Genomic DNA, 144,179 nt, shown 5'->3' with positions numbered 1-144,179 from the left:
AGCTTGGATGACACAACTGGTTCCCACATTCCTAGGTATACAAAAGTATAATAAGACATACTGGGCAATACTATTCATCCAACTTTGCTTGAACAGTTTGTGGAAAGTACTTTTTGGTTCCAGCATGACTGTGCCCCAGTGCACAAAGCAAAATCCCCTGCTATTATGGTTAAGGGTTACAGGCTTTGAAATAAGCTGTGGAGCTGTTTTTTTCCCCCTACAAAGAGGTAGCCCCTGAACTAGGATCAGTTTTTGTCAGAGATTAGTCATGAGACCCTCAGGCATTGCAAAACGTTAGATGGCATATCGATTTATTAATATAATTTCACAGTCATTCAAATAGCCTCTAGTTGCTATAATTGTAATATTTCAAAGTGAATAGATGAGTGCTATATAATTCAAATGATGCCTTGCTTATTTCCCCTTTTAGAAAAAGTCTTTAGATGTTTTTGTTTTGGCTTTCATTTACAGCCTTTGTTGATGGAAGAGTGCTTTAGCACCTTTGTTAAGACAGCTGACTGTTCTTTGAAGGCACACAACAAAAGTGTATCTTTGGTAACAAATAGTAGTGCTGGAGGCTACTAATAAGTAAAAGCTCACAAAAGAGTTACCTGAAAATACAGAGGGTATTATGGTGGTGCTGATGTGTAGTTCTGGGCAAGTAACTTGGCTCGGACCTTTCTGCTTGGCGTTTGTATGTTCTTCCTGTGTTCATCTCTGAAGCTGAATCCAAGAGAACATCACTACGTGTAAGAAAATGAGAATGACAACTTTTTCCACTTCAAATAAATAAATATTATAACAACTTATGTCCGGCAATCAATGTAAAACAGACTCTATCGCAAAAAAGAAAGGAAACATGCTAAGTGTTTAGTGGTGCCTGCTGCTGATTTTGGTTGCAAGTCCCTCCGACCAGGGCTGGACTGGCAAAAAAAAAAAAAAAATGACTCTGACATTTTGACCTTGCCTGACATGTAGTTCTGCCACTGATGTGTTTTCATGATGATGTTTCAGTTTGCTATCTATGTTTGAAATGGATTCTAAATTGTGGAGCGGTCTCTTGGGGTAAAATGTAGGAAAATAATAATTAAAAAGCACTGCAGCCCTGCCTCCGACTGCAATATTGTACTGAAACTATGCCTAAACTTTAGTTTATTTGGCATAGCCTACATTAATTACACTGGGGAACACAATTTTGGTTGAGTTAGGCCTGCAGCTGTGTTTAACAAATGTTTGGGTACAGAATTCAAAACAGTTTTTTCTCTATCCCGTCAAGTTTTTGAACTATAGCATCCCTGTCTCCTTGGGGAGGGGGGGTGGTAGGGGGCGGAAGAGAGAAATAAATGTATATGTTTGTAAATAAACAATAAGATGGTATAGTTACGAGCTTTAAAATAAAAATAAAAAGAAAAAAAACTGCATAAAACAAAATTGAATTTACAATGGTATGCCCATTACCAGGTTAAGAGAAAAGTGATAGTACTGATCTTCTGGCAGCTGCACACACCTCTTACCGCACCGTCTGAATTGTGACTGCACAAACAAGTTGCCACATGCTGTAGATTGTAATCAGCTCTTCTAACTCACCAGAATTTTTTGAACCAATTAATGATTACTACTGAATACCACAATGTCTTCAATAATAAGCCTTAATTAATTAGTTTAGAATTTTTCTCAGAGTTTAAATGTTCTCCCATGAGCATAGCTCAGTAGGAGAAATGCAGTACCCCCTCCTTCATAATTTATACAGCAACGAGATCAATAAAGGCCGGCTGTTATGAGTGTTGGCTGACACCGCCAAATGCCGTCTGCCATCACTTAGATCCAACACTTTGGCTAATTGACTCACAGCTATGTCAGGTGCAGTGTCATTTGGACGTCTGCGGTGACCTACATGGATGTCAGATATTAGATGGCTCAAATGATCATTTTAGGATGCGTAACCGTGCCTTTATTTCGATTTAATGCGTACTGTGATTGAGAGAAAATATGCTTTCATATATTGGTATTGAGTCTGACTTTGAGGAAAATTGAAGCTCCTGAATATCATTTCCAGAGCTTTTCATTGAATTTCACTTTGTCTTGTAATGTATAGTGGCATTGTTAATGTGACCTCATTTAGAGGTGTTGAAACTGAGCCAGCGCTGAAGTTAAAAAGAAAGTGTGTCACATCGCTGCACGATCGAGCAAAGACAAAACTGTCAGTACTCATTGACCTTGGAGAGAGATGATCCAGATTTATCTTTCCCTAATTATTGGCAACTTTCCACAGAACTGATGTTAATCACATTCCATCTTTGTGATATTCACCTCGGGTCAGTCTCCTCTGAGGTTGTTCAATCAGAGAACACAGCAAATGGGTCATTTCTCATGTTACGATGGCAGCAATACTCCATTTTTAGATTAAACAGCAGAGGTTAAAGGTCACAGAGTGGTTGTAAGCCAGCTACTGTTAGAAAACCATTGAGGTGTGGCTTCGTATATATATGACAAGAACTATGCTGTGTGTAATTGCCATTCAAATCAGTAAAACTTTTGAATTGTATTTCCTCATAGTGGCCTGCGGTGCTTACTGTATTTAAGCTGCAGAGCGGGCCAGGCATCCTACGAGGGGGCTTCATTTGATTGTTTTATATTCATTGCACAGAAGATTTTTCATTCAAATACATATACAGTACCGCGATTTTCGGACGCTCCGGAGTATAAGTCGTACCAGTCAAAAAATGCATCATGAAGAACCAAAAAAACATATACTGTATAGGTCGCTCCAGAATATAAATTAGAATTCGGGGAGGAAATGTATGTAAATGTTCTCTAATCAAGTACACGCTCCAAGTGTGCACTGCTTCACTCCGACTGTTTGGAAACTCCGAGGTTTGTTCAATTCTGTTGTTTGGTTATTCAGAATGCCCCCAAAACGGAGTGACAGAGCCCAATGTGTCAAGCAGTACAAAGAAAGGAATCAGTTCAAGCATGAGGTGCTAATTGCTTATATCATATGCATGCGTTGGGAAATTAATGGAAGGGGAACGCACACACACTAAGAGTGATGTTAGGGCATCAGAGTGAATTTGCAAACGCACGCTGTATAAACAAGTTCCGGTTGGATGAAACTTCAAATTCTAAATATGGGAAAGTATTTTTTTTTAAATGGCTTACCTTAAAGTTGTATTCAAGGATCTTTTGTCGCTGCGTCTTCCGGGTGGATCATCTTAACGATTGGTTCTTAACCCTGTCTATCAATCAGACATAACGACGTCGTGCGCGCTCGTTCCTAGCTGGTGAGCTTCGGACTCGGCGGTTCGTCGTTGTCGCTCCACCGATCCCACCACATACTTTGAAAATGGCTGAGGGCCACAAGAAGACATCCGTTTATGAAGTGAGGCCGACTGCAGAGACTGACGAAGATGAAGATGAGCCGGCACGTTTCCGACATTTGATAGGCGTTCCGCCCGCACAAAAGTGACAAACGGATGTTTGGCTTCTACTTTTGAGAAAAATCCTTGAATACACATTTAACTAGAATGCTAGGTCACATTGTGGCCAAAAGTAGAATCCTGGTTGGTTATTGGGCCTTTTAGTAGTGATGGCAAAATGAAGCTTCATGAAGCACTTGTAATATTTTTTGACTCCCCTAGATGGTGCTCTTGATTTAAATATAAAGGCTAGTGCAAAGGAAATTGATTACATTTCCACTGCATCTTTCAACCAAGAGTGGCATCTGGAGGAGTCAAAAAATATTACAAGTGCTTCATGAAGCTTCATTTTGCCATCACTACCTTTTAGTGCTGTAAATAGTGAATGCCGAAGAGTTGCATCACACAGTAGTTGTCATGACTACAGTTCTTCGTCTTGTTGTTCTTCTTCTGCTTCCCTTTCCTTTCTACTTTCTTTTGGCGGTTGGCATATACTTTTGGTGCATTACTGCCTCCTTCTTTAGCATGCTATAATTATAGGGAAGGTGGCCACCGGCGGTAAGGGAATGGGATGGGGCGATAATGCACGTAAAGTCATCACGATTAGGTAACGGGATTTTGGAAGTTTTGAAGTTGCCAGACCAGTCAGAGTATGGAAAAAAAGTGCATTTTACAGTCCGAAAAACACGGTACTTTAATTTTGACTACTATTACATTGGCATAGATTAGTGAGAGCGAGTTTGTGTGGTACAACGTTCATACAAAATCATATAATTGTCAGAACAGAATGTTGTCGGAACTGAACGTAACCCTTGTGTTTGAGGAAATACAGTAACTAACAACTAACAACACTTGGACTTCCGTCAGTTGTTTCATATTACCAAACCAAACATGCTTTTATATTTATATAACACGTAAGGCTATGCGATTTACCACATGTAGCGGTTGTTAGATTTTGTGTCTGTAATGAAAACGTCCAGACAAGGATATTGCATGCCCACGCCTCAACACAGTGACTGTGAATCAATGCAAGCAAGGTCAAGAAAGACAGGACATCAGCAGGACATTCCTCCGTCGGATCAGACAACCTGATTTCGTCACACTGCGGTTCCCGAAGGAGTCTGGCAAATTACAAAATTGACGATGGGTACAGTTTATGGTCTGTGTCAGTAGTGTGTCATTAGCATTTACTGCCTGGTCCTAAAATGGCTGATTGAACATAAAAGTGAGTGTGAAAAAATCATGTTTACTACCAAATGACATCCCTACGTTTTGTTTGATAGTTAAAAATGGATTTGTTTTTAAGTGGCGGACTGACAGCTTATTGCTTTCCAGAAGACAAACTTGTAAATGAGACGCAATCAAAACTACCCCTTATTCTCATTCATTGCATGTTAGCCAGAGGCTATCCTGTTGATTTCGGGTTCGAGGCTGGGTATGCCCTTTACTGTTACAATCAATCACAGCACCAGGCAAAAGTCAACCAGGTTTAATCACAAAAAAATAGAAAACACTTGATACACCCTCGATTTAAAAGACGAAAATCAACAATACCATGTACAGGCTCACTAATGGTGATAACTACGAAAAAAGTACATCCTTAATCATCAATAATAATCAATCATGCTCACCCTTGTACTATGGATGTGTTGAAGTGGATGAATTTTCCCAAATAAGTTCATACTAAAATGAACAATGCGTCTACATTATCACAGTAACACACGTCTTTATTCACAATCAAACCATGTGTATGTGAAATAGATTTAATCATTTGCACTGACTCTTTAACCAACTAATGTGGACATTTGCAGGAATATCTTTGCTATAATTTGGCATAGCTTTGGGAGTAACGTGCTTTCTTCCCCCTTGACTTAAAAAATGAATTTGTCACCATCTTGCAGAGCTCAGTATAAATCACAAATTGTAGATCGAGATAGAGCCACAAGATTAGTCCAGGACCTGAGATGAATGCTGCAATAATCTGCTGATGCATGAAGATGAGTGTTATAATCTCCTTCTCCATTTCAAACCAATTTTAAGTTTATTGCTCACACAGTGGTTGATTTTAATCACTGAAGTTGTGAACGTAGTGTTCTAAAGAGTTCATCAATTATTTCCAAACAGCTTTTGATGATAATGAATTTATCATTGAAAAATGTTGTGGTGGGATGCAAACAAAACATTTTATTTGGCCGTTAAAGCACAAAGTTCCCCTACGGCAAGAAAACGAGGTACTTGTTTTTGGAGAGTAGAATGTGTTTGTGACTTTGTTTTGTCTCTTCATGTAATTATTGTGTTTCTCCTTCATTATTTTGCATTTTACTGTAAATGCATGTGTAATTGTTCCTTTAGCAGTGTACTTGAGGCAGAAGCCTGAATATCCTAAACAAGCGATGCTTCCAAGGTAATTGTGCTGTGCTCTCTTTGCTGATGTTTTCTCCCATCTGTGCAACAGAAGTAAAAGCAAGATGGAGTGTTTGGCTCACCCAGAGGAGAGCCACGAGAGAAAAGGGGGAACGGGGTCAATTACCTGAACACAATTACTGAGACTAACAACTGCCATCCATCACTTGCTTCCTCTCTCAGCACCACACCAACGATCTCATCCCCACATTTTGGTTGGCCTTCCCGCCAGATCGGCGAGACACTCTGTCATCCCGAAGAGGCCCCTCCTCTCGCCAATTGAAAACCTGAGTGGCATTCTTAAACAGCCCGCTCCTCCCCATCCGCTTCCTTGTCTTCTTTTCACCTACACGTCTCTCACTTGAGCCAACCCTGCCTGCAGAGGGAAGCTACCCTTGACAGGGAAACCTTCCCATGGGCGAAAAGGTCAAAGGGTCTGACAGTGGAGGCCGGTACGTCTCACTGCCAGCATATCAAGTCTGAAATTAAGCAAAGGCATATCTATTGGTGAAATATGTAATGCTGTGTGTGCATTTTATTGACTAACTATTAGGGGTGGGAATCTTTGAATGTCTCACGATTCGATTCCGATTTTTGGGTGTGCGATTCGATTCAGAATCGATTTTCGATTAAGAAAGATTTTTGATTCAAAATGATTTCATTGACAAGGATTTTTGCTTCAATTTATAGACGTTCAAGGAATCGTAACGATCTACTCCAGTCTGACTCGCTAATGCAATTTAGCGCGCTACTCGCGACACTTTTATCACTCAAAAGAACGACTCCACGCTGGGGAAAAAAACAACTTTTATAGGAATAACTTGATCGTGACTTTTTCCTTCTACTCTCTAATGTGGCTTCAACTTAACAGTGTATTACACCGCGTTACACAGTGTAACAAGCAAATCAGTGATTTTGAAATATAAAACCTCACCACGGAAGTTTTTTATTCCATTGTTCTGAACTGACCGGAGACTTTACCGATCCCCAGCGACTTAGTTAAAAATGACTAGCATTGGGTTTGGTGACTCTCTTGTCACATGTCTATTGTTGTTTTTTTTCCTAATGAGCTACTCCCCTCGGTCACACACTAGCGTACCCTCGTAAGAAGCTCCACCTGCTAGCAAGCTGAACATCATGGCAGGGAATTTTGTATGTATATTCAGTATGATGAAAACATAAACGCCTGCTAGCTATATTAGATCCGGATGAGAATGAGAACATAATAGGAAAGAATGAGAATTGAAGACGACGAACTGAAAAGCCGACATCCATCCATACATAAGGCGGACCTCATTACAAGGCACACTCAATTTTTGAGAAAATGAAAGGATTTTAAGTAGTGTTGTTCCGATACCGATACTGGTATCGGCAGAGGCCCCGACACTGCATTAAAACAGTGGTATCGGTTAGTGATGGCAAAATGAAGCTTCATGAAGCACTTGTAATATTTTTTGACTCCTCTAGATGCCACTCTTGGTTGAAAGATGCAGTGGAAATGTAATCAATTTCCTTTGCACTAGCCTTTATATTTAAATCAAGAGCACCATCTAGGGGAGTCAAAAAATATTACAAGTGCTTCATGAAGCTTCATTTTGCCATCACTACTAACAAGTAACATGCCGATACCATGAATTCTGATGCTAATATAGGACTTTGGATGCAGCATCTTGTATCTTGCTCATGCACGACATTCACTGATGTGTGACACTTTTACTGCATACCGAGCTAAGATATCCTATTGGCCCTTGAATGCTCTGAACCAATGGCAGGACAGCTTTTTCATGTTAAGAAAAAAAAATTAGGTATCGGTATGGTATCGGCATCAGAATCGGGGGCCAAAAAACAGTATCGGAACAACACAAATTTTAAGTGTGCCTTATGATCTGAAAAATACAGTCAATAAATGTCAGTATTCCTGTTGCAAATTATTATCTGTCCAGTGGCAAGCTAATATTTTATATCAGTCATGAATAATGAAAGACAGATTTTAATTTAAAAAGCTCATCAAACAGGAAGTTTTGTTTTGTACAGTAGCTTTCCTAAATGAATGAATTTCATTTCCATCTAAAAACAGCACTGTAATACTTAAACCTATCCGCCAACATTTGAGGTTTCTCTCTTGGGTAAGGCTGTTGTTATGAACTTTTTAAAAACATTTTCCACCACATTAATGATTAATAAGAGACCTTGCTGTTCGCATTGGAGTCAAGTTTGAATGAACGGAACAACCTGCTGTAAAAGAAAGACCCAAGGACAAGCTATTACGGAAACCACAGAGAAGCCACTCAGATTGTTTAATCTGCAATAAAACAATGAATGCTCCCTCTGGGTCATATGAGGGCCGTTGCCTTGTGTGGGGCCACTTTTGCCATATTAAATTGATATTAGATTGGAGGCAAAACTCCTTTTTAAATGAACCCAGAGGAAAAATGTAAACATTGCTAGGCTTCAGTTTCCCTTTGTATCTCCATATACACAAACACACGTGATGAGCGGCCAAAAAGACGGAGCTCATGCTGCTGCAAGACAGGTGAGGGTGGCAAGAGGGATGGCTTGAGTGCAAGGTTGCGGAGTTGCACGCCTAATGTGGGTATGGAATCGCAGCTTTAGGGTTACTGAGGTTACGTGCTGAGTTCACTGATTAATCATTACATCCATCTGCGTGTGTTGATGTGTTTGTGTTTTGGTGTATTTTTTTCCCCCCACTTCACCATGATTGCCCTTGTAAAAGGTGCTGACTCAAATGTATTCAGGAAAGTGCTTACAAGCAGGCTCATTTGGGGTGCACCGCTATTTCTTCAGACTCTCTTCAAACAAAGTGAATAATTTCTCTACATTTCCCACTCAGACAAAGAGGCGAATTGAAAGATCTAAGCAAGCAAAGTTGATAGACGCTGTGAGGTTGTTACTTTCTCAGAGCCAGCCAATCTAAAAAAAAAAAATTTTTTTCAAACCTTATAGCCTCCCGTCTATTATTTCTGTACTGTCTTTTGGCTTGTATTCTGACAAGCTCTTTCTTTACCTTTCTTCAAGTTTGTATGTAGCCCCGGAGGCCAATTACTCAGCGTGAGCACAAGATCCTATTACAAAGCCAGGTCACGGTCCAATGTTCTCCATACTCAATATAAAGGTCTGCAAAATTCCCGAAATACCTGCTTCTACCTCAGGCGTTGAGTTGACGAAACAGCAGCCAACGCACCTGCAACCAGGCATTGTGTCCAAATTCTACCTCCACTCGCATTTAATTTCCATTTGATTCATAAATATTTAGTTAGGCAATACCAGTACAGCATCAATTAAATCCTTTCTGTTGGCTGTGTCTGAGTTATCACTGATGTTTCAGAGGGAAATTCCAGCATACAGTAGCTATACATACATAATATAAAAACGAGGATTACAAAAGAACATGCTTAATTGTCAAGCAAGCATTCAAACGCATTAAGAGGAGCCAGATGAGATGGTCTATTTTAATCAGATTCTTTCTGATAGCAAATATCTTCATTAGAATGATTTAGCTGTAAAAGTTCAGCCTTGCCGACCTCCAGTGACACCGGAGCCTTTGTTATGTGCCTGATGATGTCACACTCAACAAACTCCGTAGTCTGTGTACACTGACACAAGAACACTAAATTGTAATCAGTCTTGACAGTCCACCGGCTGCCAGAAAGGTCATCTCCCAAGGCCATTCAGCATCAACCGAGAAGAGAGCCAAGAAGACAAATGTGGGGGTTGAGCTGTAGTTCAGAGTCCAAAGTGTGAAGTACAATGAAAGCAACAGGAGCAGGCGTGAAGAGATGGCAACTAAATTGAGAAAACCCAAGAACTAGATTGCTCTCATGGCTAGAGGCCGCTCACTAACAGCTGACTGTATATAGGTCAACTGCATCTGTTCCGGGTCAGAGCATGACAGTGCATTTAATGGAGCAAAAATTATATGCAGCCAGTAGCAGAGGGTCAAACCTGTGTACATCCGTCATATATATATATATATATATATATATATATATATATATATATATATATATATATATATATAATTTATGGTGGCTGTTTTGATCCAAATATTGATGTTATCCATACCAAGCCAGCATCAATATCGGATCAATACAGTGCCAGGCAGCTCCCCCATCCACTCCCCCTCCTCTCTTGTGTTGTATTATAGCATCGCACAGAAATACAGAGCAACTCGCTGGAGTCTCACAAACCTAAACCAAACCAAAAGCTTAGTAGATTATTTTTTTACACTTAATTTACTATATTGTTGATGGTTGTTTGTTTGTTGTCACTGAAGGGGAGAAATGTTTTGTTTGTAATTAGGAATGGGCAAGTAGCAATATAGGTGTCAAGTACAGAAAGAAGGAACCCTGCCACAGTTTGGCTTTAGCAACAGGTGCTTTAAAATGGCAGGTAAACGAGCTCCCGGGAGCCAATTGAATCGAAGCACTTGTGGGTAAAGCCAAACTGTGATAGGGTTTTTACTTTCCAGATCTGGATTTGACACCTCCAGGTGCCAATACCAGGTATCATATTGGGCTTATTTCAAGGTCTTGTAGCCATTTTATGATCAAGAACTAGAAATTAGAAGAAAAGAAAATTACTATTAATTTCACGTAATTTTAAGGGGAAATGCTGTATGTAATGTAGGCTATAGGTCATTTAAAAAAATGTTTTGTCATTTGTTTGGGGGGGGGGGGTTGTATGTATCAAAAGTAGTGGTATTGGTACTTTGTATCGGTGACTTCCTCAAGGATTGAGTACTCGTACTGGTATTGGCCTGGAAAAAGTGGTATCGTACGCCACTATTTGTGTTGGATCCACTGAAAATACATTATACTTGAAACAAAATTGGTTTCTTAAATGTTTTATAACATTTGTTGTGAAGTGACAATCTTGAACAACTTCATTATTTAAGTTGCGGCCGTGGCTCGAGGGTATCGGCGGTCGTTCACTAACCAGAAGGTCGGCTGTTCGATCCCCGCTCTCCCCAAGTCATGTGTCGTGGTGTCCTTGGGCAAGGCACTTCACACACATTGCCTCCAGTGCTACTCACACTGGTGTATGGAAGATGTACTTAAGTAGCTTACCGCCACCACAGTTTGAATGTGAGTGCATGAATATTGTATCCATTACATTATAAAGCGTCGTTGAATGTCTAGAAAAGTGCTATATCAATCCGATGCATTACTATTATTATTATTAAGTACATTGAAGGGATAATTTTCATATCCTCCTAACTACCAGAAGTTCAAATGTGTCCTCTGTAGTGGACATTTGTAAACCTGAATATCTCCCACTGCATATCATTGAATTAATTTTTGTGCTCTATAGAGGACATTTAGAGCTTTCCAATGATACCAAATGTGTAGGGGTGGGGCTTTGCTACCTTTGACTGCATCATAAAAGAAAATGGCTTCCCTCAGTGTAAGCTCTTTTTAGGGAAGAGGAAAAATAAGTGTAAATATTTTATTTTATTGAACACATTTAGGCTTTAAATCTTGTTAGCAAGTTTTCTATAAGACTCTTAAGAACACATTAAAGTGTTGTTTGAATGATTTGAACTGTATTTGAGCCTAGCATTTGAGTTTTAAAAAATGTGGACATGTATTTATTTTCTTCATTTTGCTCAGTTTTTTTCCAAATGAGAAGAAAGTGTCCCGTGATGTTTTAGATGAGGGGAAAAAAATATCTCTTGTGGAGAATCAGACCCCTCTTGATCAAAGTAAGGCAAGGATGTTTGAGTTTGTAGAATTATTTTTTTTTTTGCAATGACGAGCAAATACTTCCTTTTACTATGCGTTGCCCAGAATGCCAGTATGTACCGAGCAAGCCAAACCAAACTGGATTGAAGGTTTATGTCTTGGCTGCACCAACTGGTCTATTCTTGGACTTGTGGTCTACCAAGGCAAGTCAGTTACAGGATGAAAGGTCATTGTAAAACAAGTTCAACAGACTCTTGAGTCTATTCCCCAAGATATCCTTCTGCTCTATAACAGTTACTTTACAATCAGCTTCCTAGATATCCCGATGACAAAAGGGCTGGAACCCTCATGAATAACAGGGTTCCAAAGGATCATAGGGAATAAGCCCTAAACATTTTAAGAAAGACGGTCATCAGAGATGGTGGTGAGAAGAATCTCCAATCTGAAAGAGGCAAAGTGACACGTTTATTTTTCAAGGCCACGGACTTTAATAACACATCGTAGTCGACGTTTTGTGGAGATAGCTGAAGATGGAACTGGTGAAATTCATTTCAAGCTGAGCTGTGAAAGTGCTGCTTTCCGGGTGCTTACACATCAAATAAAGGCCTCAACGAATAGGTATGTTGTCAAGAAGGAATAATGGTGATGTTAAATACATTGCCCTGCAGCTACCGGAATGGTGGAGGAGTAATTAAATGTAGTGATAGGAGGGGTTGTGATTGGTACCACATGAGCATTAAAAGCAGCAGGTCTCTCAAAAGACACTGAACTGGAGCACATAAAAGTACAGTACAGGCAATTTGGTATTTATGGTGTCTAGGGACAAACTCTTCTCTGGTGTAGTAGTAGCTACCCTGTGATTTGCACATCTGTACCACAGTGATAATCTCTGTGGTCCCTTGCTTTGATGTAAACCCACTTCCACAATACACAAACCACTTGCACCCATATTTGGAACCACCTCCCACCCATCTTCTTTTTATCAAGGCACAAGAGATATACAGTATCACTATTACTGCCGAGACAGTAAAAGGAGTAAAAGGAAAAGAAAGAAAAAACAGGAAAAGTATCAAGATTTCCAGAGTCCAGACCTCACTCATTTCCCCCTTGATACACTCTGATGTATTTAAAACAATAATTTGTCAATTTTACAAGAGCCCTTAATGTTCCCAAACCTATGTTTGTATGGTCTCATAAACCCAAAGTTTGAAGAGAAAAGAGAAGGTTTTTCAATCTGAAACCACATAATGACTGTATCTGTCTGTGATGGAGTGAGTGAGTCATGTTTTCTCTTCCTTGTGTAAATAATTGAGATACACTTGACTGAGCCATTTACCCCTAAATCACTGCACTGGGGGGGAAAATATAAATACTGACAGAAAAAAACAAAACAACTCTTATTCACAATGACTAGTCCTATACAATTTACTATCTACTGCATTAACAATGTAACAGTTAAAAAAAAAATACTAAAGGAACAAGGAGGAAAAAATTCTATACGAACTTGTCCTTTGAGTGTCATCATTTATTTATTTTTTATCTTCGAGAATGTGTGTGAGGGGCTAAGCAAGCATCCCCGCCACCCTCTCCATCCTGACAGGGTCACAATCAGATAGCTACTGTGAAGAGTTGTCCTCCTTATCATTGTGCTTTATTCATCCCGCCAGGGAACATAAGAAGGAAAAAACTGACTTTTCATGAATTCATTACAACTGACTGTCAGTAATAAGCACACACACATATATATATTAAGTGAATTTCATAGTTACATTGATCAGCAACAATTTCCATTTTTTTGACGCAACTTTTGTACTTACAAATTAGATCCCTTTAGGTCTTTGCAGCTTTGCTATGACATTTAAGGATCACTGGGCCAATATTTCATTTTATGGTATCTTTCAGACAATATTGACTCTAAAATCCATGGTTTTATGTCAATAACTTTAGCTGCTGGGCTTTTTAGAACGCTACTAAAGCACCGTGCAGCCAAACCGGCAGAGGTAAGTCGGTATGTGACAAACCAGTGCACAAACAAACCATCTTAAACACACTGTTGGCATTGGATCACACCGGCTTATCAAGGAAGGGACCAAACACCTTAACATTGAGACAGCCTGCGAGAGTCATCTGTGTGTGAGATGTTCAGAGTATCTTGGTGTCTAATCATCAGCAAGACTGGTGATGCATGATGAACACTGCCACACGAGATAGCAAATTGCGATTGTGTGTACCTCAAGATAAACTCAGCACTTGGTAAATTGCGTTGTCCAGCAACCAGGAGGTCGCAAGTTCGAATCTCACCTCTGACTGTACATAGCAAATGTATCTATGGCTATTGCGCTAAGTAATTACATGCTAACCAACTGTCTATTAGTGATGGCAAAATGAAGCTTCATGAAGCATTTGTAATATTTTTTGACTCCTCTCGATGCCACTCTTGGTTGAAAGATGCAGTGGAAATGTAATCAATTTCCTTTGCACTAGCCTTTATATTTAAATCAAGAGCACCATCTAGGGGAGTCAAAAAATATTACAAGTGCTTCATGAAGCTTCATTTTGCCATCACTACTGTCTATCATATCAGGAAAAGCATTGTATTTTCACTGAAATGATTAAAAGCATGTGTCCCCATTCAGCATTGATAGCTTCAATCAGATGACACTTTTCAATATAAATACGCCATTAGCCATGACTTTGAGCAAGACAAGTTAGGTCAGTGGTTTGAGCAATTGCCTGCCACACTGGAAGACCTGGGTTCCAACACTACTTGGACACCTGCTATACATCCATTACGTTTGATGTCATTTGTCATTATTAAGTTCTTACTTAATTTTATATTCAAAATTCAAATTCAATGCACGCTTTCAGTATATACTGACATATTCACTACAATTATATACAATGTCGCGGATTCTTCTACGGCAGCAATAGCACAGTGGTTTTGAGAAATTGCCTGCCACACTGGAAGAACTGGGTTCAAACCCCACATGAGCAACTCTTTAGTACAGATGCAAGGTTGAATACTCATCATTGTCAAATTATATCACTATTGATACTTTGTAATTTTTACATAATGTATCTTTTAATTTACTTCATAAGCATTTAGGTTAGCATTTAGCTATTAGAATTTAGCTTTCAGCATTCCCACGCTTCTACAGAAATTGCGCTTAGTCCTCTACTCTGTATAGAATTCTAAACCTTTATTTTGTAAATGATTTGAGGCATCTATGAGCACCATGCTAAAGCAAAAATGCTGGTACATTACGATGCAGCTATGTCAACCTTCCTCATTAAACAAATACGTTATCAGATTCTGCTTGATTGGAAAAGGCTGGCGTTCTTGGGCGGCGATACCTTGAGGCCTTGATCTGAGAGCCATATGTGCTTTATGTCCCTTGTGAGACACTTTTGTAAGTTTTCCACAACCTAATAGCTTTATTTATGTGTTCCAGTGCATGTTGAAAGAGGCGGCATGAATATAAAAGAGCAGCAGCTGAAAATAGTTTTTGTACTTTGAAGGCCAAGTCTCAGACAATAGGCAACTATAACATGTGATACTTTCTGGGTTTTATTGGGGAAAGATTATTTTCAGTCTAGGAGATAAATTGGACTGCACATGAAGTCAGATTGGGCAATTTTTCAAATGTACAGTGAACAAAACAAGCACGATATGAGGGTTTGAGGTTGATCTTCAAAATTCACAATGTGTAAATTTACGCAGAAGAAAGGTTAGACCAGCCGTTGGCGAGTTCACCGACACCTGATGCATTGAGGGTCGTATGTGCTGTCGTGGATGTGAACACAATCGACTCAATTTCCGGCAATCAAAATGGCTCCTTTCATTGCATTTAAATCAAATTCAAATCTTGCATGGTGATATCTCTGTGTGGAAAAGGATACGGCCATGCATGTGTGACCAGATGACTGTGGCATCAGACAATGTAAACAGATCACCTCATGTAATGCAGAATGAGTTGGTGATTACTTGCTACTTAAATATGTAAATATGTCTATGGACCTGACTTTATCTATCTTCACTACCGATAGTTCGTGTGCCCCTTTCCCACCCTTCATAACTGTGCAATGGCCAGTGGGATGATTTTAAATACGATAATCCATACATCCAATTTCAGTCCCGGAGCCTATCCCAGCTGTCTAGGGAGTAGGTGGGGCCAATCAGAGGGCACACAAAGACAGAACGCCCATATTGCTGACGAATGATGGCTTGACAACTATAATGCGGTTCAGCTTGAAATATTGACAGATACTCAAAATTCATTGATGCGCACACCTCTGATAATAACATGCTATGTTCAATGAATTAATTTCTACATAGATACCAAGGGTTCAATGGTTGAAATGGGTTGCATTTATGAGTGTAATACATTAACATCCACTCATAACAACACTCTCCCATGTGCCCCAATCAAATTCAGACAAATCGCATTAACGACCAATCACAGCTCACCTGTTTTCAGAAGCTGAGTTGTGATTGGTTGTTACCTGAGAACTGAGCAACTGTGATGTCATTTTCACGCGACAGCAAGTGGCAAAATGGCCACTTTCTGATATTGATAAAAACTGCTGGATTTTGCTGCTTAACTCATATTCCACTGACGCAATAGTAACCAAAATACCATATTTAGACTCGTGGGGCTGCAAAAAACATGTTATTGTCAAGAATATTTGGGTGGTTGACTTCCCCTTTAAATATTGTGTGTCAAAAAAGTACAGTTAGACACACAAAATGGAAACAAGGGCAACTTTAGAAGTCAATGGGAGGAAGCAAGCGCTCAAGTAATAAATTGAAGCACTTAGGTGTATCTGTTGTCTGTTTCTCCAACAAGTGCCGCCAGTCAACAGTTCTACAAATTACTTTCTGCTCCAAATTATTTCGCTTTGTGCGGCACACCCTGGAGTTCTGTCCATGTCTTGCGCTTCAGTTTCATTTTCTTCGTGTTTTGCCCCATTTTTCTCTGTCACCCTTGCAACCAATTATTAATAATGTCTGTCTGCCTTCCGGGGCCTTGCGATGGTGTTCCAGTTGTACGAGTTGTTAAGTACAATAATGTTAATGTTGCAGCATTAAAACCTAAAGGGAAAATAAAACAGATTTAATGTTAAATTCATGACAGGTGTCAAGAAATAGACGTACAAATGTTGACAACGGAGTACATGCACAGATTAGGAAATACTATTACAAGACAAGAGTTTTAACACGAGTAAAACATATACAGTCCACTGGATTTTTGGAAGACTGTTAGCAACAGTAGAAAGACATTAAAAGAAGGAGAAAGATGGCGAGGGCTGTTCCGCTCGTCCTGTATCCGAGCCGCTTGCTAAGCAGATGATGATGAATGAGGCAGCAGGGAGGCCGGCTCCCCTCTCTGTTTGCCGGATGGAGAGTTGCGCATGAGTCGTTTTCTCTCTAATTACCTCTCACTTACCATTAACAGTGCCACAGCCACTCCGTTCCACCATCAGTTCCTGGCCTATAGGCTGCCACTTCCCATTGGGCCGCGCTAACTCAGCAACCTGATGGGTTGTCGTTCACTCTTGATGTCCGCGTAAAATCACAACTTGGCTTCCGCTGAGGTCATTTCTGTTCAAGTTCTGGTCTTCAAGCTCTGGACTGTGCACATTTCATGCACTTTTCAATATCAAAATGGTGGTAATGAGCTCAAAATCCATTTTTCAAGTTGTTTATTTGAGAAGTTTTGAAATGGAGATCATCCATTCGCTCATCCAAGTATGCTATTCAATAGTGATGGCAAAATGAAGCTTCATGAAGCACTTGTAATATTTTTTGACTCCCCTAGATGGTGCTCTTGATTTAAATATAAAGGCTAGTGCAAAGGAAATTGATTACATTTCTACTGCATCTTTCAACCAAGAGTGGCATCTAGAGGAGTCAAAAAATATTACAAGTGCTTCATGAAGCTTCATTTTGCCATCACTAATAGACAGGTGGTTAGCATGTAATTACTTAGCGCAATAGCCATAGATACATTTGCTATGTACAGTCAGAGGTGAGATTCGAACTTGCGACCTCCTGGTTGCTGGACAACGCAATTTACCAAGTGCTGAGTTTATCTTGAGTTAAGGCATTGATTAGCTGTAGGAAAGTAAGCTTTGTGATTCCCAGCTGCCAATAGGAGATGCAGACTTAAGGATGGGATCCTTCTAAACTGTCATTGTCATAAAGATTCTTTCTTCAAACTCCATGAACACTTTTCCCCAAAGTAACTCTGTCAAAATGGGATGGGTTGAAATAAATGAATATGGACATTCGGTATAATTAAACAAAACCAGATATGTAAAATTAGCATCTGTGTCATTACAATTTAATGGCAGTGTGAATAAAAGAAGGGGTGCAGCATTGAGGACTGATGGCTGAAGGACAATTGAAAAGAAGGAACTTGGAGAGATTAAGACTCGTTGAAGATGAGGCTGAGACGTACTGTATTGTTCATCTTGGTTAATGAATTCTTCAACTGCACATGATCAGGGTAAATGAAACGTAATGGAATTAGTTTCTTTTTGTTTGGAAACAGATGATATTTTGTGGGTGGTGTTGTGGTCATAATTCCAAAAACTGTTTTAATTGATATAGATGATAGGATTTTTCTGGCCAATTTTATTTTACCTAACTTGATCTCATTAGTTTTGTTGTCTTCACTATCAGTAACTGTAAAAGTTAATTGTAATGCAGAATACAGGGTAAGGTACAGGAGTTTGGTGTTTCATTGTTACCAATGATGTACAATGACAATTTTTGCGCCTTTTCCAGTGTGCAAGCCAACCACAGGGGGTCTGGAATTGCTCTTTTTTGTTATATACATATATTTTATATTTATGGCCTAGAGGTGTTTTTCATACAAATAGCAACTGTTATAATGACTTCCCTCTTAAACATACATTACGACAAAATCGGGTTATGTCTGTCGCAGGCATAGGGCTCTGTTGTGAAGCCCCCCCGCCCCCCCAAATAGTTCACACATGTAATTGTGTTACAATGGTATGAAGTTTGAGGTGAAGTTAAACAAAAAATGGTCTTTCAAATTTTGAAAGGAACTCACCCAAATTTGTTGTCATACCATAAGTAAGACAAACGCGAAGACTGAGCAGAACAGAGGATTTAAATGAACTGTAGAACTAATCCAAAAGAGGAGACGCAGGTGTGAGACATAAGCAAACTGATATATTTTACAACATCCTGCCTTTTGTCTGTGATGGGGAAGTACTACCCGACTACACTATTAGATAAATATGCTTCAAGTCATAAAGACAAAGATCGGCTGCATCAACTTCACTACAAAGGCACTTGTGGCATGTTTTCGGTCATCTTAGATCTTATCAAAAATAGTTTGTCATCCATACGGCATTGGTGGCCAAACATTGTTTACTAACTCATCCACTTAAAACCAATAGTCTTGCTGCTTTAAATTCCCTTCTAAGGTACTTAATACATTTTTCTTACTTTAGTAAAAATACATGCAATTCTACACAATCTTACAGAGATATCATGTCACCTCTATTGTCGTTTTCTACTGAAACCTTAAACAAACCCAGTGCCCAAGACTTGCAGGCTTATTAATATTGCAGGACTGTCTATATTCATTATGAATGAGAACAAGTGTGAAGACTCAGAACAGGCTGCAAAACACCTCGGCGGTAACAACGCAGGTCACACCAATAATCAGCGTGTCCCGTACCCTTAGTTACATATTTATTTTTAGTTACTCTGTCACATTTTGAAAATGGTAATGGCAGAAAATGTTATGGTAGTTCTTTTTTGTTCTATAAAACCAGCAACAGACACTCAAAACCTTTGGAATGTCACACTGTTTTAATTGACCCTATATATGGGTGTCCATATTTGAAAAGCTAACAAGGTGGACCTCTTCAGCTTCTGTAACTTTGTTTTATAAATTATTTATCTCTTTCCATTAAAATGTCCTGCGACATCTGAGATGCCTGACCTGGCAAAGCAGATGGTGGCAGAGGAGTGCCACAAGGTGCTGAACTAAGTCCACTTGCACTTGGCCCAAGATGTCACATACAGCTCCGACAACTGTGCTAAAGTGCTTCCCAATTTAGATCTGCTTGAAGATGGTGAGGATAAAATAGTATAAAAGCCTCCTGTACTTCAATTTGGCAGTAACACAGAGTAGTACCGTGACTTACAAGAAAGACAACTCATGCAGCACAATTGAGATATTTTTAAGTTAGAGGTCTTTTTTGGTCATGGTTTGTTGGTGTCATACGTTCTTGTTGGACTACATGTTTTGTGTATATGACACTCAAACAGATGATTTCTCAGTTTGTACTTAGTTTTTGTTGTTACCTTCTGCTTGTTGCGTCAGTCTTCACCCGGTCTCCTCAGCTCTGCTCCTCTTGTGTCCCAAAGTCCTTTCTGCCTTATATTCCACGCACCTGTTTGTCATTAGTCTGTGTGTATTTAGTTCCTCTGTCCATCACTTGATGCTTGCCATCTATTTTTGTAAAATATAAATGTAATATGTAGTGATGTAATAAAATACCCGTGCCAACCTAATCCGGAAAACTATCCAATCTTGAATCACATCTTGTGTATTCATCCAAATTCATCCCAAATGCATGCATTCATAAATGTCCACCCTCCCTTCGAACTCTGATGTTCACATGAATTCCTTGTTGCCATCTGTCTCTTGAGCATAGCCATTGGTTTAAATGGGTGTGTCGTTGGTTCTCCACTGTAGGAAATTAACATGTATGTGGTGCCAGGTGTGCTCTCCGCAGTGGCTGTGACCCCAGACAGAAGTCACGCTGTTGCATGACACAACCACATGACACATCCTCCCATCTGTGAATGCAGCCGCCTTTGACAACTTTTAATGACAGGAATGGCCACATATAATCCTTTTATATCACTTAAATGAATAATACATTTACTTTGAAATTGTGTTTTTGAAATGGCATGTGGAACACTGCATAAGGAAGGAAGCGCCTTGGTGCTTCCTAAAATAATTGTATGCATTTTGAATTACTGCATGTCTCTTTAATGACAAAATATCAAATCGTTTCACTTTGGTTCCCAGGCAGGGATCTGAGAAATTGATATACTAAGGTTGATCAAATCTTTTTCTATGCAACAAGTGTCTTTTACTAGCAATTTGCAGACTGAATAATTCACATGGCTCTTCTACCTCTAAAGACCACCTATCTTATTAATTATTGAGTTGCCTTTTCACAGTGGCAAGAGGGATCGTCAATTATTTAACAACAATATAGAGCATTGCATGGGGTTAATAGGTCTTTTGCTGGCAGTGAGCACTAGAGGTAAAATGGATAGTAGAGGTGATGACATGAGCAAAGAGTAGAAAATTGGCGATAAAGATCTTGTGACCGGGTGAGAGATTGTTACACTGGAAAGTTGGAGTTTAAGTGGTGCCTGATCTCATTAAAAGTGATTTCTTGTAATTAGTAGCAAATATACATATTTTTGGCATACTCAAAAAAATAATAATAATAGATATTATGCTAATTAATTGCACAACCTCTGAAATACAAGCACTATAAAATTATCATTCAATCATCATTCAATACAAAATTCTAAATTAATAAGATGGAACGCAGCTGACTCTGGCCAATGGAAGCGGCTCCCATCATTAACCATTAACATAAGGATGGTTGAAGAGATTAGATTGGTGTGCAAAATGTGCGTCTATACAGGTAAGCAGCAAGATCTCTGCGGACGTTGTAGCCATTTTTACACCGAGCACAAATAGAGCCCTAAATGTCTTACCTTTGTTGTGTATTCAATTGAATAAAGGTTGACAATGATTTGCAAATTATTGTTTTCTGTTTTTATAATGTACCAAACTCATTGGACATGGGGGTTTCTATTTCAGTTATTTTCTCCCAGACTATCCCCTCACAAACCTTGTTCTGTTCAGCTGCATTTCCAATAAATATCACAATACAAACAATCACAGCGGTAGTAATTTCAAACTAGCCAGTTGCACAGACAACCTGTTCCAGCATGAAAAAGGCATAGGGGTCCACCAATCGGCATCACCATGCACCTGAACAGGACAAGTTTAAAAAATATATTAAAATAAAAAAGTGTATCCTAAACATTAGACTTGGTCTGTTTCAGTGGGTTTTCAAGTGGCCTCCATGTTTTAATCTGTAACATTAAAATGGATGAGGATCTGCCCTTTAATTGATCAAAAAAAAAAAATATATATATATATATATAATTTTTGTAATGTTAGTATTATCATCACTAATTGATTCGATGATCCATAGGTCCTGGTAGAATTACAGTGTGGGCTGGATTAAGAATTTAACTGCCCATGGTCATTAGTTTGATTGATCAAGATGTAATAATTTAATAAATTGAGCTGCATTTGCATTGAATCTGATCAGTCACTTTAATGATCTCCTAATATATATATATATATATATATATATATATATATATATATATATATATATATATATATATATATATATATATATATAGTGATGGTTAACAACCCCCCCCCCTTTTTCTTTTTTCTTTTGAGTGCCTATTAAAGTACTGTGATTGATTTAGCACTTCTACCCATTTTAGAGAATGCAAAGTCAGTATCAAGAAGAGTTGATTCATAAACGAGTGATGGTTAAAGAGCTAAATATAGAGATACAGTTCTTGCTGTAATCACGTTCTGGCTCCTTGCTCTTGTTAGAAAGGTTGCAGCGCCCCCAGTTGGTCTAAAGCACATCAAAAAAATAGTAAAAAGCCCTGCTTGGAATTGTACACTTCCCTCAGCTTCATCTAACAAAGTCATGGATTGTAATGGACACCGCCACCAGGAAACTTTTTTTTTTCCTTCCCCACAATGTATGAACTTGTGTGAAGTGACCATTATTATCAGTGATCTGAGCTCTGTGGTTTTCCTAAAGAGGTTCAGCAGTGCCCGACTTGCCTTTCAAACATTCAGTGTAATGAAGTCAATTTAATCTCAAATGTCATCAATAATTGCCTCGTTATGCCCTACAGCCTAGATCATTTTTTTACACGATCATTTTATCAGTTGAAATACATCAAAGAGAAGAGGAAAAACTTCATCTTGCATAATTAGTGAGACAAAAACATCCTTTTTTACCTTAACGTTTGAATCTCAAGTGCTCCTCTCGTGAGCTCCCTTTGAGGTTGCTGCCTGCCTGCCTGTCATCCAAAGATGTCGAGCACACTTCTTGAGAGGTTGACGCCTTCCTTGCTTGACAGCTTCAGACAAACGCCATGCGAGCGTATCTTAACCGTCCTCTGCCTTTTGGGAAGCTGTGCACTTCACTTACGGCTCTATTCAAACTTGAAGCTAGAACTGTAATGTCTTCATCCACTAATGTTTTCTTAAGAATTCGATTGTTGTTATTTTGTATTGTGGTGATAACAGGTTAGTCCAAATTTTAAGGCACAAGGACAAAAAATGTATTCAAAACACGGAACTGCGAATGCGCAGTCAAACAATCCAAACAGACTCCCTCCCCTTTCCTGTCACTTTTCCTCTGTGCTGAGATTGTAACTCTTGATAGCAGTGTACATTTGTCTCTCTGATTGTATACAGTATCTGTCGGCACAGACTAGAGTAGAATTAAAAAATGTCTTTTCAATGAGGGGGGAAGCACACAGAAAGTGAAAATTGCCCCAGGTGATAGTTTGAACAAACTCACACAAAGCTGCCTGCCAGGAGATTTGCATGTTTTGCGCACAGAAACAATGAACTAATTAAGACGAAGATCTTCATGCAGGGTTCATTGCGAGTCCTTGAATGGATGTTGGCCGGACTGAGCAGACATTTTTTTCCCCTTATGAAATCAGATCAAGGGGGCTGTCTTAATCTATACTCGAAAAAGAGAAATGTTGAACCAATTTGAAGATTAAACACAGAATTGTTGACCAATTTAATAAAATTAAGTTAATCCAAAGTGATATATGAAATTAATCCAAAGTGAATAGACTAAATTTAATTAATAATGAGTTCATTAAACATATGATATTCACTTTGGATTAACCTAATTCACCATTTGAAGCCATTTTAAATTGGTCAACAATTCTGTTTAATCTTTAATTGGTTAAACAATTCTCTTTTTGGAGTGTATAGCTTTTGTTATATTTTAATGAATGCCTGTAATTATCATTACATAGACTTTCATTGCAGTTATCAATATTGATGGGCGAGTACCGATATCAAGTTGGACCGATACAGGTAATCCTCAATTTACAAACACAATGGGGTTTTCAGAAAGGGGGGAGGGGGGTCTACATTACCGTAATGTACTTTAATGATGTGGCACAAACTTAAAAATATAAACTCGCAAACACAATACAGCATTTTATGACATTTATGGACATCAGTCAGCAGCTGTTTGTATACGAACATTCATAAATTGGACCTTCCAACTCAACTTGTACCAGGTCTTATTTCAAGGTATCGGGACTCGCAATGGGGCCGCCCTCTTGTGGTCATTTGATGATCAGGAACTAGAAATTAGAATGATAGAAAATTGCCATTAATTTCATGCAATTTTCAGGGGAAATGCGATATTGGAATATATAGGTCTTTTAAACGAAGTCATTGTTTTGGAAATGTTATGTGTCAAAAGTAATAGTGGTATCGGTACTTGGTATCGGTGACTACACAAGAGTTGAGTACTCATACTGGTATTAGTCTAAAATTGAAAATTGGACATCCCTAGTTATTAAACATAATTATTCTAACATCTTTGTATTTATGGTGGTTAAATCTATATTTACACTCTTTCTTTCTTTCTTTTTTTACATTAGAAACGTGAACAAATTCGAGCAATTGTTGTGCAAGTGTATGACTTCAGAACTACAGCTGGCTGACCTCACAAATATTCTTCTGGATGAAGTCTCACATTCCACAATCCTGTAGAATGTTTTCCCCAAATAAGAAACAACCCACCCAACAGTGTTTTCACTTCTTGCTGGTCTAATGGACATGGTTCCTAATATTTTGTTCACAAAGAGAATATAATGTTACACAAAAGATCATTTTGTGCTTTATTTAGTCCCTCATAAAACCTTTACTCAAATGTAAGTAAGGCGTGTGCATTCAGAAAATGTCCAGCAAATTGTTAAATTGAGCAAATAAAACCCCAGATTGCATCTATAGAGCAGACTTATCAAGAGGAAAGATGGATTTGGAATGCAAACAGCAGCATATGGTAAGCATTTAGCGATTACGCTCTTTTATGTGTCACATGTGTGTGGAAGTAGAAAGAGGCGAGTATATATATACACAAATCTAACGAGCCCAGATTTGAATCTGAAGATACAGTCTCAGTCATCGAGTCTTCACCTGTAATTTTATATCTTATCCCCATTAAAATCTTAAAAATGAATCAATCGGAATGATGTATAGGCCACTCGGATTAAATAAGTAAACAGTGATATGGTGCCGTTCAGAGAAACTCAAAAAACTCTGAAAACATGTCCTTCTTGTTGTTATAATAGGACAAGAGATGGCTAAATGAGACCAGTTTTCCTGTAAACGGATTAGTTTGTGCTGGCACTATTCTTTTATTTTTGTCTGAATGTCTTTAAAACAGTGTCTTACAGAGAGGGGAGCAGCTTGAGTCATACCTCAGTTCCAAGCTTTGGTGCACATTCGGCACAGGGGAAGCATGTGTCACTTGCATTTGTTGGGGCAGAAAAAAATGAAAGACATCATGTAATATCTTTATATATATATATATATATATATAGATTCGTATCACGATTCATAGGTCACGATTCGATTCGATACCCATTAATCCCGATACGAATCTATAAATTGATGATTGCGATTATTTATTTATTTTACTAGAATTTAGAAAATACTAATCAGTAAACGTCTCCATGTACACTGTAAGATTTGTATGAAAATGTATTTATTTATCTGAAAATTCAGGCTTATAACTGAGCCACTGCATTTGACAAACAGGTCGCAGTCTGTTTCATGTTTGAACAGCACTGAAATAAAATATTAAGGCTTAATATTCCATTAATAGAACATTCTTCTGCAAAACTGCTAATATACAGCTAATGTATCTTGATTACCAATAACAAAAGTTATTATAGTAGTTATTAATAGTGAACACATTGAACAGTGTACCTTATGCATATATTCTAATAATTTTACATACACACATATATTTTTTCCTGCCAATAACAATACCACTAATAATACAATAATAATAACAACAACAACCAATGTTACTTTTTGTTGACATCCTCTTCCCAATACTTTTCAAAAATGTTGACTTTATATTTCCTTTTCTATCTATCTGTTCAATAACCTGCCTGATGTAAACTGGCGCACCGAAGGACCCCTTAGCTGCCTGATGTAAAAAGAACAAACTGAGCACTAAGCTAATGCTTGCATAAACGTAGCAATAACGAGCAACTTATAGCAGGAGGAAAACATTATCATTGAGCTCTGTAGTCGCCTGAGCTGGTGGTCCGCCGGATTAAAACGGCGGGGGAAAGCCTGTGTACGTGTGAACTCATTATTGACCAATTTATACAATTCAATAAATTAAAGTAGCGCTTAAAAATGTATTAGCAAATATAATTTACATTGCAGCACCTATGTTTCAAAAAAGGGAGGACTTTAGGGGAAAGACTCAATTGTGGGGGCTCATGGGTCAGGTAGTGCCTTTTTACTGAATTTTGCCCCAGGGAAGTCAGCGACGGCTCCACTTGGCATCAACATCCACTCAGCCAGTGGAAGCCTGGGAAATAAACACAGGCTGCCTGTCCGCCTGCTTCATGAGGTTCCTCACAAGTGACAGCTTTCCGTTTAGCAATCTGCAGCTGATTTGAATTGGATTGTTGTGTGTGTGTGTGTGTGGGTGTGTGCGTGCGTGCGTGGGTGCCCAGCAGACTGAATTAGCAAAATATTTTCAGATTCTTGGCTCCAGCTGGCAGGAAAGAGCGACTTTCGTTGCCAAAAATAACACAAGTTAGCTGGACAGAGAGGGAGACGTCATCACAAATAATTTCACGAACTATAAATCATTTGTCCCCTTCAATTATGTCCGTCAAATGTCAACTTTCTCCATTTTAATGTATTAGAGAGTAAAACAGATCGCTGCTCGTTCACACCTCAATTCAGATCAACTGTGGATGTTTCCACACAGCAGACCAGAGAATTCATCAAGGATGCAATTTGAATTCATTCGGCTAATTTGCAAAACCTTATCACATTAATGCTTATTTACTTTTCACCGAATATGCATGCAAATTATGTCAGGTATTAGCCACCGTAGAGATGTCTTTCAAATGTTACACAGAATCCTAAAGATAAACCTCCACTGGAATAAAAGCAGCCACACGCTGAACAGTAAAGTCGCTGCATGTTCAATTTTGTGGCAGGTTACAGCCTTCAAAAATCATACCGTCGATCATCAGAAAAATAGATGGCTATACAGAGTGCTGCTGTTTAACTTTTTTATTAGCTATATGAACGGCCATTGTAATTGGCTTGTCAATTGACTCGCTGAATAGTTAATTTGAATTGTTTCATAGTCAAACTGGTAAATGTCAGAGATTTTAAAATAAAAGTCAAACTAAAAGGGAGATAAATGTTCACCATCAAATCTGACCCATGCAAAGCTGTTGTCTAGGCTACATGGGTTGAAGAAATGGCTCTTGATCCGAGTAACATTTTAAACTGAGAGATTATTCATTTACGTACAAGACAAAGGGTTCAGGACTATTTGGCAGAACAAGCTCCAGATTAGCTGTTTCAATTGTCAGTTTTGCAACTGATGAATTTATCAGTCCTTTCTCTACGTGGTATCGAAAGCCAAGATAAAGGCTCGTGTAACCAAGATAGATGACACAGCTAGTACTTGTACGTGGATAAAAATCAAGTCTCACTCAAAGAGATCAAGGGAGACTTCAAAACATTTCAACTTTTATTAGGGACAAGGAGCAGATCAAGAGACCCTGTGGAGTTTTCCACTCTGGTGTTCAAGGGCTACGCGCGTTTTGAGGTAGTTGTGTGAAGTGCAGTTGTTTGCTTGGGCCACTACCGTAAAAAAAGGTGAAGGTGGAGGAATAACTCGACAGTCTTAACTCAGAGGTTGACGATAAGTTTTTACTTTTTTTTTTATGGAAAGGGATCATTTAATGACTGTATACATCATGTCTATGTCTATTGACCCGCTTGTCCTCTCAAGGGTCGTGGGGTGTGCTGGAGCCTATCCCAGCTGGCTTCGTGCATTAGGCGGGGTACACCCTGAACTGGTTGCCAGCCAATCGCAGGTCATTGTTTTTCATGTACAATTAATACCTTTAATAAAAATAAAAATAAATCCCACCATTTCCTAAAGTTCTCGGGCTAAGGAAAGAAAATGTTAACGTAATACACGACAGTATAGACATATTTCTTATGTACACTTGGTGTAAATTAATAAAAACATAGCTTGATGTTGTCAAACTCATGTGGACTTAATTACATGACAACTTTGTACTGGCCTAAATAGTTTTCAACTTAAAGGACCGTTATGATGGCGACTAGTGGTGTCCCCCTTCTCATATGGCAAATCACTGGACAGCAAAATCCATAAAACTGGCCATTGTGAAAGAGGTTTCCGAATGCAACTCAAGCCAAAGTATGTGAACAACCTCCCTAAACGTCTGTGCACTAAAAGGCAACACTGTCCTCCTTGAATACATACACTTTAAAATACTTAAACACATCGTGCACTGATCTTGTCTCCCTTATACTTCAGACAGGATGAGCCTCTGTGACGACGTCCCCTTCTCCCTTCCGCTCTTTTCATCACGTTTTTCTTTTTTTTTTCATGGAGAGGTTTCTGACAGCCAGTAAAAGAGCTGCTTGGTTCCCCCAAAATGGGACCAATCTTTTCTGTCACGAGTGGTTTGTTTTCCATCCTTTTTCAGTTATTTGCTCCAGATTTAGGCCTTTGTTTATATCATCCATAGAACTGAGAAGAAAAGATTTAATAGAATTCATTACCACAAAGCTGGACGACCCAAATGTTTATAGCCCGCAAAGAAACAGGATCGCACAGTCTATAAAAGACTATAGCCTACATATAGTGTTTTGGAGTTTTAATGACTATGGTCAAGTTAATATAGCCATTCAATTAAAACAGTTCATTTCCCCCAGTGCAGTATCTGGTCTTGATTTGCAGCTACCAGTAAAGAAGTGCTGAACATACAGTGTGTAGTTTGAGCCTGCATTGTGATTACATTGAACAGGCAAATATTCCCTTCCCACATTAAAAAACATTAGTTTTTGAACACTTTGATTTCATGCATTTGCCTGCAGCTTTGAATCAAGTGATACAACAGCAGCACCACAGGGTAGCAAGAACAAAGCCGCGTGATGTGAAACTGACAGTCCCTCCCTTAAAACTGTGAAATCCTCAATGTCCTGTGAATTCAAGTGCAACCTTTCATCCGCCTCGTAAATATTTTCTAGCAGAAAGCCTAAGAAGACTCTCAGGAGTTTTGTTTGTTGTTTTTGTTACCAGTTTGGTTATCATTTTGGCAGCCATCGTGGACTCGAGCTATAGCTATATCGCTTCTTACAGCAGTCCACTTGTTTTGTTCAAGACAACAGAGTCAAGTTATGAGTGGGGTTCTATTGAGAAGGAAACCCTTGAGCCAGAGACAGCACATTTTCAATTGTTACTCCACATAAAACGTGTTTGTTCAGTAATGTGAAGAAAAACAAGCTAGCATAGGGTTTTGCGAAATCTATAGGCTATGTATTGTGGCAAAAGTGAGTCATAAAGATTCAAAAGAGGCACCGTTGCTTCAGCGTGGATCGTCTTCACTTCAATGAGCAATAGCCGATGCTTGCCACTAAAGCGCCTGTGCACAAAGAATCTACTCACCAGCTGAAATCAAAACATCAGGAACAACTCTAAAGGCCAGACTACAACGCTACAAATTTTGTGAAATAACACAGCCGAATGAATGACTCCTCTCAAAATGTTGCTGGGGTTTCGGCAGAATGGGTAGGTAAATTGCTAAGCCTTAGCATCTTTTCAATGAAATCAGGTGGCAACTGGTGACTTTTTGTTCAGAAGAAGAGAGAGCCACAATAGCATCCCTGCAGGTAGCATGGACGCTAACCAGACAGAAGAGTTAGAGTTGGAAACAGGAAGTGATTGTTGGCAACAAAACTAAGCAGATTGTCACATTAGCTATTTAAAAAATAGCTCTTTAGCGACAACAAGCCTTTTAGAGTGGAACTACTTGGAAAACATGGAAAACTGGTGTACAGACATGGCCTAGCTAAAGCGTAATGCTTGTAGCCAATTTTCTTCTTCTATCCTATTGAATTTTCTATTTTAAAAGATAGTCACTGATTCCTGTGATGTGGTTTAGACTCAAAAGTCTGATGTGTGTGGTGGTTCTTTGAAAATATGCGGCATGTCTAATGTAAAAGGCCTAAAATTTGGAAGTACCGGTACTTAGAAAAAAACTCAAACAGGCTAAGGCTAAGAAAATTATAATAAACCCTACACCTACAAAAAGCATTCCGTTTTCAATTCACATTATCAGTTGAAAAAAAATAAGTTGAAGGTTAAAACGTTCATTTGCACTACCAGTCGCCCTTGAACTCTCCCACTTATGATGCATGTATTGGATAAGCTGCAGTGCTGCTCGGTCAGCAATCTGTTAGACAAACACAGTCGTGAAAGACAAAATGCTGATGGAGGGAAGAAAAGAAAGATGTGAGTTTTCGTACATTTTGATAACGGGAACGTACATGCTGAGTGAGATGTGTGCAAATGGTCACCTCTGAGAGAACGACAAAATCAAGATGGTTAAAATGTTGAGATTATGTTTTGTGGGGCAAAAGGCACATATTGTACATTATACAAATCTCGTGGCACACCACCAAACAAAAATATCACCGAAATATGAACAGGACTGAAATAATGATGAATAATTATTTATGGAAGGAAAACTTTAAAAGTGTCAATCCTTTCAATAGAACTGGCCGTTTTCAAACAGCTCTTTCATTGAGGTATGAATTATACACATTTTGCACTTTATATTCTCGGACAATGTGAGCACCAAAGTAGAATAATTTGTTAGTTTTACTCAACTGCGGTGACGGAGGTGAAGATCATCTGACCCATGCAGCATAAAGGCTACTTTAATCTTTTATTACTACAGACACATAAAGATAACAAATTCATCCACAAAGTCTAAAATAGAGTGCTTGGGATGAAAGATTTAAGAAGTTTTTACTCACCCTGTTCAGCTCAAGAGTCAAACGTCTCTTTCAGTGATCTCTCTCAACTGGTTTATTAGCCTCTTTTTACTGCTTCTATGAATTGTTTCCAAGGTGATTCAGTCAAATACGTTCATACATAAAAACATCCGCTTTATTCCTGGGCCATTCACTGCATGGTTCAAGGGGCACTTAGAGACTTCTCGGGCTTACGCTGAAAAGGAGATGCTGCTTGTTGGTCGATTAGGGAGCAGTGAATGTACAGACTCACTTCGCAACAACAAAAACATATTTGTGACAACAACATGAAGGCAAAATATTCCTCTGGATCTAATTCACTGCAGTGTCCTCAAACAAGCTGCTTCAACTTTGGATGCACTCTATCCTGTTGTGTAGCACTTTTTTTTGTGTCAAAACTAAAAAGTAAAATTTGTCATAGTTTCCGCTTGATCTTTTTTACCAAAGCTCAAACATGAATATGTTGTTTCTAAATAGAATATGTTTTATCATGTCAGGAGAGGTTGATAAAACTAAATTAATTAATTGCAATTAATTAATTTAACCTAATTTCAATTATATTCAATTTATCCTGCAGATTAATTTTAAAAAGTAATCTTGCAATCAATTTTGTTTTTCTTCAAAGCTGTTCTTGTTAACCAATCCCTCTTAAGTTATGTTACGTAAACGCAGGAAAATATCAAATATTAATACACATTGCTGTCGTCAATTTAGTATTTGGTCGGATGAGTGAAGTACCAAGTGTGTGAATTTTAAGTGAAGTCAAATTTTCTAGTAATCATTAGGGACTCATTAGTGTCTACAGGTACAAAATGTTATTACAAAAGTGATCAAGAATAATGATTAAGAGACCAAATGTCCACACGGACAGCTCTTTTATGCATGAATGGCAGCCATGATCATAAAGCCATCCTTTTTTGTTTGTCTTCCCTATTTACAGACACACTTGATCTGAAGCCGATCTTCACTGGACACTGTTAGGAGTTCAGGAGTTCAAAGGTTAAAGGTCTGAGCCATATCCAATAAAAAAAAAATTGCCACAACTTCTTGAGTGGAAAGCTTTGACCTGACCTAAATTTCCTTTTGAGCTCGCCAGGCAGTCAGGAGTACTCTCCCTGTAGATCTTATTCAGCTATCAAACTACTGACTGCTGGCTGTATTTACGCCTGTGTAATTGCTAAAACCAGATGACAAGTCGTTGACAGAGGGCAGAAAGATGGGCTGCGCCCTTGAGTTTAGACTGCACTTGTATAGACTGTTCATCACAAATGTAATAATGCGCTAGTGCTAAAGTGCAGAGTCGCTCATATGGATTTCTCACTGAAGGATAGAGGTATTGAAAATACTGCGTTAGTATTACACACTCATAATTTAACAAAATGGCCATGTTGACGCAGTCGTGAGTACCTGTACCTTGAAATGAGGTTGGGCATTAATCTTCAGCATTCCATGTTTTTAGAGAGAGAATGTAAAAAGAGGAAATCAAGCGTAAGTCAATCCAAAACATGACACTCGTCATAGCAATCAGAATTCCATATTAAAAGGTGTTCAATTTGCACAACAAAAGGGCCATGTGTGCCACGTTACGCTGACGGTGATGCGAAGCCTACCATGCAATCTCAGCTACGAGGTAGGCAAACTGAATTACTGCCACACATGGCCATCATGCAGTCAGTTTTGACAGAGATAGCCAAGTTTTACCCACCCATTTCACTGCAGGAACTACCTCATCAACCCGTCATAATTCCCTCACTTCGGTATTATTTCAGCTGCTAAGTCCATTCACAGGAGAGCCGAGAAGACGGTTCAAAAACAACAGAGGAACGCATCAGAAATTGTCAAGCTCTGTGCCAAAGCACAGTACACCTCTGCATAACTTTCACTCGCCAGGCCACAGACGCTGACTTTTAACAGTCGCTTGATTATGAAATATTTTCACAAATTTACTTGTCATTCATTTGGCTATGAAAGAGGATCACAAGCATGACTTACAACGTTTAATACAGCGCAGAGTACAGTTAACAAGAATATTTTTACAATAATGCGCTTGAAATATTTGTAATGTATCATTTAAAATGGAAAGTTCTGTTGAGCATCACACATTTTTGTGATCCATAGTATTTGCACTGGTTGAGGACTCTATTTGCAGTCAATCAAATCCAAAATATTTTTAGCTGACCTTTTAATTTCCTGCTTGGCTTCGGAATAAGCTAAAAAGTTTAGACATCCGTTTGTTTTATTCTTGTTATGGTTCAAGGAATTCATCAGGCTGCGAGGTCATTAGTTCTGCTTCCCGAGACAGACTTCATAAAGCAGAGTGTTGTCTATTGGGATGATAGGTAATTTATTTTATGATGAAATATTGTCTTCTGGCAATCTTGCCATTCTGCCATGACATCAGCAAAGATGAGGACGAGTTTCAATATGTCAAGAAGTTTGCTAGCTTGCGCGTATTGACCTGCCGTTGTGTAGGATTTTATCTAATCCCTCCGGCAATGTGCATAAAGGCGATGCTTGACAACTGGCAGGGAGCATGAAATGTGATGGCTATCTTTACTATTGCATTTGTACTTACAGGCTACAACATTAAATACACCTGTAGTAGGAGCCGTATAACAAAAGAAAAGCACAATATCCCTGCCTGGATCTTTCATAATGCAAATTTTCATCAGAAATTTTACACAATGGACTCTGTATTCATAGACAGTGCAGCTATGCTCAAGAGTGCCTTCTTTCAGTTATTTATTAGCGTATACGTTGCGTGCCTTGGGTGCAGGTGCCGCATGACACAAAGCAAAAAGTCTTCTTCCACCATTTCCAGGATGAATGAGAGGAGCTGCTTTGCTTGATGGACTGTGTTCAAAACTGTGTTTTTTAATGAGGTTTGCATGGCTCTTCGAAAATACCAAAACTTAGTCTAGCCCACCCCTGCATAGATTTACACTGCGCCTCGTGCCAGACTTGCACCAAAATGTGTTTCAAAGGAACCTTCTCAATTCGATGTTCCTGTATAGTTAATCCATCAATCCATCCATCCATTATCTCATTCACTTTAATTCAATTTGACATCCTAAATGACATCATAACAGTACTATTTAAAGGTCAAAGTTATTTTACGTGCACTTCTGAACTTTCTGTGTAGGTCTACATTCTAACTGCGACAATTTGCAAGTTTCACTCTAGGATAAAAGCTCACTGTCGTTGCGTCCTCATATTAACAAGCCTGTTGGATCAATTATGGGTCCTCTGTAATCTAACCTCAATTGTTCTCAATCTTCTTAATTGATCGTCATTATAAAAGACTTCAATGTTGTTACATTTTGTTTTGCTTCTGCAGCACATTAAGTACAGCCCGTATTATTTGAAGGTAAAAGAAAACATCCTGTACAGCTGTAGACCTGCTAAAGTGCTTGTGTCTCCAATAACCCAGAAAGAAGGGGGTCACTGATTTTCTGTAAAAATCACAGCTAAACCAAAAAGACGATGTCAAGGGACATTTTTCAAAGAGTATTTTTCAGCAATGGAATGAGCCATGAACACAACCATGGATGAAGTATTTCAGTAAAATGAAGCATTAAAAGCAAATGTGTTATTTTCATTAGTATGGCCAACAGTCAAATGCTAAAAAAAAATACTGTGCAGTATTGTACATGGTTTGAACAGTAATACAGTTGCATACAGTTAGGTCCTTCAAGGCCAAACATATCAGAAGCACTGATCGCCATTTACAACCTAGATGAACGGGATTCATTCATTCCTAATTATCTTCGTTTCATAGTTTATGTCTTGGATGCCCAGCTTCCAGACATGTACAGTATGTAGATTATTATTATTATTATTATTATTATTATTATTATTATTATTATTATTATTATTATTATTATCAATATTATTATCATTATTATTATTATTATGTCCAATCACATTTCGTTTTCTACATGTTTCCCTGCAAATGTAATCTGCACAAGGCCTTCAGAATCCCCAGTGCTGGCCAGGGGCGGAGCTACTTGGTGGCCAGTTGGTGGCCACACTCATAAGATGACACATGTGCAAGGGACCCTAGTGAGGTGTAGAAGATGAATGGATGGATGGATGGATGGATGGATGGATGGATGGATGGATGGATGGATGGATGGATGGATGGATGATGGATGGATGGATGGATGGTTGGTTTTCAAGAAGGCTTTGGAAATCATTATCGAGTTGATATTCAAATTTACTGTAAACATTTCTAGGACAACTAAACCTTTGCTCGTTTACAGATTAATATTATAAATGTATATGTATGCATATAATATAGCATAGTGCCTTATATAAAAGGGAATGGAAACAGGTTTCTAGTAATTGTCAATATTCTTAAACATCACATCATCTATAATACATGTTTTGTTTTTTATTCATTACTTTAATGTTACTGTTTTTGTCATAGTTGAAACAAGGATGCTCGATTAAAGAACTAATGTGTAGTCTGTGGCGAACAAATCGTGGTATACAATAATCAGATCAGGATGTTTACGTATACAAATGTATAAGGATCACAACTTAAGGGTTTCGGTCTGTTCTAAATGTGTTTACTGGGTTGTATCCAAAGCCAAATCACTCCAGGTAATGGTTGGCGACTCTCAAAATATGTATCGTGGCTTGATGGTGTCATTCAACAAGGCCCAAACACGAACTACATTGCGACACAAGAAGTTTATGGACTTTATAAACAATACAGCCGAATGAAACACATTTAAAATAACCATAGAGCAACCCGCTGGCCCCATGAAATGGTGTGCAGGCCAGAATCGGTCTGTGGGCTTTTTGTTTGTGGTCTCTTTTTTTTGATTACATGTTTAAGCAATAAGCACTGATGTTTCTACATACAGTATGTTAAATGAGACATATTAACTTATAGGATGGAAAATGTAATTGAAGTGAAAACAGTGTATGCAAATTGATTGATTCCGACTCTCTTCCACCACAGCATAGTTGTATGCTTTGCTGGATACGATTTTGCTTAACTCTTAAATACAAACTGACATTTCATGCACAGGCCTCACTGCTAATTGCAACAGCTGCAGGCTAATGTTGACTAAAAGTACATTATTAAACTCTCAGCCCGTGAATGGTTGCACTGTATGAACAGCAGTCTCATATGTCAATCTACAGGGGCAGTTCTACTGAACCGCTAAGCCTCATCATTGTTACAGTTGCTACTGTTGGACAGGAGACACACTTACTGCCCTGCTGCGAGCGTGCGCAAGTGTGTGCGCTTATGTGTGTGATACGAGCACGGGCACAGTTGTACATCAGCCCTGTTCTAATGCTCATATCAATGGGTTCCACTTTCCACTGAGTGTGTCAGTGTGTTTTGGCAGTGGATCAGATCGTACGCCAACAACAACAGGACCCTACGTTTTAGAGCCAGGGCACACAGTGCCCCCCTTTTAATTCCCCATGATCCACCCTGTCTCCAGACAGGTGATCCGTGTGTGTGTGTGCGTGTGCGTGTGTGTGCCCACGCGCTATGCCCAACTCTTAATCAGCAGTTTGCTTTCACTCACAGTGCATTAGAAACTAATTTTCCTATTGGCCGATCACTCTTTACAGTAAGCAATGAGCTAAGCCTGTCATAGACCCACTTCTGGGCACTTCATCTCTCAGTGGGAGAGTACTGAGGATTGGATATCAAAACAAGGCCATTTTGGTACTGACATCAGTCAATGTGTCAACATGTAGTGCACTGGTAGTGTAGAATTACCTTATAGAGTCTTTGCACTGCAAATCCACATTTAGCTTTTAGCAGTTAAGCGTCATCCATAGGGTGATGTTTCCAAATGTCTTCACCATTACGGGTAAAATGTAAAATGTTGCTATACATAGAGGGGCTAGGATTGGCTTCAGTTCCCCGATCCTTATGTTGGGTTGTAACCATACACCAAAGTTAAGATAATCATAATATTACTTTCTATTTATTTTATTTCTATTATTTAGAACAACATATGTAATTATTTATGTAATTTTCAGGGTCTCTTCAAGTATACGGTTTGCATCTCTGTTCCATAATGTTCTTTACTAACCTAAATGAGTTTGGAGGGTCCACAATTTCAGGGTGACTAGTAGTGATGTACCAAATTATAATTCTAGGCATAAAAAAACAAAATCTGGAAATGAGGAAGCCAATGGCGAAAACTAAAACAAAGAAATAAGTTATAATACTGTACTGTGTAGTAGGGGTGGGAATCTTTGAATGTCTCACAAATTCGATTTGATTCCGATTTTTTTGTGCACAATTCGATTCAGAATCGATTTTCGCTTAGCAACGATTTTTTATTCAAAATGATTTGATTGATGTTCAAGGAATCATAATGATCTACTCCAGTCTGACTCGCTAATGCTAATTAGTGCTCTACTCGCGGCACTTTTATCACTCAAAAGAACGGCTCCACGCTGCAAAAAAGACTTTGATTGGAATAACTTGATTGTGACTTTTTCCTTCTACTCTCTAATGTGGCTACAACTTAACAGTGTATTAGACCGCGTGGAACCACACTGCCCCTAAGTGGCCAAATCAGGTACAACATGAACAGCGCTCCCAATAAAAGCACACACAAACAAAGTGAAGACAGTATAAAAGAATTGAACTAAAATCGATTTTGGGACATTTAAAATCGATTCTGAATCGTACTAAATGAGAATCGCGATTCTTATGAGAATCGATTTTATGGCACACCCCTACTGTGTAGTGCTCAGACTCACACACAATAATCCCGTTTACTATTTGTGCAGAGATAGGTAGAGTATCCAAAAATTGTACTCAAGTAAGAGTAGTGTTACTTCAAAATAATATTACTCAAGTAAAAGTAAAAACGTATTCACTGAAAAGAATACTCAAGTACTAAGTAAATGCTTAAACATGAAGTGTAATATATTTTTTAAATACAATGTCATCAGACAGACAAAAACATAAAATTATGTGCAAATGATGGCTTCTTCAAATCATAAAGTTAAAAAAATGTATAACTTTTTGAGCTCAAACAACAGTGCAAGCAGACACGTTAGCACAATCCATTCACAAATTGTGGTGTAACTCGCTTAGCGCTGCCTCACAGTCTAACCACCATAGGTGTCAGTTTCTTAAAGCAAAAGCACCAAGATGTCATCTTTCAGTTGACTCTTTCGGGTTCTCATCATGCCTACCAGTCTTCAACCAGGGCCGCATTTCCTCTATATAAGCAACATGTCCGCGGAAATGCTCCCACACAGTCAGTCAAGTAAAGCACTTACGTGAAAATATGGTAAATCTAATGTATGTGGTGGCAGGTCATGACTCAAGTATAGCCCAATTTAGCGGAGAGTAGCGTTTCTTCTTCACACATCTACTCAAGTAAAAGTAAAAAGTGTTGTGTGGTAAAACTACTCTTAGAAGTACATTTTTTTCCAAAACGATACTCAAATAAATGTCAATGTAACTCGTAACTTCCCACCTCTGTATTTGTGTTAACATTAATGAAGGAGTTCCAAATGAACCCAAATTTTACCATAATTTCTCGTACTCATTTATTTTTGCTAAAAATGTCATTAAAAATCGGTGGTGCGTACTATACATACACGTACAAAGAAAATTATTTATACTGGTACCTACAGGTTGTGAAAAGGGTGTATTTTATTTTCAATATGAATGTCTAATGTTACAAATATATATGCAGTACATTAAAAAAAAAGATCTAAAAAATTGTCTTACTAGTAATGGAGGTTTTCCATCTATAAAACGTTCCATACTTTTACTTACCAGTCATTTCCAACCTTCTCCTTCTGCACCGCGATACGTTTTTTTTGAACATGACAACCATGCTGACTTTTTCCCAACCTTTGGCGAAAAAGTGAATAAATACATTTGCTACAATATGAAATTATTCCTTAAATGGTGTCAGAAAAATTAACCTTGCTCTGTACTGTTAAGATAGATAATCATCCAACATTCACTATTAATATTACGTCAAGCAGAATTGCAGTTTGCCTGTCAGAGGATGTGTTGCATTACCTGAAAGTACTTTCTTGTTTTAAAATCTTTCCAGATGTGTAAGAGAAACTGAACCGCATGTGGGCTTTGGCTTAAGCTCATAATGTTCTCTCCCAAACCCTGAATCTTTTTGTTTTTAAAATAGCTTGGACTTAGTGTCATTTCCCATGAGTCTCTCTGACTGGAACTGCAAACACAGAGCAACAGTTACAAAACATAGCGTGGATACAGTATGAATTATAATAACCATTTGAAATGGTTTGGGAAAGCGCAGTCTCAGCAGGCCCAACAGCCAAACAATCAATCACAGCACAGCGAGATGAAGAAGACGGCAGGAAAATGATGAGAATGATGATGATGATGAGGAGGAGGAGGAGGAGGAGGAGGTTGGAGAGGAATAAGCAAGGAGAATTTGGTATTTCAGGGGATGAGAAAGCAAAGGACAAAAACACATGAATGGAAGCCTCTTACTCTTCTAATAAGAATGTTTAGGATTGGATTGGATCTTTATTTATATCTTGAACAATAACAAATACAATGAAAGTAAACAAAGAAACGCATACAAAGTGCATGGCAGTGACAATCTCGAAGAAGATCAAATATTTGTGTCATCAGCAAAAAAAAAAAAAACAATTTCAATAAATCAGAAGCTTTACATATATCATTTGTGTATAAAAAAAAAATAACAGTCCAGGTGGAACACCGCAGGTGATGTTTAAGCAATCAGACCCAACTGTACTAATTAACCTATTGCCACCCCTCAAACACTATAAATCTTCATCATTGTGAGTAAAAAGTCAGATCAATTGCATTAATGTCTTTTTTTTTAAGTCAATGAAAATTACCAGGGCATATTTTTTTGTTTTCCATACATCCTTTTATCCTTTTATTTCCTCTGGGTAGATTGGTCAGGTGGCCCAATACCTTTGTATGCAATTAATTGGCTATACATTGTGCTTAGAAAAACATAACGACTTATTGTAAACATCCTTGTAATTGGGACATTTTAACAACGTTTTGCAGTGATTGCTAGTGATGGCAAAATGAAGCTTCATGAAGCACTTCTAATATTTTTTGACTCCTCTCGATGCCACTCTTGGTTGAAAGATGCAGTGGAAATGTAATCAATTTCCTTTGCACTAGCCTTTATATTTAAATCAAGAGCACCATCTAGGGGAGTCAAAAAATATTACAAGTGCTTCATGAAGCTTCATTTTGCCATCACTCGTGATTGCTACTGGTAAGAATTTTTATTTTTTATTTTGCCGTGTACGGTGCAATGGAGCTGCAAATGTCACTGCACGCTCTTTCTAGCAGGCTTAACAACAAACAGAGGCATGTTTATTTTCTTTTTCCTCCTATTTCTATCTGAAAATGAACATCAAAATGTATTAATTTAAGAGTGAGTATGACCGTACTTATTATGAAATTGGTTTGTCTCCAAAGGGATGATTTAATACAGTTTAGAGTTAATACAGTTATTTTCAGGTGAGCCAAGTCAAGTCATGGGAGAGACATCTCCAGGCTGTCTTTTTCGCTAGTATTTTATTATTGGTGACATATTGGATTATTTTAACATTTATCAAACTAAAACCGTGGGGATGGGAAACGCGCTTTTGGGTGGAGCAGTTGATTGATTGGAAAAATGACTAAAACTGCCTCAAGTGCAATATTTGAAAAGCTTGTCCTGCTGCTGTATGGGTGAAATATTTCATATTTGAGTGCACAGTTATAAATATGTATGCAAATCTCTAATCCCTTTAATGAATTATTTCTGAAATGGTCTACTCACTCAAGAGAGCATCAAACAGCTCTAGCTCGGGTTCTCGAGATCAGAACATATACTCCAGTCCTAAGACGTTACGCTGGCTCCCAGTCCGTTGTTGAATTGGTTTGAAAATTCTGCTACTGGTCTGTAAAGCACTGAATGGTTTGGGAAATTAAGGAAATGCTAATTTAATATAAACTCATTAGGGCTCTGAGGTCTGCAGACTCAATTAGTGGAGTAAAGGTTTCAAAGAAAACACAGTGAAGCAGTATTTAGCTGTTATGCTGCACACAAATGGAATAAATCAGCCCTGAGTATAAATATTTTTTAATCCAGATTAAATCTTTTTTTTTCCTATTCATTTGATTATGGTCTTTAACAAAAATAAAACAAAAAACGTTTTTCTTTTTTCTTTTTTAAATCAATTTCACTCTATGGTCTTTTACAAAGAAAGCTACTTTTTATTTATTTCCTTTTCTTTTGAATGTCTATAAATCTTTTGGTTATAAATGTGCTTAAATGTTGTCAATATATGTTTTATTTATTTATTAATTCATTTATTTATTTATAATTTTAATAAGCTATTGTGAATGTCTTCACTTGTTTTGTCTGTTTTTGATTTTAAATGTGCTTTTGGTTGTGCGATACACACTGAGTTGCCTTGTGTATGAAATGTGCTATATAATTAAAGTTGCCTTGCCTTGCATTTATTATTATTATTATTATTATTATTATCATTATTATTATTGCTGTTGTTATCGTGATGGCTTGACTTATTAACTAATATTGCACTGCTGGACACTCATATTATTATCATTAATATTATCATTATTATTATTATTATTATTATTATTATTATTATTATTATTATTATCATTGCTGTTGTTATTGTGATGGCTTGACTTATTAACTAATATTTCACTGCTGGACACTCATATTATTATTATTTTTTATTATTATTATTATTATTATCATTGCTGTTGTTATTGTGATGGCTTGACTCATTAACTAATATTGCACTGCTGGACAATCATATTAGTATTATTATTATTATTATTATTATTATTATTATTATTATTATTATTATTATTATCATTGCTGTTGTTATTGTGATGGCTTGACTTATTAACTAATATTGCACTGCTGGACAATCATATTATTATTATTATTATTGTTATTATTATTATCATTGCTGTTGTTATTGTGATGGCTTGACTTATTAACTAATATTTCACTGCTGGACACTCATTATTATTATTATTATTATTATTATTATCATTGCTGTTGTTATTGTGATGACTTGACTTATTAACTAATATTTCACTGCTGGACACTCATATTATTGTTATTATTATTATTATTATTATTATTATTATTATTATTATTATTATTATCATTGCTGTTGTTATTGTGATGACTTGACTTATTAACTAATATTTCACTGCTGGACACTCATATTATTGTTTTTATTATTATTATTATTATTATTATTATTATTATTATTATTATTATTATTATTATTATTATTATTATTATTATTATTATTATTATTGCTGTTGTTATTGTGATGGCTTGTCTTATTAACTAATATTGCACTGCTGGACACTCACTTTACAGAAATGTTCTAAAATAATAATTATCATCAGCCATCGGAATTTAATCCCGAATCTGACAATCAACCAATGAGTCCTGCGACGTATCAATCATCAAACTGACTAGGCACTACGGAGTGTAGCCAGGGTGCACAAAAGCTTCCCCTGCTACATTCTATTGTGAACTCCTCACCCATAATGCACTTGGCCTTCATCCAGCACTCCCTCAGCCTCCCAACTTTATCTTTTTCTCTCACGGGGTCACAACGGCAGCATTTACGGACTCTGATCCATCACTCAAAGCTCCTCTGTGCACCCCCGCCCTTGTCTTATTTCGGCTCTCATCCAACAATTTCAGTTATTTAGCCTGAGTGACAGTTTAATCATGTGGCTCTGATGAAATTGACATTGGTGGGAATTAAAAGGAAAAAAATAACTTTTAGGTGACTAAAGGTGTGAAAAATGACAGCAAGGTAAGGAATCGCAACATGTAAGTGTTATAGCATCCACTTGCATGGATACCCAGTCAACAATTATGTCATTGAAAGCTCCACATTGTTCTTCTCACTTTGATGATTTCAGCACTGATAATGCATCAAATAATGGGCAGGCATGGATGGTGAGTTTGTATGTAAGAGTGACACCAAGTGAACATCATAAAAGGCATTACTCCCCTGTCTAGGAATGTGTGCTCACAGTCGATCGTAGCCAATGATAAGGCGCCATCTGTTACCCATGAGTGCAACTTGTGTGCTGTCCACGCACACAAATACGCATACAGGCCAGTCTTGTCACTTGCTCCAAAGCCTCCCTCCATGCCCAAGATTATGAAGGGGTTTTGGTGTATCAGGCTGCTTGGTTTCCATTCTGTTATTGTAATGTCTTTGGGCGTCACATGTTGCCTTTCTTCCTCTCTTCGGTTTCTTACTGGGATTACATGAAATAAAAAAGGGGCTATAGGGGTGGCTACAAGTGGAGCCACGTCTCTGGTGATACTCTTCTGTGAATTTAGGGCCCCAGCGGAGCAATTTGGCTCCGCTCTCCCCAGGTTTAATTTGATTGGATGTGCCAGCAGGGGGAAGAGAGAGAGGGAGACTGACAATAAAAGTTTAAAAATAAATAAGAGATATTGTAACAGTTTTTTCTTCACGGCCTGCATGGTGTCCGTTTGTTGTGTTTGGATGGGATTCAGAATGTGAGATGACTGCAAAGGGGCACACGGTGAGGATAAGGTGACTCCAGTTTAGTAAAATGGTCACAGGATTGTATTTCCACAAAAAGCTTTTACAAAGTGGCATGCCGATCTGTCTGACCTCACTGGAGTTTAATTAAAATGTAAGCGAAATGAATGTCAGCCCAAACAAATGGAAACGTTTTAAGAGTCCCCCTCCGTCCCCTGCCCGCGCCTTGCCTTGTAGTCTGGCATGGAAGCCAACGGAGGACTTGTCCTTCATATAATCAAAGCGCCTGATTTGCATTGTTCTCTTATCTGATGCTGTTTCACAATGAAAGGCTGCAAAAATCTGGAAAAGTTCAACTTAATGGCTGTATTTTATGTTGGAATGTGTATGGAAATGTAATATGACGACTAATTAGAATACTCTTAGTCAGTGTTTGTTCAATGACGCAACATCACTTGGTTGTTCGAGCAAAACATCAACACCTCGTCATCGCACAAGATGAATATGTCAACAAGTAGTCTACACATGTTTTAATACTTTTGTGTTAGCCAGTTCAAAACTTATTTGGTTTAATGAGGAAACCTTTCAAGACCACAGAAATTTCAGTCAGGGTTTTACTTGACCCACATACAGAGTGGGGACGTATTTTAAGACCCAATACATATGCACCAAAGGTATTGGGCCAGTGCCTTTTTCTTTTATAAGACATCAGACTTTCTTACAGTTGAACCTCTAAAGTCAGCCACATTGATCGACACTATCATTTCCCAATAAGAAATAATGAAAATTGAAATGATCGGTCCCAGACAGCAAAGCAAAACCATCGTGGACCCTTTAGTTACCGGTACTGTACATGTAATAGTAACAGTTATAATATAATATAATGGAATAATAATATAGAAAAATAGCGGAATTACTGTAACCCCTTATACGCCTACTGAGAGGTGTCTCAAGAGAAGCATGGTGAAGGGTGATGGATGTTTTTTTTTTCAATTCTGAAACATTTTGTTCCTATTATTTCCATTCTATAACTATTCAATACTGTTTCTATTTTTGACACTTTATTTTTTATTTTTATACAATAATACAGTACAATATAATACAATGCAATACAACACAACTGCTTTAATATGTTTTCTTTTTCTTTTTTGGGGGGTTGGAAAACAGCTTATTTGAAAATTCATGAAAAGCAATAATTGAATGTATTTATTTATTATATATTATAATATATTATAATATCATTTGGAATAAATAGCTTCTACATGCTGGAGTATTAAACATTACAGAAACATAAAAATACTAGTTACCAATTTTTGTTCATTTAAGGTAACTGTGGCATTACCCTTCTGTTGTTGGATGGTCTAATAATATTTGTTCAGCTTTGTATCTACTTGTATCTATGCTTAGATACATTCGCTGCAGTCAGTAACTTTGAGTATTTGAAGTGAAGTGTAAAAACTAACTTCAAACAATACTATTATTTTATTGAAATGAGCTCTGTTTTAATCTACGCCTGAAAAGCTTTTTGCACAATCTGCAAAAGCAGGCTTTGTTTCCCAACCTGAGTTTCACCTGGAAGACATCCCAGGTATTCTCTCACTGGATCACACTGCTAGTATCGCTCCCCAAGGTGTTGGCTGCCAACACCTGCCAAGACGAGAAGCGAGTGCTTGGCAGAGGAAACAACAAGGTCCTGGGTCATGAAGCTATCAGGGATTGGAAGAGAGGTTTGGAAAAAGAGCTGTCATAAATTCTGCTGAGGTCACAAGTGAGAGGTTGTCACAATTAACTTTCAGCTACATGGCAGGCGGAATTAATAAGGAATGAAGGTTAGTTATTCTGAATTCGTAGCATTACGTGCAATGTTTGTTTTTCCAATGGCGACTAAGGTTGCTAAAGCGAAATTTCAATCGAGCAGTACAGTGTTGAGAACATTCTTTTTTTTTGTGTGATCATTCTTCTGCCTGTGTTTTTAGAATGGTAAGACAAAATGTAATTGAAAAGAGCGTTTCTTAACAGTTCAAAAAGAAAATGAGTATAGTTTTTCCGGTATATCTGCTATCCGTCCTAACTTAAGCCCTTAACCTAATACTAACCCTTACTTTAAACACTAAGCCACCATTTTTCTGGTTTAATAACTTTTAATTGTATAATAATAATTTTTCTTTTTTTTTTATATAAATGTTACTTGGAGTTATGAGTCCTTCTCATCGTCTTTGTGAATTTACTTCAAACACAGGATTATCTTTCTGTTCTTGTTGGGGGGTTTTCCATCACAACATCCCCCACCCTAATATGCACATAAACCTGTCAGATTCAATTAACTCATTCACTCCCAGACATTTTCACTGAAGCAACCCCCTTCGCTCCCAGCTGTTTTACTGGATTTTGACTGATTTTGCTATAAAAACATGGAACCTACCGAAAGAAAGATTAGAGTCTCTTCTTTCATCAGGAAAAAAAAAGTACATTTGTATCTTTTTTTCCGTTTTGCAGCAATTAGTATTTATATATAGTTTCATCATTACTACCATTGCCTTAAGCCACCAATTTATGTCAGAAACTGCATCAAAGCCTTCTGTATGCTCTTGCATAAAAACATGGAGTGAAGGGCAAAGTATTAAAAAACATAGTTACATGTTTTTGAGTAAGCGTCAGCCGGAAGACAGGAAAGGCTGAAGTTGGCAAATGTTTGATGGCACAGTTATGTTTAACTATTGGCCAGGAAAGCCCGTGTGACTGCAATCAAGCATCTAATAGTGGACTCTATGTTCTGTTCATCACACAACCCGGTTTAACCTCCAAGATCCCTTTTACTGTTAACCAAATTGTTGCATGATATATTGGAGTCTCAAACTTCTGTAAACCCACTTCACGAATTCAGAGCCAATCGTAGAATTCAGCAAGCACACAAGAAGAAGACACACAGCCAAAAATGATTATTATTTTTTTGGACAGGCTGTTTTCGCATTGACAAGCGCAAGTGCATATCAGCATTTCAGACTTGGAGCTTTCACATAAGATTGTGGATATGAGTTATCAGGTGCCATGAAAGCTAAAAATTAGGCAAGTAGACCGACTCGCTCACCCCATTCTCGTCAACCTCAGACAGCATACAACTCAGCTGTCCTGCTTCTTCTCCGCTAAGGTGCTAACAACCCCGAGAGAGGAGAGCCCCTGACCAGATTTTGCCGTTCATGTGAAAACTGTCATGCATGCGCAACACTTTGAGGCCATCTGGGCCGGGAAGCTGTATGCGTGATTGCAGGCCCGGGCGCTCTGTGAGGGGAACCTGATGGCGGGCCAAACAGCTTGACACACTTGGATTCTCAAAGTCTCACTCTCTGCAGATGTGTGCAGCACGCTGGGCTCCAAAATGGTGCCTATCCAAACCTGAGAATCTGATTAATTAATGACAACCAGAAATGGAGAAAAGACAGAGGCAAAAAGGCGGAGGTGTAGGAAAATGTGGTGGAACAAGAAACAAATGGGCCGAGAGATTCCTCTTTTTTTTTTTCTTCCTCAAGACATTTATTATATATATGGACCGGACCGGCCACCTACTGCACATAATAAAGCAGAACGATATGCATAATAAATACAAACTCAGCATTCAGTACAATCTGAAATCAAGCAGCAGACCTTTGTTTTATATGAAATTGTAGTTTTATTTATGTTATTTTACTATCTAACAATGGTTAACTCATTTTAACCTGAATAACAGTTAGAAATGTATACGTTTTATAATGTCAAATGTGAAAATGTATTATTTCCAAAATTTCAAACAAAGCTGAGCTAAATGTTTTAGTTATTTATTTTACATATCTTAGCTAGGTTAGGTCATGGGATTCATTTATTAGGCGCCAAAATTGGGCAAATGGATCTGAAGTGCAGATGCCTTTTTTTTCTTTTTTCCTTTTTTAAAATAATTACTAAAATTGCAAACTATGACTAAAACTGTGTTTTAAAAAAATATATCATAACTAGAGGTCTGTGACAGCCAGTGCGAGTTCACGCTCATAATCTAGTAAAATCCGTGTGAATGTAAATGAGAAAAGTCCAATTTTACAATGAGTGAAGAGCTTGAAATAATCACACACATACGCAATCATTATGTAAATGGTAATGTTTACAGTATTTATACTGTACAGCTTGTACTGCTGAAGACTTGCGCATATACACAAGTATCTTTGTCACTGTTCTTTGGCATTTAACTTGTCAGAAATGTCCTGCTGAGCTCCAGGAAGATTTGCAGTTCATCAGAAGGTCATTTCTCTCTCTCTCTCTCTCTTTCTCTCTCTCTCGTTACCATCATTTCCTCGACCCTCCACAGCATCAGCACCGAAAATCAAACTGAGGTGAAATACTGCCACCAAGTGGTTAATATATGCAGCGTACTATATAGACGTCAGTTTTCCCAGCTCTTTTAGCTAATTTCAACCTGTGACCTCGCTGTGAACCTTGTGTCATTCAGAGTTCATGCTGTCTGAGTTGTTGTCTAAGCTTCTTTTATAATAATAAAGCATCAAACGCATGGCGGACGTGACGGGTCTTGTTTGGAAGAATCGCCATTTGTGTAGGCCGAGATGATTGTGTCTGGATACAGATGGAACCCAGAAAAAAAGATGTTTAGCAAAAAAATATAGGAACGTTTTTTTAATACTTTTTTTTTTTTTGCTCCATGAAGAAATGTTAAATCTGTTTAAATCTAGCTTTTGTTTGTATTGTTTATTTGTAGCCTACTCTTTGAAAATGAGCCATTCTAAGAACTGTTGAATATTTGTTCCTCGATGTCTTTGTCTGATTATTATCACAAATATAAATGCCAAACAAAACATGCACTAACAGGTGCTGTGCAAAACAAAACAACAACTAAATCCGTTCCTCCCTCTTTTATTATACCTTCTGATCGGTTTTATGAATGGAGTTTTCATCAATTTAATGTGAATTTGAATTTGCAATCACAATTTTTCAATAAAAATACATAAAAACAAGTTAAATGTGTACACTTAATGACACTTTTGGAAAAGAGTGTACATCTATCTGTTTATGCTTTTGGCACTATATTCTGAAGCTGTGTACTATACACGCTGGGCAAATTCTTAGATGATTTATCAGATTACATCTGGAGTTCAGACAGTTTTGGTAAAATCCAGATGACCCTTTTGTCAGGCTGCAAGGCATCATAATTGGTAACAGGTAATAGAAATTGATGCCTCATGGCCCACTATAATACAGTGGAAACTTGTGATTTCTCCCAGCCAATTTGCAGATATATGTAAAGATAAATGGATATTTAAAAATAAAAAGTAGCTCAGTCAATTATTTATAATTGAATTAATTATAATTAAACATCTATAGTACATGGTTCTTATCTTTATTGGTTTGTTTTAACATTACTTTCTCACAGACTGTAAGTCATCCTTTCACAATGTGTCTGTGTTATACAATCACTGGTATTGCTATTTTGTCCTCAAACTGAATTTAAAAAGTGTTGCGCTTTAGGATTAATTTAAAAAATGTGACGAGTAGTAGTAGTAATAATAATCATAATAATCATAATAATAATAACAATAATAACAATAATAATAACAATAATATGAACTACTTAATATTATCACTACTACTACTACTACTATTACTACTAATACTAGTAATAATAATAATAATAATATGAACTACTTAATACTACTCCTACTACTTCTAATAATAATAATAATAATAATAATAATAATAATAATAAAATACAATACAGTGGCATTTTTTCCAGATGTAGAAAAAAAACTCTTTGCCTGAATTATGGAATGCGTGTAATATGTGTAGCAATTGTGTCTTATACTTTTTATTTTTGTTCAAAAAATGTTAGCATCATGTAAAAATCTAAATGGATTTTTTTTAAAGAAATATTAAATGCATGTTAATTAATACTGAAATGTTATGTTTTAAATATATTTAATACACAAACTAATATTTAATACACAATTCTCATGAATTGAATATCCAATTATTTGTCATATTAATTAGCAGGTTTTTAAATAGTACAATACTATATAAATTGTACTGAATATTATGCATGTAAAATACATTGATCATTATTTGATAAATAAATTAACATAACCATTGTCAAGTATTTTTTCCGACTAAGAAACAGCATCTAAAAGTTAATGATAGTGATTATTAATAATTTTGTCCAGTGTCATACACATTCAAGTGTGTGATTGTATTTGGTGGCCGACTCATCCAAGTAGGCAAATACCTGTCTTGTCCTGGGAACATTTCAAACTGTTAGCGGTCAGTGTCACCTGACCGATTTAAGTTTCAACAACTAAATCCTGCAGTTAAGTCAAGTGTTCCCATCCTGGGCCCAGTAGCCCAGAACAGCTTTAACCTCATGTTGTGGCTCAAAATTGCTTTAGAGGATCTGCACAAATCCCTTTCTCTCCCTGTGATTCCATTATGCCCCTTTTCCATTTCTACAATAGATACATAAAATATTAGCAAGTGTAAGAGGGTATTCTCTTCTCGAGCATCCTCCCTGGAGATTTTAATGGAATGTGGCACAAATATTGCTTCATAAAATGTTAAACACAAGGAGTCACATGCCATAGATATAACCCTATGTATTGGTGTCCTTTGGAAAGAGCCACGAGCATTTCACAGTGTGCAGATCATTTTGTGGTTTTAATGCTTCATATTTCATCTTGGGCCCACCAGTGACGTTTTGGAGGCCTTCAGAGGCACAGTAAGAGTCAACAGAGCCCCTCAGAACCTTTTTTTGACCCCCTTGCCATTGCCTGGTTCTTGATCTTCGGTCACGCTGCCGCCAGCGTTTTGCGCAGTGCTGCCTTACATGAATGTGTATTGTCAAAGAGGGGTGGCAATGGAAAAATTCATTGTCAAATTGTGAAAATAGGAAAAATCCTTTTTTATGGGTAGTTTGATGCCTCATTGAGCTTTGCATAGTGCAAACAGAATGAGGGGTGCTGGGAGTTAGGGTCCTGTTTAAGAACCATCTTATCTATGGATCCACTGTGGACTAGACAGAGGATTGAGCCTCATTACGATAAATCAGATCCATTGTAACAATCGCGGTCAGGGAGGCCGCCGAAAGGCAATGGCCTATTTTTTTTTTTCTTCCCCTATGTGTACTCTTTACTCTTTGCTTGTACTGAGCATGCTCATTAGCGCCTTGTGTCCCTTCGCCTCCATCACATCTATGTAGCTGCCGGTCATATGCATGTCATGAGTGTAAAAGAAATGACGTACTTTGACATGCAGGGTGCAGCTGTTTTCTGTGCTATGGAGCAGAAATAAATAAATGCAAAAACCTTGGGACACAAACCGGCAGCGTGTGACTTATGAGTCAATAGAGTGACATATTGATATTTAAGTTTGAATAGAGTAGTTCGACTTAGTTCTTAAAACGTTTTCGTAAAGAAACCAGAAAACAAATCGACAGCAAGTACACTTACACATACAGTAAATATATATACTATATATATTATATATATTGCATAAAATATCATTTGGATTAATTAATACCTTTAGCTTTGATAAATGCTCTTATTTTTCTTTAAAGTGAATAAGCATCATCATCTGTCCAAGACTTTTGCAAATGGTCCCCCAAACAAAAATGTGCAATACAAAAGAAAATTCAGTATTTACATTTTAATAACTACAGTTAGAAAGACACCCATTGTAGGACTATACATTTATGGTTTATGGAACGGAAGGGAAGATGTCAGATAAAGCAGTTAAGTGCTCATGTCAAAAATCGCACCCTTAGTTGAAAACTCAATAACAGTGGAGAGGGCTAAAATGGTGTTTTAGGCTATCGCCACAACAATTGATAAAATAAAATTTAATTAAATTAAAAAAGAAAAGAAAAGAAAGAAATAGACAACAAATGTCAAATTAAATATTTAAGTGAATAGTGGGATCTTCAGAGTGTGAAGGAATTAAAATAACTCCTTTGGGAATAAAAAAAAACAGAATCACACTTGTGGGATCCTTTGTAAATTATTATCAATGTGTAATTTAAAATGTGTCTAAATATTTAGTTTTGGTTTTTGCTTGCAGACTTTTTACCATAAATACAGCATTAACCAAAAAAGTGTTATTTTAAAAAAAAAAAAAAAAAAGAGGGGGTGGGAGGGGGTGAACCAAATATGTATAAATATTTTTTTAGATAAAATGGGGGGGGGGGTGCAAATCTTTGGCTGAAAATATGAGACTATTGTTTTTAATAAAGTGGTTCATCATCAAGTGTAGAGCGACCTAAATTAACGCTTTCTCGATCGAATATTGCAGTGTCTTCAATAAAAGTATACATTTGTCAGAAAATTTAGTTAAAGGAAAATATATATTTTTTTTAAGTTACACACAATTTATATTCCAGATGACAAAATATCATGAACCTTGAAAACAAGCACATTCGTTCCAGCCTTTGCACAAGAAATCTTTACCTTAAACGAGCCCCGGATCAGATTTTATTATGGTCACCAATTGTCACTGAAAGTTATTTACTGTAAAATCCTGTGATCAACAGACACTTATCTATTTCACACCCACCCAAAATCACCCTTAAAAAGCTTCTGGTTTTTTTTTTATTATTTGTGCTTGTGCATGGTGAGAAATAAATGTAAGCCCCCCTTAATATTACCTGCCTCGATTTGGGATACATTTATTTAAAAAAAATAATAAGAATTTATTCATGGCATTTTACAGTAAGTTTTCTTATTATTATTTAAATGAATCAATCATTTATATAATGCTGTTATGACAATACATCGTACTGTGTATTTTCGTAAGGTTGGGGCCCAGTGAGGAACCGATTTTTTAAATTTGGGTCTGGAGCTGAAAAAGACTGGTCTTTGATCCATCCTTCCATTTCCTTAACCGCTTGTCCTCACAAGGGTCGCTGAACTGGTTGCCAGCCAATTGCAGGGCACACGGAGACGAACAAGCATCCACACCTATGGACAATTTGGAGTGCATGTCTTTAGGGTGTGGGAGGAAACCGGAGCACCCGGAGAAAACCCACGCAAGCACGGGGAGAACATGCAAACTCTACGCAGGAAGGCCGAAGCCCGAAGCCCGGACTCGATCTCGCGTCCTCTGCACTTGGAGGCGGACGTGCTAACCATTTACCCACCGTGCCGCCACCACTGTTTTTCCATTAGAGGTTATTGAGATGCAGGAAGTTATACTTTCTAATTATGTGGCATTTGTCTTTGCACTGAATGGGTGTGACTAAATTGTCTGTTTGACACATGAGAGTACAACTATTTTTCTATAGTAGGAGCCGACGTTAATTAGTGTGATTATGTATCTGTGTGAACAACCGGTCGCACCAATTACTCTTTTGACATTTCTCAAGCTGATTAGCACTCTTACGCTTCACCATCGTAGTGCAAAGATTCTCATTTATACAGCCATGGCTGGTTTTCAGACAATAATGGACCTTCACCAAGGCCAAACAACATCATGCCATGGTTGAGTCTGCTTTAGCTTAGTGGGTACAGTACGCAAAGGAAATAGAGCAGAAAATAGTGAGATAGATGGCCAAGCTATTTATACATTTGCTCCGTTGTCATTATGTGTCAGGCTCGCTGAGGACTCCAAATTGTCCATATGTGTGAATGCAAGAATGGTGATTTGTTTTGTCTATACCACGGATGTCAAACTCAAGGCCCGGGGGCCAGATGCGGCCCATCACATAATTTTAAAAAGAACTGTATGTGAATCAACTTCCATGATCCTTACTCAAATCTGTATTAAAATTTCAAAATGTCACGTGTAATAAATAATAATGTTGAGATTTTGTAATATTTTTTTCATTACCTTTTTACAGTAACTTGAACAATAATTCAACAAACTATTATTCTTGACTTATGATTTTAAAACTAGTAATCCAATAATAATCCAATAATAAACTTTTTTTTTTAAATCACAAATAGAGGGGGAGTATTATACAGGCTTGATAAGAAATGAAAAAAAAATCTAATTTTTATACATTTACCAGTGCATAGGCAGTACCTATGGGTTGGGTTGTAAAATAAATAAATAAATAATACTGATCTATAGCACATTTCATACACATCATAATTCAATATGCTTCACATACTATAACGAAAGAGGTTTAAAAATCAAGTAAAGAAATAAAACATAGTTTACTAAAATTTCAACAAAAATTACAGTACAAGAACAAGATTTTCAAAAACATGATTTAAAAAATACTTTAAAAGACTTTAATCATAGATATGTGAAAAGACCATGCTTTTAACCTGCAATTGTTGACATTTATTGGTATGTTTGAATCGTTATTTATTCATATTATTCACTCTGATGATAAAGGATACCAGCAAATACAGTAGAGAGAATAAAGAAGAAGCTTTTTAAAGGATGATTTGGGGGAGGGGTGTAATACACTGCTGCGTGTTATTCACTATATTTTACCGTAGTTAAAATACAATGTAGAGGCGATTAAATATTCATTTGGTTTCTATGCCATAATGGCACTTTGAGGGAAGCCATAACTCCAAGTCATCTGTGAGAATTTTCCAATAAAACGACAGTACACTCAACTTTAATAGCTATGTACCTTTTTTTTTTACCTTGCCAGAATTGAAATTTCATTTTTGACATATAGTTGCTATGAAATTTCGATTTAAAGCTCTGTCAGAATAAATCACAATAATTTTAAAATGTTGTTTTAATAGTCTGATTTAATTTGCTTTACTTGTTTTCTTGTATTTTTCATGAATGTTTAACAAAATGAAAAGGACATCACACATTTTTAAAATCTGCTTTTATTTCAATTATGTTTATTAATTACAAACAAATATCAGTAGGATCTTGCAAAACGTGATTTACATATTATTGTATATGTAGCGGCCTCTAGCTCTCGCTACATAACAGGTTGGGGATATTATGATGGATTTAGAAAATAATACCTTGCAACAACAGCCCCCAACAAATGGTGAGAAAATAACATGTTGAACCTCTTAATGAGCACAGCAGAGCCCCCTCCCTCTCTCAGCTCTAGAACCTTTCTCCTTTGGCCTAATAATTAAGTATTGTAAGCATTATGAATTGAGTGGGGAGTTACTCCATTCTCTTTGTAATGCGTGCATGCTCGCGAGCATCCGGAATATCTTTCGCACTGATGAGCCTATTTCATAAGCTGGTTTTATTTACTATATGGATATCAAAATGAAACAAAAATACAAGTCATGTTGGCACTTCGGTGAATATGGAGATCACAGAATACGAGACGTTTTGTTTCGACTGATTGATGATATCAATAAAAAATCGATGCATCACTCATCTGGTCAATTAACACACAATTGTCAGTGGATACCAAAAATGAAAAATGTTTGCTGTACAGGCGATTCTCGGTGTATGATGACGTTCTGATTTTAAATCGAATTTTCCTGTCACACATACAAAAGTCATACATCACCAACATTAAATAAAAACAAATCTAGACCATGTGTGTATGAAACAATCCAATGACAAACGAAAAGTTACACCATCAAATGCATAATCATGAAACATCATCTCATATATATCTTTTTGTGCCTTACTCTTACAGTATCAAAAAGGTGGTTCTGTTGATTGGTAAACAAATTACACTGAGGGACAATTTGAAGAAAAAAAAACAACAACTTTGAGTTAGATCTTTATGTTGATTCAAACTAACATTGGCTTGCTGATTCAAAAATTGCAGTCAGTTTTTTTCCCCAGGTAAAATTCGCCTTGATTAGCTGTAGTAAGACTGTAGTAAGAGGAGCTGATAATACGATTGTACTCACCTACAGCTACATGGCAACTCGTATGCGCAGCCACAACTCAGACACTGCGGTGAGATGCGTGTGCAGCCCCCAATTGGTCACTCCTATCAATATCTGCAAACGGAAAGCTAGCATAGTTAAGCTATATCCTTTGTAAAAACATAAAAGTGTTACCATTGCAGTTATGCCTCATATCTCATTGCATATCGATATTTAAAATTTTAAAGAACAAACGCATATTTGTCAAATACCGTATTTTTCTTTTATTTTTTTATTTTTAAGAAAACTTTGGAGCTATAGTTCAAAAACTTGACATAAAGAACACGTGAGATCATGTTTGGATGCCACAGCTATTTTTTATTAATTTTTTTAAATCAGACCTAACTCAAGAAAAATTGTGTTCCCCGTTTTATACAAACCAATTCATTGGAAGAACTGATGCTTTTTTTCCTGCATCAAAATGTACCATTCACCAATTGAATTATTATCAAGGCTAAAAAGTCAGAATCTCTTAACTTTGTTTCCAATCCTTTAACCTACAGGTGTGATCGCACCCTGAGCTCAAAACAGCCCACCCGTGTTGGGAGAATGTTGACAACTATGTGGGTGCAATGGAGGGTGAGAAGAGAAGACGGGGGAATGAGGCAAGAGGGCGGGAGTCCAGCAGAAAGGAGGCTTCTGAAAAATGTAGGCATTACAGAGCAGTGACCCAAACGTAAGCGCACCGGACAGTAGCAGTTTGATTTGATGGGGCAGCGCTGTGTTGTTAAATCACTCATTAAATCCAATTAGGCGGCAGTAGACTGAGGCAGACTGTTTGGAGAGCGCGTATGGCCGACGCAGCTTTCGTTTGGCTTCTCCAGTTGAGCGGTGCTCTGATCTCAAGTGAGCAGGTGACCATTAATAACAATCTAAGGATTTGATTAAAAATAACTACCAGGTGTCCTTTTTCGGTATGTATTTCATTTATTTGGCCATAGTTGGGCTTCGAGAACAGGTGTTCTGTGGATCAGGTTACCTGGAGCCTATTTAGAGGTTCATATGGCCACATTCCCTTACTACGCTGAAGGACTACGTATTCTCATCCTACTATGTACAGGAATGTATCATTGCAATTTGCAATGACTTCCACCCATCCTTTTTCTATGCAATTTGGCTGAGAGGCATGTCACACCCTTGACTGGTCGCCAGTCAATCGCATTGCACACAGTATACAAACAAAGCTATTTTTTGTCACAGGCCACTTTGTAGTTTTACGTAATTTCCCTGGTTATTAACTCATTCACTGCCATTGACGGTTATGGACGTCAAAAATTCATTTGAACTATTTCTATTAGTTTCACTTTTTTTTCCCACTTTTGTTAACAAGAGTATGAAAACCTAGAATTTTTTTTATTGTACATTTAGAACAGATATAAAAATTGTGATTAATCGTGAGTTAACTAGTGAAGTCATGTAATTAATTACAATTTAAAAATGTAAACGTCTGACACCCTTAATTTTTAATAATCTTTTCTTCTTTTTTTTATTAAGGGCATCAGGCGATTAACATTTTTTAATTGTAATTAACTAGTTAACTCACAATTAATCACAAATTGTATATCTGTTCTAAATGTACAGTAAAAAAATGTTCTAGGTTCTCATACTCTTAACAAAAGTGGGAAAAAATGTGAAACCAATAAATAGTTCAAATGAATTTTTGACGTCTATAGCCGTCAATGGCAGTGAATGAGTTAAAATGGGTAGACAGTAGTTAAATTAAAAAAGGCAGTTTAATAACATTTATTTATTTATTTTAAAGGCTATAAAATTGGACGTGCAGACTCAGCAAAATTACAGAACTTGTATGCAGTACTACAAGTATGTAAGAGATCCCCCATCACGTCCTTCAATTTAGCAAGAAGCATAAAACAGAAGATTATCCCCAGCACATTAATTACAAAATGAATAATGTTATTTCAAGTATGGCCTAATAAGCAGTTAAAACTATTAATATAATAACGTTGCATTGTATTACTTTTTCATACTAAGCAATATCATTTTGCAAGTAGAGACTGTAAATGTCAAATAAAATTATATTGTGCCTCATAGCCAAGGTTTGATTGAAACCTAAATTCGCGAGATCCTCAAAGTAATGAATGCAATACAGGAAACGTCTTCAATGTTCGCTGTGTGATGATAACCTCACTATAATAGTTACAGACTGTTTAATGGCCACGACTGGACCCGGCGGCCATGCAGGACGACCATCATCACAGCACTGAAAGTCACAGAAATTTATGCTTTACTGCTGGAATCTATATTGCTGCTGACACTTTGTTTTTATAGCGCTACCACTAGATTCATGTATCTTTTTTTCTCGTGCTTTTACTGGTGGGGGGGGGGGGGGGGCACCAATTCCTCTATTCTCACTGCTATTTGCCCCCCCCCCTTTTTCTTTTTTTCACGCTTCTACTCTCATCATCCCTCCCTAAGTTTGCCCAATTTCTGTGCGGTTCAGCGGCAGGGCAGTGGGTCACGACACCGGCTTGATTTTCACACTGTTCCCTCTATTGAACGACACATCACGTTAATCGGGGTTAACAACTGCGCCGGTGCCTTGCTGAGCGGGGCTCCCATCGGCTTAACGCGGCCCGGCTCTGGTGATCCAGATGGGTTCGTAATCTGTGCTCTGGTTGAGAGTGGAGGCGCATCTTGGCAGGCTGATTGCCTGGCTTTGGCTGACGGTGCTACGGTCAGTTGGAAATTAAAATGGTGTCACGGGGGCTCAGACAAACATCGGGTTAGAAATACGGTGATGAGACGAAACAAGATGGCAACCGTTCTCGCGCTAACCACGTGTATTTTGTTCATTTGTATATTATGAGACCCAGATTTTTTTTTACAGAAAATATTTTAACCCTTTCTACCTACGACAAACAATGCTCAGAGTAAATTGTACGTGACAGTTTTTTTTTTTTTGTAAATGTTTACAACCACATTCATCTCGTCTGTCTTTAAGTTGTCCTGCTGTTATTTCCAAATTCAACAGTTTAAATTTTACATTTTTATTGCTCCACTCCAGCTCTGCAAGTGACACTAATGTGGGTGCCAAAGCAGTTAACAAATAATAAGTATAATCTTTTATTTTAAATTATGAATTATTATTTAAAAATGAAAAAGGGACTGATTATTTATTTGGTGTTTAATATAACATGAAAATATGCCTGACTTTTCATATTTGAATGTTAGCTTCAAGCACTTCAACTGACACGGAAGATGCTTTCATCTCTGTTTGCCTGTCCGATCGCATTGTTTTCAATTTGTCATGTGCACAGGGAACATCACATGTGGACTAGTACACTTGGGGCAAATCTAAACAACACCTGTGTTTTCATTCTTTATTCAACCATTGCTCCATGATACTGTAAAGTCAGGCTTTGTGTGTAGGCTCCATATGTCTCGTTTGGCCAATGTATCTTTACTAATGCTCACTAAAAAACTTCATGAGTCACATGAGCACAACCAATTACATATTAAAATCAACCAATTTTTATTTTGTATTTTTGATTTGTGCCAAAATCGAAATTATGTTTTTTGTGTGTTCAATTAACTCATTCACTGCCATTGACAGCTATAGACGTCAAAAATTCATTTGAACTATTTATTAGTTTCACTTTTTTTTCTACTTTTGTGAACAAGAGTATGAAAACCTAGAATTTTTTTATTGTACATTTAGAACAGATATAACAATTTGTGATTACATGTGAGTTTACTAGTAAAGTAATGTGATTAATTACAATTAAAAATTGTAATCGCCTGATGCCCCTAATAAAAAAATAAGAAAATATTTTTTTAAATTAGGTGTCAGACAATTAAAATGTTTTATTGTAATTAATCGCATGACTTCAATAGTTAACTCACGTTTAATCACAAATTTTATATCTGTTCTAAATGTACAATAAAATAAATTCTAGGTTTTCATACTCTTGTTCACAAAAGTGGAAAAAAAAGTTAAACTAATAGAAATAGTTAAAATGAATTTTTGACGTCTATAGCCGTCAATGGCAGTGAATGAGTTAAGAAACAAATAACAAAATTAAGTCCTTTTTCCCGTGTTTGATTTTTGATTGCCAATTGAAAACGGAATGACAGAACAATACATAGAGTAAGCAAAACTTCCACAATAATTAATTTTAAAATGATAGAAAAGTGCTTTCCTAACAATTGTTGCTGCAGAATAAAACCAACACATGATTATATTACACCAGTGGGACTGGAAAAAAAAAAATACATGGTTGAATGATGTCACAAAATGTAAAAAGGATTATGACTGGAATAATCAAAATAATCTAACTTTGACTTTGCTTAAATATAAAGAAAATATTGTGGTTCTTGTTCTTCATATGCCCTATGATTGGCTTGCCAAATGCTAGCTGGCATAGACTACAGCTCACCCACAACACTAATTGGGCCAAGTGACAGAGAAAATATAGTAGTTGGATAAAAGTTCAAAACATAGCCACATTCATGATATTATTCCAGTGACTTCTGGAAAACTGTGTTTGGTAGAAAAAAACTGTTTTTATCCCCATTGTTGCATATACAGTAGTGAGTGAGTGAGGTAAACTGAGAGACTACCTTCAAGTGAACTCAGACCGTTTATTACAGTACAGTGATATTAAAACGTTCAAAGAAAAATTGTAACAAATTGAATAAAACAGCAGTGTTTTCCAGAGGGCCAGTTGGTTATAACTGTAACTATGCAACAATGAAGACAAATATAAATGTTGCATTATTGGATGTAATGAGCCTGTTCTGAACCGCTTTTCAAAACAGTGTTATGCATACATATTCATGGATTTCACAGCCCTTTGAAATAATGTGGCAAACCTGTGCTTCTAAAGAGCTAAGTGCATAAACAAAAATACATTATTAACAAAACTAAAAAGACAGCCACTCCCACTGTAACCCAAATGACGAGGCTCACGTGGGTGAAAGTCAGGTTAGAAATTGTATTCTAGCCCCATTCTTTCTAAAATGAAAACATAAAACACTCCTCAACAAAGTAACTCAAAGAGTCAGCATATAAATGGATTTAAAGAAATAAACTGAATTAAAAGATCAGATTTTGAATACAAATGAATGACATTTAAAAAGGGAAGTCACCCCAAAAACGTTTTTACAACATGTTCGATGCGCCCCCACTAGTCTAAACGCGGTATTGCTTTTGTGAAATACGAATTAAGTGAGTACGCCGTGTGGATGCAGAGTGCAGTTCGAGGCTTGCCGCCATGCGGAGTGGATTTAAACATTTGACTACGCCCATATCTTATTTCTTTCTTTTTTTTTGTTAAACTACTGCCCTCGCGGCTTTGTGTGCCATCTTATGACATCACGCTTACAGTATTGTTTGAACACTTTATTGAACAAAGACAATTTAAAGCTGATCGAAACCCAAATACTAACCTCAACCGTCCAGGGATCTGCTGGGAACATGTAGTACTGCACTTCGACCTCTTCCGTCAAACCATTTATTAGCTCCGCCACGACTGACTGAGGGTTGAGTGTTTGTAATTTTCCATGCTCCATAATGCGTTAAAAAAAGAAAAAGAAAAGGTTACGTCATAAGACGGCGCATCATTAAATGTAATTTTTTTTAATATATTTTTTTTATTTAAAAAAAAAAAATTCAAACCGTTTTGTAAAATCTGCGTGGGTGGAGTCAAACGTTTAAGTCCCACCCTGTGTGGCGGCTCTGCATCCAGGGCTACTCGAATGAAGCAGCAAAAATCCAGCCATTTTTGCCCCTTGCTGTTGACTGAAAATTACATCACAGTTGCTCAGGGCTCAGGAAACGACCAATCGCGGTTCACCTGTGTTCTAAGTTTGGTCAAGGGACTACCACAAGATGAGTCATGATTGGTCATTTTCTGAGCCCTGAGCAACTGTGATGTGAATTTTCAGACGACAAGTTTCAAAATGGCCGCCTGAGATGGGTAAAAAAATTGGCGGATTTTTGCTGCTTAATTCATATTTCACAAACTCAATATTAATCAGAATACAATTTTCAGACCAGTGGGGGCTGCATTGAACATATTGAAGAAAATGTCGGGGTTGACTTCCCTTTTAAAGGGATACTTGAGTCATTGAGACATTTTCAGCAGTAAAAAGTTAATATTTTGCCCAGAATGAATTTGATAACTTCATTATTTTTCATGTGCAATTAATACCTTCAGAAAATTTAAATTTTCACTTGCTGTCGACTGAAGACGACATCACCTATGCTGAGGAAGTAGATAACGACCAAACACAGAAAACAGATGAGCCATGATTGGTCGTTACCTACTTCCTCAGCACAGGTGATGTCATCTTCAGTCGACAGCAAGTGGAAAAATTACATTTTTAAGGGTATTAATTGTACATGAAAAATAATGAAGTTATCAAATTCATTCTGGACAAAATATTTACTTTTTAATGCTGAAAATGGCTCAATGAGTCAAGTATCCCTTTAAGTATCAAGGTGTATTGTTGTCTGTTAGATATTTGAGTAAATACATGGGTTAAAAGGTAAAAATGACATTGAATTCACATACAAAGTGAGTCTGCTTTTTAAGATTGAAGACAGGGATTATGAAAAGTAAGAAATGATGACTAAAGTTTGACCCGTTTGTCAAAAACATACTGCAACTTTCAATGCACGAGGAGTTGGACCAGTTTGCATTTGACTCACTCCGAGCTGTAGGCTGTATTTTTGCCTATTATTCATTCATTCTGGGGGGAAAAATACACAACAGTGAGAGTGGGCAAAAGGTTAAAAAAAAAAAAAAACATCAAATAGCCTAAAGTGACAAAAATAAATTGAGTCCTATTTTTATAGCAACCAAACCAAACCAAGCACTTAAGCTAACATTTTAAATTAAGACTGAAGCCTCCAACACATCTCCAACCCTGGTACCATATTTTCTTCTCTTTTGTCCCTGTGCTCCTTTAAATTTTGCTGCTACTCTGATCCCCTCTTTTAAGCCCCATAAGCGTCTTGTTTTTGAGACACCGCGCCTCTTCAGTGTGACACATGTTTTATTCATTTAAACGGCTTCAAGGGCGGCCTATCGTGAGGACACTCACATACTTTCGCAGGTTTCTGTTGGTGCCACCATTTTGATTTGACTGTGTAATGGAACACCTTTGCAAAAAAAGAATGTGCGACACGAGCGTGCAACTAAATATTTTACAGGCCTGACATTTCATGCTGGAGCTTTAGAGTATACCTTTATTTATTACCCACCACAACCGGGTAGTGTCATAAAAGTCGTGTAAAGTGTATCCTTTTTGAACTGTCAACTTCTTGCCCAACGCATGTGGCAGTGCAGCGGAAAAAAAGTGAAAATGGAGGGAAACTACGTCGCAGTATGGTTTTAACCATGGGGATGTGATGCTAAGACATGCGAGTGTCACAGCCACAACACATCATCCGAATGTATCCCAGCCAAATCATTAATGAAGCCCACAACATACACACACAAAAAAATAATAAAATACTTAAGCTCTACACGCCCTCAATGCCCTTTCAAGAGAAAAACACAGTTCACCAAAAGTTCACGTCTGTTATCGTTGTGGATCCTGCCCTTATACGCCTCAAACTATCCCCGTGATTGGCTGAAAACACAGAACCAAACATACCCCGACTACTGTTGATATGACACTTGACGTGTTCTACACCTCTGACCCTGATATGCTGGGTCGCTGTTCGGTCAGATTGCCGCTGCAGGCCAAGTGTGATCGGGGTTTGTGTGTGTGTGTTGGAGATGGGGAAGGGAGGGGGGGGGGCGCTTTCGGCGGGGAGGACAAGAAGAGGTAAAAGCTCAAAATATCTTTGTATCTGGCCTTGTGACATTTTCAGAGTCCACACCGCCCTACATAAAGCAAGTTCAAATGGAGTTCATGATTGAAGCCACACCCCCTCGCAACGATGTCATTAGGGAAGCGGTGCGACGTCACGGGCAAGAAAGGCCTCAACTTGTCGCCCGTTTCCAGTTCCGACACAGTGATGACACCCAGTGGACCTTCAGCAACTGTAAAGGTCTAAAATTGTTACTGCAATGACAAGCGTTTTTGTTTTGTTTTATTTCAAAGTAAAAACTTTCAATTTCTGCCTGTACATAAATAAGTAAATTAATGTATTTTATTGACAAAATAAATAAAAAAACAATCTATTTGCATAATATGTCAAATTTATTAATCAGAGCACTACATAAATAAAGGTCATGCCACAGCTGTCCTAAATTAACAGTGATTTATTTTTTAACCATTTACCCAAATCATCCAAATTATTTTTGATGATTTGGATTTTTTTTTAATTCATTAATAGAAGTGTGTGTGTGGGTGTTGTGTGTGTAATTTACATTCCATGTACATAATCGGGAAATGTATTAATTTTGATAACGGCAAAAAGTATACAAATGTAAAGATAATTTCCTATGTAATCATAATATTAAATGAGGATTACCTCATTGAGATGTATTTTCTGTAATTGTAATCTGAAAAATAAAAATCTGTTCTCACTGTTCCGTATGAATAATCAAGTGATATAATTGAAATGAGAAATGCAATTTCTTAAAAAGGACACTTTAAATTGAGATGCATGGTTTAATAATTTACAACATGTTTCAATTAAATAAAGAAAGTAACATAGCAAACAGAGTTAGTTATATCAAAATTGGTAGCTACAAAGAAAGCAAAAGCACTTAAATACTTTACTCAATATTCATAATTAGCCTACTATTCAGAAGAAAAATATATTTCGGCTAAAAACAATTCAATTTGTCTGCTTGTGGTATTTTGGGGTTTTGTTGAATTTACATATCAAGTATTAAAATGTTTACTTTGGCAATTCATTTAATACAGTAATACAATTAACTGAATATAAAACCGTTTGCCACAAAAATTACAATCAGTGGAACGTTTGACCATAAATATATATTCCTGACAGACTTGCTTGGAAGAAGCAATAAATTACATTTTCCTCCACTTTCAAAGTCCAAGTGTGCTCACTAGTGGTAAGTATCAGTACTACACCATGGCCAGAATTTTATTGTTGTGCTGCCTTGAAAACAGCAGCAGCATTAGCATGAGCTCAAACGATCGCTTATATGGCAGGTACATAGAACTGGAACTAGTTTAATGCAGAACAATTCGATAATGCAGTAATATTTGTTTAACCAATAACTTGAATAAGGAAATATTATCAGTACTGGAGCACACCTAAAATGACAGTTGGACACACGTTACTTGGATTCCATATTTCCATGGGAAATGTACATATTCACCAAACCAGTCCTTCCATCTTCACGTGTGCAAAGATGCCCGGTGGTACGAGGCAGGGAAAAGTGGAGCTGCCAAGGAACAGGACGTCACACTTTGCTCTGGTAGAAGGAGAAACAAGCATTACATCAAATGGAGGCGTTTTATTTGTACCCTTCACATTCAGTATATCCGAACCTCTTTCCATATTTCACTTTAGGCACAGTGTTCTAATCTTTGCAGTCTTATTCTGTATTTGTTTATTTTTTCTCCCGTCTTTAACCTGAGCTATAATGTGACTTAAGTTGCGGTTTTTCCAAAAGCTTTTTGGCTTGTTCTAAGCATTTTTGGCAAAATCTGGTCTCTTTGGTTTCATGGTTATATATCATTGTCTATTGGGGGATTTTCTTTAAATATTTAAATTTGCTATCAGTTTTGCCTATGTGTCGACATTTTGCTGGTATCAAATTCACAGTTTATTGACTCACAACTCATTGCTATCAACCTCACCAGATAAATTAACTGAGGTCTCCACTTTCTGCTTCTTCCTCTTGAGAAGGTTCAACCAGCCGCTTGTAAGAGAAGGCCAGCATCATCTGTAGAAAAATGACACATAAAATGCCCATAGTGAAACAAGCACTCTTGTTCCCCTTCACTTTACATGTCTTCAAAATAGTATGACAACTCCATGATTATTTCCCTTTTAAACATTTTGCAACATTACAAAATGTATTGCTCCTTGACTTTTCTTGTACGATGCTTACCGTTAGGAGTGATAGCAGCGCCATCATCACCCCCATCATGATATACATGTTGTCAGTGAGGCCACCAGCCCACAGCGGGCCCAGAATGGTTGCTAGACCTCCGACTGAGCGACGCACCCCCTGACTGAAACCTGCAAGGCCAGCAACACCTATTATATATACTAATTAGGGTAAACAGTTTGCGCTTTAGGGATGGCGGGATGAGCACATTATAACAGAACGGCAACATAATGAAGAATGCTAGTCAGTTAAAATGGCAAAAGAAAAAGACACCTTTAGAAATCTACAAATTATACTGGTCAATTTTATGGAAAAAAAACTATTCTGAGAATAAAGTGAGAATTCTTACTTTAAAGTGAGAATTCTGAGAATAAAGTCAGAATCCCACTTCACTGGCCCTAATAATAATAATGCATTGGATTTATATAGCGCTTTTCTAGACACTCAAAGATGCTTTACAATGGAATGGATGCATTATTCATGCACTCACACATTCACGCTGTGGTGGCGGTAAGCTACTTAAGTAGCCACAGCTGCCCTGGGGCAGGTTGACAGGAGAGTGGCTGCCAGTGCGCGCCTACGGCCCCTCCGACCACCACCAAACATTCGCACCTTCCATACCCGAGTGTTAGTAGCACTAGAGGCAATGTGTGTGAAGTGCCTTGCCCAAGGACACAACGACACACGACTTGGGGAGAGCGGGGATCGAACAGCCGACCTTCTGGTTAGTGTACGACCGTCTCTACACCTTGAGCCACGGCCGCCACAATCCCCTTCCGTTAAATTAGGCTTGCTGGGACAGTTGAGGGAAAGAAAAAAAAAAAGGCCTGTTCGAGTGCTAGACGGATTATTAGCCAGGCCAATTATCGGGGCAAATATTTGGCAATTTTGCAAATATTTATAAACCCTATAAAGCCAAACATATCATATTAAATACAAGACATTTTAAGCTCTCTATTTCATTAGTATAATATTTTTCGCCCCGATTAAAACCCTGACGTATATGATCTGATACATGCATTGCATGGATGATCCATTAGAGGGCAGTATCACCCAGTTGATGGCTTTTCCAGCGACCTTGCAAGATCGCCCTAATTGAGAAAAGAGAGACACCTATACGTATTAATAGTGGGAAATGTTCTTTCAGATTTTTGGAAATACGTTTGATATGTCTGTTTATTATTATATTTTTGACAGTTATAAATGTACGAAATTAAAGCAATGTGATTGGATGTGTCAAATATGACACACATCAAAAGCCATGTGAAAGTTGATTTTCAAGTTTGTTTGTTCAAAAGGACCAATAAATACTTTATTTACAAAGAATCAGAATCTTCTCTTATATATTTCATGGTTCAGGCTTTATAGAGTTAAAATTGACGGCCGATAAACATCCAATTAAAAAATGGGTGATTTTCGCCTCTGTCTGTTCTGACTCGTCTCCAGCATTGGCCTGCCCAAAGCACCAACTGATTGGTTGCTCATGCAGTGGGTAACAGCTAGTGATGGCAAAATGAAGCTTCATGAAGCACTTGTAATATTTTTTGACTCCCCTAGATGGTGCTCTTGATTTAAATATAAAGGCTAGTGCAAAGGAAATTGATTACATTTCCACTGCATCTTTCAACCAAGAGTGGCATCTAAAGGAGTCAAAAAATATTACAAGTGCTTCATGAAGCTTCATTTTGCCATCATTAGTAACAGCCCTCAGCAGTGAAAGTTACATTTTGTACTGCCTCTCACATGTGCAGAGAGAGAAATTTCTGTGGAATGCAAACAGTCGAGTAAGCAGATATATGTGAGCTGCACTGGCAAAAAGGGCTGCATGTTGCATTTCCGCGTAATTTGCAAAAATAGATCATGTGGTCAAAATTTTTTATTTTGAGATCCAAAAATACCCTCTTTAACTTCTCTATTTGTATTTCCCAGCAGCCCAAAGGTAAAACTGGAGTCAAAATGGAAATAAGTGATTAGCAGACAATGTGCATTATTGGATAGTGTGCGTGTTTTAGCCGACTTTCGTGTTTCAGGCTGCAGTTTCTTACCTTGTGTTTTTTCAGAGGTAACTTTGGAGAAGAGGGAAACCTGGGCAACAGCAACAAATGGCAGACCCAGAACCTGCAGAAACACACCTATGACAAACTCGGCCAGCTGCCACGGGAACTCACCTACACAAAGACACAATCCAGAACAGGTTCGTTGTTAGGTGTGTTATTATTGCAGGTTTGCTAAGGTAAGCTTTTCCTTCGGCATTTGAAACAAACTTTGTTGGCCTTTTTAAGAAAATTATGGAACAAGTTGGGATTAGCATTTACATAAACTAACTTTACTTCATTAAAATTCAAAAAAATTGTGTTTGTCTATTAGCACAAACAAAAGAGTCAAAGAATCCTAAGCAGCTATTGGGAAGATATTTGAGGTCCGTGTTTGAGAATCATATGACGCATGCCATAATGCAGACTGACCTAGCGGGTTAGCCAGGAAGATGAGGCACCAGACACAGGAAATGTTGCAAATGCAAAGGCCAACCGCCAGAATCACTCGCTCAGCAACACGCCGACTCAGCCAGCGCACGAATAAGAAGCCAGCAATCACTTCCACGCCACAGAGACAGTACATGAGGCTGTTCTCCAACTCCCCATAGTTGAAGTACTTTTGGGTCAGTGGTGTCACCATAGTCTGGAGAACAAGTGGATTATTGTTATTAATGCACATTAAATTCATTTTGGGATTTGGGATCAATACAGCAGATTAAAAGTCACCGCATCTCTTTATACACTCTGTAAAAATACCCTCCCATAAAAAAAATGGATCGTACCTCCAGTGCTGTTTGATTAAAGAGGGTGATGAATTGAGCAGCTAGCAGCACAACCACCTCTTCTCTCAGGAACTCTGCAGAGTTACAGTTGCAAAAAAATTATGGTCAAAGAATCCATGGAAGTGCATGTGTAGATGTGGGAAGTCAATTAAAATGTCATGGTGGTAGACAAGACAATACAATAAAGTCCATCAAAGATATTTCTAAAGCCAAATTACTTTTTTTCTGTGATATGAAAATAAGACCAGGATATTTTATTGAAAAAACTTTTTCTATCAAGACTAAAGACGAATGAAGACTATCATTTTGCAACTATTGCTTTTTTCATCTTTCTGAGAGGCAAAGTGAAAATAAACTAGTGTACTAAAATAATGTGGTTACACTCTCTTGTAACTGGGGATGTGGCCATGTTCAGAGCTTGGGAGGCAGCACACACCTGACACCATTTAATGTGCTTCTGATTAACACAAATACATTTCAGATGTTCTCGTAGGCTTTTTGCCCCCCCCCTTTTTTTTGGGGGGGGGGGGCTTTCTAACAGAAGCCTGCTGGTATTGTGCTCAATCTAACTCCTATTTTGAACAGTTCAAAACTGTGTCTTAGGCCGCAGTTCCGGCTGGGTAAAAACAACAACAAGAAATCACTGCTGCAGGTTAGGTCACAATATTAGTTTTGGTTTTGACGCGATTTGTCTCAGTCTGATATATATATATTCTTTATATCACAAATATATGGATTTTAAGCAAGAGTGTGCAGACTTTATCCACTGTGCCATACAAGCCACCTACCTCGTGAGAGACTGAAGTTCTTGAAGGGATTGGAGGACTCGTGGGACACTGATGGCTCAGGAGATGGGGAAATTTGATTCAAGGTTTCGTCAGATGTTGCAGCAGTGTGATTCCTGTGTGAGTCCGTGGCAGCCACAGAGCCATAGGAGTCTACCAGCTCCTGAGATCGCATGAGTGGCTTTACCTCCTCATTCTCCTCATTCTCCTCATCCTCGACTTCCTCTCCCTCTTCCCCAGTCTTTTGTTTATTCACTTTGTCACTGTACTCGGTTTTAAGAGTCTCTTTTGCACTCTCCAGAGGTGGGAGATCCCAGTACATGAAGACCACGGCAAATTGAAGAAGAATCCACAATAAACACATGAATAACTAGAAAGAACACAAAAATATAAAAAGATTCCACACAATTAGAGTTTACCAGACGTAATATTTATCAGTGTGTTTAATGTAAAACTGACAGACTAAATATGGCTTTTTGATGATTCAGTCATGGCGAGAAGAAGAGTAAGATTTCGTTGACATGGACAAAAATGTTAGTGGGTGTTGTGTCAGGCATTCAAAATGTAGGCTCATCGTACACCAACTGGTCGAAAGAGAGCTGGAATGACTGACACTGATATATTTAAAAGATCTGCCTAAAAATGCTGGTTTCGTGAAAATCAATTATTAATTAAAATCAACTATTACTAGGTAGTTCCCTAATTTACATATTAGAAACCCTCTAAAGTATGACTGAGTGGGCTCAAACTCAAACTACTGTACAACACACATGACAAACATCTTATTATATTAAAACATGTATTCTATTCAGACAGATTAATGATTTCTTACCCCTGGTGCAGTGAATTTATTGACCACAAAAGGACCCAGATGGAAATCACACAGTCTCAAGAAGATGTTAAATGCCGGACCTATATCAAACGTACATATAAAATGTGGTCAACGGGCGTAAAGTCACCACAATACAGTAGCTGATTTTTCTGCCTAAACAGAGGAAATTATCAACTGAAAAATAACCCAATTATTAGCATTATAACAGAGACCATACATCCATTCATTTTCTAACGTTTATCCTTTTCATGGTCACTAGTGAAATGGAACCAGCTGACTGAATCACTGCTCTGTATTAAATATAAAAGGTTTTTTTTAACCCCACTTCTAACTCACAGTTACCGCCCATCATGGATGAAGGCCAATGAATGCATATCATATAATGGTGAGAGAGTTACTATAAAAAATATAATAATAATAATAATAATAATAATAATAATAATAATAATGACCCATCCTTGCATAATGAATTTCTTCTTTCTTTTTCTTTTTTTTTTTATATCATCAGAGCACTCACCAATCAGAAGGCCCACTTGTCGACAGACCATGACAGCGGCAAACACAGTGGCGCGATCTTCTGGGGCCGTGCTTCTGGTCAGGAAACCAAAGATTGACGAGCCAGCGCCTGAGCCAATGCCTGAAGAGAACATGTCCAGCGTAACTGCATGACAATTGCTTGAACTGAATTGAAAACAAAATCATGTGACATTATGGCAACAACATAAACTGGTAGTTAGTTGGTTAAAAAAATATATTTGAACTAAGTGTTTTTTCCCCCCACATGAACATGAAATTAATTAATTTTTCACAACCACTACTTCTAGCATTTTGGGGCACTTATTCTTAAAATAAACAGGCTTTTTCCTTTACAAGTCAATAATCCTTGTAGGTTTTGAGTGTAAAATTGGTGTAATTAGTTGGTATCTTTAGAATTGAGTTTTTTACTTGTGTGATTTTACTTAATTGATGTTTATTTGGTTTTGTTTAATCATTAAACAATACCAAATACGCACTGATTGGAAAAAAAATATTTTTGCAAAACATTTTATTGCAAAATAAATTGCTATCCAATTATTCCGTTCAATACATAATGTCACGTAAATGCATCATCAACATTACCTGCCACCAGCCTGCTCGACAGTAGGACCCACTTGGAAAAGCCCATAAAGTACATAAAGTTACCTGAACAGTGTAAAGAAAGAAACAGTTGAATACAAAACACAAAAAAGTTAGCATTTCGCAAGCATGAGCAAGTCACTCACCCACAATCTCAAAAATGTTGGCTAACAAGATAATCTTTTTGGTTGTTCGTGTTCTGTCAGACCAATGGCCAAATAGTGGTCCTGACAGGAGGCCGCTCAGGCTGAACGCTGATAGGGTCAAACCCAGGAAGTATGATGGGGCCTCTAATGTTTGCAAATACCTCCATATAGTGGGCAGTATCACAGCTGGGGACAAAGATGAGAAGGATTTGGTTAGAACAACAGATACACTAGAATTACTATTTCAAAGCAACAGCGGTCAGGGAGTTTGGGCATATAATTTACATATTCTAATCAAAGTGGATTACCAAAATCGTATAAATTCTGTTCTAAATGCATGTCTCTCGTTACAGTCCTATAGAAAACCCCACATACAGTATGAACAGCAAAGACATGAATTTAAAGCTGTCGTTTTCTGACTTTGATTGAGTAAAAACAAGCCATTAAGAACCTATCCCAGTGGATTCTGGGAAAACTTTGCTGTAACTTTGGATTTCCCACGAGCCGGCCAGAAGGATGTACCAAGAGGCCTTAAAAAGTAACTGTCACGGCTCTCGGACAACTATAAATCATTGTCTTAGGCAACATTGTGATTAAAAAACATATTTCACAATGAAGATTTACTAATAGAGTACCAATAAATCCCACATGCTGTTTATGCTTCAAGGCCTACCCAAGCAATTCTACAATGAACCATGACTACAACTCCAATCTTAGCATTCCAGGACAAAGCAGTGTGCTGACTCATTATAATTCACATTTCCTAACAGAGTGTGCAGACAATGAACTAAACTTTAACAGACCAGGAAGGTATTTCTAGACACTATAGTTGTCACGTGGAGAACGTCCTTGTGACATGTCCTGACAAGGATGTCTTTATGTGAGACTAATAAAGTGATGGGTTTCAATGTTTAAGCCTACTTCAGTGGCACAATTTGTTCAGCTTTTGCAATTTGGTGTCTGCAAAGGTTGACATGTTGGGTATATGTCTTGATCACTCCTTATTTAAGCAGGCACTCTTTTTTTGCTATATAGAATATGACTTTGGTAAGTCACTTTACTTACCTGGAGTGATTGGCTAAGGAAATATAAACAGCCAGAAGTACAAGTACAGTTGTTAGACTTGCGACTATAAATAAGTCAAACATATTGTATTTCTTTCGCTAAAATGTTCGCGACAGACAGCCACGAATACATAACGTATAGTCCTCGGCCATTTTAATAAATACACTTGTACAAACGTTGTTAAATTGACAGCGTTAACCAAACGTGATCAGCTTGGCTGTTAAGATGTAGCCTACCTAACTGGAAGTATATCAAAAGTGATCATATTATAATGGCTGTTAAAATGTACCTAACTCAATTGTATAATAGGTTCAATGTAATCAACTCCAGCTCGAGATTATTGTCAAAGTATCAACAATTACGACAAGATAAAAGAATGTACATGCAAGCTAACATCACATTGCATTTTCCGATATATATTTACCATATTCCACGCCGCTCAACAGAAAGATGAGTCCAATTGTAAAATAAGTCAGCTTCTTTCTCCGTCCATGATCCATGATGATGTTGCTATAGACTTTTAATGTTCACCTTCATTATTTGAGCGTCTCCACAAAACACCGCATTAACCATAATCCTATAGGCGTTGCTTCCAATTACATCCCAGTGCGTTTACGGGACACGTGAAATGTACTCTAACAGTTGGAAAGCATTTCTTTCTCCTATTAGTTGTAATGGGTGTGCCTGGTTGCATTCAAAAGTCCGACTAATAGAATTGACAACACATTTACGTGGAAATAAATGCGGCACAAGCACCAGCCAATCCTGCGCATTTTCATCCCGCAAGCCTCACTTCCGGGTATCTGATTACACCTCGACCAATCGCAAACTAGGATGCGCCTCAGAGCCATAGTTTAACGTGGGCCTGTAAATCAAGTATTTTTCAACGAAATATTTGTGGTGTAGTTTCTCAACATGAAAATAGTTATTTGCCCAGCTGGTATGTTTGACCTGAGTTTCAAGTTGCACAACGTCAACACTATTGTTATTACTGATCGTCCTTTGTGGAATTCCAGCGTGACTGTTATTCATATGGACAAAGCCAAGTCCAACTTGGTGGGGAAAATATTTCTCATCAGTGACCCGTGACTCATACATTTTACTTGATCAGTGTTCAGCCCACATAGTAAAATAACCCATTTTATGTTTGAATAATCTTAGAGCAAAAACGTGTGTATACTGTAAATATACATCTACGTACTCACAAATTTATGAACTTGGTGTGACATCTGGGTCTATTGAGCTAAAAACAAGGGTGACACTCTCACATGAAGTATTACTAACTGTATTTGTATTTAGAAAATTGAAAGTAAAAATATACATCATTGAATTTTCAATGAGGCTCAAACTAATTCTGTGAAACTGATATATTTTTGATAATTTTCAATTCAGTTTTAAGTTTATCAGACTTGAATTCCAAACTGCATCTTATTAAAATTGGATATCTGAACCTTTTGAGCTCAATACTAGATCATAGCAAAAAGTCCTCCTTCTAATTTAAATGTAAAGTGGGCAAGCTTTTTCTGTGCTCTCGTATCTGAGTCTTTTGCAGTACTGTGCTCCTCATGACATCCATTACCAATGTGGCATTGTACTGAAATTCCACACAACACTATTCACCTTTCAATTCTACCCTTAATTAAATTTTGACTACTGTGTCCACTATTCTCAGTTTAACAGGCTCCAGCATGCCAGGGACTAAATTGTCCTTCTGCCGGTTAGGGAACAAAATGTTAGAAATTTCTAATTCACACATTAGCATACCCAGTCCCAAACATTTTAAATGCTCATGTGATACTGTTTTATGGATAATATTTTAGCATTCAAAATATCATTTTGTTTAAAGAGATTCTGCAAACTGGTGTCTTAACTATTAGAGAATGATAAAAATCTTTAATTTAGGTGGCGGTCTGACAAATTTAAGGGTTCACATACTTTTCCACCCTGCACTGTGTAAATTTATATGGATGTATAATTTTAAATACATTTAAAAAAACTCAATGCAAACATAATTGTGTGATATCACTTTAAGCAGACTGTTTGTCTTTAATGTGATATCGACGAAGATCAGATCACAGTTTTCTGCCAACATCACTGTTCCATAATTCTGAAACTACAAAATAGATTTCGATGTATCAAAACAGAGCCAATTTGTGTATATACATGTATTAAAAAACAACAACAACTATTTACAGATTATAAGGAGATGGGGTTTGTTGCAGTTCTTTAGTATCACAGAATAATTGGTAGTCTATTCTCTATTATATCTCAAATGGAAAGAGTCCTTTTTTTGTTTTTGTAAACATAAAATAAAACACTACTGCACTTCAGTATGGATTTCATGGAGACCGAGATGAGAAAACAATGAAAAGGAGAGCGTTGAGTTTTAGAAGGCCAGTTTCTTCATGAGGAGGTAAACCCTGGAGTCCACCTCGAATCCGTGAAGGTTGTTGGCGTCTCCCTGCAGCCGCATGAGCAGACCACCGTAAGAGACGTAGGCAGAGCTGAAAGAAAGAGGAGAGGTCCGTTTAAGAAAGGTGACTCACATTTTATAGTTACACAATAGAGGGTGATAATTTGCTAAAGTAAAAACGTTAAGTGATAACTTCATTTCAGTTTGAAACGTGCTATGGAGCCTTAAAATATGATTTTTCTCAACTCACCACTTAATCAAAAAGGTTTTAGCAATTCAATACTGTATGTATAAGTAACGTGTATAGGTGTGTATTGTGCTGTGAAAAATATGTGGTGCGGCAGCTGATAGCTGTATTGCTGCAATGATGAAAACTTATTTTTATTCTTATTTTCATTACATGTATATGGTGAGTACTAGGCATTAATAAGCTTCTGCTTCAGCCTACTCCTTTTGGGCTTTCATTGAAATGTACAAAATATTTTATGTAAAAGTCGACTACATCGGTTAATATGGAAGATGAACTAAGGAAAGAAAGAAGAAAAGAAAAAAATCACTCACAGGCGTGTTGCAGCTTCCGTTGAAGTCTCATCACCCTCAATCTTATAAACCTTCCCATACATCACATAATCAAATTGGTCGGATCTGAAAAATGACAATCAAATTTAGGATCAAGCTTAGGTATATAAAACAAATGCACAATTTCTCCAGGAATATATTAATGAATGAAAAGATACAATTTCAACAAAAATGTGTCAATGAGCATTAGCAGAAAGAAACATACCGAGACGGTCTGTCATCTTGTGGATTGTACTCCCCATCATCCGGCGTTCCGTCTTCGTATAATGTGCTGGCGATTACCAGTCTAAACTTGTCACCTTAATGAGAAGAACACTGATTTTACTCTGCACTTTCATGTGTTTGTTATATAGCTTCACAGATTGACCGTACCTATGTTTTAATACATTTACTACAAAATGAATAAGTGTGACATAATTTGTGAATTTGTTAGGCAAATACAATTACTTTATTGACCTCACCAAGATCTACTGGATAGATTTGAATGTTCACATCCAAGATGAGGTCCATCTTGAAAGATTCACTTTCACAATGTAGACGAGACACTGGAAAATAGTCAATCATACAAGTCACTTAGATTCACTTATAAGCAAAAATGAAGTATGATTCTAAAAATATCTGTAAAGGGGCTATCAGTTGCAAAGTGTCTAGTTGTACTCCACTTGAATCCACCTGGCGGCATTGTTTAAAGCAGGGCTTGGCAACATTCAGTTTTCGTTGATTGTGGCGGCACTATATGGACAAAAGTGGTAGTGTTTTCCCTTGATTGAAGACCACATTTCCCACAAGGACCCGTGCATCGCATCCTCTGTCATGAAATTCTCATCTCACGGTAGTCTGGAGTTGGATTGAAATACATTTCTGTTTGCAGTGGTTGTGTGAAGGATGTATAGCGATGGGGTAATTAAAGTATTTGATATATTTTTTCTTTATACAGTAATACACTGGATGGGATAGCACCTCACAAAATCTGCAATAATCACTCGTTTGACAAAAGGGACACATTTTGTATGGATGGATCCTGCAATTTAGAGGAGCAAAATAAATGTCCAACCTTGCTACTCCAAAGTGGTTTTTTTTGTTTTTCCCTCAGGAGCATTTGCATAGACAGTACACACCTCTGTCAAACTTCTTGCCATCTGGATCGATGTCCTTTACGTCGAATATATCCTCAAAAAGAATTCCAGCCATTTCCCCCCCTGTTTCTGAACACAGAAGTACAAGAATATGACACAAATATACAGTTTGCTACAATCATAATATAAAGTTGGATGTTTTGACTTTATAATGACACATTTACATGATCAAATAATCTCCTTATTTCATGTAATTTGATTCAAATTACATAAGGAGATGGAAACATTTGTTTACCTTGTCGCTAGACACGGTGGGTGTCAACTCACTCATAACAAAAATTGCCGTATTAAGTCGACAACATTTTAAATGTAGCACTACAAGAAATCCCGTGCGGGTAATAAAGTCGCTCTTAAATCGACCTTAAACTTTGATTGTGCAGAATGTTATATGCTAGCTGATAGCAGCGTGTTGTGCGCCCATTTCCCCCAAACTTACCTCTTGGACGCCGGTCTACTAGCTTCTTCTACGCTGTGCACAGTCAGTCTTTTTCGGCATTCGTTTGCGTATAGTTGCAAAGAGAGTAATTATTTGTATGCACTTGATTTCTTGCTTCCTTAACCCGTCATTCATTCAAAACACCGTGTGGCGGTGAAACCAAACAACGTGCTCAACCTTTGACACTTCATCTACTTCCGGTGAGCCTCATACTCTACTATGTTAAAATAAACGTTATATCATATTAAATATGATAAAATCTTCGCATATTTCTATTTGTTATATATATATATTTTTTTAATCTAGGTAGATCGTGCTTATGGCAGATTGAACAAAATAAAAAAAAGTAATGTTTTCCGGCGTTTTACGACATTTACTTCCACTTTCCTGCCGCAACGCCATGGTTGCTATGTAGTTAGCGTCTCTTGTGTACGGTTGCTAGCTAATGGATGTCGCGCTAATATCAATGTACTGTAGAAGGTGATGCAACGTTTTTCAATATTGATATCGGATTATGACATTTGGAGCAATCAGGCCAGCACCTTTTAAGAAGTTATCTTGGGTAAGAATGAGAGAGGGCGAGTATAAACGTTGATCTTCTGTGCTGGAGAACTTCTGCTGCACATAGCATCGAACAACTACTAATACTTCGCTTTATAATCATCGGCGATTACTTTTTTTTGCTATGTTTAAAAGAATGTAAAAACTAAATGCTAACACACACCTACTTGAGATAAAATACAAATAATTACACTGGCCGGGGTTTGATCTTTTTATGCGTAATGCAGCCTTCAACTCGGTCAGTGCTTCTGTTTTTGATTTCCTGCAGTGGTCTCATGGAACGTGTGGCATGTTTTACAGGACGTAATGAACACGCTGGTGTCAACCAATGCTGAAGTAGAAAAATAAAAACATCACGTCACCAAGAAGTACAAATAGTTGTTTTTTATGTGTGGTTTAAGAAGTTGTGGATACTCACATGAGTTCCAGGGAGGAAGCCAAAATGGGTGACATTTTAGCCACTGAATCCAATCTTCTTGGGATGATCAAGGAGGTAAAAATAAATCTGTCAATCTGATGAAAATTAGTCAACATATTGTGTCCAGTATATCAAAATGTGTCTTCTTTCTGATTTGTTGTCAATGACCCATATTGCCCGTTTGTTTTTACCACAGTACCTAAAGTTTGAACAGTTTGATAACACAGTTAACAGTTTTGATGAGGAGTGCAAGAGCAAAGGAAAACTTGTGTCCAAACCTCAAGGAAATGCTCTGAGAGACATAAAGGCTCACATCGTCCAGGTAAAATGTAAAACAGAGCCATTTAAAGTTGGTTTGTAGAAGTTGTAAAATGACAAGATCAACAGCTTTGTTTTAAGATGGATCAAGAGCAACTGTATATATTGTATACTGTATTTAAAATGTCTTACTGATTTCCCTCTAACCTCTCTGTGTGCAGAAAGAGCTCCTTCGTTCTTTTAATGATGGAGACTCCAAGGTGTTCTTTGAGTTGTGGGCAGAGAATATTCCATCTGATCTCGTTTACAATGATGCCGAGGCCCAAAAGCTGGAGTTCTACCTTCATATCCATTTTACCATTTACCCACTGAGAAGCCATCCTGGAAAACAAGTATGTATACCTGTATGATTTATATTGTAGGATCCTTTTGTGTCCTCACTGTCCTGACAGCACGAGTGTCAATTGCTCAACATGTCCACTAAGCTGTGCTCTTCAAGCATGTTGCATTAGAGCAAGTTATAGTCAGTACATTATTTATGTATTTTGGCCTGAGGCCTACTTTGATTAACTTAAATTTGAAAAAAAAAGTGTGAATAGTAGGTGTTTATTGAATTAATAATTCCATGTGTCCTCTGGGGTACGAAAGACCCTGTAGTAATTGGGCAAAGTGTCACTGCTTTCAAAAAGTGCGCTTAGTTGGCCAGCCATCATATCAATATTTGATACTTGTATATCGATACTACCTCCATGGTGTCCTCCAAATCTCAACCATCAATGTTGGACATACTGTACATTTGTCAACAGAGATGTTAGCATGTGCCAGTGAGTCTTTAGAGACACTAATTTTTCTTCACTTCACCTCACTGAACATTCTGTGCTCTTATGTAATGCTTTAACATTGGCAATGAGAGAATATAATTCAGAATTAAACATTTTAAGAAACGTTTCTATATAGGGCAAAGCAACTTTAATCAATCAACACCTCCAATCTCATCACATTGATTAGATTTAGGTTACTCCTAACAATTTTTTTGTTTGGGTTTTTCAATTCAATTAAAAAAAAAAATGCATTCTTTAAAAAAAGAGAAAAAAATAAATCAAAGGGGACAGAAAGAAGTAAAACTTATGATATCTGCCCCTAATGATAATTCTGATTAGCTTCTGGAAAAGTCATAAGTTTATAGGGTTCACATACTTTTTTTTTCACACTTCACTGTGAAATGTTTATGGCCACTGGAGAGCATGCGAGAGTTTTTTTGGTCTGTATTATTGTTCATCATTTGCACAGTCTAGTATGCTTCCTCACACAGTATGTCATACAAAAATAGAATATTGTGGGAAAAGTTCAGTATTGTAAACTACAGGTGTCACTCTTTAATCTTAATTAAAACATCTGCAAGGCTTCCTGAGTCACATTTCTAATACTAAAATTAATATACAGTGTAGGTTTTTGACTGCTTTGTAAGTATTCTAAGTGGTTCGTATGAGTTAACATAATCCAACTCTCCCTACAGGACCATACGGAGTTTGAAGAGAGAAATTCTAATTTCAAGGAATACCTGGAGACAAGTGGACGAGCACTAAGTCAAACCACAGAATTTCTGCCTTATTATGCTTTTCCTTATGTGTCCAACCCCACCACCCACCCCTTCTTCAAGGATCTCTTTCAGGTTCTTCATGAAATGATTATAACATTGTTGTTTATAATATAATAATTACTTGACAGGGGCACATATTCAAAAAACAACTATATTTCCCAGGAAACCTGGATACCAAAGTTGAAGAATAAACTTGAAGAGTTTGTGTCTTTGACACTGAAGCCTGAAAACTGCCCGAGGCTGCTGACATTATATGTATCCTTTGCTGCAAATTAAAAGGAAAAGGAATGGGAGGAAGAAAAACGTGTTAAAGTCCCACCCCCAATCTCATTCATATCAAACTTTGAAAATAAATGTAGCTACTTTTCTGCAAGCTTGCAGTAACCGTGGCTCGGGGACAGGTGTAGAGACGGTCGTTCAGTAACCAGAAGGTCGGCTGTGCGATCCCCGCTCTCCCCAAGTCATGTGTCCTTGGGCAAGGCACTTCACACACTTTGCCTCCAGTGCTACTCACACTGGTGTATGGAAGGTGCGAATGTTTGGTGGTGGTCGGAGGGCACACTGGCAGTCACGCTTCCGTCGGCCTGCCCCAGGGCAGCTGTGGCTACTTAAGTAGCTTACCGAGTGCATGAATAATGTATCCATTCCATTGTAAAGCGTCTTTGAGTGTCTAGAAAAGCGCTATATAAACCCGATGCATTATTATTTATTACATATATAACAGGTGTGTCTACAAACAGAACCAAAACAATGTGTTAATTAACTAACATGACATCAAAAGCTCATACCAGCAATGGTAATGGATAATATGCCCGCAATGGAAAAAAAGCAGCACGCGTACACTTATCACAATAAGATGGAAGATTGATGTAAGGTTTAAGATGTACTCTCCAAATACTGAAACCAAACCATATGTTTATACAACAGTTTGAATCTGTGTATGTTTTGGCATTGCGCGTGTTCCAAAGTTTGACCCCACACACAGACACACAAAAACTTTTATGAACAGTTAAAAATATATCGTAAGTTATTAGGTAGTAATTCATGAAATGCTTTATATAAGAGTATTAAAGTATTATACTTTATAAGGTCATGTCATTTAAACAACTTTGACTGAATAAACAGACCATGAGTGTGACCAGAAAAACAACTTTATGAAATATCCGCATTGCCCGTTTCTGTAAGATTACCAAAGAGGATTAATTGTATATTGATAAGTGTTCCCCCACACTTCGACGCATTAGTTGAAATATGGTTGTATCATGCAATAAAGTATACGAAGTGCATTTCCATCCAAGCGATGTTTCAATTTGTTAATAATTGAGAGACTTTTGGAGATTTTTGTTTTTATATGTCTGACGTGAGACTTCCATGTCAACTTCTCATCGATTATAACTCCTAAAAATTTAGTCTCATTTACATTTTCAATCTCAACACCATCAATAGTCATATTCAATTCATAATTACTCTTAACATTATCAAACATCATAACTTTTGTTTTGTGTAAATTTAGAGATCCTTTATTTATGTCCATCCACTTTTTGATGGATTTTAACTCCTTGTTCACAACAGTTACCAACTCATTATAAGTATAACTACCATAAAATATGTTTGTATCATCTGCAAATAGTATAAACTTTAGTAATTGTGATACATTAAAAATGTACAATATTCATTGAAAAGCTTTGGACCCAACACGGAGCCCTGGGGAACACCACAAACAATGTCAAGTTCTTCTGATGTATATTTGACCATTTTAACGTATTGTACCCTTCCTGTAAAATAACTTTTTAACCGTTCTCCAGCTGTACCGCGTATACCATATTGTTCCAAGAGATGTTCAAAGATTTTTTTTTTCTCTCTCCCAAATCATTAAGCGCAGCTAACGGATATAACATTTCCTTGTGCAAACGGCTTGCACAGCTGACGTGTCAAATGTTTATATACACACATTAAAGGGACTGCTGCTTGGCAAACTTTTATTTGTCATACTAGAAGTTAACTGAAAGTGGTCCACTGTTAATTCCACGTAAACTCATGCATGACAGCTGTGTTTGTCCATAGAAGGGTGTTGGTCAATAAAAAATCGTTTAAAAAGAAATGCATCCCTCCCTACAAAACAAACTCGTATCAATCACATTTTGACTCCAGTTTGCCGTCACACTATAAAGAGGGTAGTCTTAATCCTGTACAAATTGTCTTGGGGAGGCCAGTGCCAGCTTCCAACAGGATGTAGGGCGTTCTGTGACTCAACAACGCATATATTCTTTATGCACCATTATGACGCACTGAGGGAAACGCACACACATCAGAAGTGTTGAATGATTGGCCAGATGAGTGCTGACGTGCGTTCTTTAACAGACGGTATGCAGAAGGAGGGCGGAAAGAGTTCCAAAGGTAAATGTCCCTCTTGATGTTACTTAGGATGTGTTTGGTGATTTATGTAAGACACTTTGTAAAACTTGTCGCTTGTTGCAGTACCAAGTTGACGTGTTTAATGCAGTGGTAAGGGTTCAGTACCTCCAGCAAGGTTTAAGAACCACTGGTCCAAAGTATTTAAAGCAACAATATGAAGCTGTTTTTATTTTACTTTCCACAGAAGCCTTGCAGCAACTCCAGGTACAGTTGGTTGAGTCAGAGTACCGTGCCAACAGCTACATGCACAAATTCAAGAAAATGCAAGGAGACTACTGCCAGCTCTTTGACATCGCTACTGAGCTGATTGACTCTTTGGAGGCCACCTTCAGCGGGAAAAATGTACTGTGGATTGCAAACTCACACATGCACAGTTGCACACAACACTATATGTGATACTGACTAAAGGTTTTTGTTTTTTAACTCATTCACTGCCATTGACGGCTATAGACGTCAAAAATTCCTTTGAACTATTTCTATTAGTTTCACTTTTTTTCCACTTTTGTTAACAAGAGTATGAAAACCTAGTTTTTTTATTGTACATTTAGAACAGATATAAAATTTGTGATTTATCGTGAGTTAACCAGTGAAGTCGTGATTAATTACAATAAAAAAAAAAATCGTCTGACACCCCTAATTTCTAATAACCTTTTCTTTTTATTAGTTAATTTTTAATTGTCATTAATCACGACTTCACTAGTTAACTCACGATTAATCAAACATTTTATATATGTTCTAAATGAACAATAAAAAAATTCTAGGTTTTTATACTCTTAACAAAAGTGGGGAAAAAATGTGAAACTAATAAATAGTTCAAATGAATTAGAATTTTTGACGTCTATAGCCGTCAATGGCAGTGAATGAGTTAATTAAAAGTGACAAGTAGGAATGTACAGAAGAGGATTAGGGCCAGTTGGCAGGATTCTCACTTTATTCTCAGAATTCTGACTTTAATTACAGAATTCTGACTGTAAAGTGAGAATTCTGACTTTAATCTCAGAATTCTGACTTTAAAGTTTAAAGTCAGATTTCTAATTTTATTCTCAGAATTCTGACTTTAAAGGGTAACGCAACAGGGTGTCAGACACTTGCCCCACCCCTCACTAAGATTTTAAATCGGCGCTCAAAGTGGGTGTTGCTTGGAGGACCGTTGGGTTCCGAATGGGGAGAGGGTTGGGCGTGGTCTGGCTGTGATTGACAGCAGCAACTTGCTAAGAAAGCGAGTATGAGACTCTTCCATTGGAGTGAAACATGTACATTCAGTGAAAAGAAAATACTAGGGATGCACAATAATATTGGTGGCCGATAATTATCGGCAATTATCGACCAATTTTACGTTATACGAATAAACCAGATAATAGAGAAATCCGCCAATAATAATAGACTTGCCGCGTTGGTCCATCTGTTGTGATTGTAACTTGTGGCTCAAGTTGTGCCCAACTCCTCAACCCCTCCCCTCTGCTATGGTAGTGTCATAGACGTCATAATGTGCGCGACCTCGTGTTCACAGAAGATGCATCATGGCGACATGGCATGTATAGACTTATATAATAGGACTCAAAAGTATATTTGTATTCAAGTTAATTTTGCAAACAGTTATCGGCTTACTTATCGGTTACCGGCATCGGTTGAAAATAGCATTATCGTGCATCCCTAGAAAATACCTAAATGTGATCTTCTAGTTTTTGTTTTTTTTTTCAAATACAGCAGTATAAGGCAAAATGCAGAGGTGGATTTTTCATCTGAATTAATTTTCCACAAATGAAATATGACTCAAATGTATGAACTTGTCTGTACATTTTAAGATTAAGGGGGCCTGCTGTGCTTTTGCAGGTAACGCCTGAGTACATGCAGAGTGTGTACGGTCGCCTGTTGAGCAGACAGATGAAGGAGAACGCGGTGCAGATGACTGACCTTACCAGACCTGGCACTGTGAGTGGAATAACCTTTTTACAACTCGCACCTTTCCACCTATTTGATTGATCCGTGACAAACCACAGTATGTTGAGGGGTTCTGATGAGTCACATAAACATGGATTTGGAAACAAATTAACACATCAAATAAATGTGTTAGAAATTATTACCTCTTACTAGCGTAGTAATCCTGCAATGATTTTGCTGTGATGCACAATTGAGTATAGCTTTTCAATTCGGATACAAACATTCTGTTAAAGATGTTAAAAACTGTTAAATGCAGACTTTATTGTTTGAACTGAAAAACTTTTCTCTGTGTTTTTGCGTGTATGACACTTTTGTCCTCAAAGGGTTATTACTCTATGAGTCCCTATGATGATGGCTATGTAAGTTTCTCATGCTTAATTTCATTAAGTTTCTCTTCCCTTTTCCGTCTCACTCTCGTCTTACCTAGTCTCGTCATCGTGTCATCTTCCACTCGTCCACACCTCATACCCTGCTTTTACAACCAAAAAACCTTCTCAAACTGATTCGTGTCCATCTGTCTTCCCTGTCATTTGTCTCCTGCCCCTGTGGAAAAGGCCTCAATTAACCTTTTGTCAGCCTTTCCCTTAATATTCATCTCATAAAAGTCACCTGCTCTCAAAGGCTGATGCTCTGTTCCCCTTACCAACTCTCCTCACAAATGTTTTTTCATATTTCTCTGTTAAACAGATTGGATTAAGTTACATCCATAATGGACAGTTTGTTTTGTATCTTTGCTTACGTTTTACATGCGAGGGGAAACGTGGAGCAGAGCTGTCAGTGAAGTCAATGACATGAACAATAAATGGTTTTACAAGATAATAAAGGTTACATGACAGATGTAAACGCTGTATTCTTTAGGTTGTCTCTGTGTGCAAATGGCAAAATGAAATTTGAGACCAAGCTCAATTCTCAAATAAAATAAGAGATGGTTTGGTTAAGGCCACTTTTTTTTTTAAATCCAAAATAACATTATCAAGTGTCCTATGTCACAAGTTTCCTTCCTACAATCTACATTGAATGAATAAATGGATTATTATTTTTATTGCACATACACAAAAGAACAGAGCAACAAAAGGAAGGTACTAGAGGGGGGGGTCTTGAGCCATACTGGCAAAGATGTGTAGTCAATAACAGCCGCATGCTACAGTTGTCATTGCTGTACCAACATTGTTCACTCGAGTGTGTAAGATTAAAATGATTAAATTACTGATTTATTTGATTTGATTTGATTTATTTGACATAAGAAAACATTTAACTGAGGTCTCGGTGGTTCTTCTCCAATAACTCAAACAATCCTACCCCATTATCTGCATGAGGCATCTTTTCAAACAGAAATATATGTTTGGGAATTGAGCATGTGCCACACACGCATGATATAAGCATGTCCATGTACAGTACTACTAATGACTGAAGGTGTTTAGCAGGACAGCTTACGCTAAAAAGTGATGACCAACATAAACAATTGCATGTGCTTGAAATAATAACAGTCCCATTTTTGTTGTGTTCTTTTAGGCTTCCTCAATGCTTCGAGCATCCATTGCACCATAGTAAGTGTCTTCTACAGCTATGGTTCATTTGTACATCCTGATAAAGAAACTTCTTCTGGATGTCTTTTCTAACGATCCCCAGCCGACCGAAGGAAGTGCCAATGCTGCCCTCTCTGGATTATGTGAAACTGAAAAAGGACTTGCTCCAAGGATCAGACCGTCTGAGGTGCCTGTTGCTACAAGCGCTGCGCTGGGTTTGTACATTTTCCTCTGAACTTCATATTGTTGTTGTTGTTGTCTTTTTTTTTATTCGAGCACTGCTGTTGTAAGATGGCTGACCTCTAGCGTGTTGTTTCCTGACTGTGCCAGTCTCATTGACTTTCTCAACCTGTCAATCAATTTTAGAGACTTACTCGCTCACTTCCTGGTGAACAGAGGGACACTGCGCTTCATGCTTACATAAGCAACGATCTACTGGAACGCGACAGCACAAAGCAGGTGGAGGCCTATCATTAATTATCTTTGTGTTTTGCTACTTTTGAACAAGGACAAGTGTATTTAAATAGATGAATGGGCCTTAAAAGCACTGACCTCAACCAAATAGAAATACACACGATACACAACCAAGGTACACTACATGCAAAGGAGAGATGGCAAATTAACTGAATTGTGCCAGCATGCAGTTGTCAATGTTGCTGCATGTGCCTAGCTCAAGGGCAACAGTTTTTTTCGAGCTGTGGTTCCGAGTCAAGTCATTATAGCGTATTTTATACTGCACTGTAAATTCTGTTGAGTAAATTGACTTTTAGAGTAATATTTACTCTTGGAAGAGAGTAAAATGAAGATTTGAACAAATAAAAGTCACTCAAGGGTTGATGAACGAACACACGACCTTTAGCTTGGCAGACAGCTGATCTGCTCCCTGAGCCAGGCAGCTCCTGCTGTGTGCTAGTATATCGCTCGTGCCAGCTGGAATCTTTCTAACTCCAAGAGACCAAAAATGATGTTTTTGGTCTCCTCTCGGAGATATGCAAACAGTAGGAGGGGCATAGCTCAGGTGGTGGCGTGGTATTTTCCCAAGCTGAAGGTCGTGAGTTCGTTCCTTAGCCCATGAGTGGCTTTTTTTTCTCCAATTCTTTATTTTACTCTCTTCCAAGTGTAAATATTAGCCTACTCTAAAACTGAGTCTATTTGAGTCAATTTTACTCCACAGAATTTACTGTGTGTATTTGGCTTTTATCTCAAAGTATTTTATGGGGGGAAAAAACATTGCACATCCTGTGTTTGTAGGAAACTATTCTGCATTTACTGACGTCAGAGAACGAAATGGTGCGGCAGTACATGGCTCGTCTCATCAATGCGTTTTCCTCCTTTATAGACGGTATGTATCTACAGAATTTCGAGTGTGCGTTTGAAAAATTTGGCAAATAGGCAAATAAAAAGCTTGCATGATAATAGAAGGAGCTTACAGCTTTTAAACATAAACAAAATGGAGCCCCAATTATTATTATTTTTTAAATAAACATTATTGTTACTCGTACAACATAGAGCATACATAGAGCAAAACAGATAAATACGACAAATGTGAAATGTTACATTTATGCTTCTAGGGCGAGTTTACCTGTCCCAAATCCCATTGCTTCTACGTCTCCTGATGGAATTACTCAGGGAGGAGAAGAAGGACTCCTTGACCAGAGAGAACGTGCTGGTGGCTCTACAGAAACTCAGCCTCATGTAACCAAGAGTTTGTAAAGACCGCTGTGTAGAGAACAATGTGTCATTTGGCTATTCCACAGGGATCAACACAAACACATGTCATATTGAATTGAATTGATCATTGCCTCTGTTTTATAGGAGGAGCCAGCAGACAGTCATGATAGAAGATGATTTGATTGGCTGGCTGGTGGACGAACTGCATGACTCAGATTGTCTGAGTGATTACACGCTGGTATATTCTGCGTCACTTCTCTTGAACTTGTGCCTGAGAACAAAAGGTACATGCAAAAGATGTACATCAACAAGTGTGTGTGTTTTGTTTTTTAAGTTATCAGCTAGCAATCATTGATACTGTGAAGTCATGTTTGTGTACATGTTTAATATTGTCTTGATACAGGAAGAAGGAAGTGTGCAGAAAATGCCAAATATGTGCTCAAGGTTCTAACTAATCTCCTCGGACATGACAACTGTGAGGTGATGCATACGTCTCGTTGAAAAGTGTGCGTGCGTGCATGTGTGTGTGTGTATGAGTAAAAATTTTGCAAAACTTTCCCCTTTTTAAAAAAAATTGTTGCACTATTTCATTTATTCTTAAAACTATTGATTTTGCATCTGAAGATGCATCTGCATTGTCTGTCTCTGTTTTCTCCAGATTCTTCAGTATATAAACGGAGCCTTGTACAGCATCCTGTGTATCCCCTCTGTGAGACAGGAAGCAAAAGAGATGGTGAGATCTGTCTTCACCTTTGCTTGTAGGATGCTGACTTTCTTTTTCTTCCCACAAACCTTGCGGACGTTCGTTGTCTGTGAAGATTTTTGCAGCCGCACACGTTGCTCTGCTTTCCTGTTTCCTCGTGTCACATCGAATGTGTGTTTTGTTCAATTGTTGTAGAGCGTAGAGGAGATCCTCAGCTGCTTCTGCAAGGAGGATAATAATCCAAAACTTCACCATCAAATTGGCTTCGTCATTAAACAGCTCAACTCAGGTGAGTGAATGCATGTCTAGTGGTCAATTTAAGCTGTTTTATTATTATTATTATTGCCATGCTCTCAAAGACGTATTTATACGTTGTTGTTTTTTTTTATTATTATGCTAGGGCATACAGAAGGCTTTGGTGCAGCCTCTGAACTGAAGAGAATGCCTGAAGCAATGGTAGTTAATACAAAAACGGCCAGCGGGTGGCAGCAGAGTATAAGAGATCAACAAGGGCCATGTTGCAAAAAGCTCTTTCCTCCAGTTTTAAACAGATTTGTGAATAAAGATGAAATTTAGCTATATTCTAATGCTAATTGTTGCAAAATGGAAACAGATACAAATTTACTTTTTTTCCTGATGAAAGAAGAGACTCAATTTTTTGGGGGGTTAGGTTCTTATAGCAATAGAACACAATATTCTGTGGGCCTTGCAAAATCAGTCAAAATCCAGTAAAATAGCCGGGAGCGAAGAAGGTTGCTTCAGTGAAAATAGCTTGGAATGAATGAGTTATTATTATTATTATTATTATCTGCAAAATTAATAAGTTGTAACAAGTTATTTCTCATAGACTGGTTGAAAAAAAAAATCCCGACCTGAACCCAGTCGAGTACCCCTAGGACACCTTGTTTTGTTACAGGAGTTGACGTTCCTGATCCAGTTCTGAGAAGAGATCCCTCTGGAGAACATCTGTCAGCTCATCATTAGCATAGTAGAGTAACGCTGTAGAGATGCGTACAGGCCCCTCATACCACTGAGCATTTTGCATTCTTGAGGAATTTCCACAGAAGTGATTGATTCTTCCAGTTTGAGTATGCTTCTGTCTGACCTTCATGGAATAACACTTTCCATTGATAATTTTTAGTTATTTTTTTTGTTAACACAACCCACTCTACAATGAATAAGCTTAGTGATGGGTGAGTACCGATACCAGATATCAGTATCGGGCCGTCCTTATTTCAAGGTATCGGTACTCGCGACGGTGGCCAATACCAGTCCTCTTCTGGCCGTTTTGGCATTAATTTCATGCAATTTTAAGGAAAATTGTATATTTGGATATTTAGGATTGTCTTTAAAATTATCTTTCATTGTTTATTTTTTGTGGGGGATGGGGTAATTTTATGTACCGAAAATACTACAAGTACTGGTACTTGGTATCGGTATCGGTGACTAGTATCGGCCTGAAAAAAAAGTTGTACCGCTGTTTTCCTTCCAGAGGAAGATGAAGGGCCAGAATCGGATGTTGAAGAGGATGAGGATGAGTATGACGATGATGTAAGTCTGACGTAAATACTTTGATGCTCCACATTTATTTATACCTTGTGTCACACAATGGCAAGCAACAATGCGCACATCTTACAGCATTAGCAAAAATGCTAATGATGTGTTGAGCCAAAAAAGTCTGTTCTGCTCTCTTTGTAACATGTACAGCAGAAGATGGTAATCTTCACATGGCACAGATATTGAGTGTCATCCTGTTGTTTGCGTGTAAGTGCGTGTTTCCAGATTTCAGTGGTCAAGGCAGCCACGGCAATAAAATGAGTATGTCCTGCTTTGTACCCCCTAAACTTGTGTCAACCACTCATTTTATTAGAACTCAAAATGTGATCAGGGAGACATGTCTCACTAAAGTTGAATAATTTGTATTCATATGTAGCTTAATGCAGACTTGCATACTTATGTCTGTGTGCTGTATGTTGTGACAGGAAGATTTAATCAACTCGAACCGAGATAATGAGGAAGACCTTCAGCCAAAGCCCAGTGAGCTGTCTGGAGAAAGTCTGCTCACTACAGAGTACCTGGGTGTAAGCGCAAAATACACACACACACACAGTAACACACAAGTGTGTGACTACACATTACAGTTAAACGCTAGCTTGGTTGTTCTGTCACGCAATCGACTCGTTTTCTTTTTGACTGTGGTACAGACACACTGACCACATGCCCCGCCACACTACCTATAACTAAGTTAAAGCTACTGTAAGTGTAGCAGGAAGGAGTGCAGACTCAAGACAGATGCTAATCTTTCCATTCAAAGACAGAGAAAATGTATTATCATCATCTTGGCTCCAGTCTATATTTGATGCATGCGTTAGATGGGAAACTGCTGCTTGATCGTTATTATTGAAATTGCTCATAATAAATGGGAACTGCTTTAGTGTTATTTTCACCTCAGTAACAAGACAAGCCAGCATACATGCAAACATATGCAAATGTATTTTAAATATACAATATTTTGTATTGGGGAAAAAATGTCCTTTCTTTATAGGCAGATTTTTGGCAGAAGAAAATAATTACCAATTAATGCTTTACTACACACTAATGAGAAATCTCATCATGCGCTCTCAAAGAGTGTTAAAAAAAAAAACTTGTACCTGTCATTTTGTTTATAAAGTGTGTAATTTTATTGGGACGTTGAGATGTGCACCAAGCAAAAGGAAAATCTAATAAATATATTGAAAAAGGAAATGTTTTAAATATTTGAATAATAAAACTAAAATTAAAATTTGTCCTACATCTTGATTGCGCAGATTATTACCAACCTACCTAAATTGAAGAAGTGGACCCCGCAGCATCAACCAAGCATGGATGAACCTCTACAGCAACCAGTGACCCCAGGCTCCCATCGTAACAATAATATTGTGTAAGTAAAATAACTAAATGTGTGTGCTGTGTGAATTTCAGTCTTTCTTTTCCTGCTTATTGTCTAACATTGTGCGTTTGTGCAGCCAGATGCTGCCTCGTGCAGCGTTCAAAGGATTATATTTAAAATTTGGCATCCAATCTCAAAAGTCTGAATCCTCCTGAGGGGGATCACATGGCATAAGCACAAAAGGAACCTCAAGTAGCGCATTGTCAAAACTTATGATCGGACTGTGGAGTATAGCGACAACAATAAAGACCAAAGGGGTCATTGTGACAATGATAGCATTGTCTATTTTGCTATAACTTCTCTTACAATATTGATATCTTGAGCAGTGGGTCAGAGAAAGAATGGGGTCACAATGTCAAGCCCGGCTGGGTTCTTGCAAGTTGAGGTTTGAAATAAATAATGAAAAGGAATTGAAATTGAACTGTGAATAAATGAATGTGTTTTTAGGAGCAATGATAGGAAAGCTCTTACTAGTATAAAAATGATAATAAAAAAAAAACTATTAAAGCATTTGGTTAATTTCCCGATCATGTGTGTGACATTTTCACACCAATTTTGTTGTCGTTCTGGGCTTCAAGCTTAGGCAATAATTGAGACCTTATAAATTATAGGATAATTTTTGGTGTCTTAGGTTAGCTCTGTCAGCATATATAAGTTCCGGTAGTTTAGCTTTTTCACTTCCCTTCTCAGAGATATTGAGACACATGTGAATCACAAACACATGATATCACACACGTCATATCTGAAGTCAAAAAGCTAAGCTACTTAAATATGCTAATAGTTGAGAGAATGTCACACACGTTACAGGAGAATGGCCTTTTTTATTCCAGCAAGAATACAACAAAAGTAAAAAGTATCAAATAAAAAATGTATATCTTGGGCTTCATCCAATCCTCATCTGAATTCTGTGTTTCTGTCCCATTTATAGAAATTACCGCCCAGGCAGCCAGGGTGGCGTAAGTGGCAGAGAAGATGGAAGCTCTCCCCTTGAACACGGGAGCGAGAAGGGAAACTCCCCTCCTTCCAAGAGCGATTCTCGACCTCACACCAGTTGTAGCAATCGCCCACGCACGGCTGACTCCCTGCGTCACAGCCAGGGTGGGTAGAATATTGCAACTACACAAAAACTACTATGACAACAGTCTGGGGACACAACTTGTAATAAATCCAACATGACTGTGCCCTAGTGCAGAAATCAATAAACGCCTTCATAAAGAGGACCAAAACTGCCCAAATTAGAAATAAATAAATGACTAAAAGTGAAAATAAAAACGGATGTCAGGTCAAAATGTTATTCAAATAAGAGGGCGGTCCTAAGCGTGTTGTGTGTTGGGCTCCGCTGTTGCAAACTGCCTAGAGTGAGTGGGTCGGCGAACAAAGAAGTCTCGCCGCCGTCGCCGGCTTGCATGGAGAGCTCCAGCAATGGACGATTATCTTGTCCACTGTCACCACAACCTGCAACTTGAGTTGCTCGACAACAAGGCGCCGTGACAGTGGACAAGATAATCGTCCATTACTGGAGCTCTCCATGCAAGCAGGTGAGACTTGCCTCTCACTTGACCATTGAAAGGCAGTTTGCAACGACGGAGCCCAACCCATGACACGCTTAGGACCGCCTCCTCATTTCAATAATATTTCGTCTGCAGCATGAAATAAATAAATGATTGATTGGTATTTAATTGTATTTATACATACATTTTTTGTATTTATTTCAACATTTATTTTTATATTTATTTTTATTTTTTGAATCTCATTTATTTTTTATATTTATTTTTTGAATCTCGTTTTTTTTTTTACTTTCTTTTTTTAGGAATATTTTTGTTGTTTTTATTTCTATTTATTTATATTTTTTGTATTTAATTTTTGAATTATATTTTTTATATCCATTTTTATTTTCACTTTTAGTCATTTATTAATTTTTTATTTTGGCAGTTTTGGTCCTCCATATCTTCAGGATGGATTACAATGAGCTAAATAAACCATGCTTTTCTTTTGTGCCACAGTCATTTGGTGGCAGGGGCTCATTCTGCAAAGGCTCGTTAAATTTGTATGCCTATAGGATAACAGTGAATTGCCGGTAAAATGCCAGTCTAACTCCTGACTGCTGTCATGGTGCCCTTGAGCAAGTTTATTTCGTAACATCTTTGCATTTAACAATTTTCACTAACAAACGCTCAGACTTTGAATACGATGGGCTACACAAGTCATTAGATCGGGACCACTCCTTCGAGGTACGAGTCAGAAAAGGACTTCTCCAGGAGAAACGTAATGGACATTTTGAGAGGTAACATGACACAAAAATACATAATCACAGACTAACCATAAATGGAAAAGGGTATTTAATTGTAATTGTCAGGTCCATTAAGGAAGCTACAAATGTGTCTTCCCTTCTTCGAGGGAGACTTAAGGCTACTTTTAATTTCACTTGCTGAATGAAATAAGTTACAAGACAATGGATGGTCTGTTCTAGTTGCATACTTCAATTTTCAGAGTGAGTAAGTATTTTAGTAGCGGATTTGGCGTCATGTTACAGTATTATTTCCTGTATCTATTCAGACAGCCATGACATTTGGACTGTACATTCTTTAGTCCTAACAATGCTTGCTTGCCTGACTTTTTCATCTGTTTTATTCTCCTCGATTGTTAAAGAGTGTGTTACATTAGTTCTGATGTCTCTTGTTGTAATGGGGACATATTAATTTACTTTTAGTCATGATCAGACGATTTCTGCGGGAAAGTACTGAGCGGCTTACACCACCTTGCTGTCCTGCATTTGCATAAAATAAATACAATCTGTCTTAAGGATTTTTGAAACCGATATTACAATACCGAGTGTATGGTATGATCTAGCCATCTTAATTGCTACCACCGAAGAATCAGTAATCAAGTCTGGTATGAAGAAGCAGAGGTTTTAAGTGGAATGAGTGCTATCGCGTGTCAAGGTCAAGGGTCATGTACAAGGTGAGCATTGTACCCACTGAGCAGCTCGTCAAATAAGAGAAGGATAAAGGATATCACCAAGTCAGTGAGAGTGGCTTCAATTCAAACTGATGGGAATGGCTCAGAAATTGTAGTGCGAATACAGTTGACATTTCTTGATATGCTGAGTTTGTACGCAGTAGCGGACAAACTGTCTAGCAAAGCCTGTACGTATTTTACTTATTTCTCGCCTCTCTCTTGTCATCAGCGGAGATTCAATCTCGGGGTTTAAAAGCAGGCCAAGGATAGAACGGAGTCCTGATCGAGAAGACGGTCAGAAGAACGCTGCGTATAGTCTGGCGCCCAAATTTTCCCAGGCTGAGCCTCAGCTGTGCAGCCGGCCAAGCTCCCAGAGTGGAGTGAGACGACAGAGTGGAGGTAGGCACAATATATTGGACACAATGAGAAATCGACGCAGCACTTAACTCATTTGCTCCCCAAAACGTATAAATACGTTCTATCTTGTCTATTACCATGCCCCCAAAGACGTATTTGTACGTTTTTATGTTGTTGTTGTTTTTATGCTAGAGCATACAGACGGCTGTGATGCAGCCTCTGAACTGAAGAGAATGCTTGAATCAATGGTAGTTATTACAAAAACGGCCAGCAGGTGGCAGCAGAGTATAAGAGATCAACCAGGGTCATGTTGCAAAAAGCTCTTTCCCCACTGTTTGAAACAGATTTGTGAATAATGATGAAACTTAGCGATATTCTAATGCTAAATGCTGCAAACCAGAAACAAATAGAAATATACTTTTTTTTCTGGTGATAGAAGAGACTCTAATATTTCTTTCTTTTTGGTAGGTTCCATGTTTTTATAGCAATAGAACACAATATATTCTGTGGGCCTTGCAAAATCACTCAAAACCCATTAAAACAGCCAGGAGCAAAGGGGGTTGCTTCAGTGATGGGAGTGAATAAGTTAATCACTGGCTGAATATTCCCCTATAGGAAAAAATGGTTTTATTGTCACTCATCCGCCATATCTACTGTTACAAATGTTTGATGTAACATTTTTATGAATAATACAGTGAACCTCCCATTTATCACCGCAGATACATTCTAGACCGGAGGTGTCCAAACTACGGCCTGGGGGCCACCTATGGCCCGCTATCCCTTTTTAGTATATTTCTTGTGGGGGGGTCGACACTGAAATCCCACATGGATACGACACACCTGAAAACTACTACGACTACTATTAAACTGATAAATTCAATTTATAGATGATATTCATTCAAAGAAATTATTCAAAACTAAAATAGTAACATAATTTCTCTTTATAATGTTCCACAAATAAGGCTATTTCACTTTAAGCAGAATTTTTTTTTCCACTTTCTGGGGTCTTTGTCAAGGTCTGATTTGTGAACATAGAACATTACATTTGTTTTTGAAAAATCACCTTATTACAGATTGAGAAGTTTTGCTCAGGGCAGGGGCGGATCTGTTGTAGGATTCAGGGCTGCCACAAAACCATGAAATATCCCAAACTATTTGCCTTAAACAGAAATGTTAAAATAATTCAAGGACAAAAAATGCTCAAATCAACAAAATACGTACATAATTGCTTGATTGCCAAGTGGCCGTTTCGTCCTTCAGTTTTTATTTACAATACTCAGCACATACGAGTATGCCTCCTAAAAATTTTAAGATTTTATTCAATATCTCAATGAACATAAGGGCAACTTCAAAAATGTTGACAAAATGTTTTCTGTAGAATATGCACTTAACTCACCACATGAAAGTAAGATTGATAATAGAATGCATAGATGACAAAAGCCTTAGTTTAATCAAATTCACTAATGCAGAAAAGTAATGCATCCCACAACAAAAACGACTACATCTAGTATTTTCTATGACCTCCATGACTTTTATAGATAGCAAGATGTCTGCTAGGCCTGGAATTAAGAAGATGTACATGTGAGTCCAAATCTCCTTGTGACGCTTTACATTTTGAACATTATATAAAATGTTCAACGTAAGTCCTTTTATTTAATATCTCAAATCTGAATCTTCACCACAGGACGTGCAACTCTTCTGCACTTAAACGGACGGTCACATCAATTCTTTCCTCGTGTCTTGATTGCATTTGATGAGCCAGTACCTCTGGCTCTAACCCTAACCATAAATCCTGCAATCAAGCCTAATGCTAAGTGTGTTTTTGAGGTCTGCCATTTGTCATACATGAGTGAAGTCATACGGAAATCACTTAATCGAACCTTTGAGGCAAATAAGCAAACGCACATGGCACAGCAAACAGAATAAGTGGACATTTATTGTGCGCTCGCATTGCTTTTATCCACAACTTCACTGCTATTAGTTTACACTTGAGTGCAGTTTCTGCTGCCTGTCAGGTTTTATTGTCACTAATATTTGAAGCTTGCTAGTTTCCGGATGTTCAGGAGGCGGAACAGCAGCCGCACGTTGAGGCACATCCCCCTTCAGGGCTAAATTTGCTACACAGTAGACATGTGCCTGTCTCCGGCCACCCACTCTGCACGTAAATAGGGAAGGATGATGGAAAGACCATGAAATTATGCCTTTTCATTTTAAACTGTCCCAATATGTTAAGACAGAAAATTTTCAGAAGCACTTTGAGGACAAAAGGTCCCAGTCATTCTTTTAACTCCACCACCTTCATCCCTCACCTCCTATGTCCTCCTTCAGGCAGCAAGTCAACACGGAGATGAGGAGGGAGCTGTCACCACAGCGGAGATCCATCTCCCCCGGCACATCAAGCTTCCTGTAACATCATCCTTCCAGGTTTTGATCAGGGTCAGAATAACAGAGAGAGGGTCGAGAATCAGCGACAGGAGGCGGAGGGGTTTGAACAATGCAAAGGATTGTGGTCCTGCATTTTTTATTTTTTTTTGGTCTCGGCTTCAGCGCAGACTTTTGCAACCCGATACGGGGTCAGACAATAATCGCCGGCCAACCCGCTGCTCTTTGCAGCCCTGTTTGCCCCTCGATTCTCTGCTCTCTGTCTCTTTCTCTCTCTGTCTCTCAACAAGGTCACTTTGCACACCTGAAAATGTGGAACACACCTGGCAGAACTGTCTAAGTTTAAAAACTGTATGTAGCGCATCGTTTACTGGTAAAGGTTGTAAGGGACTAAAACAAAACAATGACAATGACAAATTGTTAGCCTAATAGCATAATTGCGATGATTGCCATGCCTTATTGCCTTTGTCGACAGAATGCTTGTTAGGGTCTAAAATCGAAATCCCTGCCCAGCAACGGTCCATTTCATGGACCCTGTACCTTTGACCTTCACCACATACACAATGAATGGGGTTGATGACGGCACGCTGCACCCTGCTAAGTTCAGTGTGAAAAGAGGTTTAAGAGGCACATGATAGCATCTTTTTGACTTGGGCATTTTTCCGCTATATACAAAGATGGCTTACGGCATGAAAAAGGCAGCTTTAATGACTACAAGTTAAACATTAGCTCGACTAGGAATAGTGATGCACCGAATATTCGGCCACCGAAATTTTTTAGCCAAAAATTGCTATTTTTGCCATTTCGGTATTCGGACGAAATAAAATTAAAGCCGAAAGAATATGGCTTGTGGTGACGCAAGCAAAAAAACGCTGCAAGCAAGCGTCTGTTTGAATTAAACAGCGAACGGGGGCGTAAGTGTCTGCCTTTTCTTCTTGCTGTTGCGCACACCGGAGGAGAGGGGCGTCGCTTGGTGTACAACATTTAAGAAAGACAGAACTGCCATGTACTGCAGCCTCCCGAACGCTTCCACTTTTTCACCGGCATCCCGGTGGCCTTGCTAAATACTTTAGCTAATGTTAGCACTATTGCTATCAACAGTTTTAAACACGGAAACACTTACCGCTATCGCCGGGTGGCGACAGACCTGTACAGGACACTGTGTGTGACTTTGCAGTCCGTTCCCAAAGCCGATTAGCTGGTACGAACAAATATATTTATTTATTTTTAAACGTTGGTGAATAAGTGAATGCGCCGATTTGAAGTGCGCCGCACCTTGTCCCGCCGCACGCGTCCGTGCTCGCCTGTGCGAACTACATTGACTATAAAGTGCAATCGGACCACCAGAAAATGCTCAACCCTCGTTTGGGGTTTAATGTACCATTAGCCAACGTGTCTGCGGTGTGGGGACATTTCAATTTATATTGCGCTTTGTTAAAATGCCAGTGCTAAATAAATATTTTATAATAATATTATAATTTTTATTAATTATAATAAATGCAAATTTGATAATAAAAATTGGCATAATTTTTTTTCCGGCGTTTCGGTTTTCAGCCAAGCATTTTTCTTTTTCGGTTTCGGCCAAACATTTTCATTTCAGTGCATCCCTAATTAGGAACTTTATTTAAACTTTTATTCACACGACAAGGTATGATGAAGTATCTGTAGTGTAAGAAATTCTGGAAATCTTACCAAGAATATTTATCTAATTTCTAGTCAAAAGAAATCTCTTTACATTTAAAACGGACGCATCACTTGAAAACGTTACTTTTTTAAAAACAAATTTCACCTACTTGAGTGAAACACTGTTCACTGCTCCATGACAGTAGGCCTAAAAAGAAAAAGAAAAATTGTACACACACCGGAAAATAAATTGAAGACAAAATGGTTGTAAAGCTGTGGCTATTCCATATATTTAGAATTATTGTGAGTGACGTGGGCGTCAGTGAACTATCAGTTGGCTGTCTGTTAATTGGGCAAATCGTTCACCACTTTTATTTGTTATGCAATCAATAGTGTGTCTTATTTTTTGGAGGGGGGTGTTGTTCACACTTCTGGTTTAACTTAGTGTGTCAATATCAGTTAAATAATTTTTTATGCTATTGGGCTAACAAATAAAATAGATGAAGGATTATTTTCTTAAGAGCAGTTTGGTCAGTTTACCTTTATGAATCATCAGTGGTTTTATGTTTGAATACATGTACAGTATGATTTCGTAGCATGCTGTTGTCTTGATTATGAATATTGCAATAATGCTAAATTGATTATCATTGAAATGGATATGTCTCTATTGTTGGAAACTTAGAAAATCATAAGATTTTCATTTCTGATGTTCAATGAGTGGACATAATGTTTCATCATTGTTTTGTTCGCACATTTAATTAATTAAGTTGCAAGTTGGACACGTTTGTGTGCTATGAATGTATTCTGTATATATTGATTGGACTATTTTTGGTCACGGGTTGGAACTTCAAAACTAATCATGAATCTATACAGATTAGTTTCCATTTTGAATGACATGATCCAAGAAGCTGGCGTTTATAGATTAAACTGGAATGTCCATTGTCAGTGCTTGAATTCAAATTTGTAACGTGTATTGCTTATTGGACCGTACACTGCTACTTTGTGGTTGTATGAACTTTTTAGATTAATATCTCTTACAAGATTTATACAGCATCCTGCATAAAATTACATTGTGTTAATGTTTCAGCTATTATTCTTTGCATGGTACATTTGCACTGTTCCAACTCATGTATATTTATGTGTGTCTGAAATGTTTCATGAAAAATAAATGGCTTGAAATCAAACGTGTCTGTCTAGTTATCTCTCCATTTATATTTAATAATGTAAATATAAAACTAGCGTTATGTGCGTGCATAGTCATATTTGTTTAAAAAAAAAAGCCCCGTTATAGACTAATAGTCTAAAAAGTGCAACACTGCTCGTTTTGGCTTTTCCTGAACTCATCTTTAGTCTCCTGAGGGATGACGTGTCCAATAATTCGCATTGAGGATGCTGCTAGCGAGCAGCAGCACAATGTGAGGAAACAAGTCGCACATGGCACATTGACGCACTTGCATGCAGGTGGCTTAGTAACCCTTAGCTCCAGCATGCTGGTACCGTCCAGCTGTAATCGCAGCAGAGAGGAAGCCGCTGCTTTTTATCAAAACAAAACAATGGATGAAGAGATGGAGTGGGAAAAATAGATGTGTCTTCTTCTTGTAACACACGAGGGTGGAAAACAATCCTGTATTACAGTATCAAGTGCGGAATGATGTGTGTCACATGTGCTATTTGAGTATGAAAATGTCAAGCTGATAAGGCTGGATACAAAGAAGACAACTGGCATCAAGCACCGGAAAGCTCTCAGGCAGATATGCTGGCTTTGCCTTCTTTCCATTTGCCATGCTTGTTAAAACAAAAAGTTTGTTGGAACTGTGTCACTTTAGAACACAGGTTAATTTATACCGAGGTAAACACTTTTTAAAGTGGAAGTCCACCTTAAACATTTCTTGATCATAATATGTTACATGTGACCTCACTAGCCTAAACATGACATTCTGATTAATATTACATTTATGAAGCAAAATCCAGCCGTTTTGATCCATCTCAGAAGGCAGCCATTTTGCCACTTGCTGTCGACTGAAGATGACATCACAGTTGCTCAGGGCTCGGTCAACGACCAATTATGGCTCACCTGTTTTATGAAGCTGAGCTGTGATTGGTTGATACCTGAGACCAACTGTGATGTCATTTTCACTCGACAGCAAATGACAAAATGGCAGCCCCTGGAGATGAATAATAAAAGATGGATTTTGCTGTCAACTCATATTCCACGAACGCAATATTAACCAGATTACCGTATTCAGACTAGTGGGGCTGCATAGAACATATTATTGACAAGATTTCTTTTTTTGGGGGGGGGGGGGCTTCCCCTTCAAAGATTCTTAAGGGTACTTTGGCAGATCTGAGCTGAATTTTCTAATTGCTAACTAATCATTAGCCACACCATCATCATGAACAAAATGATTGGAATTACATCCATTTTAGTTAAAACGACTTCCATTCTAATGTAGTATTTCTGGTATTTTGTGTCCTGAAAAAGGACCAGCCAGTCGGAAACGTACAGAAATTCCCGATGGCCAGTCCGCCCCTGGCTGACGTTCAAATCCACGTCCAGAAAGTAATAAAGTACCAGTACTATTGAGAGAGGTCGGACACTTTCACTCTGAAAATTACAACACTGAGAAGGCCAGTCTTGAACTTGCCAAAGGGACAACGTTTTACGGTCTGATCAGACAACAACAAAAATAATTATCAAAATGATGTGAAGGCCAAACCTTTGAGAAAGAAAAGAGCCGCTCATGATCTTAAACATACAAGCTTGATTGTCGACCTCAGTGAAGATAATGCCATGACTTGACTTGCATGGCTTATTCCTATAGACAAGCAAGTTTCCAACAACACTTTTAGGATCAGTAGCATCCCACTCAGACGTTTTTATCAGTAAGCGGCCATGTGTGCTGCTGATAACGGGTGACGCCAGCCAAGGAGAGCATTTCAGTGTGCCTTTCTTGTAAACCTCCTGTTTCCTCTTGACCAGTCCTGAGAGAGAAATCTACGTGACCCCGCTACCCCTTCCAACAACACCGTGACGGGTTGTTGACACTCTCAGGGCATGTTGGGGGGTTTTGGTGAGCACAGCAAATAAAGAAAAGGTTATTAAACAAAGGACATTTTGCAATTTTACGAACCATCTAGCACAGAAGATAGCTTATTTAGTTACCAACTTTTACACCGTGTGCCCTCCCAGGAATGTCCTTTCAAATCTACTCATTAACCTTTTATATGAAAGAAAGTTAGTGTGCTTTTTGGGACACAAACGTCACTCCCACGGTTAACTCGTGAACAGGAATACGAATGGGTGTCACAGCTGGCAACCGTTAAGAGTACCCAAAGGTGCCCTCAACACATACACAATGAATGGGGGTTGATCATCACAACTTGTTTTCGTTCACACCAATTGTCTTTGGAACTGCTTCACCCTGTACTGCTGTAAAACTTGAATTCCACCTGTGGGGCTCAATAAAGGATTATCATAAAAGTGGCTAGAAGAACATCCTCACTTGATGGCTGAGTGGAAAATGTGTGTGAGGAGGGGTTGATATCCCCTCAAGCATGTAACCCCTCCTCCAACCCCCAAAGCAGTAAATTCCTTCATGGTGACTAAGACACCTCACAGACCTCAGGTAATCCTCTCAGGTGGGCTTAATTTAACAAAAGGATCAGGGTAAACTTCCTGTGTGCTAAAAGACGGAAATTTCCACTTCATGTTTAACAGCCTCTTTCAACACTGCTCACCTTGACACCTTCCTTGTTGCTGTCTAAACGGCAAGGCCAACTAAGTCATTCCACCTGTTTTCGATTTATTAACTTTTCTCCTTCCCACGTATATGCGCGTCCAAGGTCAAACAGTTTCATCTATCAAGGAAACTGTTGACTAATTGTTATTCATATTTTTATTTATTGAACAACTGTTTCAAACATACACATCTGTATCAAAGACAAATATGTACAAAAAATATGGCTTTTGTTATAGCACACTTCAAAATTCTATAAGGAACCAGTATACAATGAAAAATAAAATACACAATAAAATTAAATACAATTTTTTTTTTTAACTAGGGCTTTTCACATAACATGTATTTGTTAATTATACAAATAGGTTTAAAAGCATTCCTATTTTTCATCAGTCTAAAGCTCTTCGAAAAACAAAAATTGTTAATCATATCTTGAGCGACAAAAAAAGTCCTTTGTAAGATGACACAGAAGAATGAGTGAACTAGCTAAAACTGCTTGAAGTGGAAAAATGTTACAGAATATTATACTCAACAAAAATATAAATATAACACTTTTGTTTTGGCTCCTATTTTGTATGAGATGAACTCAAAGATCTAAAACTTTTACCACACACACAGATACACACACAATATCACAATTTCTCTGAAATAATATTCACAAACCAGTCTAAGGCCCCGTCCACACAAAAGCCAGTTTCAATTTTCTTACCATTCAGGCCGTTCATCCACGCGATGGCGCGATTTCAGAGCTTGAAACCGATCACTTTTGAAACCGGGCTCCAAAGTGGAAAGATTTCAAAACGCGCCCCGTACGCATATGCAGGATACTCCTCCAGCGATGACGTAATGGTCGCAGCTCGATGACGACGCATTGTCGCAGATTGTTGACGTATGCGCCAATTCTTGCGTGACTGCGCGCGAACCGTCAGTCTGTCAACAACAATGGCGGATAGCCGTGTCGTAGTCGTTTTGCGCGGCCTCCTTAGCTTGCTTTTATGCTTTTGCAGCAAGATATTTTGCTTCTTGTACTTGAATCACTCGCCATTGTCACTTCTCCTGTGTTCATCTTCTTCATGTTGTTTTGATACATGCAAAGCCATGTTTGTTCTGTAAATTGCAATAAAGTTAGGAAAAACAAGTGATTCTTCTTCTACGCTTTCCGTTAACTCCCTGTGGCTGCGCTACAGCGCCACTCCAGGCTTGGCATATACATTACAGCCGTTAAACGTCCTCAGCGTCTTCTTTTGGACACACGTAAGTCTTGAAATGCTTCTGTGTGTACGAGATTTGTTTGAGAAACGAACGTCTGGATGGGGCCTAAATTTGTGATAGTGAGCACTTCTCCTTTGCCAAGATAATCCTCACAGGTGTGCCATATCAAGATGCTGATTAGACACCATGATTAGTGCACAGGTGTGCCTTACAATAAATGGCCACTCTGAAAGGTGCCGTTTTGTTTTATTGGGAGAGGAAAAAGAGCGATGGGATGGATTATCTCGGCAAAAGAGAAGTGCTCACTATCACAGATTTAGTCTGGTTTGTGAACAATATTTGAGAGAAATGGTGATATTGTGGATGTGGAAGAAGTTTGAGATCTTTGAGTTCATCTCATTAAAAAAATGTAACCAAAAACAAAAGCGTTTATATTTTTGTTGAGTATATCTCTCTTTAGTTCCTATAAACTTGACCTCGGTTTCTGTGAAGTTGGACGACATTATTTGAATCGGGAAGACCTTCCTTTTCCATTTTTTAAACAAAAAATAAGCTCCTTGCGCCTGTTGCAAAGCAGGCTGATGTGTGCCGGCTATAAAAGTAACACAAAGAGCCAAGAGCTGCTCAAATGCCTCATGGAGGTGACAAAAGCTGCCATGTAACCTCTTGATGAGGACACTGGAGTTGGTAAAACGAGTGTGACCGTGGGCCGTCACTGATGAACAATGTTTTGCCTCTCTGCAGCTGCAGGAGAGTTGGGGGGGAGAGAAAAAAAATCCAAACGGGAAAAAGCAGCGTAGGCAGGCAGGCAACAGGATGCACATGGCTCTGAGAAGGATAACTTGTTGGATGCAGGAAATGGAGAGAAGGAGAGGAAGGGGGCCGTTTGGATCACAGCTGTGTTCGGATTGAGAAAATTCCTGTTTTGAAGCACAGGCAGGCGTGTTGCTGTCCTTTTGCAAGTTGACAAAGCGGCGGAAGAGCACAGTTGGCCCCAGCGTTGTGCGTGTCATTGTTGTTTTGATGTCACGTTAAGTACAACAAAATGGGCAACAATCTCTCAAGTACATACAACTATTCAGGTATAGCCTTTTAAATTAATCTAGGGCTGGACTTGTTCTTCAAAATATGACCAAGATATTTTCATTTCTGAGAAAAGTTTTGGGAAGGTCTTCCTGTTCCCGCGCACAACGCACACTCTAAAAACAATTGGGTCAAAAGTAACCCAATTATGGATCAAAAATGGACCGATCCACATTCGGGGTTGTTTTGTACAAAACGAACCAATTTTTTGACCAAAGTCAAGGATCTGACCAATATTTATGAGTTGTTTTACACCGAAAGACCAATTTCTTGACTCAAAGTTGGGTCAAATTGACCCAAGTAGAGGATTGGTCCATTTTTGACCCATCGTCTGTTTTTAGAGTGCAAGATTCTGCGTGGTTGGTTGAGTTTGGCGTGGAAGAGCCTTGACTTAAACCTTTGGGATATTCTGCATCAGACACAATGAGCCATACCCTCTCTCTGGTCCAACATCAGTGACTTGTACTTTCTTCTCTGGAAAATGAATCATGAGATTTGTTTCTTAACTCATTCACTGCCATTGACGGTTTTAGACGTCAAAAAAACATTTGAACTATTTTTATTAGTTAAAAAAATTGTTTTCTACTTTTGTTAACAAGAGTATGAAAGCCTAGATTTTTGCATTGTACATTTAGAACAGATATAACATTTGTGATTAATCATGACTATTAAAGTCATGCGATTAATTACGAGTAAAAAATGTAATCGCCTGACGCCCCTAATTTTTAATAATCATCTCGTCAGGCGATTACAAATTTTGATTTTAATTAATCATGACTTCACTAGTTAACTCACGATTAATCACAAATTTTATATCTGTTTTAAATGTACATTTTCATACTCTTGTTAACAAAAGTGGAAAACAAATTTGACCTAATAAAAATAGTTTAAATGAATTTTTCTGTTTATAGCCGTCAATGGCAGTGAATGAGTTAATGAGGAACATATTGAGGGCTCATCCGGATATTTGAGGAAATATATCACCCCATAATATACTGTGTTTGATCCATTGCTTTAAGTGTTATGGCACTGCAACATTGATTCTATGTAGTGTTAGCATTAAGCTAGCAGACTAAAACTAAGCTTTGTAACTGTTTTAAATTCACAAGGTGTAATTCTCTGTGTAATATGTTTAATTTGACTTAACTTAATTTAAAAAAAAAATCACATATTTCAACAATATTGCATTTGATCTCAGAATCTACCTGTGCAAGTTCCGACTCATTTTGCTATGGCGGGTCACATATGGTAAGCCTTAGTCACATAGTGACCAAGAAAGGCTCATAAAAGTTTGGGAGTTTGCACAGTCACTGCTCATTAACAACAGGACCTCTTGCTGATGTCACAGTGCATTGTCCACTCCATAATGAATAATAATAGTTAAGTCAGTCATTGTGGAATGCATGTGCAATGGAAATTCCACACCAAATGAAGGAAATTGTTCCTCTGTGATCTTTACCAGTTAGTTTTCCGAAAAAAATATCGGCAAATGCTAGGCACGCCATATTTGTCCAAAATAAGTATATCAACAATGACCTGCAGAGACTACTTTATAGTCTTAGAAAAATATACTGCCCAGCAATGTTCAAAATAACATTTACATATAAATAACACACAGATGCACAAATGAGGGGGGATGGAAGGCATTTTACAACATCCGCAAGTAGAGATCTTCTTGCAGTTGTTTCAAAGCCTATTTTACATGCAGCGATCTCCTGTACGGCGCCCAGCAAGTTCATTATACTTCCGTCATGTAGACCTCCTGCGCTGAATTTACGGAGAAAGAGGGGATCCGCTTAGATTGGCTGGTAATTAAGTCAACTGTGTTCACTCTCACAACGGCGCAACCGCACATTTCTAACTGCACCATGCGAACCATGGCTCGCTGGCTGAGCATGGAAATTGGACCTTATAAGCAAAAGTACTATTAGTTAGTTAGTTTTTGTATTGTTGTTGCTATCGAGATTGATATTAAAATGGACAACATTGCTAAGTAGCAAAAGAAAAAGAATATCATTGTTCCTGTTAGTGGTGTCGTGTGTGTGCAGTGTTCTGGTTGGCTGGGCTTTTCTCCTTGTGACGTGTGAAGTGCGCGGATGCAGTGCGCGCCGCGGGTGCGTGTTGAAAAGGCAAGCCGGAGGGGGAGTGAGCCGAGTCCGCAGCTGCGCAGCATACACAAACGTCTATCTTTCTTCATTGATTTTTGTGCCAGCAAAAAGAAAGGTGAACTTTTCGTGTAAAGGATTTGTTTTACTTTCTTGCCCCCAACGTCAGTCTTCACATTTCCATTTTTTTCTGCGCTGAGTTCAACAGTTAATTGGTTCATTTGCTTCATCAACCTCAACAGACCTGAGCACAATGTAAGTGTCATTTTAATTGTTTCGTTTTATGGACTTCATTTTTTAAAATACAATTAACAATTGTTGGCATATAATGTCACTCATTAATATTGTATAGACCAAATGAGTTTCACAAATTGTACGCAATTAAACGCAGTTGCACTGGGTTGACTCCATCAGCGTTTTTTCTTGAACTGTTTAAATCACGTTTTAGGGCTCCCTAAAACCTTGAAACAAAAGAGCTACAGTCTCATGTGGGACTGTCTTTGGAGATAACGAGCCCTGGCAAGTGACAATTACAAGAGTGGGCTTTATTTCACGTTGCAAGTGGCACAGCATTCCACACATTCCTCCACAAGAGATACCATATTAATTAATTAACTTTGGACTCTATTGACACTTTGTGTTGTTATAGTAAAAATTTAACACAAAACTTTTTTTTATGGTATCAACATTTTTATTAAACATTATGTCAAATATAAAAAAAAAAAAGAAGAAGAAAGAAATAACAAAAAAATTAGTACAGTACATGCACTCTTTCCACTGGCAGAACAAAATGTGGAACATTGCATGCACGCTAAGTTCCTCTAATTAATTCGTAAGTATTTTTTGACAATTTCAACGACTGAAATTTCTTTAAGTATCACTACAGAGTACAATCCATAAACAGATTATTTTAATATGTTCTACCAAAATTCAAAACTACGGAAGAGGATTAGGGCCATTGAAGAGGGAGAGAGAGAGAAAAATATGTTTGGCAGGATTCTCACTTTAAAGCAACACTAAGGAATTTTCCGTTTACGTTTATTATGACGACACCATATGGACAAAAGCAGTATTGTTATGTCTGCCATAAAGCAGTCAGCTCATTGGTAGTTTTTTTTTTGTGTGGCAGTGCTCCTACCATCCTCCTCAAAGTTGCTTAGTGCCAGTAAAAATGATAAAAAGCCCATCAGGCCATGGCAAAGGCACAATTCAACTAATTTTAAGTCAATGTTTCATCAGAAGCGTTATAAAAATATTTTATTAAGGCTGAAAAGTTCCTAAGTGATACTTTAACTTTAAAGTCAGAATTGTCAGAATTCTGACTTTAATGTAATTCTGACTTTAAAATAATAGTAGCACAAATAGTCTCACTTTAAAGTGAGAATTCTGAAAATAAAGTGAGAATTCTGAAAATAAAGTCAGAATTCTGACTTTATTGTCAGAATTCTCACTTTAAAGTCAGAATTCTGACATTAAAGTCACAAATTTAAAACGTTTTCTCACTCGCTTCACTGGCCCTAACCCTCTTCCGTACAAGACATTAAAAAAAAAAAAACTTGTAGAGTTTTGTGTTGAGTTCCCACAGTGAAAAATGAAGAAAAAATAAAACATCAGGATCAGTTTCTGGCTTATGCCAAACCATCCATTCATCCAGTTTCTATATCGTGTTTAGGGTCACTGTTAGCTGGAGCCTTTCCCAGGTGGGCCTGGACTAGATTCCAGCCAATCACAGGGCATACAGTAGAGATGGACAATTAGTCATACTCACATGCACATTGTCACTGAGTGGGAAGTGAATACATTATTTTTGTTTTGGTGTGAATTGAATTATTTAATTGTCTACTTGTGCCCTGCAAATGACTGGCAAGGTGACCCCTCCAGGATGTAAAAAGCAAGAGGAAAAATGTATCCTTTGATGTTGGCTGAAATTACATCTAATACGGTTTACTGACAGCTCACGTGGTGTGCTGGCGATGAGTTTCTTTTTCAGTTCTATTGTTGTCATTACAGCTTTTCTTCATTGACCTCGCAAACGAAAATCAATGGAAAAGGCAAAATAAATGTAAATGTGAAATTAAACCAAATTTTTGTCCATTTGTAGTTATGGTTTCCTTGAGAAGGTCGCAATGACTGTGAAACCACCGTGTTATGCAGAGAACCCTCCTCACTGCATTAAGGGAGGCGAATAGCAAAAATCTGCAAGTAATTGAAAGTTGCCCTTAAAAGGTGTGGGCTGCTAAATGGCGGCAAATTACTACGAGGTCTAAATGAAACTCCTCATTAAAAAACAACAACAACAACCTAAGACAAAAAAAACAACCAAAAAAAAACACCAATATCTTTTCAATTTACTGCTTAATGTCAATCTACCACAAGATGGCGCCAAAAACACTGATTACTGTACAACTGTGGGGGGATCTGGATATTGGCGAATATGCACGTTGACCCACAAATATGTGGAGTTCACCATACAGAGCAAATTAATGGGTAACTAGTTTTTTAATAAAAAGTCAAGACAAATTAGACTTGTGTTCAATTTATCTTTAAAAGGATGTAAGAAAGGAAAAAAGGCTTACAATATTTTAACATTACTAAAAGTCAAAGTCGTTTTACTATTTTGTGCCCCCCACCCCTGTGATGGACAATATTTACACTTTGGGACATATTTTATTGATTTTATTGTCATGAAAACCTTGGTTATAACTAAATGATATACACCAACAAAATGGATGACACTGCCCCCATCAGTCTACAAAGTGTATCTTTAGAAAGTAACTTTTTAAACTGTATTGCTTTTGTCTTCTCTTATTCTTGACCAGGATGAACAACAGAGACCGCTGGAAGGTGTACAAGCGGGTGGCTGTCATGTTCTGCCTGGCGGTAGCGGCATTAACTGCTCTCCAGAGGGGAAGCATCAACATGGGGGCTCCCTTCCAACTCGAGAGGCGGGCTCGCATGGATGCCTCAGAGGGAGTGGAGTCTAGAGCTTTACTGTCCTCTCAGAGATTAAATCGTTTTTGGAAAGCCAGCAAACACCAGCCATCCCGGCCTGCTCGGTCAACCACCCAGCAACCCAGTGTCACTGAAGACAACAGTGCCACAACCTGGGATGTAGCCAGCTCCAACTGTAGCGCCAACCTCAATCTCTCAGGTCAGGACTGGTTTCGGGGACTGGAGGAAAATTTCAAGCAGTTCCTGCTTTATCGACACTGTCGTTACTTCCCAATGCTCCTCAACCACCCCGAGAAGTGCTCAGGGGACATATATTTACTCATGGTGATCAAGTCGGTGGCTACCCAGCATGACCGCCGAGAGGTCATTCGGAAAACCTGGGGGAAGGAGCGAGTGTTGAATGGCAAGAGGATAAAGACGCTTTTCCTTCTTGGTAAACCATCCAACCGTGCCGAAAGGGTAAACCACCAGAAGCTAGTGGAGTATGAGAACCGCATATACGGGGATATCCTCCAGTGGGGCTTCTTGGATAGCTTCTTCAATCTCACACTTAAGGAGACCCATTTTCTTAAATGGTTCCACACCTACTGCCCAAACGTTCACTACATCTTCAAGGGGGACGACGATGTCTTTGTCAATGTGGAGAACATTTTCGAGTTTCTAGACAGCACTGACCATGCGAAGAATCTCTTTGTAGGGGATGTGATTTTTAAGGCGAAGCCAATCCGTAGAAAGGAGAATAAGTACTACATCCCACAAGCAATGTATAACAAGACCCATTACCCTCCGTATGCAGGTGGAGGCGGGTTTCTGATGGATAGAACCGTGGCGCGCAGGCTTCACTGGGTAGCGGACAGCATGGAGTTGTACCCCATTGACGATGTCTTCTTGGGTATGTGCCTCGAGGTCCTTCATATCACGCCGATAAAACACAACGCCTTTAAGACGTTTGGGCTTGTGAAAAACAAGAGCAGTAAATTGAACAGAGAACCTTGTTTCTTTAGGAGCATGATTGTCGTTCACAAACTGCTCCCAACGGAACTCAGACACATGTGGAATCTGGTTAACAGCGACCTGATCTGCTCGCAAAAAGTTGAGATTCTATAGCTTGGCCAAGACGAGGAATGGACAGCGCCGAAACGCAAGCCGGATCTTGGTGTTTGGCGATATTGTCAAAGGCAAGCAGTGCGTGCTGTGCTCTCCTTTCTGCGGAGAGAGACTTGCTTGCTCTGTGCTTTTCGCAAAGATGTTCTCTATAAATTACGTAAATTATAACGTGGGAAATTGTGGTATTTATGAGGCATTTCAAAGCCCGAGTACTAATGCTGTAGCATCAATGGTAACACAAAAGAGGGCAAAAAAGTAGGGTGACCACGCTTTTCAAAATGAAAATTTTACTGAAATCAAATATACAATAAATTATTATCAGGAATTATTTATAACAAATTGAATTGCTAGTCAATCTGGTGGCCGGTGGCTGTGTTATTACTTTAGCTAATGCTAAATGCTATCTTGGTTGACAGTTCAACAGCGCTAAACAAGTCAATGCACTCACTATTATCCAACCTTTTTTGCTGGGCCTCGGCAGATACTAGAAGCTGGCTGAGCGCCGTTTACCTCGCACCAGTCTCGCATTGTAGCACTGGAAATATGCTGCCAGTAAGGCTCAGCTTGGTTCGGCAAACACCGCTTTAGGGTAGTAGGACTCCATTTCCCATGATTCTTAGACACGGATGCAGGAAGTAGTTCGAGCCCCGGTAAAATGAAAACACGCCTGTTAGCGATTAGATGTCGTCGTATGAGTCGCAATGACTTCTGTATGATTGACATACACTTGACCCAAACAATTGGCTTGATGACTGGACTAAAAACTAAACGGGATGCTAAAACGGGACTGCGTAAATAATGAGACAAAATAATTGGGCTGGGGAAATCTGGCGAGATTCGGGACACAAGGCTGAAAATCAGGACCCGCATAACCCGAGACTGTGATGGATAGTCCTGGATTGTCCAGGTTAACCCGGGACTGTTGCGACGTCTGGTCAGTGGTCACCCTACAGAGAAGTGATTTTTGTAATACTGGCCTAGTGGCCTGCTTGGTGCTCAGTTTTCTGTGGGCTTCAATCCTTGAGCATAATTTGCAGTACACTGCACTTCTTTTGTTGGTCTCATGATGGTTTAACCTACAAATGTGAATACAAGTTATTACTGGTAAACACAGTTATGAATGTTTCAGCCTGCCCACAGGAAATAATCAGTTTTTTTGCTTTAGTTTTTTTGTTTTTAAGGGCTGAAATGACCGTTGCCAATGTTTAGCCCCCCATTCCCAGGCCAGTGTCTGTAAGCCATTGTGCATTTCAGTGTACGAAATACTCCACATTACTTTGCCTTGGGCCAGTATATGTGTGCCATCGTGGCTTTAACAATTAAACTTAAGAGAATGACTCTCTACCTCAGTAATCCAGACTCTACCCAATCTCCAATGTCCGAGGTAAACATTTGTCTGGACTTTGCAACTTTCGGCTTGTCCCATCAGGGGTCACCACATAATTAGTTTGGCAGGTTTTTGTTTTGTTTTTGTTTTAACATCAGATGCCCTTCGTGATGCAAACCCTCTTTTTTTCCCCCCTGGACTTTGGACCGTGGCTGGGAATCAAACCCTCGGCATTTGAATGAAAGGCAGCAGGATATACCACCACACTGCCAGTGCTTTGTTTGGACATGTATAAACATTTCAATCCATATTTGTATTGCAGAGGCCCTTGCACTTGGCAAAGAATGTGAGTGACGTGGACATCCGCTACTCTATAGTACTATGTTGAAATAAACAAATAAAATGTGGGCTTCCCATAGAATTGAATGTGCTGATATACTTGACATGACACTGATAGAAGGTTTACATTATGACACTACTAAAACGATTACCGGTACAAATATGTAATACGTTAATTTAAGAGTCCTGTCCTTTACAAATGGGTGTTGATATTTAATTTAAAGCATGACATGTTCCATGATGGCTGTGTTGGGAGTGGATGTTAATTCAGCAATATTCTATATGTGAAAGTGTAAATAAATGTCCTGTTTGGTTCCAGACAAACTTTTCTTTGTAAATCTGTCCTAGATCAGAAGTTTTTGTCTCACCCTTATCAACATCTACAATCTTAGTAGTAAACATACAACAGGTCATCCAACAATAGTGTCCGATGTTGATACATTGTTGGAGTAGCAGTCACACAACTATTGTAAAAGGTAAACCGTACATGATGTACGTACTTGCAATCACGAGGCATGAAAGTCATCGCAGCGCCCTCAAAACGAGGTTTTTGCTTTTAAATATCTTATTACGTAAAGCTGCAACCTGTGAACAGTCGATACGAATGTTTTTAGAACATACTGTAGTAATGAAACTTCTAAAGACTTGCCTTGTTGTCTTCACAATCATGCGTCATCATGACAGTACAATTAAGTCCTCCATCAATAGCAGGGAGAAACGGAATCTTCTCCATATTGTGTTGCGCTTCACATCACAGAGGAATAGCTTACAGAGGTTTATCTCTGTCCAAGACGACACGCACACCTATTGAAAAACATAACACTTGATCTCAGACCGCTATAGTTCCCCCCTGGATCTTAATACAGTGAACTGCTACTATTCACGGGGAATACTTATTTATGTATTTTACATTGACAAGCTAGAGAAGTGATAACATACAGTACTTTGTTAAAATGTCATATTTTAATTAACAAAATTACAGCAATGATGTTGCTATGTAGGAGTTAGCTTTTTTTTTCTAGCTGTGAAACGTTTGAAGTCTGTTTGAGTTAGAATGAGAGAATTAAGCTAGCTGTAGGTATGTCCTGCACATGTGTTAATATGAAAGCCAAAGTGCTACTGACGAGCTAACTGATTAGATGCCCATGACCAAAATGTGTTATACTGTCATAAATTCTGGAATCAACTTTGTGTTAAATGTACAAAACGGTTAAATTGATCTTGCCTGGCCGGGAACTGGGCATCACCTCTGTACAGGGCTTTGCCGCCATTTTGTGACATCTTAAAGTGTAATAGAAACAGCACAAAAATCATTGATAGGTGAGTGTGATACTGAATAGCGGAGGATAGAGTCCACAGGAAAAACACCTCAGGTGGAAAATACATAAATATCTCATGGTTAGCAGCTTTGTGCCCGGGAATATTTACATATCAATTAGTGGCCAAATTGCACCGCCATCCAGGGTAAATTTCCCACTTAAGTGACGCTATTCCACTCAAAGTCGGTACACACCCAGCTTCCCGATCACCAGCATTTTGTTGACACGAATTGGGGGAATCTTTTGATGTCAGTCTGGTTAATAGGTTGACTGGAGGGCACTGCAGTCCTTCACACCACCCCGCAATCTTCTCTCAAAGGCCCCAAGAAGAAGAATTTTGTTGGCACAAGGAGAGGTGAGAATGTCAATGCTTCGGATCATTTCAAAAGGAGCATTCGATCCTTGGAGTGAGAGCTAGGTCTTTGTCTTATTCAATTGAATATAGATTGAAAAGGATTCACAAATCATTGTATTCTGTTTTTTACATTTTAATCAATGTTCCAACTTCATTGGAAATGGGGTTTGTCACTATTTTGATAAGCACAATTTTCTCACGGTATGCCACAAAAACAACATACCAGTATTCAAGATGCTTCAAAAAGCATTTGTGGGATCAGGATTGTTTTTAAACCTTTCACCCTAGAGATTGAACGCCAACAATCTGATTCTTAGCGTTGAATTCAAAGAAAATGACAGGCGCTGGCTTTAGTCAAGATGCAAAGGTGGCATCTTCTGCCCACACCAAGCAGGAGGAAGGGGAGGCGGAGGCCAACAGTTAAGAGCCATACCCGCCGCAAAATTACCCACCTATTATAACACAAAATAAAACAGATTTAAGGTCCAGTTGCTAGGTAACCCAGAAAAGGTCTCAGCACTCAGCTGTTGCTAGACTACCCCCTGGTGGATGGTGTTAGCATATTGACGACCCCCCCAAAAAAGAGACAATTTTAGTGCTCCATGTGGCCAAAAATCACATCTCCAAATCAGTTTAGTGTAAGCAAAATAGTAATGTGGTAAAGTGGCATATAGTACGGAATGTTAATTGCCTGTTTTAATATATCAAGTACTGTACCACTTAATTCAGTGAGGGGAGTCTTAAAAGACTTAATGTTACCTTGTCAGATATGTCAACTGACAAAAACGGCATGTATACAATTGGTGAAAAGCTTAAACACACGATGCATTCAATCTCAGATTGACACCAAGTGAAATTAAGACCAGTTTACAAATCACCTTTAAGGTTTATTCATCGAGACAATTAGATTCTCAAATGGGAAACAGTCAACACACTACAAATATGTTACACAATTCAGAGGTGCAGGTCATTCTCCAACTTGAACATAACATCGCCGACGCCACTCTTGAGCAATCAAATCCTAACAAAATATGCTTTACACGTTACAGTAAGACTAAAGAAAACTAAAAACAAAAACGTGGATACAAGTGTATTTTTTACAAAATGGTAAAATAGAAATTATACAAACAGTTTAATTTACACATGTATGTATCGGAGGTGGGGGGAAAGACTAGCCTCAGTTTTCACAGCAAACTTGTTTTGCCAGACCCATTCCTTTACACTCTTAGAATTACGAACTAAAGAGGTGGAGGGGTGCAGGTTTTTATTCAGGACATTCAGTACTCGCGCGACTCAAATGGTCAAATGTGCCATTTCGGCACAGGAGGGCGGGTGACGTTGGAGGATTCTAAATACATGGGCTAAAATGCCCGTTTACAGTTAAATATTTATCAATGACGCTTTCTGGAATGTCCAAAAGCTCTGAAAACTGATGAAACCAGAGTCCATTCAAAAAGTAAAAAGAAGGAAAAAAACGAAGCAAAAAGAACAGAAAAAAAGGGACTAAAATTTAGTCATCAAACTTAATTCTTTTCCCCTGGGGCTTGGCACCAAAACCACCACCACCACGCCCACCTAAAAAGCAAAAAACAAACAAACGTTTAAAAGCAGCACTTATTTCAATTACTGAAATCAGTTTTTGTCAATACTCTTACTACTTTACAAGCCCAACACTAATCTATCTACCTCCAAAACCGCCGCGTCCGCCGCCACCACGTCCACCTCCACGGGGACCTCCTCTTCCTCTGCCGCCGAAGCCGCCGCCGCCACCACGTCCAAAGCCACCGCCGCGACCTCCTCTACCGCCTCCGCCACGGCCACCAAAACCACCGCCGAAGCCGCCACCGCCAAAGCCGCCTCCGCCACGGCCTCCACGGAAACCACCTTCACCCTTGGGCTTGGCGTAGTCCAGCGTCACCTTGCTACCGTCAATTTCACCATCCTCCATAGCTTCCTTGGCTGCCTTACAGTCAGTTTCGTTGTCAAAGTCCACAAAGCCAAAGCTACAAAAAAGAAAAAAAGACAAGACTGTTCACACTTGGCATCCAGCACAAGCGTCAAACATAAGGCATGTGGGCCATAACCAGCCCAATTAGAGCAGGATTCCCTAATTCCGGTCCTCGAGGTCCGGAGTCCTGCAGGTTTCAGATGTTTCCGCCTACCCAACACACCTGATACTAAAGATCAGGATCGTTATCAAGCATGTGAATGAGCTGATTGCACGAATCAGGTGTGCGGAAACATCACATCTCGGGGACCGGAATTGGTGAATCCTACATTAGCGGGTCCAATCTGGCACATGACATTAGGCTCTTACTCAGGATTTCCCCCAAAATGTGCGCTCATTAAAATATTCTGGATTAATCTGCAATATAAATGGGAATATTTTCAAAACGTACAAAAAAAGGGCATATTTTGAATTTGGACCAGTTTTTATTTATAGATTAGGTCACAGATCCAATTTCTGAATTAAAATGAGCTTGACAACCCCGTTGTAATGTAAGCACAAGTAGCAGTTCTCACAATATTTACAAGGTGTAACTAGCAGTGGGCAAGGACAGTGCTCAAGCAGAACTTCACATTTGTTGTACGTACCCTTTAGAAGACCCTGTCTCTCTGTCTGTGACAATCCTTGCACTGACTGAGCCTTCAAATGAATCTCTAAGCGTTTGATCCGTGGTGTCCTCTGAGAGACCCTTGACAAACAGAGTCTTTGTTGGACCTGCGCACAAAAAGAGCAGTCAAAATATTAGGCACACTTGGATTTATAACCAAGACAACAACCACCAAAGTGAAGGTGGTTGGCCAGATCAGGACTTGACTATCTTTGAACTCATCACAGAGCTTCAGGAGATCAAGTTTTCATCACGTCTGACCAACAACACTGAAGACCTACCAGAGTTTCCCCTGCCTCCCTCTGGCCTGCCACCACCGCTGTTGTTGCAGTACTCAAGTCGGATTGAGCGGCCTTCAATCTCGGTGTTGTTCAATGTGTCCAAAGCTTCCTTGGCATCTTCTGAGGTTTCAAACTCTAAAAACGCAAACCTGTGGAACACAAACAGCCAAGATGACCATGCAGGTTTCAAACTACCAGTATATGAGGTCTCTTGTTTTCTCAACACGTGTAACACAGCAGACATGGGCAGCAACCCCATGCGACGGGGGTGAGCCTGTTCAGACCGTGTATTGGCTCTTCTTCTCGTGCGAATCCGTGCATAATCATGGCATGGTTATGAGGAGCTCATGAGAAGTTGCAGCAACAGTACGTTTCAGATGTTGCCAAAGGACAAGTGGACACTCACCCTTTAGGTCTGCCATCTCTCTGTGGGATTCTAATTGAAACGGCCTTCTCAAACGTGGACTGCAAGGCCTCCTCTGAGGCGCTGAACGATAGATTATTTACCACCAACGTCTTGCTGGCGGCAGCTGGAAGGAAGCAAGAATATGGACGTTAGACACCTGCTGCTCTTTTATTCATTTAACAAGTTTACTGAAGGAAAACCAATTTGCTGTATATTTACCTGCAACCTTGGTCCCCCCCCCCTTTTGGCTTTTTTCTCCCACGAAGTCCACCATAATGGACCTCCCCTGAACATCGCAACCCTGTGCATCTTCCAGCATCTTCTCTGCCTCAGCCTCGGTTTTGAACTCTACATAGGCGATTCTGGAAAAGACCACGGATGCATTTAATACATGCTTGAGTTACATTTCTTTTTTACCTTGTCTTTAGAGAAAGCTCACTTACCCTCGATTGGACCCATTCTGGCCCAATGGCACCCTGACATCAACTGCGTCTTCAAAAACCTCCTTTAAGTCATCAACGGTGGCAGAAAACGGAAGGTTTTTCACAAAAAGCGTCCGCACGTCCCTTTCTGAAGACACAATGTGAACATTGTAAATAACGCCATGTGTTTCCGTGGTGGGCAGCTGGCCACCAATGATACCTTTCTTGGAATCCTGGGAGCTCTCCTTGCTTCTGGCCTTGTCCAGTTTGATATCCTGGCCCATAACCTTTTTGCCGTTGAGTTCCAGTGCCTTTTGCATGTCCTCCTCACATGTAAATTCTACATAGCCAAATTTCCTGTTGAAGTCATGCAAGAGACTTTAAAAATGATACTTCTGCCATCACATGGTAGCCAACATTGAGATGATATCAACTGCGAACATGTTAAAGCTCAAATCCCTTTATTTACACGTCGCATGGCTTTTTAGAATGTTACTCTGATATGCCAAATATGATAGTTAAGAAATGTACAGTTTTAACAGATATTTATCCATTTATCGGAGGAATATGATGGACCTACAATAGTGAATTCAGAACAAAATTTCTTACTTGGATGCGCCTAACCGAACGTCAGCAACCTCAATATCGTTCTTGGAGAAGAACTTCCTCATTGTATCTTTGATTTCATCGAAGTCTTTGTTTGAGTTCAGGTTGCCAACAAACAGACAGAAACCTTAAAGGCAAGAGAGTAAATGTGTAACTTCAGTAAAAGCAAATCTGCAATCATAATGACAAAAAGGAAATTTGATCAGAAAGTTAGAAAATCCTTACCATCTCCTTCTGCCTTTGCCTTCTTGGCAGGTGGTGTGTCCTTCTTGCCTTCGGCCTTTCTCTTAGAAGTCACCGGGGCGCCTGTTAATAGTTATACAGTTAGTCGCTTGGATCCATGGGGCGTACAATTCTACAAACCAATAATTAAGTCGCATACAAACCAATAATTAAGTCGCATACAAACATGTACTCCTGATTGTCAAGTTGCTTCTTAGTCTTATGCCATAACTCACCGTCTTCATCATCATCTTCCTCCTCCTCATCATCATCATCATCTTCCTCATCCTCCTCCTCATCATCCTCAGACTCTTCCTGGGCTTTTACCATGCCTGCCTTCTTTGCTTTGGCAGCTGCCGCGGGAGGTGCTGTATCCATTTCCTCCTCAGACTCTGAAAATTCACAGAAAGCCATTCAGTCATTTGGACAAAATAGTGGCCAAGCGCAGGCTACACAACACAACATCAGATACAAAAAAGGTGACATCATACAAATTCAGTATTAAGTCCCTTGTTGATCATCATTTGCAAAGTCCCCCCAAAAAAGAACCATTGGTTGGCTTACCATCTTCATCATCCTCATCGTCATCCTCTTCTTCCTCCTGTTTAGCAGACTTAGCAACTTGTTTTGCAGCCTTCTTTGGAGGAGGGGCCTCTTCCTCTGACTCCTCTTCGTCTTCATCGTCTGAGGGCTCCTTCGCAGGTTTGCCCTTCACCTGCTTGGCAGGAGCCTTCGCTTTGGCTGCTTTCTTGGGCGGTGGGGGCTCTTCTTCAGATTCATCTGGAGACAACACACCAAAATCAGCGGTTTCCCAAAACACCGCACAAAGTAAGATGCAATCTTGAAAGCATTCTTCGTGTCACAGCGATTGAGGATAGAACTGGTGGACAATGAAACACACCAGCACCGAAGACATAGCGCTGTTAGTTACTCTTCCTCCGAACATTACATACATGTGAACTGGCAACCACATGAATGCCAAGAAATGGAGGGTGGCGGGTACATATTAAAAAAACCTTGCGTGGCATACCATCATCGTCATCGTCCTCCTCATCCTCCGAGTCTTGAGCAGGTGCTGGTTTTGCAGCTGCTTTGGCAGCTTTCTTTGGGGGAGGGGCTTCCTCTTCAGACTCTGTGGGAAGGACGAACATATTCGAGAAGTTTTTGTAGAAATTAGGTGCTAAATGCAGGGGCAGACTTTAATTAACCTTTTTTGGTTTTTGTTATCACATTCAATTTTGATGTGTTAACTCACCAGAATTTTCCTCCTCGTCTTCACTTTCTGCTTTCTTGGCAGCTTTGCCATTTTTAGCATTAACCTTGGCGGCTTTGGCTGGTTTAGCTTTCTTTACCATTTTTGGTGGAGGAGTCTGCAAAACATGACAAATTAATCATTCAAAAGCTCGAAATAAGCGGCTTTGTGAGGCAACATGGAGTCAGTAATCATCACCTCCGTGGGGGTAAATACATTTCTGACCAGTATCTAATTCTCATTATGAGAAAAGATGGCAATACCATGCTAATTGTTAGGCTAAACTAGGTGTGACACAGCTAGCACGTAAAACAAAGTCTGGCTGCAGCCACATTAAAGCGGAGAACGTTGAACAGCAAAATAGCAGGGGAGTCTGGAGCGAAAAATCTTATTTGCTAAACAGAACCAGAATAGGAAAGGAATTGACTTATGTTGTGTTGAACTTCAGCCTATAAGGTAAGAAGCATATTAATATAGTACACAATGTTTACAAAATTAGTCATGTTTGACTTTGACAATAGAATATGATTTTGATTTTACCATTTGATGTCAGTAAAAGAAATGTTCTAAAAATTACATTACAGCAAGTTAAAATAAACAATCAATTTAGCTTTGCTCCGAAACAAGAAAATACTAGTTTTCGGCTATACACAATGTGAATGTAAGAAATCGTGTAATTCCATAAAATTAAAATAAAGAAAGAAACCCAATTCATTCATATTATTCTGGGTAGTCGCATCGGGCCGATATTTTAAGGTATCTACAGAAATCAGATTTCATGAATTTTTTTTGGGGGGGGGTTGCTGTATTGGGTTATATAATTAGGTCTTCAAGATAATATATATAAAAAAAATATATATATATTATTTTGCTTTCAGTTGTGGGGGTGGGGGGCAGAAATCAATGAGCCTTACCTCTTCTTCACTTTCTTCTTCGCTTTCCTCTTCAGCCACTTGTTTCGGGGGCGGAGGGGCTTTTTTCTTCTGGTTTGCTTGCTTGTTACCAGCCTAAAATTAAATGGGGAAAAACAAATTATTCGTATCAGGTTCCTTCTTCCAAATAATGTCAGTACAATCAACTAAGTGACTGATTTAATGTGCCTGGTGTCTTAAAAGTGGTAGAAATCTTAGTAAAACTGAAAATGTCTCGTATATTCAACGAATTACACCGCATTATTTATTAAGTGTAGAGGCAAAGTTGGGGGTCGTAGCGTGGGCGACGTGTGTTCTGCCTCGTGTGTGACGGTGGGGCAGGCGCGAAACCCACGTGGAACACCGATATGCGTGTTAGCATTCATGCTAATGTTACACTATAAAGACAAAACCGCTGAGGGTAAAATTGATATGTTGGCTAATATAAAATAATAAGCAAAATGGTTCTAAAACTCGGAAGAGAAACAAAGCAGAATAAAGAAAAAATAATTGGCAGGGTGTAACATCAAGAAACGAACAATCGTTATGTATTCGAACAGCTACCCTCGTGTGAATACGTTCGTTGAGCATTTTAGTCAAAACATTATGTTCGGCATTTGAATCTAGCGAGACAAATCGAGCTGTAAATCTCGACGCCGAAATTGCGGGATCGAGGCGAGAACGCGCATGAATGCCATCTTGAGCGGCTAACTGTTAGCAGGCCGCGCTAGCAACCAACAGCAAGACAACATGGCCGCCACAAATCCGGAAAAATGAACTTTTTTTTTTATTGCTGTTGTACCACATTTGCTTGGTTCACGTCTCGCATTCAACATATGTTTAATTCATTACAAAAACGATTGTAAGGAAGATGTAATTTACCGCAGGTTATATTGCATTTCTTAAAAGACGCAACGAGCACAGCATTAAGGCCTCATGCGCGGAGCCGATCTTCTATCAACTGAAAACGCAAACTAAACATTTCCACAACAAAATGAACTTCAGCTGGTCTTACCTTCGCTAACTTCACCATCGTGCTACCTGGTGTTTCGACGAAACAGACGTTGAAATCAATCAAGCAGGCGGAAAAACTACTGCATGCACGTGGCTGTGCCTACACGATGGGGGATTAGGACAGGAAAGACAGAGAAGAGGACTCGCTCCGTACTCTCTTGCTGGGCGCGTTCACAAAAGACCCTCCCACGTGAATGTGTCATCCAATCGGACAGGAGATCTTTTTAATCGTGCCCGCGCTTCGCCTACATGGAGAAAACAAACAGTTGTTTGTTTCCACGACCTTTAAATACTACAATTTTTTTTTTTTTGCGCGCGACATTTAAAAAAAACAAAGTTAGACGAGTGGTTGCTGTATTTTAAAAAAAAAAATCGAAATTAATCGTTTTAATATGTAAACGCTGCATTTTACATGTGGCCTTGCAGGAACGTGGGCAGCAGTAGGTCTTCAAATGCAGCTGTCCTGGAACCGAACCACGTGTTTTAAAAGTAGCTCATGTATGTACCTTGTTGCAAAATCTGGAATATGGATTTGGTAATCCAATCCTATCCAGAATCTAATGCTGTTCTGGGGTATTGAATGAAGCGCAACTGGACCGTTCTGGTTGTCTGATGAGACATTTCACCTCTCATCCAAGCAGGCTTCAGTTGCTAGTTAACTAGACAGTGTTTTGGGGATATTTTTGGGGGTTTATCATCAGTTATATATGCAGTTTTTCACTGTTTAAGGGCTACCCTGGTACCTATCCCCCATAAGTAGCAGGGTCTACTCTACCATTTTGAATTCCAAATGTCATTTATTTATTCACTTTTATAACTATTTTTTGCAATCCTTAGTGGGGTGTTAGAAAAAATGTATTTGGCAATTTATCGCGCTATTACAGCGCGCAATTCTCGAATCGATTCAATATGCAGCTAAATCGATTTTAAACATGAATTTTTTTATGGGAATATTCAACAAAACGTCTTACTTAGGGTTAGGATTTACACATTTAGCATGGAAGAATGTTATATTAATGGAACGTTAAGCTTTAATATTTGATTTTAGTGCTGTTCAAACATGAAACAGACTGCAACCTGAATTTTCAGATAAATACATTTTCATACAAATCTTACAGTGTACATGTACAAGTTAACTGATTAGTATTTTCAAAATTTGAGTTAAAAAAATAGCAATAATCAATTTATAGATTTGTACCGGGATTAATCGGTATCCAATCGAATTCTGACCTATGAATCGTGATACGAATCGAATCGCCAGGTACTAGGCAATTCACACCCCTACTTGTGTATGTGTTTGACATTTTAAAGGGACAGTATGTATTATTTAGTGCCATCTAGTAATAAACTAATCATTCATAAAAAAAACACTATTAGTTTCAATAATATGCAATAGTGATGGGATCTTCGTCTCTTTTGGGTGATTTGGTTCATTTGGATCGGCTCAGTGAAAAGAGCCGTCTCTTTTTGGCTATCAAACGGCTCTTTTAACTTTAGCTTTTCTTTTCAATATTTACAACAAATTTAGCATACATTTTCATAAATGACTTGGTGAACTAAGTATTTCACTCTACTGGCGGTAAATAGCAACATATATCAAGTAAAGAAAATGTTTTTTGTTTATTTTATTGAAAGTTAAAAAGGCTACATACAAAAAATAAGCAACAAAATTAAAACTTCAACCAACAACAATCTAAATAACAAAAATAGTGAGTAGTGCAACAGCAGCAGCAACAAACAAAACAAACATTATAAACTACTCACCAGGTCCAGGATAAAATACCTTATTTTACTTCTAATTGGCATTCAGATAAAACAAAATACTTCAACTCTCTTCTTCTCAGTTAGATTTCTCCTCCTCTCTCTCTCTGACTGGCTGAGATGCGGAGCACGTGCTCCGCCTGCAGTACACTCACTGCATGCCCTCGCCCCTCCCCTTTCTCTTCCTGTTTCTCCCTCTCTGAGTAGCGCAGCCAAACCTAGCTTCAGACACATGAAAAAGAGAGAGCGACATAGGAAGAGAGAGAGAGGGCGAGGGAAAATGACGGCTCTTGAGGGTGGGAGCCGGCTCTCATCGTTCACTTCATAGACCGGCTCTTTGCACCGGCTTGTTTGCAAACGACCCATCACTAATATGTTAACAATGGACTATATGCCACGGAGGAGGCGGGACTTCCGACTTCCGGGTTTTCACCCATCAACTTTGTTTCCGTTTCCGGTTTGCGACGTGTGGGCCGCGTCCCAGTACTTGCGCTTCCGCCTTTGTGCCCCTTGGTTGCGCATTCCCGTCGATGGGTGGAAGGCTGCGAGTGTGTAGTGTCTGTTTCAGTGTCCAAAGCATTTCAGATAGCCGAGACGCACGGTTGGGGTGCGCAGGGGTAGGGGTGCGAGTGTTGGAACGTGGCCGGAAACGGCGCTGATGTGTAAAACCTGGAAGTCGACAGTCCGTGGCGGGGTGGTGCTTGCATCGAGTGTCAGACCCATGGGTCAACAGCTGCTTACCTTCCGCAGCTGGGGCCTGCAGTTGGTCGTCTCTGAGTCCAGTGATTCAGGCTCCCGATGCTTGTTTTCCTCCGCTTTGCTTTTGCTAGCTTTTATTACCTTTTCCCGTTAGCCGCTCTTGTTAGCTGCTCTGGCTAACTCGCTTGTGCTCCTAGTTCGCCGGGCTGCTCGCTAGCTCATGCCAAATATTTGGTAGAAATATAGTTGGTTGAGTAAGCCCTGGATGCAGAGCTCAGTTTGAGGCGTGCCTCAACGTCGGGTGGACCTAAACATTTGACTCCGCCCACACAGATTTTTGACCTCGAAGCGACTTCTTTCTTTCATTGTTGTTAAACCTAACCATAACCCTAACCCTACCACATAACGAATACAGTATGTTTTGAACACGGTATTGAACAACGCAAATTAAAATATAACCGAAACCTAAATACTAACCTCAACCGTCCACGGAGGAGCTATCTGCTGGGGACATATGTAGCACTGCACTTCCGCCTCTTCCTCAAACCGTTTAGTTAGCTCCGCCCCAGCTGAGGTGTTTGTAATTTTTTTGATGCTCCATAATGTGTTTAAAATTTTTTATTTTACGTCATAAGACGGTGCATCATTAAAGGATCTTTGTGCAAAGCGTAACTGCAGTGTCAGGCTCGTTCATCGTGCGCGTGCGAATACGTGCATGATCTTAAAGCGACAGCCACATTTGACAAACGAAGACATGACTTCAAATGAGGTAAGAAATACTCCGCCCCTCCCCAAAGACACTGGAATGTGAGGGTCCGCACACTCAACAATAAAGGGAAGATAAAAGCTGATAGGTGTAGTCAGAGTAAAACAGTGCATGATGTAGAAAAAGCTTTGATATTACCTTTTTAAACTGCACAATGCACCTTTAAATCTGCACATTTTGTTGGGATTTTTTTTTTAAACCATTTTGAAAAAATCTGTGTGAGCGGAGTCAAACGTTTAAGTCCACCCGACGTTGAGACACGCCTCGAACTGCACTCTGCATCCAGGGCTACTTGGGTAAGTTTGCAAAGTGTGGTCTCCCTGAGGCACCATAGTGCACATATAATCATTGCATTCTATTACTAAAACTCAAGGAGTTGTCAGTTTTATTTTGCACCTTTCTTTGAATCCTGAATTCAGAGTTAGTTGTTGGTGTTTTATTTTAGACTTAAATTCTCTATTATGGAGTGAATGTGCTGCCTTTTGTTAAAACTAAACTAAAGGTCTTGTTTGATATATATGCATTTCTATCAGAACCAGGTAAATATAAAAATAATCTCTTGACATGATGTAGTTTTAGAGAAATTTATATCCACATATGAGAGAGTCTGAAGTTCCACCAAACACAAAAAGCTATATTTGTGTAATTGGGTGGAAAACGCATTGCAGTATTCCCAACATGCATATATATATATATATATATATATATATATATATATATATATATATATATATATATATATATATATATATATATATATATATATTTATATATATATTATTTATTTATATATTTATTTATTTATGTATTTTTTTTTTGTATGTGTATGTGCGTGCGTGCGTGCGTGTATTTGTTAGCTCACCAAAAACCTATTAGAAAAAATCCCATACCGTTCACCTAAACCGTGATGACCTTTTATTAAACTGTCACTTAAAATGTAACTGGCGTCTTGTAGTTCCTCAGATTCATTCTGCCCCCCAGTGGAGAACCACTGCATTTCACATTATGGCCTCGTTTGCATACAGTCTAGTACTACTGTACAGTACACTGTTTTACATGATGTAAAAGTGAATGCAAAATTCCTTTATTATTATGATAAGCATTAGGTAAACGTGCCAGTTTTCAAAGTGTCAGATTATTTGGTGTTAACTCAGATAATCTAAAACGTGTGTCAAATCACATAAATTGGAATGTAATACTGTGTAAATGCCAAAGCAGATATTTCCATCTCTCTGGCTTGATTATAGCTTGAGATGGTGAAACAATCCATCTAAAAAAAATAAAATAAAAAATAAAAAACATCAGATAGACTATACTTCATTCTTTGTTGTTTTCCTCATAAACCCATTTTATGGACGTTTCTTTTTTTATGTTTCCAAGTGTTTCCCAACCTTCATTGAGCTAAGGCAGACGTTTCAGAAAAAAAATTCAAGGCATAGGCCTACCACCAAACAAAAAATATCACAAAAAGCACGAAAACTGTAATAGTGACAAAAATGTCTCTCTCAATTTAGTCACAAAGTGACTTTGTGTGAAATTTTGGACCTGTTTCGTTGAGCACAAAGCTGATACTGTTCAGGAATTCAAGACTTCCAAGTTGAATGGCAATGGATGGATTCGCAGGTTTATTCTGCCATTTGATGGAAGAGCATTTAATTGTTCTGCCTGTTACTATACACTGTGCATCAATGGCAAAAATAGATGAACAAAAATACATTTTTAATGAATAAATAATATTTTTCACACAAATTAAGAGAAGATGGATCATTTACACGCTGCTATCTCACGGCACACTTGTGCGCATTGCTGTCGTTATGGTTAATGTTGATCACAAAGTTGGATTTGTCCAAAAGTTGACTTATTCTTTAAACTAACTCAGCACACATTTTCCCCACATGGAAACCAAGTAACATTTCAATTACTGTACTGAACTTGTACTCCATTCATGAAAACATAACAGCCTGAGAAGACACACGAGCACATGGAATATAATTTTTGAAAACAATTACAACTATTTGAGACTAAAGAAAAAGTTACAAACAGAATTGACCTGCAGTTCGCATCATTTTTCAAAATGTTACATAAATAAAAATCATTTATAAATATCTCTTCTTTATAAACATATAGTTCTTAACATATACATTTTTTTTTGTAGTGGGAAGATGAAGTACATGAATGTACATCAGCAACAATATACAGGGATGTGATTTGACCAAAGTGAAATTATCTGAAAATTTAGCCGGGGGTCTGGGGGCCGCGTGCACTCAGCCAGGTCCAGAGCTCATGGGTTTTCCGTGTTTTTAAGTACTTTCAATGCACTCAGATGACAAAGAAATAGACAAAACAGCATAAATTTTCAATGTATATTGAACTATCCCATATAAAATTGCAGTTTTAGTCAACTCAAAATCAGTCACATTCAAAAACATTGGACTGCCTTTGCTTTTAAAAACTATCACTGAGAATATCATCATATATATTTACCATGCAACAAATCATTTAATCAATCATTCTTAATTTAATACGTAATGCATAACAAAAACATAAAATACCTCATGCAGCAAGCTCTAGTAAAAACACAATCATGCATTCGTCGAATGCATGATTGACAAAGATCATCTCTGTAACTGCATACATCAAGACAGTCAACATTGTGAAACCTGAAAAGTGCAAACATGCAGCATTCATTTGAGTTTGTGTCAATGATTAACCATGTTAAATATTTATGGCCATTTTTATTACGTTATATTTTAAAAAATTTGATTCCAATTAATTTGAAAAGTTTACCACCGACCTCAAAATTCACGACTATCAGCAACTGGTACAGGTTGTTGGGGTGGATCACGTCTCTCTATTACCGCTTCCGACTGTGACGTCAATAAGGGATGGAGGCCGTAAAGTTTTGGAGTTTTCGACTTCCAGCGATGGAATAATTTGTTGTTCTTGACTGGAGTTCTTTCACGTGTTTTTTGCTCTTTGCGTGACTTTCAAGAGCTTTGAAACCCTCCCACCATAGTCAATTGCATCATGGCACCAAATGCAAAGCGCTTTCCCGGCACGATCGATCTTCCGAATAAAGTCACTGAACAAATTTGCCAGTCTTCTTTCCAACATTTGTAGATATATCCTTCTCTAACCAGTCCCATCGAAACTTGTTTTTTACGATCTTGTCAATTTCCTTAGCCCGCGGAGCATCTTTGCGTTCAATCACGGACATCTTTCTTTAAACACCCGGCAAAAATGTCTGAGAAATGAACAATGGCATACGCCTATGCCTTTATAACAAGCGCGTTTATTGGTCAACAAACAATGGCATACGCCTATGCCTTTATAACAAGCGCGTTTATTGGTCAACAAACAATGGCATACGCCTATGCCTTTATTGGTCAACATACAATGGCATACGCCTATGCCTTGATAACAAGCGCGTTTATTGGTTAGCACGGAGACTTTAGCCAATCGCAAGATCAGTTTCATTTCAGTTACGGAAACACTAAAATGGAATGCTGTCGAGAGACGAAGTCTGATTTTTTACCACTTAAAAAATTGTAACATTTTATTTTTGGAGATAAAAAAGGGGGAATTCCGCAAATTAGCGAAAAAATCACATCCCTGAATATACAACTTTGCAGTTTTTACACCATTGTCTGAACATTTTGTATGGTATATCTCTCTATATACAAGTACCTGCATATTTATTAGATATATTTATATGAGGCTGTTGTAGCATTGTCATCTGAGTCTCTTTCACTGCTGGTCATGATGACTTTCGTACCGAAAATCTGACACTTGTTGAGTTTTTTTCCCCCTTCGGTTGAGAACAAAATGATTTTGCAGCCTTCTTTGGAGGAGGGGCCTCTTCCTCGGACTCTTCTTCATCTTCATCGTCTGAGGGCTCCTTCGCAGGTTTGCCCTTCACCTGCTTGGCAGGAGCCTTCGCTTTGGCTGCTTTCTTGGGCGGTGGGGGCTCTTCTTCAGATTCATCTGGAGACAACACACCAAAATCAGCGGTTTCCCAAAACACCGCACAAAGTAAGATGCAATCTTGAAAGCATTCTTCGTGTCACAGCGATTGAGGATAGAACTGGTGGACAATGAAACACACCAGCACCGAAGACATAGCGCTGTTAGTTACTCTTCCTCCGAACATTACATACATGTGAACTGGCAACCACATGAATGCCAAGAAATGGAGGGTGGCGGGTACATATTAAAAAACCTTGCGTGGCATACCATCATCGTCATCGTCCTCCTCATCCTCCGAGTCTTGAGCAGGTGCTGGTTTTGCAGCTGCTTTGGCAGCTTTCTTTGGGGGAGGGGCTTCCTCTTCAGACTCTGTGGAAAGGACGAACATATTCAAGAAGTTTTTGTAGAAATTAGGTGTTAAATGCAGGGGCAGACTTTAATGAACCTTTTTTGGTGTTTGTTATCACATTCAATTTTGATGTGTTAACTCACCAGAATTTTCCTCCTCGTCTTCACTTTCTGCTTTCTTGGCAGCTTTGCCATTTTTAGCATTAACCTTGGCGGCTTTGGCTGGTTTAGCTTTCTTTACCATTTTTGGTGGAGGAGTCTGCAAAACATGACAAATTAATCATTCAAAAGCTCGAAGTAAGCGGCTTTGTGAGGCAACATGGAGTCAGTAATCATCACCTCCGTGGGGGTAAATACATTTCTGACCAGTATCTAATTCTCATTATGAGAAAAGATGGCGATACCATGCTAATTGTTAGGCTAAACTAGGTGTGACACAGCTAGCACGTAAAACAAAGTCTGGCTGCAGCCACATTAAAGCGGAGAACGTTGAACAGCAAAATAGCAGGGGAGTCTGGAGCGAAAAATCTTATTTGCTAAACAGAACCAGAATAGGAAAGGAATTGACTTATGTTGTGTTGAACTTCAGCCTATAAGGTAAGAAGCATATTAATATAGTACACAATGTTTACAAAATTAGTCATGTTTGACTTTGACAATAGAATATGATTTTGATTTTACCATTTGATGTCAGTAAAAGAAATGTTCTAAAAATTACATTACAGCAAGTTAAAATAAACAATCAATTTAGCTTTGCTCCGAAACAAGAAAATACTAGTTTTCGGCTATACACAATGTGAATGTAAGAAATCGTGTAATTCCATAAAATTAAAATAAAGAAAGAAACCCAATTCATTCATATTATTCTGGGTAGTCGCATCGGGCCGATATTTTAAGGTATCTACAGAAATTAGATTTCATGATTTTTTTTGGGGGGGGGGGGGTGCTGTATTGGGTTATATAATTAGGTCTTCAAGATAATATATATATTATTTTTTTTTCAGTTGGGGGGGGGGATCAATGAGCCTTACCTCTTCTTCACTTTCCTCTTCAGCCACTTGTTTCGGGGGCGGAGGGGTATTTTTCTTCTGGTTTGCTTGCTTGTTATCAGCCTAAAATTAAATGGGAAAAACAAATTATTCGTATCAGGTTCCTTCTTCCAAATAATGTCAGTACAATCAACTAAGTGACTGATTTAATGTGCCGGGTGTCTTAAAAGTGGTAGAAATCTTAGTAAAACTGAAAATGTCTCGTATATTCAATGAATTACACAGCATTATTTATTAAGTGTAGAGGCAAAGTTGGGGGTCGTAGCGTGGGCGACGTGTGTCACACTATAAAGACAAAAAACGCTGAGGGTAAATTGATATGTTGTCTAATATAAAATAAGAAGCAAAATGGTTCTAAAACTCGGAAGAGAAACAAAGCAGAATAAAGAAAAAATAATTGGCAGGGTGTAACATCAAGAAACAAACAATCGTTATGTATTCGAACAGCTACCCTCGTGTGAATACGTTCGTTGAGCATTTTAGTCAAAACAACATTATGTTCGGCATTTGAATCTAGCGAGACAAATCGAGCTGTAAATCTCGACGCCGAAATTGCGGGATCGAGGCGAGAACGCGCATGAATGCCATCTTGAGCGGCTAACTGTTAGCAGGCCGCGCTAGCAACCAACAGCAAGTCAACATGGCCGCCACAAATCCGGAAAAATTAACTTATTTGTTATTGCTGTTGTACCACATTTGCTTGGTTTACGTCTCGCATTCAACAGATGTTTAATTCATTACAAAAACGATTGTATGGAAGATGTAATTTACCGCAGGTTATATTGCATTTCTTAAAAGACGCAACGAGTACAGCATTAAGGCCTCATGCGCGGAGCCGATCTTCTATCAACTGGAAACGCAAACTAAACATTTCCACAACAAAATGAACTTCAGCTGGTCTTACCTTCGCTAACTTCACCATCGTGCTACCTGGTGTTTCGACGAAACAGACGTTGAAATCAATCAAGCAGGCGGAAAAACTACTGCATGCACGTGGCTGTGCCTACACGATGGGGGATTAGGACAGGAAAGACAGAGAAGAGGACTCGCTCCGTACTCTCTTGCTGGGCGCGTTCACAAAAGACCCTCCCACGTGAATGTGTCATCCAATCGGACAGGAGATCTTTTTAATCGTGCCCGCGCTTCGCCTACATGGAGAAAACAAACAGTTGTTTGTTTCCACGACCTTTAACTCTTTGACTGCCAGACGTTTTCAGAAAAGGGATGCCGCCAGTGCCAGCCGATTTAAGCATTTTGACTGATTTTCAAGGTCCACAGAAAATGTTCTGTTTGGACTATGGAAACACACGTACTACCAAATGAAAGATTGGACTTTCATCTTTCATCAGGAAAAAAGAGTTTGTTTCTACCTTATTCCGTTCTTTAGTAATCAACAATAGAAAATGGTTAGTTTGACCCAATTTCGCCTGTGTTGGACCAAAATACGGAGAAATCAAGCTTTTAGTGAAACGATATTATTTCATGCATTCTAGTGAATTTGACACTTCTTTTTGTCCATGAATGATGCCACAAACACCTAAATAGTGCTTTACTTCTATAAAACACTACCACCAAGAATGAAAAAGTGTTTTTTGATAGCAAAATACGTTTATTTACATTCAACAGTGTAACAATTTGACAACAATTTGGCAAACTATTTACAAATGTGTGCAACTGTGGTGCTATTTACAAATATGTGGATGTTTCAACGACAGTTTTTCTTTTTGTAACACTCTCCTGCGTGCAAAGAGACGTAACAGCATTTGCACAACAGATTGCCTCTTCGCGTGTGCCACTTTCTTGCAGGCCGTTTTTTTCCGGGGAATAGCAAGTATATACTGCAGTGTGTCATCAAGTCTAATATCAGGATCATGCTACGGTTACGTTACGGTGGTGTTACGTCTCGCTTCCCCGTGTCCTTCAGTTGCTATACCGGGTTGGTAGGAGATGTTCTGATCCATTTTATCCACTCCATTCATGGTGGCATCGTAGTCCAGAAACAGTGTCTTCTCCGTGATCAGACTGTACCCGCTCCTCCGATGAATATGCATTGGACTCGGGGTACTCTTCATTGTCCGATCGAATGTCCGCTTGTGCAGCTCCGCGTTTTCCGGCCTTAGCAGCGCTAGCAGCGCTAGCCGCGCTTTGCCGGTGGGGCTTACTACGTGTTCATAACAGTCACGTTGGCGTAGAGCTTCATCTTCATCATCATCATCAATCTGCATTGGTCGATGCCAACTCTCCATCGCCCGATCGAATGTCCGCTTGTGCAGAAGTACCCGGCCGGCTATTGTGCGCGTTTTCCGGCCTTAGCAGCGCTAGCCGCGCTAGCCGCGCGTAGCCGGTGAGGCTTACTACGTGATCGTAAACACGTCCAGGCTTCCAACTTTGGCGTCAAACTCGCAGTCATCATCATCATCATCATCAATCTGCATTGGTCGATGCCAACTCTCCATCGCCCGATCGAATGTCCGCTTGTGCAGAAGTACCCGGCCGGCTATTGTGCGCGTTTTCCGGCCTTAGCAGCGCTAGCCGCGCTAGCCGCGCGTAGCCGGTGAGGCTTACTACGTGATAGTAACAGGCCAAAGCTTCCAACTTTGGCGTAGAGCTCGTTGTCATCATCATCGTTGACATCAATGCGCTTTTTAGTATTGATTGATGCTTTCCGTCTTTGAAAAAAATGCTCAAGCGTGAGCTGCTTGTAACCGGTTGCTTGGTCTAGCCATTGTGGCTTGGATCAGCCATTGTCTCCTCAACACTCTAGCTCCGCCTCACGTCTTCTACTGACGCCCACGGTGGGCGGCCCATCCAACCTTGTGCAAAGAGAGTCATCGCTGCCCTCTAGGGGCCAAAACGAGTCTTTGACTAATCATATCTGCCTGATACTTTCAGCACAGCTGCCCAAGGCTTTCCTGCACCCGTTTTTGAAAAAAAAAAAACAAACATAGGGGACGTCTTTTAACGTCCTCGGCGCCCTTCCCTAGGTTTATGCTAAACGTTTTATAACGTTTATGGCAGTCAAAGAGTTAAATACTACAATTTTTTTTTTTTTGCGCGCGACATTTAAAAAAAACAAAGTTAGACGAGTGGTTGCTGTATTTTAAAAAAAAAAATCGAAATTAATCGTTTTAATATGTAAACGCTGCATTTTACATGTGGCCTTGCAGGAACGTGGGCAGCAGTAGGTCTTCAAATGCAGCTGTCCTGGAACCGAACCACGTGTTTTAAAAGTAGCTCATGTATGTACCTTGTTGCAAAATCTGGAATATGGATTTGGTAATCCAATCCTATCCAGAATCTAATGCTGTTCTGGGGTATTGAATGAAGCGCAACTGGACCGTTCTGGTTGTCTGATGAGACATTTCACCTCTCATCCAAGCAGGCTTCAGTTGCTAGTTAACTAGACAGTGTTTTGGGGATATTTTTGGGGGTTTATCATCAGTTATATATGCAGTTTTTCACTGTTTAAGGGCTACCCTGGTACCTATCCCCCATAAGTAGCAGGGTCTACTCTACCATTTTGAATTCCAAATGTCATTTATTTATTCACTTTTATAACTATTTTTTGCAATCCTTAGTGGGGTGTTAGAAAAAATGTATTTGGCAATTTATCGCGCTATTACAGCGCGCAATTCTCGAATCGATTCAATATGCAGCTAAATCGATTTTAAACATGAATTTTTTTATGGGAATATTCAACAAAACGTCTTACTTAGGGTTAGGATTTACACATTTAGCATGGAAGAATGTTATATTAATGGAACGTTAAGCTTTAATATTTGATTTTAGTGCTGTTCAAACATGAAACAGACTGCAACCTGAATTTTCAGATAAATACATTTTCATACAAATCTTACAGTGTACATGTACAAGTTAACTGATTAGTATTTTCAAAATTTGAGTTAAAAAAATAGCAATAATCAATTTATAGATTTGTACCGGGATTAATCGGTATCCAATCGAATTCTGACCTATGAATCGTGATACGAATCGAATCGCCAGGTACTAGGCAATTCACACCCCTACTTGTGTATGTGTTTGACATTTTAAAGGGACAGTATGTATTATTTAGTGCCATCTAGTAGTAAACTAATCATTCATAAAAAAAACACTATTAGTTTCAATAATATGCAATAGTGATGGGATCTTCGTCTCTTTTGGGTGATTTGGTTCATTTGGATCGGCTCAGTGAAAAGAGCCGTCTCTTTTTGGCTATCAAACGGCTCTTTTAACTTTAGCTTTTCTTTTCAATATTTACAACAAATTTAGCATACATTTTCATAAATGACTTGGTGAACTAAGTATTTCACTCTACTGGCGGTAAATAGCAACATATATCAAGTAAAGAAAATGTTTTTTGTTTATTTTATTGAAAGTTAAAAAGGCTACATACAAAAAATAAGCAACAAAATTAAAACTTCAACCAACAACAATCTAAATAACAAAAATAGTGAGTAGTGCAACAGCAGCAGCAACAAACAAAACAAACATTATAAACTACTCACCAGGTCCAGGATAAAATACCTTATTTTACTTCTAATTGGCATTCAGATAAAACAAAATACTTCAACTCTCTTCTTCTCAGTTAGATTTCTCCTCCTCTCTCTCTCTGACTGGCTGAGATGCGGAGCACGTGCTCCGCCTGCAGTACACTCACTGCATGCCCTCGCCCCTCCCCTTTCTCTTCCTGTTTCTCCCTCTCTGAGTAGCGCAGCCAAACCTAGCTTCAGACACATGAAAAAGAGAGAGCGACATAGGAAGAGAGAGAGAGGGCGAGGGAAAATGACGGCTCTTGAGGGTGGGAGCCGGCTCTCATCGTTCACTTCATAGACCGGCTCTTTGCACCGGCTTGTTTGCAAACGACCCATCACTAATATGTTAACAATGGACTATATGCCACGGAGGAGGCGGGACTTCCGACTTCCGGGTTTTCACCCATCAACTTTGTTTCCGTTTCCGGTTTGCGACGTGTGGGCCGCGTCCCAGTACTTGCGCTTCCGCCTTTGTGCCCCTTGGTTGCGCATTCCCGTCGATGGGTGGAAGGCTGCGAGTGTGTAGTGTCTGTTTCAGTGTCCAAAGCATTTCAGATAGCCGAGACGCACGGTTGGGGTGCGTAGGGGTAGGGGTGCGAGTGTTGGAACGTGGCCGGAAACGGCGCTGATGTGTAAAACCTGGAAGTCGACAGTCCGTGGCGGGGTGGTGCTTGCATCGAGTGTCGGACCCATGGGTCAACAGCTGCTTACCTTCCGCAGCTGGGGCCTGCAGTTGGTCGTCTCTGAGTCCAGTGATTCAGGCTCCCGATGCTTGTTTTTCTCCGCTTTGCTTTTGCTAGCTTTTATTACCTTTTCCCGTTAGCCGCTCTTGTTAGCTGCTCTGGCTAACTCGCTTGTGCTCCTAGTTCGCCGGGCTGCTCGCTAGCTCATGCCAAATATTTGGTAGAAATATAGTTGGTTGAGTAAGCCCTGGATGCAGAGCGCAGTTTGAGGCGTGCCTCAACGTCGGGTGGACCTAAACATTTGACTCCGCCCACACCGATTTTTGACCTCGAAGCGACTTCTTTCTTTCATTGTTGTTAAACCTAACCATAACCCTAACCCTACCACATAACGAATACAGTATGTTTTGAACACGGTATTGAACAACGCAAATTAAAATATAACCGAAACCTAAATACTAACCTCAACCGTCCACGGAGGAGCTATCTGCTGGGGACATATGTAGCACTGCACTTCCGCCTCTTCCTCAAACCGTTTAGTTAGCTCCGCCCCAGCTGAGGTGTTTGTAATTTTTTTGATGCTCCATAATGTGTTTAAATTTTTTTATTTTACGTCATAAGACGGTGCATCATTAAAGGATCTTTGTGCAAAGCGTAACTGCAGTGTCAAGCTCGTTCATCGTGCGCGTGCGAATACGTGCATGATCTTAAAGCGACAGCCACATTTGACAAACGAAGACATGACTTCAAATGAGGTAAGAAAAACTCCGCCCCTCCCCAAAGACACTGTGGAATGTGAGGGTCCGCACACTCAACTATAAAGGGAAGATAAAAGCTGATAGGTGCAGTCAGAGTAAAACAGTGCATGATGTAGAAAAAGCTTTGATATTACCTTTTTAAACTGCACAATGCACCTTTAAATCTGCACATTTTGTTGGGATTTTTTTTTAAAACCATTTTGAAAAAATCTGTGTGAGCGGAGTCAAACGTTTAAATCCACCCGACGTTGAGACACGCCTCGAACTGCACTCTGCATCCAGGGCTACTTGGGTAAGTTTGCAAAGTGTGGTCTCCCTGAGGCACCATAGTGCACATATAATCATTGCATTCTATTAGTCGACCACTAGATGTCACTAAATAATCCACCATGTACTTTTAAAGTACATTCGGTGTTTTGTTTAATTTACATTATTTAACTTTACCTTATATAACTTAAAATTAATTCTAACTTGCAAGAACGCCACCTGACAGTTATTTTTTTTTGTGTTTTCAATTTAATAATGTCCATATTCTTGTATGCCTATTAACTTCTCCATGGGTATGTATGTTTATAAGATTTAATTTAGAGTGCATCATTAGTATTTATTGACCTACATTAGACGTTTATTTACAATTTTTATACATAATTTGGGTGGTATGATTACTTTCAGTATTTCATGTATCTAGTTATTTTAAACATTTACCTGCTTTCATTGACTGAGAAAAACGGAATGTTTTTTATTCAGTGCATTAGTATGTTCTATTTTTTTTCCAGCTGATTGCTGTATAGGCAACATAAAGATTTTGCTTAATTGTCTGTGTTATGCAGATTGCAATATTCATTTATTGCCATAGTGTCGCGCTTAACAGTTTAACCTGTTTTACTAGTTTGCACCTCAGAACAGAGACTAAAACTCAAGGATTATTTTAGACTTAAATTCTCTATTATGGAGTGAATGTGCTGCCTTTTGTTAAAACTAAACTAAAGGTCTTGTTTGATATATATGCATTTCTATCAGAACCAGGTAAATATAAAAATAATCTCTTGACATGATGTAGTTTTAGAGAAATTTATATCCACATATGAGAGAGTCTGAAGTTCCACCAAACACAAAAAGCTATATTTGTGTAATTGGGTGGAAAACGCATTGCAGTATTCCCAACATGCATATATATATATATATATATATATATATATATATATATATATATATATATATATATATATATATATATATATATATATATATATGAAGTTAGTATAGTTTTTTTGACTATTAAAAATAACAAAATAAGAGTGACATCAGCCAAGCTGTATTATTATTTTTTATTTTTTTTATTTTTTTATTTTATTTTTCTAAAGAGCTCAGTATTGTTCATTCGGTAATGTCATCATCATTGCTCTTTATTTATTTATGTATTTATTTTTTGTATGTGTATGTGCGTGCGTGCGTGCGTGCGTGCGTGTGTGTATTTGTTAGCTCACCAAAAACCTATTAGAAAAAATCCCATACTGTTCACCTAAACCGTGATGACCTTTTATTAAACTGTCACTTAAAATGTAACTGGCGTCTTGTAGTTCCTTCAGATTCATTCTGCCCCCCAGTGGAGAACCACTGCATTTCACATTATGGCCTCGTTTGCATACAGTCTAGTACTACTGTACAGTACACTGTTTTACATGATGTAAAAGTGAATGCAAAATTCCTTTATTATTATGATAAGCATTAGGTAAACGTGCCAGTTTTCAAAGTGTCAGATTATTTGGTGTTAACTCAGATAATCTAAAACGTGTGTCAAATCACATAAATTGGAATGTAATACTGTGTAAATGCCAAAGCAGATATTTCCGTCTCTCCGGCTTGATTATAGCTTGAGACGGTGAAACAATCCATCTAAAAAAAATAAAATAAAAAATAAAAAACATCAGATAGACTATACTTCATTCTTTGTTGTTTTCCTCATAAACCCATTTTATGGACGTTTCTTTTTTTATGTTTCCAAGTGTTTCCCAACCTTCATTGAGCTAAGGCAGACGTTTCAGAAAAAAAATTCAAGGCATAGGCCTACCACCAAACAAAAAATATCACAAAAAGCACGAAAACTGTAATAGTGACAAAAATGTCTCTCTCAATTTAGTCACAAAGTGACTTTGTGTGAAATTTTGGACCTGTTTCGTTGAGCACAAAGCTGATACTGTTCAGGAATTCAAGACTTCCAAGTTGAATGGCAATGGATGGATTCGCAGGTTTATTCTGCCATTTGATGGAAGAGCATTTAATTGTTCTGCCTGTTACTATACACTGTGCATCAATGGCAAAAATAGATGAACAAAAATACATTTTTAATGAATAAATAATATTTTTCACACAAATTAAGAGAAGATGGATCATTTACACGCTGCTATCTCACGGCACACTTGTGCGCATTGCTGTCGTTATGGTTAATGTTGATCACACAAAGTTGGATTTGTCCAAAAGTTGACTTATTCTTTAAACTCACTCAGCACACATTTTCCCCACATGGAAACCAAGTAACATTTCAATTACTGTACTGAACTTGTACTCCATTCATGAAAACATAACAGCCTGAGAAGACACACGAGCACATGGAATATAATTTTTTTATATCATTTTTGAAAACAATTACAACTATTTGAGACAAAAGAAAAAGTTACAAACAGAATTGACCTGCAGTTCGCATCCTTTTTCAAAATGTTACATAAATAAAAATCATTTATAAATATCTCTTCTTTATAAACATATAAATAGTTCTTAACATAAATACATTTTTTTGTAGTGGGAAGATGAAGTACATTAATGTACATCAGCAACAATATACAACTTTGCAGTTTGTAGTTTTTACACCATTGTCTGAACATTTTGTATGGTATATCTCTCTATATACAAGTACCTGCATATTTATTAGATATATTTATATGAGGCTGTTGTAGCATTGTCATCTGAGTCTCTTTCACTGCTGGTCATGATGACTTCCGTACCGAAAATCTGACACTTGTTGAGTTTTTTTCCCCCTTCAGGTGAGAACAAAAAGATTTTTTTCCAAACCCGTCCTTCAGAGATCTTGGAAAAAGAGAAGAGGAGAGAAAATGTTAGTGGTGTGAGCTTATTTCATGGATTTATTCATTGTTACAGATTTTCTTTCTATCTATCTATCTATCTATCTATCTATCTATCTATCTATCTATCTATCTATCTATCTATCTATCTATCTATCTATCTATCTATCTATCTATCTATCTATCTATCTATCTATCTATCTATCTATCTATCTATCTATCTATCTATCTATCTATCTATCTATCTATCTATCTATCTATCTATCTATCTATCTATCTATCCATCCATCCATCCATCCATCCCCTCTCCTCTCCTCTCCTCTGTCTTTCTCTCCTTCTCTCCTTCTCTCCTTCTCTCTCTCTCTCTCTCTCTCTCTCTCTCTCTCTCTCTCTCTCTCTCTCTCTCTCTCTCTCTCTATATATACATGTATTATTTTCTCATTTCATCTTAGAGGCACACAGAGGCTGACAAATAGGATGCATGTGCAATGCATGGGAGGAAGCATGGGTGTTAGCTGATCAAATAAGACACACTCCCCATTTCATTACAGTGACTTATTATTGTACATGTGAGTCATTTAGTGTACTCATAAGAGATTTATCTACTTCCGCAATAATAATAATAATACAGTGTAATAAGGCAATAAGGAAATACCAGCAGTATTGCTACAACCACAATATTACTTTTGACTATATTCTCAATACAACAAGTTAATTGTGATGGGCACATTCATAACAGCATCATTTCTTATCAGAAAACATCTCGGATTGTGTCCCACATATCACTTCTATGCTTTCGACTGAGAACAGGAGCCTAATTGACATCTAAGGTGGCAAGCACGCAAGCACGCAAGCTTGAATTACTGCTTTACCGATCAACAATTATATCAAACGAGATGGTTGTGAATGATGTGCTTTTACATCATGGGAACCAAAACACAGAGTATGGAAGTGTCAAACGTGTAGAAAACAGCACATTTTAGAGCTTTTGGACAACAACAAATGTTGCATTTGAAGGAATATTTTCATTCGTTCAATTATCATTGAACACCCACTTCCCCCACTTGATCCCATATTTTCTCACTTTTAAATGTCATCGTAATCATGTATCAATATAGGCTAATATGCCAAGTAAGTAATGTAAAGTGATGAATCAGCACTCACCGTCAAAAAGCTGTGATCCAGTACTAGCAGCCCATGCCACTGATGGTCCCTATCCTATCCATCTTATGTCCGAAACAACCACTCCGCGTCGTGGAGCCCCCTTTCTTGCTTCCAGATTTGTGCCTCCTCGGTGCGGGCTGGTCGTTGAGCAACCGAGCCCACATCCCTCTCCGGGTGTCCATTCGTAAATCTTGCAGTAAGCGCATCCGAGCGCGCACAGCATCCACCCGCCTGTCGCGCTCCCCTGACTCCAGCAGCTCCGTCAGTTCGTCCCCCAGTAAACTTCCGAGAGACTAAAACACATCGATCAGAAATGTATTGTTAGTGACGTCACGTGAAGGGGCTTGCTTTGGAGAATTTTTTTTTACATGAGAAATTGATACAATGTGCGCTTGGTTCTGAATGACGCAAAAGAAAATACTTTGTTCGCGTGGCAGGTGTATGTTGATATCTCCTCTGTTCCGAATGGTAACATTAATTCAATGCTATTTGATTAGCTTTAAAGGGGAGCCCATCAAATTCAATTAATTCAAAGTTCATTTTCTGCGTAACGGTAATTTTACGAACAAACGGCAAACGACTTTTATGTTGCATTTCATCAAGTTATAGCAGGGACACAATTATAGGAAAGAGAAAGCTAAAATCAAAACAAAAAGGTGATGCTTAGCTTAACATGACTAAAACACATAAATCAACAGTGTCTTATATGATCTTACCTGCTGCTGCGCCTCAGATAATGGTTTTGCGCGCATCCTCCCCGAAAGCAGAGTGACCATAAGTCCACAAGCTACCAAGTAGGACAACTTCATCTTCAAAGTTCTACACTGAGGGGGATTCCTCTGGTCAGAGCGCAACAAGAGGATGGGCGTACGTCGCACGGAAGCCAATAAAAGCTTCGGATTCGTCCTGTAGTCCGAGGCTCCTCGAGTGCTCCTCTGCTTGTGTGTTTGAACCCTTAGAGCACTTTATAGCCAGCCCACGATGATGTCATGACAACCTGCGTAATAGTCGTCCTTCCGAGCCATTTCCCTGTTTTCTCTACCTGCCCCTGAGTACGTCATGCCAAGGATTAATTGAATGATACAAGCTCCGGTCGTCGGATAAACTTTGATCTATCCATAATACTTTTTTTAAAACGCCACTTTAAAGCTCTGGCTGGGACGCAGCTTTGAAACTGAAGGTGGTTTCAAAGGATGAGAGCTGTAAGAGCAACTTTGGGGCAAGAATGACAACAGAACTGAAAATCATAAGCACAAGTTCATGTTTCGTCTGTAAGTGGGAAATACAATGTGACAATTTATCCCACTTTCAACCTACAACCATTTTGCAATTAGACTTTAATCCAGAATGAAACTAAAGCAAGTGAGAGGGAAATTTGACATCTATTGTGCTACAAGGTCATACTTTGTTTTTTACAGCCTTTATATTATATATTTTTAAGCCTTTACGTTCCACGAACACATTGCACATTATTAATCATTTGTATAGGCTATTAATGTTTGTAAATATTCAAAAAGATCTCATACAGACTATTTTGCTAAAACCCTTCTCTCGTCATGGTATAACAACCCTGACTCTTCAAATTTCATTTTTTCCTGTAAAATTATGTAGCTGACATGCAGGCATATGGACCAATAGAGTCAATTGCACCATCACTGCTCATGCCCACTGGGAATACTTTTCCAGTCTGAAAGTTCCACTCTCAAGCGGCACCGTCTGTTTTGAGACACCGAGTGGCAGTGTTTGCTGTGTCGAAAAGGGAATTGCACTTATCGTGCAGATTTAATGGTTCAATATCATCAAAAGTGAAAGATTAATAGCAGTGCGGGAGCACATGAAAACACTTAGCAAGTTTGACGTATACGTGTGAGTGATTCGACCCTCAACCTGCCTTCAAACATCATATCACATCCAACAAGACTTTTTTTATTATCACGTCCAGACATGAGTGAGAAAGTGGAGCAGTGGGGAGATTTCCAGCTCCTGGAGAGCGATTGAGATATTTTGGTGGCATACTCATACTACCCAGGAGTTTTATCCATCCTGATATTCCCAGAAATAAATGTTGGAGTAGTTGAGTTGATTTTTCTGCGGGAGATAGCAATCGGACACTGTAACAACTGACCCTGAGCCTAAACGTCTCATGAACTGGGAAAACCCTATTATGTGAGACTGAATCAGTATGTTGCACAAACCACACATTTACGGATATGACGATGAATGTCATGTTTGCCAATGCATGAATGTCAAACACAATGACTATGAATCATTGGACAATAGCCATTAAAACTATATAGTCCAAAGTGCAAGAGGTTTCCTGTATAAGACGTTCAGCAACGTATTTAGGTTGAATCAAAGTGAGTACATATACTGTGCTCTGTTTCCACGCCCTTTTAATTTATTCACATATAGAGAAAATGAATACAATGAAACAACATAATATTAGCTGCATTAAAGGGGAAGTCAAGTAAAAAAAAAAAAAAGAGTTGTATTGCGGTCCCACTAGTCTGAATACGATATTCTGATTAATATTACTTTTGTGAAATATGAATTCAGTAGCAAAATTCAGCGACTTTTAACCTTCTCAGGGGGCGGCCATTTTGCCACTTGTCACCTGAGAATGACATCACAGTGCCGAAGGGCTCAGCTTGTGAATGTCACATGACCAAAATAAGAAAACATGTGAGCCGTGATTCGTTGTTACCTGAAAAGTAAATCACAAACAACTAGGGTTACAAATCTGACAAACAGTATAAAGGGATAATAATGGAATAGCCTTTTGACTGACTGACTAATACAAGCAGAAAATATTTTGCTAGCCAGATGTAAACACAACAAATAACAGTGTTAATTAGGCCAATGTAGACCCCCAACTGAATGGGTTTAATATTTAGAAATGATCTGTAATAGTTAAAAGGTTAGTGTGTAGGATTTAGTGCCATCTAGTGGTGAACTCATAAATCATCCATTTAAAAATCCCACTATTAATTTCAATATGATGCAAAAAAATATGTTCTATCACATACGTATATTTTTCTTTTATATATTTATAGGTCTAATAATGAATTTTAACTCATTAACTTTATACATTTTGTAGCTTGTCACTTTATGACCTTCAGTCCATTGATTTGCATTAGTTTACATGAAACTGATTGATCATCCTGTCATTGTGGGTTTTAATCTAAATGTATTTGGAATCTCCCGCCAAGATATTCACTTCATGATGTGATCTTTCCCTGCATCATAGCATCACAGAAACATAAACACTTAACATACTGAGGACTTGACAAGCAGGGGACCAAAAACACTGAAGATTTATTACAAGGCTGTGAACAGGTGTGCAGGACACAGAAGAACGGAAGGCGCTGATTGAAGGAGACACACGGAGATGCTGGCAAGAGAATAAATGACAGTGATACTAATAAAACAGCACGGCAGAAGAGGGCAGAAAGTGAGCATAAATTGTGCGGTGGACTGGCATTATCCACAGGTAGAACTGAAATGAAGGAAAAAACATCAGGAAAAGCTCTAAAAAACGTTTTTCCAAATAAACGAAGAGCGAGTAAACAGCACGACACAAAATAACGCATCACATAATGAGGATCTGACAAGAACTAAACAAAAAGGGAGCCAAATACACCGAAGACATATTATAAGACTGAACAGGTGCGCTGCATGGACACAACGGGAAGGAGGAGACTGATCAGAGGAGACAAAAGGGAAATGAATAAGACTAATTAGGCAACATAAAAACAAAGAATGAACAAAACAAGGAGAAAAATATGAAAATGTAGATCTACCAATGTGGAGTAAACAGTTTTGAGTGGGCTTTGTCGTTCGAATGTATTACAAAGTCATTCAAACGTATTTGTAAAATGTAGGCTAAAAGCTAATTTTTTTCTCTCCCATAATGCCACAGGGTATTGACATACTCATGCAGAATTGTGCACTCAAGTCACTTCACTGGTCGAAGCTCATCAACACTTAAAAATGAAGTAAGTATACTTAAAGATGATTTTTAAACAAACAGTGTTCTGGCTAATTACTTTGTTCATTTTCAGTGTACTTCATGCATCGTGATCAGAACAGCTCCAATAATTTACAAGTTGAGATGATCTTCACTAAACACATGTGTAAACTGAGATGTAACCCTCCAGGAAATCTTAAAGATGAGTTGTGCCCCCACAAGGGGGAGTAAATCCCCCGTATGTATTTACAGGTAATGGCCACACACAGTAAAAAGCTAATA

General features: G+C 38.4%; 7 protein-coding genes, 1 long non-coding RNA gene and 3 other non-coding genes across 17 annotated transcripts; 2 read left to right on the top strand and 9 right to left on the bottom strand.

Moving 5' to 3' along the window:
* Window positions 1-63,759: 63,759 nt before the first annotated feature.
* Window positions 63,760-72,743, bottom strand: mfsd8l1 (major facilitator superfamily domain containing 8-like 1). Its single transcript, XM_086089221.1, has 12 exons — window positions 72,378-72,743; window positions 70,889-71,074; window positions 70,746-70,808; window positions 70,144-70,263; window positions 69,627-69,706; window positions 68,798-69,164; window positions 68,010-68,083; window positions 67,657-67,870; window positions 67,237-67,359; window positions 65,192-65,322; window positions 64,938-65,023; window positions 63,760-64,549 (listed from the first exon to the last, which is right to left on the bottom strand). The coding sequence occupies exons 1-11, from the start codon at window positions 72,451-72,453 to the stop codon at window positions 64,946-64,948; spliced, it is 1,512 nt and encodes a 503-aa protein (XP_085945347.1). The 5' UTR covers window positions 72,454-72,743; the 3' UTR covers window positions 63,760-64,549; window positions 64,938-64,945.
* Window positions 72,744-73,861: 1,118 nt separating this feature from the next.
* Window positions 73,862-76,859, bottom strand: polr2h (RNA polymerase II, I and III subunit H). Its single transcript, XM_086088929.1, has 6 exons — window positions 76,518-76,859; window positions 76,064-76,150; window positions 75,407-75,490; window positions 75,151-75,244; window positions 74,928-75,011; window positions 73,862-74,457 (listed from the first exon to the last, which is right to left on the bottom strand). Exons 2-6 carry the CDS (start codon window positions 76,134-76,136, stop codon window positions 74,340-74,342), a joined length of 453 nt encoding a protein of 150 aa, XP_085945055.1. The 5' UTR covers window positions 76,137-76,150; window positions 76,518-76,859; the 3' UTR covers window positions 73,862-74,339.
* A 59-nt stretch (window positions 76,860-76,918) lies between these two features.
* Window positions 76,919-99,043, top strand: armc9 (armadillo repeat containing 9). 5 transcript variants are annotated; one of them, XM_086088923.1, is made up of 26 exons: window positions 76,921-77,079; window positions 77,379-77,571; window positions 77,693-77,818; window positions 77,976-78,146; window positions 79,271-79,426; window positions 79,517-79,609; window positions 81,727-81,751; window positions 81,954-82,111; window positions 83,603-83,701; window positions 84,034-84,069; window positions 85,223-85,257; window positions 85,340-85,451; window positions 85,603-85,695; window positions 86,488-86,578; window positions 86,808-86,931; window positions 87,052-87,191; window positions 87,311-87,387; window positions 87,566-87,640; window positions 87,806-87,899; window positions 89,103-89,161; window positions 89,593-89,691; window positions 90,418-90,530; window positions 91,468-91,637; window positions 92,718-92,823; window positions 93,727-93,896; window positions 96,183-99,043. In XM_086088923.1, the coding sequence occupies exons 2-26, from the start codon at window positions 77,497-77,499 to the stop codon at window positions 96,203-96,205; spliced, it is 2,520 nt and encodes an 839-aa protein (XP_085945049.1). In that variant the 5' UTR covers window positions 76,921-77,079; window positions 77,379-77,496; the 3' UTR covers window positions 96,206-99,043. The 5 variants fall into 5 exon arrangements, with proteins under 5 accessions (XP_085945052.1, XP_085945054.1, XP_085945049.1 ...); XM_086088924.1 differs by having other exon boundaries at window positions 76,923-77,079; window positions 77,347-77,571; XM_086088926.1 differs by lacking the exon at window positions 77,379-77,571 and having other exon boundaries at window positions 76,919-77,079.
* LOC147165744 (uncharacterized) lies at window positions 87,039-102,427 on the bottom strand. 3 transcript variants are annotated; one of them, XR_015096461.1, is made up of 4 exons: window positions 102,306-102,427; window positions 96,164-96,271; window positions 87,658-87,831; window positions 87,047-87,178 (listed from the first exon to the last, which is right to left on the bottom strand). It is a non-coding gene; the product is annotated as an uncharacterized LOC147165744 (long non-coding RNA). The 3 variants fall into 3 exon arrangements; XR_015096459.1 differs by lacking the exon at window positions 96,164-96,271 and having other exon boundaries at window positions 87,039-87,178; window positions 87,700-87,831; window positions 102,306-102,421; XR_015096460.1 differs by lacking the exon at window positions 96,164-96,271 and having other exon boundaries at window positions 102,306-102,421.
* Window positions 102,428-106,032: 3,605 nt separating this feature from the next.
* On the top strand, window positions 106,033-112,033 carry b3gnt7 (UDP-GlcNAc:betaGal beta-1,3-N-acetylglucosaminyltransferase 7). The gene is made up of 2 exons (XM_086090279.1): window positions 106,033-106,251; window positions 108,816-112,033. Coding segments are annotated over exons 1-2 (1,242 nt in total). The 5' UTR covers window positions 106,033-106,249; the 3' UTR covers window positions 110,056-112,033.
* A 2,228-nt stretch (window positions 112,034-114,261) lies between these two features.
* Window positions 114,262-121,294, bottom strand: LOC147165740 (nucleolin-like). Its single transcript, XM_086089659.1, has 16 exons — window positions 121,126-121,294; window positions 120,114-120,206; window positions 119,203-119,317; window positions 118,978-119,079; window positions 118,512-118,727; window positions 118,184-118,339; window positions 117,951-118,031; window positions 117,729-117,852; window positions 117,340-117,476; window positions 117,141-117,267; window positions 116,917-117,059; window positions 116,698-116,821; window positions 116,292-116,440; window positions 115,991-116,117; window positions 115,082-115,398; window positions 114,262-114,970 (listed from the first exon to the last, which is right to left on the bottom strand). Exons 1-16 carry the CDS (start codon window positions 121,141-121,143, stop codon window positions 114,906-114,908), a joined length of 2,094 nt encoding a protein of 697 aa, XP_085945785.1. The 5' UTR covers window positions 121,144-121,294; the 3' UTR covers window positions 114,262-114,905.
* LOC147165742 (small nucleolar RNA SNORD82) lies at window positions 118,407-118,478 on the bottom strand. The gene has a single exon (XR_015096599.1). It is a non-coding gene; the product is annotated as a small nucleolar RNA SNORD82 (small nucleolar RNA).
* On the bottom strand, window positions 118,802-118,939 carry LOC147165741 (small nucleolar RNA SNORA57). The gene has a single exon (XR_015096601.1). It is a non-coding gene; the product is annotated as a small nucleolar RNA SNORA57 (small nucleolar RNA).
* A 4,653-nt stretch (window positions 121,295-125,947) lies between the features above and the next one.
* Window positions 125,948-130,785, bottom strand: LOC147165738 (uncharacterized). Its single transcript, XM_086090106.1, has 5 exons — window positions 130,618-130,785; window positions 129,696-129,776; window positions 128,809-128,923; window positions 128,584-128,685; window positions 125,948-128,334 (listed from the first exon to the last, which is right to left on the bottom strand). Exons 1-5 carry the CDS (start codon window positions 130,633-130,635, stop codon window positions 128,108-128,110), a joined length of 543 nt encoding a protein of 180 aa, XP_085946232.1. The 5' UTR covers window positions 130,636-130,785; the 3' UTR covers window positions 125,948-128,107.
* LOC147165739 (small nucleolar RNA SNORA57) lies at window positions 128,409-128,546 on the bottom strand. Its single transcript, XR_015096600.1, has one exon. It is a non-coding gene; the product is annotated as a small nucleolar RNA SNORA57 (small nucleolar RNA).
* A 7,124-nt stretch (window positions 130,786-137,909) lies between the features above and the next one.
* On the bottom strand, window positions 137,910-140,854 carry nppc (natriuretic peptide C). Its single transcript, XM_086089549.1, has 3 exons — window positions 140,647-140,854; window positions 139,931-140,223; window positions 137,910-138,770 (listed from the first exon to the last, which is right to left on the bottom strand). Exons 1-2 carry the CDS (start codon window positions 140,737-140,739, stop codon window positions 139,954-139,956), a joined length of 363 nt encoding a protein of 120 aa, XP_085945675.1. The 5' UTR covers window positions 140,740-140,854; the 3' UTR covers window positions 137,910-138,770; window positions 139,931-139,953.
* Between the last annotated feature and the right edge of the window lie 3,325 nt (window positions 140,855-144,179).

This window comes from Leptonotus elevatus, chromosome 11, assembly GCF_054856555.1.
Source record: "Leptonotus elevatus isolate MCC_2025b chromosome 11, RoL_Lele_1.0, whole genome shotgun sequence".
Taxonomy (NCBI): Eukaryota; Metazoa; Chordata; class Actinopteri; order Syngnathiformes; family Syngnathidae; genus Leptonotus; species Leptonotus elevatus.
This window is presented reverse-complemented; position numbering and strand designations above follow the sequence as displayed.

Excerpts from the sequence above, each read along its gene's own strand:
- mfsd8l1 (XM_086089221.1), bottom strand. The coding sequence starts at position 72,453 with ATGGATCATGGACGGAGAAAGAAGCTGACTTATTTTACAATTGGACTC. Across the intron at positions 68,084-68,797 it reads GAACTTCAGTCTCTCACGAG|AGTTCCTGAGAGAAGAGGTG; the intron begins GTAGGTGGCTTG and ends GTAACTCTGCAG. Across the intron at positions 65,323-67,236 it reads TACCTCTGAAAAAACACAAG|GTTTCAGTCAGGGGGTGCGT; the intron begins GTAAGAAACTGC and ends CTGGCCTTGCAG.
- polr2h (XM_086088929.1), bottom strand. The coding sequence starts at position 76,136 with ATGGCTGGAATTCTTTTTGAGGATATATTCGACGTAAAGGACATCGAT. Across the intron at positions 75,012-75,150 it reads CAAGATGACAGACCGTCTCG|ATCCGACCAATTTGATTATG; the intron begins GTATGTTTCTTT and ends GTCATTTTTCAG. Across the intron at positions 74,458-74,927 it reads ACGGAAGCTGCAACACGCCT|CTCTGCCTACGTCTCTTACG; the intron begins GTGAGTGATTTT and ends TCTTTCTTTCAG.
- armc9 (XM_086088923.1), top strand. The coding sequence starts at position 77,497 with ATGAGTTCCAGGGAGGAAGCCAAAATGGGTGACATTTTAGCCACTGAA. Across the intron at positions 81,752-81,953 it reads GGGCGGAAAGAGTTCCAAAG|AAGCCTTGCAGCAACTCCAG; the intron begins GTAAATGTCCCT and ends TACTTTCCACAG. Across the intron at positions 87,192-87,310 it reads CTTGTGCCTGAGAACAAAAG|GAAGAAGGAAGTGTGCAGAA; the intron begins GTACATGCAAAA and ends GTCTTGATACAG.
- LOC147165740 (XM_086089659.1), bottom strand. Across the intron at positions 117,060-117,140 it reads CAGAATGGGTCCAATCGAGG|AATCGCCTATGTAGAGTTCA; the intron begins GTAAGTGAGCTT and ends GGTCTTTTCCAG. Across the intron at positions 116,441-116,697 it reads AGAGATGGCAGACCTAAAGG|GTTTGCGTTTTTAGAGTTTG; the intron begins GTGAGTGTCCAC and ends TGTGTTCCACAG.
- LOC147165738 (XM_086090106.1), bottom strand. Across the intron at positions 128,686-128,808 it reads AGACGAGGAGGAAAATTCTG|AGTCTGAAGAGGAAGCCCCT; the intron begins GTGAGTTAACAC and ends TCCTTTCCACAG. Across the intron at positions 128,335-128,583 it reads GGAGGACGATGACGATGATG|ATGAATCTGAAGAAGAGCCC; the intron begins GTATGCCACGCA and ends TGTTGTCTCCAG.
- nppc (XM_086089549.1), bottom strand. The coding sequence starts at position 140,739 with ATGAAGTTGTCCTACTTGGTAGCTTGTGGACTTATGGTCACTCTGCTT. Across the intron at positions 140,224-140,646 it reads TATCTGAGGCGCAGCAGCAG|TCTCTCGGAAGTTTACTGGG; the intron begins GTAAGATCATAT and ends GATGTGTTTTAG.